Source organism: Xyrauchen texanus, chromosome 45 (genome assembly GCF_025860055.1).
Source record: "Xyrauchen texanus isolate HMW12.3.18 chromosome 45, RBS_HiC_50CHRs, whole genome shotgun sequence".
Classification (NCBI taxonomy): Eukaryota; Metazoa; Chordata; class Actinopteri; order Cypriniformes; family Catostomidae; genus Xyrauchen; species Xyrauchen texanus.
Window position 1 is genome coordinate 14,421,255 of NC_068320.1, and position 144,179 is coordinate 14,565,433.

At 37.9% G+C, this 144,179-nt stretch overlaps 6 protein-coding genes and 1 long non-coding RNA gene across 9 annotated transcripts; 6 read left to right on the forward strand and 1 right to left on the reverse strand.

Annotated features, from left to right (window-relative positions):
• The first annotated feature begins 19,249 nt into the window (after window positions 1-19,249).
• Window positions 19,250-23,189, forward strand: LOC127637557 (asporin). Its single transcript, XM_052118668.1, has 2 exons — window positions 19,250-19,589; window positions 21,218-23,189. The coding sequence occupies exons 1-2, from the start codon at window positions 19,297-19,299 to the stop codon at window positions 22,317-22,319; spliced, it is 1,395 nt and encodes a 464-aa protein (XP_051974628.1). The 5' UTR covers window positions 19,250-19,296; the 3' UTR covers window positions 22,320-23,189.
• An 18,137-nt stretch (window positions 23,190-41,326) lies between these two features.
• Window positions 41,327-62,503, forward strand: LOC127637559 (decorin-like). The gene is made up of 8 exons (XM_052118672.1): window positions 41,327-41,494; window positions 49,901-50,174; window positions 56,000-56,112; window positions 57,550-57,763; window positions 58,992-59,105; window positions 59,237-59,330; window positions 59,894-60,032; window positions 60,893-62,503. The coding sequence occupies exons 2-8, from the start codon at window positions 49,916-49,918 to the stop codon at window positions 61,091-61,093; spliced, it is 1,134 nt and encodes a 377-aa protein (XP_051974632.1). The 5' UTR covers window positions 41,327-41,494; window positions 49,901-49,915; the 3' UTR covers window positions 61,094-62,503.
• A 9,574-nt stretch (window positions 62,504-72,077) lies between these two features.
• LOC127637560 (lumican-like) lies at window positions 72,078-75,988 on the forward strand. The gene is made up of 3 exons (XM_052118673.1): window positions 72,078-72,325; window positions 73,214-74,109; window positions 74,777-75,988. The coding sequence occupies exons 2-3, from the start codon at window positions 73,230-73,232 to the stop codon at window positions 74,929-74,931; spliced, it is 1,035 nt and encodes a 344-aa protein (XP_051974633.1). The 5' UTR covers window positions 72,078-72,325; window positions 73,214-73,229; the 3' UTR covers window positions 74,932-75,988.
• A 3,654-nt stretch (window positions 75,989-79,642) lies between these two features.
• kera (keratocan) lies at window positions 79,643-87,669 on the forward strand. 2 transcript variants are annotated; one of them, XM_052118669.1, is made up of 3 exons: window positions 79,643-79,864; window positions 84,719-85,593; window positions 85,830-87,669. In XM_052118669.1, the coding sequence occupies exons 1-3, from the start codon at window positions 79,704-79,706 to the stop codon at window positions 85,997-85,999; spliced, it is 1,206 nt and encodes a 401-aa protein (XP_051974629.1). In that variant the 5' UTR covers window positions 79,643-79,703; the 3' UTR covers window positions 86,000-87,669. The 2 variants fall into 2 exon arrangements, with proteins under 2 accessions (XP_051974629.1, XP_051974630.1); XM_052118670.1 differs by lacking the exon at window positions 79,643-79,864 and adding an exon at window positions 83,462-83,585.
• A 734-nt stretch (window positions 87,670-88,403) lies between these two features.
• On the forward strand, window positions 88,404-104,428 carry epyc (epiphycan). Its single transcript, XM_052118667.1, has 10 exons — window positions 88,404-88,593; window positions 92,256-92,418; window positions 98,143-98,362; window positions 98,609-98,830; window positions 99,112-99,798; window positions 100,187-100,282; window positions 100,618-100,776; window positions 103,445-103,647; window positions 103,854-103,949; window positions 104,258-104,428. Exons 2-10 carry the CDS (start codon window positions 92,260-92,262, stop codon window positions 104,426-104,428), a joined length of 2,013 nt encoding a protein of 670 aa, XP_051974627.1. The 5' UTR covers window positions 88,404-88,593; window positions 92,256-92,259.
• A 1,244-nt stretch (window positions 104,429-105,672) lies between these two features.
• Window positions 105,673-112,164, reverse strand: si:dkeyp-38g8.5 (uncharacterized protein LOC568385 homolog). 2 transcript variants are annotated; one of them, XM_052118674.1, is made up of 6 exons: window positions 112,059-112,164; window positions 110,922-111,020; window positions 109,569-109,717; window positions 109,321-109,414; window positions 109,055-109,142; window positions 105,673-106,406 (listed from the first exon to the last, which is right to left on the reverse strand). In XM_052118674.1, the coding sequence occupies exons 3-6, from the start codon at window positions 109,690-109,692 to the stop codon at window positions 105,681-105,683; spliced, it is 1,032 nt and encodes a 343-aa protein (XP_051974634.1). In that variant the 5' UTR covers window positions 109,693-109,717; window positions 110,922-111,020; window positions 112,059-112,164; the 3' UTR covers window positions 105,673-105,680. The 2 variants fall into 2 exon arrangements, with proteins under 2 accessions (XP_051974634.1, XP_051974636.1); XM_052118676.1 differs by lacking the exon at window positions 112,059-112,164 and adding an exon at window positions 111,815-111,946.
• Window positions 112,165-112,485: 321 nt separating this feature from the next.
• LOC127637563 (uncharacterized) lies at window positions 112,486-113,738 on the forward strand. The gene is made up of 2 exons (XR_007969757.1): window positions 112,486-113,167; window positions 113,295-113,738. It is a non-coding gene; the product is annotated as an uncharacterized LOC127637563 (long non-coding RNA).
• Window positions 113,739-144,179: the final 30,441 nt, after the last annotated feature.

Below are 144,179 nucleotides of genomic sequence, written 5' to 3' on the forward strand. Positions count from 1 at the left end.
CTCCTTCCAAATAACCAAAGAATTAACAATCTTGCTCATACATAATTGTACAGTTATCTATTATAGCACAATACTAAAAGAAGAGTTTGCCGAACTTATTATATTGAGTTCATGGAACTTATGATCCAACTAGAATTGTTTATATTAGCGGTGGGAAAACAGCTAATACAATGGCACATATACACCATTGTGAACACATGGCATAGTACCAGAAACACAGACACACTCTGTTAGCCATTTAATTATGCTGATTATTATGGTTTTTCAATATAGATCTGTTCATGAGCTTCAAAATTCATATAGAATTCAGAATTTCTGGCAGATCAAACTATAAAATGAACATGCCCTTATCTAGCTTAAAGTCTTCATTTGCCCACAAGAACACTGCTGTGTAATTGTACAATTGTAAAAAAAAATATGCCCTGCAGTGACCCATTGATGCATTAAACATAAATGGCATGGATGGCTGCCGTGGCAACCAGTTCAATACGGTTATGCAAGAGATTGGATGTGGGATGGCAGGGAGCGTGTTGTAAATTTACTGCTGTTTAGAGATTTTCAGACTAATCAAAAGGCTTTTCTCCACCCCTGCTGTGAGTCACTTCACCATTTCTGATGAAAACAACTTAAACTCGAATGAAGTTTAAGAAACGTTAAGTGCTTGCTAATGTAAAAATTCGCTTTGCTATGTGGATGCTAGAGCCTTCTGGGTGGTTGCTAAGGTGTTCTAGGTGGTCAAAAGGTGGTTCTGGTCATTAGAAATGGCTCAGGTCTTTCCTTCAATGCAAGTCTATGGGATTTGTTTTGACTGTTTTAAGTCTGCCGGGTGAAAATCACAAGGTATATTTAATTTAGGTAACGTTCATGCGCAAATATATTGTACAATATTCATGTATAATCTCTAGTAATCTACAATCGAATAATTTACTTTTAGGCCTTTTTTTACTGCGATCATTTTTGCCTGTATACACAGCTGTTTACTAAGAGTGGTTTTCCTGTGGGAAAGTGCTCGCATCAGCAAGGACAGATTTGTGTGTGCTATACCACTGCAGAGTGTTATACCACCTGCTTAAATTGCAGTCTTTACAGCTCGATCCGTTTAAGTGAGCGAGGCATTCTGAGATACAATTTCTCTCTAGTTGTTATTTTAGTTTTTTGCCCAGCCATAATGGCTCAAAGGTCAAATTTATTTGTCTAATGGGGCTGGTGGCATGTGCTCTGTGTATGTCTTACTGAATTAATTTGGCGTCGCTCAAAGTGTGTATGTGTTTGTGGCAGACGCACATAGTGAGTAAATCCCTCGCCCCACACACGTCCTCAGGGTGAGTTGTTTAACATTTCTGGCTCAGGTTACCCTCCACTTATATGAAAGGAAATTGTATGTGCATATGTGGGTGGAGGAGGGGGTGGGGTTAAATGCAGGTTTAAGCATCTTTAAAAAATAAACCTTTCTATACATTATTAAATCAAGTACATACTTGCTGTTTTGGTACACTTTACACAATATGAATAAGTAACAATGCATTCCTCCTGTTTTTTAATTTCAGTCTCCCCCCATTTTGTTCCATAGATCACTGTTATCTGTTGCACAGACACATTTAAATGATGTAACAACATGACACATGCTGACATCAAAAGCAGCTAATGCAGGACCGCATCAATATTCTAGTATGTTGGAAGCGGGCAGATAGAGGACAAACTAGCAGCTGGTTATATCAGTGACAGGGCTGAGTGTGTTTATTTAATACCATGCAGTATGCATGCAAAGGGAAGCAGCAGATTGGAATGAAAGAAAGCCAGAGAGATTGATTGGGAGAGAGAGAGAGAAAGAGAGAGATGTATGTATGTGTGAACCAAAATTTAAATATGAACTTGACTATCCATATCATGCATTTCATTTTATTCCCTCCTAAATCTTTAGTCCCTTAAGGAATATTTCACCCCCCAACCCCTCGTGTTGTTCTGTGGAACACAAAAGTAGACATTTTGAATAGTGTACTGGTTGCCCTCTTTCATGCAATTACAATGTATGAGGAACGAAGCTTTCACGTTACAAAAGGTACTTCAAAATATAGTAAAAGTGGTCTAAATGACTTGTGTGCTATATTCCAAGTCTTATTAAGCCATACGATACCTATGGGTAAGAAAGAAGCTGAAATTGAAGTTGTTAAACAAGAATCGCACTAGCTCTTCTTGCTGTATTCACAAATCAATCAGACTGCTTACATAGCCAAAGTTGCTATGTCGGGCTGTTCAGGATACTCAAGATACTTGTGTGTGTATGTGCATGATACCAGCGATCGTGACAGTATTTAAAATGTCTCCTTTGGTGTTCTGCAGAAGAAAGAAATTCATACGGGATTGGAACCACATGACGTTGAATAAATAATGACATAATTTTCATTCTTAAGTGAACTATTGCTTTAAAGAACAGTTTAAACCTTTCTGCCACAATACGCGATATAGTTTATACACGATATACACAATAATTAGGTTTTTTTCTTTCTTAAACGGAATAATTTAGACAAACACAGGGATAATGTTCTGAGCATGTTAATTCTGCATTAATGAACAGGTCAAAGACACAAACACATACACTGGCACGTATAAGTACACAACCTCAAACTTTAAATGCTAATATTTTTTCTCAAATAGAGGTAGACCATAGCAGAACTACAATACCACTGAACAAAGGCTTATTGTGCATATGTTTGGGTGTGTTTGTGTGGTTGCACCTGCTGTTTCGTGTTCAGTGCCTGTTTCTTCCACAGGGAGTGTTTCAGATGTGTAAAATCAAGTGTGGATCTTTGTTTGTGAGGTTTGCGCAAGAGGTTGGTTAGAGGCAAGAAACACATTCACTTTGGAAGAGCATCCATCAATTTTTTCCACCTGACAAGGAGTTTATTGTGTCTACAAAGCCTTCAGCTCTTCTCTTTTGCTTCTACTTTTTGAGTTTTATCATGTGATTTATAATTCCTGGTGGGAGTAGAGTTGGGTGGCCTTTAAAGATGTGTACATAGGGGTCTCGCAGAACCGTGATCCAGCCTTGATCAAATACATGCAATTTGCTGTCCATATATTTCTAATCTTTATGCCAAGTGTGTTTGTGTGTGTTTAGGTCAGTCGGTAATACACAATCCAGCTGGTGTTGAAATTATGGTTTATAAATTATAAATGTCTTTCTTTAAATACACATACACAGTCACCCAGTAAAACATACTATCTACACATCAAAGCTTCAGAAATCATTCCCCCCTAAAATCCCCTAAAAATGTGTTTTGTGACGCAACAGATTAATGTGATATGATATTTGCTGCTTGTACCATTTGTGTTCTAATTGAATTTGTCTCATTACAGAAATCTGAAGCTGTCCACCACTAAACACGTGCATATGCACGTGTGGTCATCCAATGGTGACACCAGTATCCCCTGACAATTAATCAGCACACTTAAAAGCCTTTAAACAGTACTAATGATTAGCAGATAATTGCTAATGCTAAATAACAAACTATGTTATTTCATAACTCTAATTATATCTTTGTGAAGTTAAAAAATCATGGTCATCTTAGATGTTTATTAGCAGATTTTTGTGTTGTTTTTTTGTCTTGAGATGTATTCTGTTGCACACACAAATGCTATGTTGAGAATAGCATATAACATTAGGAATAGCATAGATACTGTTTATGATCCAACATACCCTACCTCTTCTGCCATACATTCCCTTGCATCTGTATATAACAGGTTTGTACTTACACACACACACATATATATATATATATATATATATATATATATATATATATATATATATACATATATATCAGGGCTGGACTGGTAATCTGGCATACCAGGCATTTTCCCGGTGGGCCGACACACTTTTGGGCCACTCAGGGGTGGACTGGCTATCGTGGGAACAGAGCGGGCCAGTGGGTTGGCTGCGGAACGGGCCGAATGCGCCGCGATAAGCTAAAATGAGCTGCTGCTTTATGCAGAATGGACCACAAAATGGTGCCATATTATGCAGAAAAGGACAGCGAACATCTTTTGGGTTTACTTCAGCAACCCTTGTTGTATCCCATGCTAGTGGTGTGAATCCAAAAATTTGTGCCAAATTTGGAGTGCCGATAACTCAAGTATTAAATGTATATTAATATTGTTTTAGATTGTTGTTCAGAACAAACATCCATTTTTGTATCTTCATTTTAAGAGATATGTGACTCTCAATGTGGCTCCATATAGAAATTATTGAATTCTACCCATTTTCAATTGTCAGAAACCAAATCTGGGTCACATGGTATGAAGCAGTCATTTATACCTTTTGAGTTATAGGCAAACCAGCTTTGGAAAACAAGAAAAAAACTAAAAAGTGTCCCCCCATTTGTCCCACAAAGGGTACTAAAGTCAACTTATTTTAGTAATATACCTACATGTCTCTGGGTAAAACTAAAAGAATGACCCTGCAACCTTTCTATTTTTTTTTTTTATATATTTCTATTATTGTTTGTTTTTTTAGCTGTAGTTTTGCTCCAAATGTTTTTTATTTTAACCCTCCTGTACAAAACATTGGATTACTCAGTGAATATTGATCAATGTATTTAATAATAATTTATGTTTATCTTTCTGCAGAAAAAGTTTAAAAATAAACACACACACACACACACACACACACACACACACACACAAGTTTTTATATCATTGTGGGGACTCTCCATAGACTCCCATGCATTTTATGGATTTTATACAGAGCTAATGATAATTTCTATCCCCTACCACTAAACCTTACCCTCACATAAAACTATTTACATAAAAAAACAAAACATAGTTTTGTATGTTTAATAAGCCATTTCCCTGGTGAGGGCCGCTGACTGGGCCCCACAAGGTAGGTGATCACAGGTTTTACTATCCTTTTGGGGACATTTGGTCCCCACAATGTAGTATAAACATGTACACACACACACACACTCTCTCTTTCTCACTTCTATAGTGATGAACTGTGAAACTTGAGAAACTCCCTCCCCAGCTGCCTGGACCCAATACAATTTGCATATTCATCCAACAGGTCCACAGATGACACCATTAATCACACCCTACACACTGTTCTCTCCCATCTGGACCAGAGGAAAGGGAACTACGTGTGGATGTCGTTTGTTGATTACAGCTCCGACATTAACGCCATCGTCCCCTCACTCCAGAACCTGGGGCTGAACTCCTCTATCTGCCACTGGATCCAGGACTTCCTAACAGGATGTCCCCAGGTTGTCATGATGGAACACTACACCTCCTCCATGCTCACCCTCAGCACTGGAGCTCTCCAGGGCTGTATCCACATCCCCCTGCTTTACTCCCTCTACACCAATGACTGCTCGGCCATATACAGCTCTAACAAATTGGTGGTAGGCCTCATCACTAATGATGATGAGAAGGCCTATTTAGAGGAAGTGGATGTCCTCTCCATATAGTGTCACAATAGCAACCTCTTCCTGAATGTCACCAAGATCAAGGAGATGGTTATTGATTATGGGAGGAGCAGGTGAGGAACTACAGCCCCCTGATGATCAAAGGGGCCACAGTTGAGAGGGTGAGCAGTTTCAATACCTTGTGGTCCACCTAACAGAAGACCTCTCTGTACAACACACACAACAGCTTGGTGACAAGGGTACACCAGCATCTCTACCACCTATAATGCCTGACCAGGTTCAAGGTCTCCCATAGGGTGCTGAGGGCTTTCTTCACTGGAGCTGTAGAGAGTCTTCTCACAGGGAGTATCACCGCTTAGTTTGGAGGCACCATGGCCCAGGATGCTGTCCACGAGCCAACATCTTTGAAAGTTGTGTAATGTGTAGGAGGCATAAGAAAACACATTTAACTACACTACATCACAGGTATGTAATATGTATGTGACAAATAATAAACCTTTGACCTTGAACCTCTCTCTCTCGCTCTCTCTCTCTCGCTCTCTCTCTTTCTTTCTCTGACTAACTAACTTACATAATAAATGCACATTTGCTCATTGAACTAAACAGGTATTTCCTAATTAGAGAGAACTCCATTGGTCTGTAATGAGCTTCTATTTAGTGGCAACAACAATGAGTAATCAGGAAAATAACCACGTCTGATGTCTTCCAGGATGCACAAATCAGTGTGTGGTGCACAGAAGACGAGATATACAGACATAAAAAGCAGCTGAAACTTTCTGGCATGTATTTTATCATGTTTGTGAATGTCCTTTGTTGAATGATTATTAATCTGTGTGTGACCTGCTGTTTCTCTTTGTGTTGCTCATGCTGATTTTTTCCTTATGTCAGAAGTATTTCCCACCACACACATTGTCATTGTGTTGCTGAGGCATTATTTATGTAGTTGGATGAAGAAAAGAGCTAACAAAGGATCTAGGTTGGCCAGAGCCACATGAAGGAAGCAGATTATTTCAAACAGATGCATAAGACACACACACACACAAACACACACTCTCTCTAATTAACTAGTACATTAATTTCACTACACTGTGCAGTAAAGAGAGAGTAAAGAGTTGTTTCTGCTGTTTTATTCTTTGTTTGAGTTCTAAATTGGCTTGAAAATATGTCTTATGGTGTGTTTTGAATAAACCAAACACTTTAAAAGACACCTACTGTACACACTAAAAGTATTGTCACACCCACAGGAAGACGGTGTGTGTGTTTGTGTACATTTTTGGCTATATTCGTGGTTGGCAACATTTTGACAACGTCCTCACTGATATAGTGGAGAAAACCAACTACAGAGGACATTTAAAGTTGCCCTTTCTTGTGAAAAAGGCTTCAAGGTTCAGTATAAGTTGAGCTCAATCAACAGCATTTGTGGCATAATGTTGCTAAAAAAAAAAAAAACAAGCAAAAATCTTTGGTTACAATAAGGCACTCATAATGGATGTAAATGGGGCCAGTTCGTAAACACTCAAATACACATAGTTTCCAAAAGTACAGCCGCAAGACATAAACAGTATACATGTTAACATGATTTTAGTGTGACAAAATCAGGGATTTACCAGCGTTACAGTGTTTCCCAAATTACAGGTTTTACCTGTAACTTTAAACAGATAACGTTACTTAGAAATGATATCACACCAAAGTCATGTTAACATGTATAAAGTTTACGTTTTGTGGCTATAATATTGAAACGGTGTGTATTTTAATGTTTATTGACTGGCCCCATTGACTTATTGTACGTGTTTTACTGTAACAATCTGCGTTTTTGTTTTATCTTTTGATTAATCTGCGTTTTTGTTTTATTGTTTCCATTGATGAAGGATGACTCCAAATAAATGCATGTGGTAATCAATATTAAGCCACAAATGCTGTCAACTGTGCTAACTTTTATTGAAACCATAACATGCCTTTCACAGGTAAGTGTGAGGTTTAGGTTTTGGGGCAGGGTTAAGGTATAGAAAATATCATTACCACCATATAAAAACTATTGCCTTTATGAGATGTCTTCACTAATATACTGTAGTGAAACAAACGTATATGTGTGTGTGTGTGTGTGTCTAAGAACAGTGGGATGAAGGTTCACAGACAATCCAATTTAATCCATTCAAAAGTCTGGATTACTATTGTGTCTGTATATAACATGCACACAAACAGACAGTCCATTATAAAATTACACTGGCTTTGTTTCCACCAAAACTGGCACAGATCACTGGAGATTTGAAGGGACTTGCCTCCACTTTGACTGACTATGATGAGAATGGACAGCCTCTGTTCTCTCTTTAAGTGGATTGTCTGCAGTCTTGTCTGTCATTTTCTCTTTGCACAAGAACGACCAAGCATCATCCTTTAGCATAATAATCTAGCCATATCTTTTTTCAAAGTAGTAAACTTGGCACATTTTCCACTGGTGCAAGCAAACAACCCAAGGCTCTTCAATATTAATCATCAACTTGTTAACCAGAGGTTCGATTTGAGGCAGGTTGACATGGAAACACACCGAACACACACTGAGAGAGACGCTTGTCTAATGTAAACACCTTTCTGGATGGAAAAAAAGCACCAGCCAAGAGACAAACCAATTTGACAATGCTGTTATTGAAATTCCTCCAACATGTCAGATTTGACAGTTGCTGTATTTATAGTTTGTTCCCAGTGTGAAAGACAGTAGGGTTTCTAAGGATAATTTGGCAATCAATAAAGTTTTTAGTTCAGTAGATGTCAGGGGCATAGCAGTCTTTTTATTACAAACGTAGATACGTATCAAGTTCAGAGATCACATGTGCACTTTAACCTACAAAAAGACCTTTGAATTCTCCTTAAATGTTTCAGAAACACATCTTCCTCTTCCAATTCCCCTTCCCGAGGGTTCATTTTAGCAGCTTTCATAGCAAACTTTGAAAACAATAGTCTGGGTATGGCTTAGAGGAGCACATCGTAATTGACAGATGTTCATTTCATAAGCTGCTGTCTCTCTCGTTCTCTCGGATGATGATAAGTCTGCTTTTAGGTCAGGTTGAACAGACACTACACAAACAGGAAATAAAAGCTTTGAGAAACTCAACTCCAGAACTCAAAACAGCCCCGCCCTCTCTCTTTCTCCTTAGTTTAAAAGAGTGCACTTTCACACAATGGTGAGCATCTGTTTTTTTCCCTACTCAAGGGACTTCATGATTGGTTAAAAGAGCCACTATGTGGCCAATGAGAGGTCTGTTGTTATGCAGCCTTGGTTGTTTTTGGCGTCACCTACCAGGCCCCCCAAGCCAACCTTCTGCCCCCCCCCTCCACCCCAAAATACACACAATCACAGCTCCGATGGGAGCTGTCAGAACATAATAGCATGTCTCGCCCGCCCCCCACAATGCACACAAGTTTAAGCCTAGATCTCGCCACAAGACAAATCTGCAGTGTATCTAGAAGCCTGCCACATGTCTTTCCTCTAATGCGCTCATACTTAAATGGGTGGCCCTTTACCCTTGTTCAAAGGAAGAGCACAGTTCAGATTTTGGAGTTAAACAAATTTTGATGATGTTCTTGTTTAGAACAGACAGATAGATAGATAGATAGATAGATAGATAGATAGATAGATAGATAGATAGATAGATAGATAGATAGATAGATAGATAGATAGATAGATAGATAATACCCATTGTTACAGCTAAGTAAACAGGTGTGTGTGCATGTGTTTGATTGATTGGGGGATGCAACATTGATACATGCGTCATGCAGCATATGGTGTGCTGCAATCGAGTGAGCCAAGACAAGGCACTCGCACACACTCATGCAAACACACTCTGCTGCATATGGTCACTTGCATATTCATGCAGTAGCTTACAGCGTAACTTAAAATCACAGTCTAACTTGACAGGCTTTAAAACTGCACTCCCAAAATCTGTCTCCCTCTCTCTGCCTTTCTATTTGTCTCTTCTGTTATAATCAGAAGATGACCAGCTGTGTTTCATTTGCACATCCAGCATATGTGCACAAATCAATACAATGCCTATATGTGTCTGCATGAGTGTGTACTTATAATAATTCTCATAGATGGAGAGCTCCATTATATAGATTGGTGTGTCTGTGTATCAGCCTCATTCTTACATATTAGAGTCAAGTCATGCATGCTTCCTGGACCAACTTCCCTTCACTGACACAAATGTGATTTGATTTGAAGTCATTTAGGCCAGAAACAATTCACAAAGGTAAAGCTGGATCATGTGTTTTTTCTCCACCTCAAAGATTATTCTTGGGCTGCTGTAAGAAAAATACAACTTTTCTCTGAAAACACACACACACACACATGTGTATACTATATATATATATAGTATTTAAATAGAAGTTTATTCATTTTTGAATTTCAAATTTGCAGTTTAAAGGAACTAAAGAAATAGTTCACTCAAAATTATAATTATGTAATCGTTTACACTTTATTTCTTCTGTGGAACACAAAAGGAGACATTTTGAAGGATGTACTGGTTGCTCTGCATTTTTCCGCATTTAAATTGAATGGGGTCTGATGCGTTTAAGCTTTATAAAGGAAACAAAAGCATCATGAAAACCAGTCACCATTTATTGTAATTGCATAAAAAAGAGTGGCCTGTACATTCTTCAAAATGTCTAGTTTTGTGTTCCAGAAATAAAGAAATAAAGTCATGGAAGTTTGAAAGGACATGAGGGAGTAAATTATAACTTTTAAATTATGTTCCAGTTCCAATTATGTTGCATATACCAAAAACATGATGCATGTATCTATTTTTTCCTTTCAACACTTTTCCTACTACTTCTGTTTCTCTCAATGTTTTCCAAAAGTTTTCAGCACCTCTGTACATGTAAACCAAACCACATGTCAAAGCACTAAAAGGCAGTAATGTAGGGATATTCAGGGCAGGGTTAAGATAACAGGGCAGGGGCCTGCTGGAGGCCCCACTTCAGGCTTCATAGATAGAAAAAAAACGAATAAAATAAAACATGTTTTAGGTCCGCCCAAAAGTCTGTGTTTGTGTATGAGTGACTGGCAGTGTGTGGATGTGGATGTGTATGTCTGGCAGTGTGTAGTCAATATCTGGTCATCCAGAAATAATGAAAACTTCAAGCACATGGTTCCTTACTCTTTCAATAACATACCAAGAGCTTTTGGCAATATGCTTAAAAATATTAGTTTTAAAGTCAGTGGCTTCTTAAAACATGATAAAAAAAAAAAAAAAATATATATATATAATCAGTCTCTATGCTCGGGTGTCTGAGGGTTCAACTCCAGCTGCCTTCATGCAAGCTACTAAGTTTGATTTTGTCTGTTGATCAGCTCTGGGCTGCAGAGACTGAGCCAGAATTAGCAGCGAGCTGTGATTAAACATTTACAGAGGCTTTTCTATCAGAGACATGGACAGCAGACAGACTGTCTCACAGTTAGTGGCATCATAGTGACAGGATTGGAGATGGTAATGCGGTTTTATGCGTGTACAGTATAAAGATAAGGCAAGGATAGAGTTCATTCACCCTGTACTGTATCTGGGTAACACACAGACACAAAAGCAGACCTCTGACAGTTCACTAACAAATTGATTGCTGTCTGCAACCTCTGACCTTTCAAACCCCTGACCCCCAACAGACAGAGAAAGGGCAGATGGGTCTTTGGTTGAGGGGAGGGGAAATCCTATTCTCGTTCAATGTCATTGTATTCTCTCTCCCCATCTCTATGCCTCATCCTCCTCTCTTCTTGTTTCTACTGCAGAAACCAATGTCAAATTGACCATGCTATTGAAAATGCTGTGGCAGTCTACATGAATGGTTGTACAGGATAAACCGAACAAATTGCACAAAATGTCTATATATTCTATTATCAGAATTTCTGTCAGTCTGAGCTTAGACAATTTCACAGACATAACTCTGAAAACAAACCCGAATATTCTATTCTGCTCATGGATATCAACATGGTCACATGGGAAATTGACATGTTGCTTCCGAAAGTTCATGTAGATATTCTCTGAAATTAAAGGGATAGTTCTCCCAAAATTTTAAATTCTCTCATCATTTACTAACCCAGATGTGTGACTTTCTTTCTTCTGCTAAACACAAACAAAGATTTTTAGATATTTAAATATTTCAGATCTGTATGTCTATACAATGCAAGTGAATGGTGACCATTCAAGCCCCTAAAAGCATATAAAGGCAGCATAAAAGTAATTTATATGTCTCCAGTGCTTAAGTCAATGTCTTCAGGACCAATATGATAAGTCTGGGTGAGAAACAGATCAATATTTAAGTAATTTTTTTTTACTATAAAACTTTCACATTCTTGCACATATTTAAAGTGAAAGTGGATATTTATAGTAAAAAAAAAGGATTGAAATATTGATCTGTTTCTCACCCAAAGTGATTGCATCCCTTCAGAAGACATATATTTAACCACTGGAGTCGTATGGGCTACTTTTATGCTGCCTTTCTGTGATTTTTTGAACTTCAATGGTCTCGCCACCATTCACTTGCATTGAAAAGACTCAGATAGCTGAAATATTATTGTAAAACATTTTGTGTGTACACACATCTTGGAAGGCATGAGGGTGAGTAAATGAAGTACTATCACTTTAACCCAATTCAGCTGAATTACTGACAAGCGCCATCCCCATCGTACATTTTTGCATCATTTCAGGGGTGAATACATTTCCCTTTACTGCTACTTATAACTTGTTGCATGAGGAACCCCAGAGACATGAGTTCTGGTCCCATAAGAACTAGGAAGTAATCACTTCACATAAACATGTGGTAAGCACGATTCGGAGGTTGCATTACCACTCTAAAATAAACGTTTTACACCAATGATGGTTAGGTTTTGGGTTAGGTAATATTCAATGTATTACACATTTACAAACTTAACGAAAAATACAACTCACTTTTGATGCCACTCTGTGGACATGCCACCCTGAAACTGGCACTCACATATTAGAGGTAGACCAATATATCGGTTTTACAGATAAATCGGTGGCGATAGCTGCATTTTGAAACTATCAGTTATCTGCAAAAATCTATGCCGATAGTTGACGATATATATATATATATATATATATATATATATATATATATATATATATATATATATATATATATATATATTTCTATGTGTTCCTCAAGCTTTCATCATTGGCAATATTCATCCATATTTTTAACCTCACTTCAATGCATTTTTTTTATTTGGATTAGATAATCATCTAAATTGTAGTAAGGACATGAAATGAAAAATGTTAATATATGGAAACATGCCCCGTCAGCAAATGTATCTTGTCTCAAACTTCATATCTTTTTAATAATAATAAACCTTATTCCTCATTAAACCTCATCTGGTAAATTATATATACACAAAATCCTTCATCTGGTGATGAAGCTAATGGCTATAAAAAGCTTAATTTGATTAATACTTAAATATAGAGCATTGTAAGAGAGCGAAGGCTCTGCTTTTTCAAAATAAGAGTCCCCAATGAGTTAAAACTTTTTTTCAGTTTATTATTGAGATTTTGGTTGAACAATAAACTACATCTGGGATTTTATTTATTGTTGACACTTGTAGCCTCTGTGTCTGTGCCTGTCACAGTAAGGAAAGACACATTTATTTGAAAAAATGTTTTATTCTTTAAATTGATATTAAAAAATCTCTGATTAATCAGTTATTGGCTCCTTTCCACCACTTTACTTTTTGGTATTGACAAAATCCACTATTTGTTGACCTTTACTACACATGCCCATACGTTCAACAACATTTCCAGCTTAGGCCACTGAGGGAAATGATTTGAATTTCACAGATTGGATTTTAACAGCAAAACTTTCAACCTAACTTTCACTGAATTCACAGTTAACCTCCTATTAATTGTCTCAAATGAAACTCTGAAAATCTTTCCAAGATTTGATGCCACTATCCAGGCAAATTCAGGCAAATCCACGTTTTATTACAATCTCTAAAGTACTGTTTGCAAACACTGCGTCATTTCCAGGTAGACTGAATGAAAACGTAGAGCGTAGAGTGTACTTTTCAGTTTTATTTGCAACATCAGTAAGACGGTCGGCAGACGGACTGTGGGCGGTCCATCTGAGGCTGACAACGCTATACATGAAACCACAAAGCCCGTCCTTGGTGGTTACATTGCTGCATGAGAGGCCCAGGTGTTCCTCAGCATTAGGTCAATACCACTAAGCTTAGATACACCCAACAAGGCAGACAGGATCTAGAATGGGATTCATGGTGTCTTCATGGGCACTCTGACCTCAAACCTGATCCATCTCTTTATAAACAAGCCCAAAAGTCTAAATGATTGTTTAACCTTCAGTGCCTATGTTAAAAGCAAACTGCAGTGGAAACTTCAAATTGGCTGTTCACTATTGGGTCGATTGATGGATTCATGTTTATGTGGCCTCCACTTATCCACATACACACACACATATATATATACAAACACAGAGCTGCACAAAGTGCAGTCAATTAGTCCCATATTTGTATGATAAACCATTCGTTTTGGTTTTAAGTCTGATCTGATGAATTAGGAAATTAAACAAGAGCTTTTCATTAGCACTTCATGACTGGAAGGTTAAAGTACAGACTGTCCACTTGAATTTGAGAATATTTGCATTCATAGACAACAGACCATGTTGAACTTGCAGTCCTTTGAACAACATAACTGGACAGCTGGCTTCCTCAGCTGTCTCTTGAACAGGTGTGCCTCATGTCAACATTAGTACATGCATAAAAGACAGCAAACAAAAGGTGTTGTGTTGACTCTAGGTGTGTCATTACATTCTGTTATTTGTGACTTTCAACAAATGTGTCAATGCTAGTAAAAAATTAAGAAGTGTATGCCACAAGCAACTTGCTAAATGAGACAGAACAATAAGCTGTAAAACCTGAATATTATGTATTCAGAATGTTTATTCAGACACATTACAGAATGTTCAGCCTAATCGAGGCTCTCCCTGTTGAGAAGACAACCTTAGATTTAGGGTAGTGCTGGGTTAGCTCTAGTTTAAGAGCATAAACCTCTGTTGCCATTTTCCAGACAGCTGATTGTCACTTTTCCCAAACAGGTGGTCTGTCCGGAACAAGCTGCCCCAGTTTCTTCCTCATCCCATTAGAGAGTAACACTAACACTGTCCTTTCCTTTCATGAGTCTGTGTCATTACCTCATTCTGTCCATCTAGCACTCAGAGACCCTGCCTCAGTACTACAGTATTGACACCAAAGATGGAAAATATCTTATAAATGAGCACATGTCCTATTGTTTTCTATTTTTATCTGTGCTGATTTCAGGGGTGCTTTATAAACAGGTGGTTGTTATAAAGTAAGTTTGTTGGAAAACAATCCACTTCTGTATACAGTACATTGCTGACCTGAATGCTTATCTAACACCGCAGAGCAGTCAGTCTTCGTGACCGGTTAAAATGTTAAACAGTCCTGTGCTGTCTCCTGGTGGTTTATTGCGAGAACTTTGTCCATTTTAACAGCACTTAAGAAAGCTTATTGCCAAACACTCAGAAGTGGCAATACTTGATTTATACTTATACACCAAAAAACACCAAAATAGTTATTATACAAAAGCAAACATAAATGTCAATAATCCAAGGTTTTAAAATGTAGTACTATCACAATGCACTGTATAGGCCAACAATATGCCAAAATATTAATGTCAAACAACAAGCAATATAAGAAACATTTATTTAGCTATCATTTGGGGTTCATGAAGTTACTACGGGGGTCTGTGGACTGATATTTAAACATGTCAAAATTAATATATATAAAACATACTATTTGTTGTAAATGTATTTGTATATATGGCCAATATGATGATATATAGCTTTTTTTATTTATGGTTGACCGTTTGATAATGTTAATAAATATATTAATTAAAGGTTATAAAAGCCATTTTTATATTTGTGTGGGTGGGGGTTCCTGGTACAGAAAAGGTTGAAAACCCCCTGATATATAGATTTAGATTCAGAGATGTTACATCATTTTCAGGAGTTGGTTTGGCACAGTTCATGATCGGGCTGACCTAAAATATTCAGTAAATGATCAAATGTGCAGCGTTGTGAAATACAGGAACACCATCCCACACATCTGCTCTGGCTTTAATTTTCAACAAGATTCATTGTTCAGATCTCTGCTCTAACCTGCCAGCGCACGCACTCGTCCCCTGATGCTTAGTGGCGAAAGCGAACATCTTAATTTCTTTATCTTTATTTCCCTCCCACTTCTGGATAAATCTGTGACCCATAAACATACACTGGGGCACACGGTGGACAGAACTAGCTAAAAAATAAAAAGTGAAGACTAATTTTACTACTGCACATCTAAACTGGCCAAATAAATTGTCAAAATAAATTTTCAGGTCACCTAAAATATATTCATTCAGGACCGTTACTGCCATAGACATATTTAACCTTGTGCGACCCCACGTACACACGCGTGGACATTGTATTTTGGCTTTGTTATTCACAATGCATAATTTGAATTAATTTAAACCGACTGATCTCAGTTTAGCAGACTCTGTGCAAAACTTTGTGTGTTAAAAAGTGTTAAACTTTGTCATGTGACAAAACAACATAGTGCCGACCGCAGCAGAGTTTGTCTTTGGGAGAAACGGCAACAAAACTACATCTGCTAAAAAACCTAATTAAGTTTCTACATTGAAACCTGTTTAAATCAAAAGATTAGAGTCTCTAGTTTCATCCAATATGCCATTTTTAAAATTTGAGTGATTTGTAGCGAAACGCCACACTGCTAAACACAATGAACACTAATGTGTACTTCAGCGCATGTTTTTCTTAGAAATCCTACATTTACTGTGCATTATCACATTGAGAATCAATGGGTTCATCCAAAAGTTGGTTTCAGAAGTTTTATATGGAGTTAGGATAAAAATAAGGTGCCATTCAAACTGTTCTGAAACCAGTGCAGTCTTACTAAATAGGGGCAAGGGATAGCTTTCCTATGAAGCCAAGTGCATTCAAACCAAACTTCCAATTTAAAATTCAGTTTAAGGCTGCAGATGATGTTTGGACCACTCATCTTGTTTGGCAGACATGGGACAATGATAATCAGTACATAGATTCACCATTTATAATGTATAATTTTATTTTAACATGGGTGGCACACAGCATTCATGCTCTGGTCTCAGGAGGTTAAAATAGTGGTTGATCTAATGTATATGGTTTTATAAAATGTATCCAATTTCCAATATTTCATTACGTCCTTATTCATTGTTGTTACAACAAATGTTTATCAAGAGATTGAAAGGTGATTTTTATTCAGCCCCAAAGTTTAGCATTATTGTTCCCAAAATTATATGCTTTGGACACACCTCTGTGTGTCTAAATCTGAAGAAAATGTAAGGTCAAAGGTCCCAGACCTTGTATGGAACCACTTGTTGATGTGGCGCCAGTGGAAAGGCACCAGTGTCTGTGAATTCAGAGCAAATAGTGTCAATCCCAAAGTGAATCCTGACCTTTAACCTCTCTGTCCAGTTTGTGTCCATCTCCTTTCTCCATACTTGATATGCTAGATTCTTCTTGAACTAGTGTGTGAGTGGGAAAATTCCCGTAATCATAAGTGTGTTTGAAGAGCTATTACTCAGAAGTGTATAATTTTCTGAGTGTGTGTGTGGAATTTACATTGGACTGAAGGAGAGTCTTTAAATGAGTCCATTAGTCAGTATGTGCATCTATTTGTTTGTGTGTATGTATAATGCTGAACTGCTTTTAAATCTGACTGAACATTCAGACAAAGTGTTGTCAGAGACAGTCTGTGCAACACAGTAGGGCAGCATGTCTTCCATATCTACTGAATACAAGGACTTATACATCTGAAGGACGCCACATACTCATCTTGAACATAGTCCAGGTGAGCTCTGCCTGGCAGGCCAATCTCATTAAAAATCTTCAAGCTCACACGATCAGTTATGGCTTGTAAACCATTCAGTTGCTTCCTGGCATCATTAATTTGGTTGTCAGCCATTTTGAAAATGTTTATTTTTAGCCTCAGAGAGCTTGGTTGATCGCCACAGATTTACTGCAGACAAATACATTGAAACTTGGTAATTCTAATTAGAAAACTCTTTTTTTCCCCCTAATTAGCTATTTTTAATCCTAAAATGAAACCATTCTTTCTGCTGTTTTGGATTTGTGCTGTGCCTGTACACACATATGTGCTTCAGCCAAGTAAGTGTTGTGTGATTTTAACTCTTAATTACTTTTACATAATCTCTTAATTACCATTTTCTGCAATCTCTGTTTGCTTTTGTTCAATACAAGATCAATCGACAGCATTTGTGGCATAATGTTGTTACCACAACTAATTATTTCTACTCGTCCCTCCTTTTCTTTAAAAACAGCAAAAATTGAGGTTACAGTGAAGCACTTACAATAGAAGTGAATGGGGCCAATTTGTGGAGGGTTTAAAGGCAGAAATGTGGAGCTTATAATTTTATTAAAGCATTTACATTAAGGTTTTAGGGTTTGTTGACATTACAATCATGGCAACGAAGGTGTAAAATTGGCTATAACTTTACACAGAATGGTTACTAAGTGATTTTTTCACACTAAAAACATGTTAACGTGCATAATGTTGACACTTTTGGCTATACTTTTGAAACAGTGGGTATTTTAATGTTTACACATTGGCCCCCCATTCACTTCCATTGTAAGTGTCTCACTGTAACCCAGATTTTTTATTTTTTCATGAATAGGAGGGGCAAGTCAAAATAACATTTTGTGGTAATTAACATTATGCTACAAATGCTGCCAATTGAGCTTTACTTACATTGATCCCAGAATATACCCTTAGTTTATTTTATAAAGGTTAAGTACAAAATCTTTGACACATACTCATGTAAATTACATTTAGGTAATATGTAGATGTTTTTAATGCATGAAAGTTGTAACATGACTTGGTGTTTAGTTTTCAATGCTTACTGCCACATATTGTAAATTGTACCTACTGTACATTACCAACAATGTAACATAGATTGTCCAAATGGTCATTATATTTCAAATGTACAACAGTAGGCAAATGTCCTAAATGCAACTGAATTATTATTCATGTGTTGGTGTAATGTGCTCACATAGGTGTGTGTTACCTGTTGTAGGTCTTAATGTGTCCATTCTGCAGAATGTATCTGCAGATGGAGATCTTTGGGACGAGCAGAGACTTGATCGTTTGACAGAGTCTCTCAACACTGATGAAGAGAAGAAAAATGAGGAAGAGATCACAGATCAACTGACTGAAGTAGAAACAGAAACAGTTCACAGTAAGAAAGATAGAGAGGGAGAGGATGGTGTAAAGAAAATAGAAAGAGAGCAAACAGGAAGTGAGGTCAAAACACAGGAAGTAGAAGAAAAAGAGAAGGAGAAAAGACACAATCTAGACGTGTTCCAGGAACAAATCTCAGCTCGACCCTTCCTTTCAGCATGGAATACCACTCATCTACGAGCTGTGGAGGGTGATGAACATCTACCTACAACTACAGAAACTGTCAGTCATTATACCACTTCCCCTACCATGACCAATTCCTCTCAACATGTCTTTGTTAAACAGTCCACTCTACCACCATCATTCCAGTCCACATCACAAAGACATGCCGAATCTTCTGAGATCACATCTATCGTAACCAAAATGTCACTTTCATCTGAAACTTCAACAGTAACCACAAATGTTCATATTGTAAACTCAACTGCTGAGGAAACAGAGGCTAACTTACTTGTAAATGGAAGCAGCACTATTGATGAACTCATAGTGGTGTTTCATGTGATGAACAGCTCTAAAGTCCACCAGCTGGAGGAAGTGAGTGTTGATTCCACAGCGATGGCAGCAAGGGCAGGCACCACTGTTAAGGCCCTGCCGAATACAGTAATAGTCAAACCTAAAAATAAAAAAACTGCTGCCCAACCCAAAGGCAGCTTGACACTGAAAACAAAGAAAAATAAGCTCCCAAAGAAAGACAAAGGAAAGGAGAGAAAGAAAAAAGGACAGTTTTTAAATAAAGGAAAGAAAGTGAAAAAGTTAACACAGGACAAGAAATCAAAGCCAACAACTGCTTCATATTTTCCATATTTTGAAGATCACTACTGTCCATCAAATTGTTCCTGCTATGGGAGGTATGTGTCTACACTGCAAAAAGCTTTGTTTTCCAGTAAAAATATCTAAGCATCCTTAAAGCAAGATACATTTACTTGAAAAGCTAAATTACTTAAGCCATCAATGCCACAAACATACTTTTCGGATTAACATGCCTACTGTGGTGGTAACAAACCTCAGTACTCAAGGGGGCGATTGATAGATTTTTGTGTTATGTCTATAAATATATTGACTATAACTTACTTGCTCAGCAATATTATCTTCAAAGTATAGCTCTTACATGACAGTAATTGGCATGAAAGAGTTTACACTAATGTCTGCTATATGATGAGAATGCAACACCTGCTTGTAGCAGGACTGGTCGTTTTAGGAATGAGGAAGTGGTGTTCAGGTAAAGTCACACTCTTTATTTACGCAAAATAACACTCAATAGCTTGACTGAAACACTGTAACATGTGGTATAGCTGGGTAGCTCTCTCTCCTCCCTGGGCTCTGGCGTGGGCTTCTCTTATTGCTCTTCCTGGATTACTGCCAAAAGAAACAGCTGTTAGCCCTAATTGTCACCCAGGGATGAATCTCTACCACTACCCCACTCCCTGGATGGACACTCAACCATGCCCTCGCCACAGTTATGAATTGTGGTCTGAGACATTTGGGAATGCAACAATGCATGAAATCAAGCTTGTGTAACTTCTGCGTTCACGTACTTGCGTAGAGTATGTTTTGGCCTTAAGTCTTGTTTTCAGAGAAATTAAACAAAATTAAGTAAGGTTTATGATTAAAACAAAAAAAGAAAAACAAATTATCTTGTTTTAAAGGAATAGTTACACAAAAACTCAAATTCACCCTCAAGCCATGACATCCCATGCCCTGTGTTTGACTTCTGCTGAACACAAATGAAGATTTTTTAGAAGAATATTTCAGCTCTGTAGGTCCTCACAATGAAGTGAATGGTGCTCAAAAGTTTGAAGGCCCATAAAGACAGCATAAATGTCACGATTTCCCCCCCAAACCACTGAAGCGTAAACCAAGCCCCGTAGTCATGACTACCGGCAGGCTTATCTTACCGTTGGTTGGCTTCGGATCCATTCACAATCTTTCCTCAGGCTGAACTATTCACAGGTTGCTGCATGACTGAGATGACCAATGAAAATGTTCCTGAGGTTTTAGTCATGACTGCAGGGCGTGGTTTACGCTTAAGTGGTTTGGGGGAACAAATCACACGCATAAAAGCAATCCATAAGACTCCAGTTGTTTAACCCATGTCTTAAAAGTGATATAACAAGTGTGAGTGAGAAACATAAATCTCCACATTCTTCATGCATATGTGCTTTTTGGTGCTTCAAACTTTTGGTACCCATACACTTGCATTGTGAGGACCAACAGATTTCAGATTTCTCTGAAATAAAAATATCATAGGGCATTTTGCTTCTCAAGTAAATGAATCTTGTTTTTAAAGAAGTTAAATTATTAAATTTTACTAGAAAACATTTTTTGTATGTGCAGTGGGCAATTGTATACAGTATACTGATGCTATACTAATTATTTCACTGAAAATATACACACACACACACACACACACACACACACACACACAGATCATAAGCTGTGATTTGACATAATCGATTTTCTTTTTCTTTTGTTACAGGGTGGTGCAATGTTCTGACAAAAACCTGGAAAAAATACCTTATGGAATTCCTTACAACTCTCGTTATATTCTCTTAATGAACAACCACATTGATAGCATTCAGATGAACTTGCTCTCCGAATACACCTCCGTGGAATTCCTGGTGTTAACTAACAACCGTTTATCGGACGGCACCATTGAGGGGGCCTTTGAAGGTATTCCGAACCTCAAGAGGTTGTACATGGAGAAGAACCTTCTCCAGAGCATCCCTACTGACCTGCCTGGCACCCTGGAGGAACTACGGCTGGATGGGAACCAGGTGAGTGTTATGTCTGAAGCAGCTTTGGTCCTTTGCCCCAACCTGCTAATCCTCAGCTTGAGTAACAACAGCCTGGGAAACGAATCATCTACTATCTCTCCAGGAGTCTTTCTCCCACTGGGCAACTTACGCACACTTACGCTTTCCTACAACCTGCTTAGCTCGGTCCCTCTACAACTGCCCCTCAGTCTTCGAGAACTTTATATTCGTGGAAACCGCATCCAACGTCTCCAAGGTGACATATTCTGGGGTAAGGCAGAACTACAAGTTCTGGATCTAAGTGCGAATAGATTGACCGATAAAGGTCTTGGGAAGGCAACACTATTGAATGCTAGTCGTCTAGAGAGTTTAAATCTAGAGGGCAACCTATTGAAACAGGTTCCACGCCACTTGCCCCGCTCCATAAAGATCCTCAACTTAGAGAGCAACTTCATCTCGAGCATTAGCAAGGATGCTTTCATCTCCATGCCCCAATTGGAGCACCTGGGCCTGGCAAGAAATAAGATCACCAAGGTGGCACATGGTGCCTTCAGAGTTCTTCCACTTCTGCATCAGCTAGACATGAGTCACAACAATCTACGGCAGGTACCACGGCAACTTCCTTTGTGGTTGCACTCTGCCACGTTTACACACAATAAGATCCGTATGATTCCACGTGATGCATTCTGCTGGGGTCGAGGCAATGGGTCACCCCTCAGCCGTCTGGTCAGAGTGCAGCTGGAATATAACATGATAGATCTGGGCCACTTGGACACGTTGGCCTTCCGATGCCTCCGAGGTTTCCAGGTGGTACAGTTTTACTGAAGTTGCACAGTCCTGGAGAATGTCAACATATGGGTAGAAGTGGAATTTACAGGTTCCTGCAAAATAGCATGTTGGTTTTCCTTTTTTGTCTTGCCTGAAGTTTCCTTTCACGAAGCCAGCAGCATCTGGTTCAGAGTTAGAGATGTAAAAATGTTTCCTTGTTTTCCAGAATGACAAAGAGCCATGTCACATTGTGCGAAAAGCTGAAAGTGACAATGAAAGACTAATGTTGAGAAATCTACACGTGAGTGCAAACATCTAGTTTTCACACAAGAAAGTCATCACAAGGGCCATATCTCAGTAACGATAAGATTTGAAGACAAAAGTCCAGTTAATCAAATGTGTGTTTTCTCTGTCAGATGTGTTGTATGTTGTTTTCAAACACCTCCTTCGAAACCCTTTTAAATGTGCACTCAGTCATTTTTGGAAGTATGTCAAAGTGGCTTACATTGGCATTGTGCATTATTCAAACACCATAGTTTTCAGTTACCAATACCATTGTAAAATGCACTATGCACAGGAAGCCAGGATTAATTTAATCCATGAATCAAAGTGTCCAATATCATGGCACTTACTTATTAAGTATTCAGCTGGTCATGTGATGCTAATATTGCTGCCCCTGCACCACGTGGAATAAAAGTGCTTTTACAAGGTTACTGATATAACTTTTCACCTCACATAAGTGGTCATGATTTTATACTTTTCAAATATACACTATAGGACACTAAATGTAATTAAACTCTATTTATAGACTATGTGCAAACAGAGTTTTAAAATAAGTCAAATGTGTTGATATTTACACTGTTACTTCTCTGTAATGTGACCAGTTGTTAAATACCAGAGAGGAAAAATCCTCAGGCAGTCCTTTGAGATGTTATCTATTTAATATAATGTTTCATAACTTTATTTCATAATTGAAGTGTATTATGAAAAGAATAAACAGCTTTCTAATTTGGCAGACTACTGTGCACTCTTTCTTATCTCTCTGAGCAAAGTTCTCCATGGCCTTGTGTAACTAACAAAGATATTCTTCATGACAACTAGATAAAATATAGTCAATATGTTTTTCATTATCAATACTGATAATGTTCTTTTCTTGAAAATTGCTTGTTTTATATTTCTTGGTAAGAGCTTGGCAGATTTTGTTGCTTGGCTGAGGTTATTCTCGCCAGATTTAAAGTGAAGAAAAACACATTATTCAGGATTCTGGCAGCGGTGAACTGGGAGTTTGTAAAGCTGTTCTCTTACGTAAGACTGTGCAGTCAGTCCACGCCAACGACACCAGGCCCAAGGTTGTTTTTTGTTTTTTCGTTAAGAAAAAATTACTAGTCAAACAAACAAACATGTTTAGTTTAAGATTTTGATTGTTCCCTTGTACAAAATCATTCAGTCAATTTGAATTATGGAAAAGTGTACTTGGTTTTTGTCTTTCTCCTGAGAGCCACTTGTACTTGATTGTATTGACCAATAGATGGCAGAAGAGTATATATTTTAAAAATGTCTGCCATAGTTTATAACTTTGCATTATATATTTTTTTTCTGATATTTCTCCTGGTAGATTTAAAAAGGTTTGTTTTTATTTTCTATAGTTAAGCTCCAATAATCTGAAAGCAGGGTTGTGATTTAAACATTTGCCCCCAGAAATCACAGATTCTCTGTGACCTGACCCCAGATCATGAGGTAAAGATGTCTGCAAACTGAGATGAAAGCCTGATAATCTCTCTCTCTCTCTCTCTCTCTCTCTCTCTCTCTCTCTCTCTCTCTCTCTCTCTCACACACACACACACACACACACACACACACATGTTGGTGCAGCTATCCTTATGGGGACTCTCCATAGATATAATTATTTTTTATTCTGTACAAACTATAGATTCTATCCCCTAACCCTACCCCTAAACCTAATCCTCACCAAAAACGTTCAGCATTTTTACATTTTCAAAAAAACACAGTTTAGTATGTTTTTTTCAGCGATTTGAATTATGGGAACACTAGAAATGTCCTCTTAAACCACATTTATAGCATAATACCCTTGTAATTACCAGTTTGTAACCTAAAAAATGTCACGCATCAACAGGCACACATTATGTACCCGCTCTAGGAAATAACAAAATTTACAGAGTGCTGCCAAAGTCTTGTGGTCGTCACTTTCAATTAAGTGAGACTACTTAAGCAAACCATACGAATGTGTGTAAGAGGAGATGAGTGAGAGAACACAAAGAAAGAGTGGTAAAGTGGGGAAAGGGGTTGAAAGAGAGTGAGAGAGAAATGAGATGGAAAGAAAGCAAAAAGCAGCTTCATGTGAAGAGTTGGTGAATTCCATCTGTCTTATGATGGAGGAAAGCTACGTGGCACTGGAGACATCTGCAGAGAGAGAGAGAGAGAGTGAGGGGGGGAGAAGTAGACAGAAAAAAAGAAGAATTTTGGGAAGGTGAAGGACTCTTCCAGCACCTCCCCACAGTCCAGCAGGACCCTGACCCCTATATTCTTGCTTTCTGTCTTTTCACTCTTCTTTCTTTTGCTGTTACCAAGCTGTCTCACCAGAACCAATCAATGTGCAATCTTAATGAATCACTCTCTATATAGCTGCACGGTTGTACAAAGACCATGTATAATCACTATCACATACATGTATACCAGTACAATACCTACCTACCTAGATCACCTTCAGATCAATCTTACAGTCCATGATGTAGGTGTGCATGTGCCTTTGCACCAATACTGGCTTCATGAGAGAATTCGTAAAAGGTGGGGCAGGATTAGCTAAAATAGGAGGCATGAGAGAGAGAGAGAGATTATCAGGCTCTCATCTCAGCTTGTAGAAATCTTTTCCTCATGATCTGGGGTCAGGTCGCTGAACAGACGGTACTTTTGCCTGAGGTTTTAGTGTATTACTTGAAATGATCTCACGCTAGCAGATAGTTCAGTAGAGTAAGCCCCAGGTATTTAATGTGATGTATAAAATCAGTAGCAGAAGCATATGCAGAGAAACCTGTCTGTGCTGCTATTGCTAACATCCGTGATTCCTTGAGGATTCAGTCTGGCCTGTGGCTTTTATTGAACAGAGGGCCTGAACTTAGTTACATTAAAGAATGTCTGCAAACAGAAGGGCAGGAAATTAAACCCCACCCTGGAAAAGGGAAATAGAGACAGAGTGTCTGACCAGGTCAATAAACAGATCCAGGCAAGGGTTGGTCTAGAAGATCTGTTGGACATGGGTCATGGGAAGGCATGGCAACATGCATGCATAGACACCTGTTTTCATGAATTTGGATGAAATTATAACATTTACAAGAACTTGTAATCTCTCAGTCACACTCTTTATCCTCACTCTCAGTGAACACTTCTGCACTACTCTGGTTTACCTTTGAAATTGAACATATTGCAATGCATAATCTTGCACCAATTATGCTTAATAAGCTGACTATGTGTAAGGAAATGTAAATTTTTTTAGTTGGGTCATAAACGGCGCAAGCAAAAAATCACCACACATAGATTTTTGCGCATTACCCTAATTTCACATTGTACAGTATGTGAACATCTTTACTGCAGTTCTGATGGCTTATTCAGTGCAGCTTATCTGTTAAACATCTTTACATCAAAATTGAATGGAATCAAAAAGGTTCCATTCATTAACATTAGTTAATGCATTAGGTATCATGAACAAACAATAATTTTTCAACAAACAATTACTGGTTCATAGTGCATTAACTAACAAACACAAATTTTGAAAAATGTATTAATATATATTGAAACCAACATTAAGGAAGATTAGTAAATGCTGTATAAGTAATGTTCACTAGATTTAATTGAGATCATAATGTTTTCAAGATCTGAAAATGAAATTATATGAAGTACGAAACTAAAATAGTGACTATACTTTAACATGTGAAAAGCTACTGGAGTCCGTTTATAGTTAATGCTTGCTGTCATGTCAAGTAACATTTTCTAAAGGAAAACTAAAAAAATGCCATCAGCAACCAAACTTCCTTTGGATAAAACTAGTGTGTAATGTTTATGTCAGTATGTTTGTATAAAATTGATAATTCCGTAAATTCTGATTGGAAGAGCTGTGTTCAAAGTGGTTATAAAATGCTAATAAATCCACACATGTGACCGCCTATTCTATGTATCTATGCATTTTATGTATCTTTGACTACCTCAAAAGCATATAAGTTTCCGCACCCCCAGGTTAGGATATGACTTAGGCTATGAGCCAGGTTATGACTGCTCTGTATTAAAATTCTCTCATCATTTACTCACCCTCATGCCATCCCAGATGTGTATGACTTTCTTTCTTCTGCTGAACACAAACAAAGATTTTTAGAAAAATAGCTCTGCTCTGTAAGTCCTTACATTGCAAGCGGATGGTGACCAGAACTTTCAAGCTCCAAAAATCAGAAAAAAGGCTGCACAAAATAATCCACATGACTTTAATATGTATCTTCAGAAGTGATATAATTGGTGTGAGTGAGAAAAAGATCAATATTTAAGTCCTTTTTTCCCTATAAATCTCCACATTTACATTCACATTCTGAAAGTGAAAGTGATAGTAGAGATTTACAGTAAAAAAGGATTGACATTTTTATCTGTTTCTTGCCAAAAGTGATTGAATTGCCTCAGAAGGCTTATATTAAGTCTTATGGATTGCCTTTGATTTATTTTATAATAGCAATATGCCACACAAAGGCATATGTTACAATGACTTTAACATGACAAAGGGGGAACAGAGGATTAATGCTGCTGTGAGTTAAAACACTAGGAATCAATTTTGAGCAAATGTAAATGAATGAAGTCTCTAAGAGTGAGAAAAAGAGTAGAGGGTCGTATTATAAGACACTGCTATTACTGTAACCGTAGTGAGATGGCGCTTGAGTCAGTGGAGAGGAGAGGGAGAGAGAGAGAAATAGAGAGGAAAGAGGGAGGGCAGGAAAAAAGGAAGGTGGCAACAGAGTGAAAGAGTCAAAGAGTTGAGTACAGGACCATGGGAGCCAGACGGACCTCTATACACACACTCCCTTACTTATAAATAGAAACATTGATATATTTGGATAAACATGTCTGTACTCGTATCCCCTATCTCTTTCCATATTTCTTGCCTTGTCATCTCATTTAACTCTTATTGAGATGGACACTTCTGCAATCATACACACAATGTGTCTGCAGACAAGAATACACATGCACACAGCAAACCAGCTAATGGAAGTCTCTCACCCTTACAGGCTCCACAAGAGGGCCACTCTGTTTACTTTACTTTTCAGGAGTGCAGATCACAATCTTAACACATGCAGCTTTACTCCATTATTGCATACTGTATATACCGATGCATGCAAATCTATACAGATGTATGTAAATGAAGCAAGAAAATCTGTGAAAAACTGAAATGTGACCATCTATAATGCAGTTTTCTCTGTACTGCTATACATGGTCAAGCCACGCCTACAGTCTTGTGTGTGTGTGTGTGTGTGTGGAGTACAAAAAAACACTTTATCTAAACTGTATAATTAAAGATGGCTTTAGTGGATCTTTTGTTTAATAAACAATAGCTTGATATCCACGATTTTCACGTGCAGCAAAATGACTCATTATGCTTAGCTCATACTCCCAATGCGGATGCTCCAAACTTCCTGTTCGCAACTTAGTCACATTACCAAGCAATGATATAATCCCTAACAACAGTCAGAAAAGATGGAACAACTCCCTGTTTACTTCACGTAAATCCCTTTCTCACTATTATCTGTGATTGGACGCTTTCGACGGCAGTCGCTGAATAAATAAGTACACATTCACACACATTTACATGGTTAAGTTACTACACTGGGCTCTCACACTTTCTGCACATGCCCACACATCCTCAAACAGCACATATTCCTGAAGAGCCTCTGATGTTCGGCATCACCAGTAACATTTGTCTAGCTCTAGCATACAATAACAAAAGCCAATCGGAAGTGCGGAGCATCCGAGAGGATGTAGCTCGTCGTAATGGTGCAACCCATGGAGAAGTCAAGAAAAAGGTGGATACCATGATAAGTGCTTGATAATACCATGCTGTGCTCAAAATATATAATTATACACATAATGTTTTATTGTCTATCCTCAGATACAGCTTCGGAAGAGCAGAAGCATATTTTCCAGCCTGAGGAACAGAATCTGAGTAAGGTTAACAAGACTAAGTGTCATAAACAATGCCCTGCCCATTCCTTATAGGGTCAAAGGACAGGATCCACTGTTAAAGCTAAAAGGTCAAAGGTCTGTAATCTGTATTACTCCCAGCCTGGCTGTATCCCTAAATTATATGACTAAACGGCAGGATTATGGATCCCCAGAGCATTCACGTGTCCTCTTTAGAAAAATTTAGTCTTTATAAAAATTCCACATTCCCATTTCCAAAGCTTTATTAGGCAATAAAATAATAATAAACAAATAAAAAAAACTGGGAAAGAAATACTGTTTTTGTCTAGGAACAAAAATATAATTGAGACTTGTTTTTTTGTTGTTTTTCTTTCTTTGGCCACCCTGAACCCCCTAACAACATTCTAGCAACCATCCAGAACACCCTAGCAAACACAAAGCAGCACCCTTGCAACCACCCACAATCTCCTAGAATCATGGCGGCAAGTTTTGCAATGGCAAGCACCACTCTTCACACTTCTTCACAAAATGTACAAATCTAGCTATAAAATAGTCTTGTGCAATTCCATTTTCCCCCCTCACTGTTTTTGTCTTGTTTTTTTGCCTTTCCCAGACTGGACGAAAAATATGGTGTGGAACACAATGTTTCCTCCTAAGCAGACGTCACCTAAGCACACCAAAGTCTGCGCTTGTCCTACCATTTTTTCTGTAATGCTATCTCTTGTGCATGTCAAATGGATTTAGGAGGGTGGTTTCATTGGCTTAGGGGGAAATGCAGGTGTGTGCTTTTGAAAAAAACTGTGCTGGTTTATCATTGCCACTTGCAGGCTGGCTAAACGTTCAGAGCACATCTTATCTAGCCTGGAGATGCTCAGTAATGTAAACTCTCACTGTGGCAGACCAGTTTGAAAACTTTGCTGTGATGTTTGGTTGTGAAGAGGTTTACCACACAGCACATACAGTGATTCATATATCTTCTCACAACTTCCACATCCTACTCAAGATTTCATTCGATAAAGTTCAAAGTCCATGAAATCAGAGACTTTATGAACAAGGACTAATCAGCGGTGATGGGTTTACAGCTCCTTTTAATGGTGCATCTCAAAGTGTAATACCGCCTCTAATGACGTTTTCAGTGGCTTCATGTGTGTCTGTTTGGGCAAGTATGAGTCTCTCAGAAGAAAGCAGGATGTGTTCCAGGAGATAATTATGCTTTTAATGTTTCCTGTCACACTGAGGCAGCCTTGAGGGCTCTTCAATGATTGTGTGTATGTGTGTGGAGTATTCTTATGGGCTTTGATAACCATCTGGCATCTAAAGGTGATTTTGGTAGATTCATGACCTCTGACCTTCCCTATTCAGCCTGACACAGTCACAAATTATCAACCAATGGAATGAGTTTTGGGAGAGACCTTTTGTTTGTTTGACCGATGGAAGATGGCCAAAGTGTTTTAGAAACCTGCTCACCTCATTCCTTCTGACAATTTTTCAATTTTAAAAAAGTACCATAGTACTGTCTTGGTTTTTGGACATAGTACTATGGATATAGCATGTGTTTGCACATGTACCATTGTAGTTCCATGTGAGCTTTGAGCTTGGGTTGAGTCTGCTTGAGCTCGTCCAGTCCATTGTATACAGGAAGCCACATCTGTTTACATTCATCACTCATTAAGATCATATAAACGTGAACTCATGAAGCTGAAGTTGTTTGATTGATGGGTCAGGTGTTTAATGTCTATGTGTTAATTATTAGCTTTTCCTTTGTGCTGCTTTGGACACTCTAACAGATATTTTGACACTGTCAATCTTATTTTGTATTGCAAATTAATCTCTAATTTGGCTGCAAACTGAATCACAAGAACAGCCGCTCATTTCAGATGAAGAACTGAACAGAAGCAGGTGTAATGTGTGTCGATATAAGATCAGCGTCAGCAAACAGAGTCAAGCGGAGATGAAAGTAGAGCCAGGAGTGTGCTTAGGTAAGCAGGCAGACATGCTGCAGGTGTCATAGTGGGTAAGAAGAGCAGAGTTCAAACACGGATCTCTATAGATATTAGTTACACTGCCAGCATGACAATTTAAATGAATTAGTCAGTACACCCAAATACAGAGGCCCATCGTCTTTCACACACATTAACACAGAGATTAAAACTGATAAGTAGACATATGAAACAAAAACGGAAGGTCTATTAAGCTAATCAGTCAACACTTTTGTGTTAGCAGCACAGCCAAAATGTACAGGGTTTCAAAGTTTCCAGAATACATGGACACTAGTAGGTCTGAATGTTGTTGGACAGAGATACTGCTGAGTACTGCAAGTATATTATGCATGACATGTGTGACAGATCCTTTCTGTTTCTGAATGAAATCCAGTGTTACAAACATTACAGTGCATCTGGACAGTATTCACAGCGCTTCACTTTTTCCACATTTTGTTATGTTGCAGCCTTATTCCAAAATTGATTAAATTCAATATTTTCCTCAAAATGCTACAAACAATACCCCATAATGACAATGTGAAAGAAGTTTGTTTGAAATCTTTGCAAATGTATTAAAAATAAAAAAAAATTACGTAAGTATTCACAGCCTTTGCTCAATACTTTGTTGAAGCACCTTTGGCACCAATTACAGCCTCAAGTCTTTTTGAGTTTGATGCTACAAGCTTGGCATGCCTATTTTTGGGCAGTTTCTCCCATTCTTCTTTGCAGGACCTCTCAAGCTCCATCAGGTTGGATGGGGAGTGTCGGTGCACAGCCATTTTCAGATCTCTCCAGAGATGTTCAACTCTGGGCTCTGGCTGGGCCACTCAAGGACATTCACAGAGTTGTCCCGAAACCACTCCTTTGTTATCTTGGCTGTGTGCTTAGGGTCGTTGTCCTGTTGGAAAATGAACCTTCGCCCCAGTCTGAGGTCTAGAGCGCTCTGGAGCAGGTTTTCATCAAGGATGTCTCTGTATATTGCTGCATTCATCTTTACCTCGATCCTGACTAATCTCCCAGTTCCTGCCGCTGAAAACAATCCCCACAGCATGATGCTGCCACCACCATGTTTCACTGTAGGGATGGTATTGGCCAGGTGATGAGCAGTGCCTGGTTTCCTCCAGACATGACGCTTGCCATTCAGGCCAAAGAGTTCAATCTTTGTCTCAATAGACCAGAGAATGTTGACGTCAGTGTTGCAGGTCTGTCGTCTAGCTGGTGGACCAGCATAACCAACAGTTCACCAGCATGGTCTATCTTGTGAACCTGGCTGACCAGGAAAGGTGTGCTGTTATTAATCTGTAGATTTGACCAGGTGACCAGACTTGCGATTTTTACCTCAAGAAAATGGGTGGAAAAAATCCTGTAGACTTACACTGAAGAAGAGACCAATCTAGAGACCAGAAGATTTGAAGACTTTTTGGTGGAAGCAGAGAACAAGCCACAGGCACTTGATCATTTTATGAAAAGTATTCAGTGAGAAATGGAAGCAAACAGTAAAGCAAACACACAAATGTCCAAAACAAACAGGCTGGGCTACCAGACTGCTCTCGTGATTCTCTGGAGGATTATGGGAAATGAGCTCTATTGGGCATGGCAGGAGAGCATCAAGAGAATATTCACCATGACATCAGGAACTCATTCGTTTCAGACAGAATTTCATGCAGCAAAGGCAGATTTATGGGTTACAGTAATGTCAAAGAAGCTACTTTTAGTGTTGAGTCAGTCATATTGTAGACATATTAAAAAGCCTTGTGGTGGCGGCAATGAGATTTTCAGTCAAATTTATTGTTACCGCCATGACAGGCTAAAGACTTAGGCTTAGATGCACGATTCTTGATGACAATCATGAGAAAAGGAAAGAGAGTGGGTAAAACTATTGTGTCACAAAAATCTACAGACGTAATATTCAATCTTGTCTGTTTTATCAGCTGCAGTAAAATGTGAATCTTAAAAAGCAAGTGATTTCTCGGTTAAACCAGATTTGGGACACTGAAAACAATTTCCTTTAAAAGCACATTAGATACTTAGTCTTGTTTTCAGAGAATTAAGTATATTTATTACTCAATTGACAAATTGTTTTAAGATTTGTTTTAAGGATTAAACTAGCTATTTTAGTGAAGTTTTTGCTTAAAACAAGAAAAAAATGCCAATGGGGTAAGAAAAAAACAACGTAATTCAAGCAAAAGTTTTTAAAAAACATATTAAGTTTTAAGAAAATATTGTCTCTGAAATCAATTTTTTGCAATGGACAGAAACTGGCACCCATAATGACACATGTAGAAAAAGGAGGAGACTGTTTTTTTCCCTCTTACTCTCAGACACACACAAAGATGCTAGATAAAAACAGCCACAGTGATGGCCAGGCGCCGAAGTCTGACATATACAAAGGAAGTGTTTCGTCTGGCACTCAGTGTTACCAGGCATTCTGGGCTGCCATCAGTTAGAAAGCCTGAAAGCTCCAAACTGCTCCATTCAGCACAGCGTGGAAGAAAGATGGCTGACCTTCTATTCAGTCAAACTCTCTTACACTCATGCATATGTTTAACACTGTGCTGGATGCACTTAGAAGCATGGGTTAAGAATAACGTTCATTATGTTGTAGGAAATACGTTATTTATTGCCTCTCGTGTTGTCAGACATGCGCTTGGCAAAATTATGATGGTTTAGATTCTCTGAGCTTCAAAGCAGTTTGTTGGGTATGATAAGGCATGCCTTTGAAAAAACTTTGAAGGATAAAACAACAAAAGAATACTAGTTCAAGATGTCTGAGACATTTGACCGTTTACTCAAACCTAAGACAGGAGAGCTGAGCCAAGGCCTCGATAAAATCAACTGTATCGCTGAGCTCTGGGACCAATAAACCGATGGGAATATTCATTCGTGGCAGACGAGAAAGAAAACGAGAATGAAAAAGCAACACGAAAAGCTCATCATCTTTAAAAACACAACAATGGAAGAGTTGCATACAGTAAATATTTGCCTATATGCTTTCCAATAAAATGGTGGACTTTGCCTCAAGTTAGAGTTTTTCACATTATTTATATCAACCTCTCAAACTTAGTTGCTTAGTCATTGTAGTTCAGGCAATCTCTGCTGTTATCAGAGTGTATGCAGGACACCACCACCCTTCTACAGTCTTTTAGTCCCCCTGAACAAAGCAATTAACCCCTACTTGCTTCTCACAGAAGTTTAGATTCAAACTCTCTTTACAGTTCAAAAGAGAACTATTGAGTACTTTATGATGTTTTTCTTTTGTTCCTGTAGCTAAACTGTTAGAGTAAATTAATGTTTAGGTAAAGGGTTTGATTTCCAGGGGACACAATAACTGATGAACCGAATACCTTGAATGCACGGTAAGTCGCTGCGGTTGAAAGTTTCTATCAAATGCAAATGTATTTTCTTGTTGTGTGTCTGAGTGTGGACTATGTGCCCCCCCCCCTCCTCTCCTCTGGCCCTTTCCAGACCAGCCAGATCCTCCCTGCATTCGTACATTCCTCTGGTATTGCCTAATACATTTTATCATCTGGGTGTGTACACTGTATTTTAGACTATAAAGTGGTGTTTGTTTGGGTTGGGGGTGGGGGGTTTATACATTTATTTTATTTGTGTGTGTGTTTGATAGTGTTACTTATTGGGATGAGTGTATGGGATGGAAGCATCTGTTTATACTCTTATATTATATTTCATTACTGTTGTCTCTCTGGGGTTTCTTAAAAACTTCCTTTAACTGCAACAAAGAAAGTTTTCCTGCTTTCAAAAAGCCATGGAATAGCTTAAACAGAAATATAGGGTAGTATTAAACCAAAAATGTGCATGGTAAGTCTCTTTGCATTAAGGTCTTTGTGAAATGCATACATGTAAATGATGGATGGATGGATGAATGGTTGGATAGATGGATGGATGGATGATAAACTGATGGATGATAAATATATAAATCAATGGATGGATGGTAGGATGAATAGATGGATGATAAATGGACAGTAAATAAATGGATGAATGGATGGATGAATAAATGAATTGATGGATGAATGAATCTATGAATGGATGGATAGATGGTTGGAAGGACGGATGATAAATTAATGGATGGATGATAAATTAATGAATGGACAAATGGATGAATCGTTGGATGGATGGATGATTGAATGAATGATTAAATGGATGGCTGATAAATAAATGGATGGATGGATGGATGGATAGACAGACTTGTTTGGATTTGTTTACATTTGCATTGTTTTACAGTTGGAGTTTGAATAGTCTTGGGCTGTTTGAATATTCTGTCAATATAAGTCTATGGGATTTTGGTTGAAATTGAATTGTCCACTATGGGAAAACCGTAAGTCTGATCAATTAGAAAAATCATAGCAACTAGAGTCAGAACAGGTTGAAAAACTATGCCAAGTTTCTTGGATGTAGCTTGATAGCACTGGGACAAGTTTCAGTCACAAAGTTTGGTCTTGGTTCTTTTTTTATATATATATATATATATATATTATTCTTCCCATTCTTATATAATTCTTGGAATGAGGCAGATTACTTTCTACTGCTTGTGAATTTAGTACTAGTCACACACACACAAACACACACACACACACACACACACACACACACACACACACACACACACACACACACACACACACACACACTACTGCAGACATTCCAAACTATACTTGCAAGCCTAGACTGCTAAAGACATCACAGGTTTTACTGTCTTTCAGAATTTTTCCATAGAACCACCTTTTTACTTTCACAAATGCACACTCACACTTATGAGTCGTGTCAGTGACAGAATTGTTCGGCCTGTTAATTTGTGTCATTTATTATTATGCATACAAAACAAATAGCTATGTCTTAAATTATGAACACTTTTAATACTGTATAAATTCACATACTGACTGCAAAATGCATTTAGAAAAATCCCGTCTTGTCCCAGGTTTCAGTGATGTCCATCAGAGAAGCCTTTTGATGGTGTTGACAGACAAAATCATAGCCATCTAAAATAATTAGATCATGTGGAGAGTAGGGCACAAACTGGGCCTCGTGTCTCAATGGGAGTGACCAAGGCAATGGTTTTCAACTCTAAATGCTAATGTCTGTGAACTCCTTATACAAGAAAATAATACACAAGCTGCTCCTTTGCATACAATAAAAAAGCATTGTGATCACTGGCTGTCAAGTTCAGTTGCAATTTTGCTTGATTTAAAAAAAGATTTGTATTTGGTTGAAAATTTAACCCAGGTGCTCTTGCACGCTAAATTAAATATTTACATTTAAGTAAAAAACTACTAAATCTTTTTTTAGTCCGCATGTCTTGACTGATTAAGTGATCAAAAACTGCCACATTTGTCCCCTCAAAAACAAAGTTGCATGATTTTTACAGAGTTCAGACAGGTCTAGTCTAAAGCTGTGTTAAATTAGATCCAACAAAAGACACTATCTGATTTAGTCTTTCATTTTCCCCTTGAAAACCTGCTAAGTCAGGAAAATTACAAATTCTTCTTGTAAATTTCATAGCTGTACCGATGTTCACAAAAACAGCTTGTGTCTGTTGAATTAGCAAAACAGTGATTAGCTCAGTCTTGGAAAAAATAATTCTCAGATAGGTAACACTCCCATTGAAACAGGAACCTTTACAGGATGTTTGTGGTAACTTGTCTTAATATATAATTGCAACAAAAGCAAAGTCTTTGTCACATAATTATTGCTATTATTTTTAAATATGTGATTTTATTAGTTTTGAGGTTTGTGAAACTGTGTCTCCTGTGATTATTGTGTATTCTGTAGCGTCTCATTTAGTATGGTACAGTTTAATTTGGTTTATTTAGTGTCTTTGTTTGCAGTCTCTGGATGTCTGCATTTGGAGACTGTTGGATTTATTAATTCTGCAGGGTTCTTTAGGGGTTTTGGCAGATATAACACAATTTGTATGGCTCTGTTGGGCTTTGGAAGTCTTGCCACTCAGTTACAGCAATACAAGCTGTTTGGTGTCTGATGGAAGCAATAAATCAAATCAAAACCAGAGAAACTGTCTCTATATATCATCAGTCCAAAAGAATAAAAGCAGTCTTCCTTTCTAACTTGACCACCAACATGCTGGATTTGAAGACATTTACAAATGAGATTGTAAGTTTTACATTTAAATTTTTAACTTTTAAAATTTAGTAGTTAGCTGAATTAGTTATTGGTTTAAATATGTTTAAGGTTTATTAAATAAATGCTCTTCAAAATGCCCTTAGATTGTCTTCCTGAAAATCACAAAAACTTTGAGAAGATTACACACATCCTGGAACATACAGTGTACAAACATTTATGCACTGGTTATAAACTTGTTCTGAACTTGGAACTTTAATAAATTAAAAGATTTGAAGGTTAAGCAAAACATTTCTGATATATGGATTGATAATTGAACTGAACTGCCAAAGCAAAAACACCCGTCCCTTCAGTGCTCCTTTGGATGCTCCGCCCTCGATTTATCATAATCTTTCTTTTTTTTAGTTTATATTCATTTGACCTTTTTCCCTTGATCTGTTTCTCAGCCATATGTACTCCTTGGAGTTTAGAAAGTTTGCACAAGCCAGATTTGCCATCTCTCTTCTAATGAATTTCCCTCTCGCTATGCCCCCACCCCCCATCCTGTGCACACACAAGAACCACCCCTGTTACTGATTGGCTAGAGTAGTGTCCGATCCACTTTGTTTTTGTCCTTGATTAGCCTAATACGGGACGGGTGTGTAGGATCACGACCCTGCCCCGCCCTCCGCCCTGCCACAGGCAGATATACACACCTGCCAACACACTGCCACAGCTGTGTTTTCTGTGACTCTGATTTCAGAAATGAGGTTGTGTATACGGTTCTCTTTGATGACTGTAGTTGGTAATGTAGGGATTATATCAGAGTAGCTGTTGGCAGAAGCCTTCAGTCAGCTGACATCAGCTCAACATAAACAGACAATTCAGAAAAGATCTAAAACAATAGACAAAACCATCCCATAAAGTTCCTAATCTGTTTTTTTTTTCAGCCTGGTCTTATGAACAAAATATGACCATGCCAATATTTTTGCAAAATGAAATGATGTGCTTTGTTACACATTTGGCTGCAGTTTCCCAGTGAAGTATCCAGCGGGGGGCCAGAAGTTAGTGAAATTGTGTCGTAATAAATAAAGAAACATTCAGTAGAATTAAAATGCAGTTTCATCTGTAGGGTTTCATGTTTGCACTGGTAAAAAAAAAAACTGACTCATCCCTCTAAACCATCTCTTTCCATTAAGTGCTTTTAGCTTGTCCTCTAATGACATGGTTTAATATTAATGTAAATATTAGTCACTTCTCCTAATTTGTGGTACTTCTGTTTATGTTGGACCCATTTTACTTGTTTAGGTTGGTTCTCTTTTTCTATTACTTTTTCTCAATATCTTTATTTTTTACTTTTTTCTCCTTCTCATCTGCTTGCATTGAGTATCCCAGCTGTTCTGCAGTCACAGAAACAGAAGAGGTTCAAGTTTCACTGTGCTACTTGCAGTGGTTTGGCCAACACTCTGCTCACAGGTTCTAATGATTCTAACAGGCTCTGATCTCCCTTTTCATATATCACGTCTGGAGGCTGTGGTGCAGATTGGCAGCAGCGCCAATCATGAGGCAGACAGCGCTGCTTCAGTTTTGCAACTCTTGACTTGAACCAGTTCTGAGATTTAACCCAGATTGCTTGCAGAAGTTGAGTCATCAATCCAGATTCCACTTTGTGTTGTGTAACTAACCACTAAAATGGCATGGGATTTTCTGTTTACTTTTATGACATTGATTCAAAGTCTTATCAGGTCAGGATGTCTACAGCACATTTTAATATGTGTACATGGTTTGACATGTCCTTTAACAGTTTATATGTTTAAATCTGACACAACGTGTGCTCTTTCTCTTCAGTTTTTATCCCCTGCATAACAACTTCCTTTTGACTTTAAGCATAATAGTTTCCACATTAAGATTTTCAGCTGTGCAGGAAAACACTGCCAAACACAGCTGCTGACAGCAGCAGGGACCTTGTGTCAACTATCCTTTAGGGAGCACAGGTGGTGTCAGAGGTCCTGTTTACACCTGGTATTAAGATCCGACTCAGGTGTTCCAATCACAAGCGGTCAGGCAAGACTGATCATGTTACCAACTGGTAGAAATATGCATCTCAAATGAGTCTCCTGTGACTGTGATTTCGAAAGGAAGGTCTCTAATTGCATCACTGCATACATCACAATTTTCATTTAAGTATTTTAATTAAGTACCTTTGTTAACTGAGCTTTAGATGCATGTGCATACATGAACTGTCACTGCATGTTGATATCTGGCATTCTGAACTAATTCATGTATATGCTTATTTAACTTTTTTGATCGAATTTCATCTTTTTAAAGTTGCACATAACCGGCAGTTACGAGCACCTTTAAGTTTCTTTAAGAATTCTAAAATGCAATGTGGTCACATGTGTTTTCAACCACCTCCGAATCTGGTTTATTTTGCACCGTCCACATTGGATCACCCAAGATTGATCTTTACACTATGTGTTAACAAGGTCAACGATAAACCTAACAGCAAGTGTAACATGCTTTAATCTCATTTGGTCTATCATGAATTTCTGAGCTACAGAGTGGACTGAACAGGAGGAGAGATCAGATTTGAAGTGGGACAAAAAAAATGGCACGAATCCCTATATGGAATAGCAATTCATCATAGTTTCTCAAGCAAAACTTCCCATCAGTGAAAATGTGCATCAATTTCAAGATCACTGTACAAATGTGTTCTGTTTAAGTTTAATAAAATAATTTATTTGATCCACAAGGAAGTGAGTAAGTGAATCAAAGGAATGGAAAAGCGATAGAAGCGACATTATGTTAACTGGGGTTAATAGAAGAGTAGGGGTCATGCAACTGTTTTATGTAGACATTTGGCTTAGGTTTACTGCGAGGTTTACTAAGACATCTGTGCCCAGTTTCAGCCCAGGGCAGCTGGCTGGAGGAAATGATGATTAGGTCATCTGTGTCCTTTACTAATTTAATGCCACTATTCAGTCTAAAACTTTTGAGATGAATGGAAATGATTCGGCACACTGGGGGAAGTGATTGAAATTTGGTAAGCACAGACCAATTTCAGCACTTTCAACCTACTGTTGCCAAATTCATCAGCCAATCAGTGTTGTCATGATGCCATTTTCCTGCACCTCCATAGTGATAATTCACATTGTGTTTACAGCTAAAACATTTACAGTGATTTGCTTAAAAAATTTGCCCATGAGCAAAGATAGCAGCAGATGACATACATATGGGCTGCATGCACCAGCTGAGAAACTGCCATTGAGATGAATGGGAATGCTAACACTTGTCTCTCTCCAGGTTTTATTGAATTGGTACAAATATCCAGAAAGATTCAAACATATAGCTTCTCTTCTCTTTTCTCTTGAACGTGTAAAAACTTCATGATCACATGAGAAATCGACATGTTGCTTCTGAATGTTCATATACCCTGAAATCAACTCCCTTCTGCTGAACTACTGACAAGTGCCATCCCCTTTCAGACATATTTGCATCAATTCAAGAGTTAACACGTTTCCCTCTAGCGCTACTTATTGTGTGTTGTGCAATCAACCTCAGAGATATAGGTTCTGTTTAAAGACTATTTAGCATAGATGGGCCTCTTCTATTAAAATGAATGGGACACTTTGGATCGGACAACAGTCAACACCTCATAGCTAAAAGATCCAATCACCGTTTAGCGAAAGTCATATTGATAAACCGTTTTGGAGATTACTGTCTTGCCCTTTACAAGGAGCTGCACTTTCATGAATAGAAATAGTTTCCTTGGCGCGCCAGTGGATTGACTTGCTAGAAATAATTTGGTTCTAGTCCCGTGGGAACAAGGAAGTCATTAAGTTTGCATAAACAATGGTGAGCCCGATTCGTAGGTTGCCGTTTCGGTATGGGCTTTGGTTTAGGGGAATTAAGTAAATAAAATATGCATTCCTGGTGATTTTATGACATAATTTACAACTAAAAATACCACTCACTTTTGATGCCACTCTGTGGACATCCTGAAAATTGAAGCTCACAAGTGCCCATATGTTCAACAACACTTCCTGCTTCAGCCACTGGGGGCAGTGATTAAAACTTTGGTAAGCTCAGACCGATTTCAGCACTTTTGACCTACTGTTACTAATTCATTAGTGTAATGCCAAAAATACTCTGATTTAGGAGAATCGATACCAATTCAACTCTGTCTCTCAATAAGAACAAACATAAAAAGTCAGACAAACAGAAACAAGGAGAGAGGAAAAGGGAAGAAAAGTAGGTCTTGATTTCAGTAACTTGCTGAACGTGAGCCAGCTCCTCCCTCCTCATTCTGGTTCTCTCCATTTGCACATTCAATGGCTTGCCATTACACGGTACAAATAAACAAGCCTATTACAGATTGGGAAATTGTGTGTATATGTGTGTGTGTGTGGTTGGGGTTATGGGTCACTGAATAAGTTTCTTCTTTCAAAAGCAACCAAGGCATGGTGGGTAGGAAGCAGTTTCCACCATACAAAAAAACCCCAGCATGAATTCATCCAAAAAAGAGCAAAGAAAGAAAATGTATGAGAGAGGGAGGGAGATACTTTTATTGTACACAGGGTTCCCTATCTTTATCAGATGACCCAGAATGGGTCTGCATGTAGTCCCAGCCTTTTGTCTCTCCCTTTAACTTTCTCTCACTATTCTTTTTTCCTCTCCCTTTCTTGTTCCAAACTGCTTTTGGAATACTCCAGACAGGGGGAAGTTCTTCTCCAATTGTCTCATTTGAAATGGATGAAGAAATCAACCCCTCCCTCTTTCTTCTTCCCTCCCTCCCCTTCACTCTCTCTCTCTCTCGCTCCCTCTCAGTCCCCCTCTCCATCCCCTCCCCCCCTGACAGAGCACACCTGCCTGATCTTGGCTGCGGGCGTCCACACTACGATCAGCCCTCGGCCTGCCGCACTGCACATCAGCTCCAATCCCTCTCTGGATTTGTGGGTGTTTCATCTGCAACTCTAAATCCCATTTGTGCAGGTAAGACTAAAATCCTTTTATGTGGGGATTTAGAGAAAAAAGTTATGTGTAGATTGTCTGTCTGAATAAAAGGTTGAAGATCTGTGGATGAATGGATATGTGGTTATCACTCTATAGAAATCTCTGGTTTGGTGGTTTTCTGCAGCATGTTAAAGTTTAATGAAGAAACCAGATCTTTGCATTGTTTTGACTGATTGAAGTGTGCAGTTTTCAGTAAAGATTTCAGTTTATTTTGCTTTGTTTTCAAGCATAGACAAAAGTATAGTTCTAAGCCTATCAAAAGTATCTATATATGCATGTATCTATATGTGTTAACATATAGATACACGCATACATGCATAGGCTTATTTCAAAGCTTCAAAGCTGTCTTGTGGGTGGGCTCGGGTGGTTTGGTTATGTGTGTTAGCATTGATTTCATTATGATGAGAAACCCATAATCTGTCTTTTAAGAAAGAAAGAACAGTGTATCAAAGTGAATGTACATTATATTAATGTGTGTATCACATATACCCTCCTCCCTTTTGTGAATTAATTTGTCATTTTGCTTGAGAGGCAAGGACATTTGGGATTTTCTGTGATTGCCAAATTGTTTCCCTACACAAACTGTGTTGTGTAAAAGCTATTAACTTTGCAAGTGCCCTTATTCTCTCTGCTCTGCTCTTACTTCTATCCCTGTTTTTCTTCCTTTTGTCTACCACTTGCCATAAGGGGAAAAATGTTCATGTAAGGCCTGAAAAGAAGCAGAGAGGATTTCATTACATTGATCTTCTCTGATGAATCTGTCTGAACTACAGCAGTAGAATGGGAGTTTGGTCAGAGGAAAGTTTGTAGGAGAGGTTTTGCATAGACTGTCTGCTTGCCTCCACTCGCTGAATTTACATCCTAAACTCTTTGCCATTGACAGGGAAGCCAAATCGCCTTGAGCCACATCAGCTAAAGGATGAATGTGCACTACTTTGAAGTGGAAAGTGAGAGAGTGAGAGCATGAAATGAGTGTCTTATTAATCCTTTAATGATATAGCTTCCTTCCAGTGACAGGCAAGTCTGACAAGGCACTTCCTGGTAATCCCACCACAAAATTCCCAGCTAACTCAAAACTTTCAGTGGTGGGTGAGAGTAAATGAGGGATATATTTCATGGCAATTTCACTTCCCAAAAGTATGGTGAATTCAGGTAAATTGGGCCACTCTTTGATATTGAAATGACTGTCAAAAAATGACCCAAACTTTTCCCATTTCTAAAGTATCAGTTTTTGTCAGTCTCATATGAAGGAACACAATTACAAAGCAATAGTGACACACTTGCATTTCTCTTTTGTATATGGGCAGTTGATGCACAATGTTTCCATGACTTTTATAAGGGAATTGGCCCTAAAAGTTTTAAAGAAGTCCATGTAGTGTTCCATGTAGGTTCTTAATTAATGTGAGGTCATAAAAAATGAATGCATATAATTATAAAATAATTAATAAATACTTAATAAATTAATAAATACAATTCCAAATAACAGTTTTGTCTGGGCCAGAAAAGAACCGGTAGAGTACAGTATACTTTTGATTATAAACGTTAACAATGCCATATACTGTTTTTCTAATTTAAATTAAGCTTTTAAAAATAGCATTTCATCTAGAAAGAGCGCCACCTATGTATCAGAGGTGGTACAACTATTTTACAGTAGATACACTGTAAATTCTTCATTTTGAGTAAAAAATTATGATAATTAGAATTCTTAAAAACTGTATATGTTTGAAACGTATACAGAATCGTGTTTTTTATTCAAAAAGAATTTCAGAATAGAAACGTCTGCCTGGCTTATGGAATATGGTCGAAAAATCCCATGGACTTCCATTGAACAGGTCTCCACACATATCTAGGGATTATGATGTCATAGAGACTTGAGGATGCTATATTTTGACTCGGGCCAGTAAGCAGCCATCTTGCAACCATTTAGTACTGCACTAGGAACCACTAAGCAACATTGGCAATGCCCTTGAAATCACCCAAAACACCCAGACACAGCATAAAGATAAACAAGTATAACAAATTACTTCTAATTTATAAATTGCTCTGGAGAATTGCATTTTGACCAAATTCAACATTATGATTATATTTTTCATTACTTTTTATTTTTCATGTCCCTGCAATAAGTACTCTTTGAAAGCCACAGGTCTCCATTTGGCCTTTAACTCTGTGATGTTTAAAGAAGAGTCATTAAATGGTAGCCATGCTACTGCTTCCTTTTTCCTATATTTCACCCCTTTAAGAAAAAGAATTGGGATTTTTGGACCAAATGCTTTCTTTTACTTTCTCATTGGCCAAAATAACCCACCAGCCTTCAGCATATAATTGCTTATTCAACATCTGAACAACTTTTTGTGGCTTTTGGGGTAGGTCCTTTGAAGACATCCATTTTGATTGGCTGAACTCTAGTTTTGATCTGTGAGAAAGTCTAATTGTCCTCTGGCTGTTGCTTTGGATATTGTGTAAGTGGCCCCTGGGTGTAGTTTGTTGAGCTCAATATTAAGAACACATTCTTACGTTTTTTATTTTTAAGTTGGTGCCTTATTTGTGTTCCAGTTTTTATACTTAACTCCTTGAAATGTTCAGATAATTATTATTATTCATTTTTTTTTACATTTTCCTCAGTGTATGGTAAATTCTGCAACTTTTAGAGCTTTCACTGGAGAAATGTTTTTATACAAAAGGGAATAAAATTAGGCTGTGTTGTTGGGTGTAATAGTAAGGTTGAACAGGTAAAGCAGTGGTTCTCAACTGGTTTTACTTCAGGACCCAGATTTTACATTGAAAATCAAGTGTCAACCCAACACATTAAATGTGTGTAAGGTGTGAAATGAGGTCTAATATATTCTACCTAATAGATAATTTAATATTAAACTATACCATTTTTGTTAAAATACTGTAGTTACTGGTACTACTATAAAATCGTGATCAATTTTAGTAAGGTGATTTGAAAAAAACTTTATTTGGCTCATGGAACAGCCTTGCCTCTTTTCCTTCTCAAGCCATTTAGCATGTACGAGCAATCTATTGTTTGAGAGGTTTTGACTTTGAGGTTTTGACCTCCATAGCGCTTTAAACTAGCAAATTAGGCTATCACTAGAATCCAAATGGGTCACATCGCTTTTGTGGTCTGCGCAGTGACATCGAGGGAAGCCCGGTGTGTGCGTGCTCCTGACAGTATGTTCGAGCAAAGCAGATCATTTGCGCGAGGGGTTCTGTTGTGGCTTGCGTCACACTTGCACAAAAAAAACCAATCTTTGATTGAGCCGCATAAATGCGTGTGTCAGATGAGAAACATTTTTAGTGTGTATAAAGCAGAAAACCAAGATACATTTTTTTATATTTAAGAAATACTTATGTTAAGTTAAAGTATATATCTGTTTGTTTTAAAATTAACTGTTGATTTCTTTAAATGCAGCACACATGTATCATATGTCCTGTAGCAATTGAATACCTTTCTGTGAGTCATAGTTGAAAGGAGCCATAGGTCAATGAATTTGTGTGTGTGTGTGTGTGTGTGTGTGTGTGTGTGTGTGTGTGTGTGTGTGCGTACATGTTTATACTACATTTTGGGGACCAAAAGTCCCCACAAGGATAGTAAAACCTGAGATCACCTACCTTGTGAGGCCCAGCCAGTGGTCCCCATGAGGGAAATGGCTTGTTAAACATACTAAACAAAGCTTTTTGAAAATGTAAAAATGTAAAAAGTTTTCTGTGAGGGTTAGGTTAAGGGGTAGGATTAGGGGATAGAAATTATCATCAGATCTGTATAAAATCCATAAAATGCTTGGAAGTCTATGGAGAGTCCCCACAATTATATAAAAACAAGTTTAAGTGTGTGTGTGTGTATGTGTGTGTGTATGTGTGTGTGTGTGTGTGTGTGTGTGTGTGTGTGTGTGTGTGTGTGTGTGTGTGTGTGTGTGTGTTTGGGTGTGTGAACAGAGCAAGTACAGAAAAGTAAGCAATATTGTATTATTTTATAACTATTTTAATCAACTTCCATACACAATTAACACTTTATATTATGGTATAAATGTTAAATATATTACATGTTATATGCCAATAAAATGTATTATAGTATCTATAAAAAAATAGGTAAATGTAATAAAATTTATTTGTAATTACATTGTAATTACATTGTAAGTACAATGTATTTATATGGTATACTTTAAATGCTAATTTTTGTGTACTACATTATACTTATTACATATAAATATTAACATAAACTCTTTAATTCAAATATGATTAAAACTCATCTGTCCCATACACGTCCATAAAACAGTTGATCGATAAGTAAATAAGTTTAAGTACAGCTTTACATTAGTCAACTTTTCTAAGAGGTTATGCACTGTTTTAGGGCTAAACACTACAGAACAATTTTTGCGCAAATTAAAGTTACACTATAACATAGGACACCTGCTATGGAGTAGTTTTAGAGTAAACACAAAGATAGTGTATAAGTGTGTATATTTATTGTAACAGTCTACTGGACTGATGCAGCTTGATTTTTGCTTTGTGTCATGCTTTCGAAAAAGAAAGTGTTGGGAGGGAGAGAGGGAGAGAGAGAGAGAGAGAGAGAGAGAGAGAGAGAGAGAGAGAGAGAGAGAGAGAGAGAGAATCAACCTCCTTTTTTTTCCTAAGGAGACAAATCAGACCTGCTGTGACACAACCCATACCTCAATGGCTTAAAAGACCATGGCAAAGGTAGATTGAAAAAGAGGGAAATGATGTGGAAATAGAGACAGAGTATATGAGAGGGAAAGTGGAAATTTATTCATTACTTTTTAAAAATCAACAGTTATAAAACCAGTAAATGTTGCCCGACCCACAGATGGAGAGAAATCAAAGCCATGGGCCAGTAACAGCCTGGCAGAAGTTGAGAGTTAGACCACCGAGCCATGTCTGTTTGTTTGAACTCAGTTCTGCTAATCACTGACACATTGAGCCATCTGACACTGGACAACTGAATCCAGATGAGGGTACACCAACAGAAGCTCTGTTCAACGACTGGTAGTACAACAGGACATTTACAAACATATTTATCAAATGATTTTCTCCAAAGTGAGTGCATTAAAGGTAAATATTTCATCCAGCATGATCTCTTGAAGATTGCAAAATTATACTACATGGTTCCTTACACATATCATGACAGTTCCAAGGTGAAAAGTTGCCTGTGTGGCGCTAAAAGTAAGTGAAATTGTCACTTTTAACAAAAACTTGACAGATTGACCAATCTATCTAGTTTTAAATCTACCAACCTTAAAAAGCAAAGGTGACATGAAAACACAATTTCTGAAGCAACCACATAATTTTGTGGTGCTTTTTTGACACTTTTGGCTCATTTGTTGACTTGCATGCTCCCCAAGACTCAAGCCCTTGTCTTTTGCATCGCAAGTGCAACACTCTTTCAGTTGAGCTAATGTACAGTCTGCTCAAATTCGAATGAGCTTGTAAACTAAGTTGGTTATGTAAGGCAAATGTTAAAGTGGCATGCACTATATTACAAGTGTTTTGATGTCATAAGATAGCATTGTGTGAGGAACAGGGCAAAAAATACAGGTTAATGAACTGATAATCTTTAAGCCTTTTTACTCGTGATTTACAAAAAACTGAATAAAAGTCATTGTTGTTGTGGTGCCTTTAGTGTTCATGTACGTTATGTACAAATTTTGTTTTGCAAAAACCTACAGTATAGTAACGTGATTTTATAAGACTAGGTTGCATTTATCAGATGCATAGTTTGTGTGTTCTCTTGATATCAACCCCATGGCCTGTGCGTTGCTAGCACTATTCTTTAATTTTGTCATGGAAAATGTTGTCACTGAGCATCATCCTTTCCCTTTTAATTTCAAGAAGTTTTCCTTTATTTTTATTTTTTTTAATTCCACAAAGGCATGACACCATCAGTCTTTGCTCTTGTCTGTTTGCTTGGCTCTCGTAGCAGCCTGTGGTTTGTTGACAGGACGCAACTAAAATGCAGCAACAGCTCTTCCCATGATCCTTCCGCAAACAGAATCGGTCATAGTGACAGCCAAAGCAGGAATCTTTGACACTCAAATGGCTTTTTATATTACTGACCAGACCCTGACACTCCAAGCTCCTACTGCTGCTTTATTCCTGCTGGGAATCGATTGAAAAGAAGGGGTTCCATGTAGCTTTGGTAGAGCATGGCTCTAACAACACCAAGGTCATGGGTTCGAGTCCCAGATTCACATGCTGATAAAATGTATACATTGAATGCACTGCAAGTTGGGGATAAGAGCATCTGCCAAATGCATAAATATAAATCTGAGGGCTTCAAGATCAAGACTCACATCTCTTGTGTGGAGGTGCTGATGATAAAAGGTGTCTGAGTGAAGAGATACGCTTTAAGGCCTGTATTCAGGCCTTAAAGCATTCAAATATTTACCAGATCTGTTTGAGGTTAGTAAGCTGTTGTTGTGGAAAATTGTTGAATAAAACCTCAACAGCTTTCCAAAAAACATTATATTGTTAGTTACGAAACATGATTCTGGCTGAGTTGTTGCTGTGCGTTTTGTTTTTTAACATTTTCATTTAATAGTTTGAAACTCTACACTTACCTCACAAAGGCAAAGCATGATAGTTCGTGCATGGCTATAGTTAATAAAGTTGGTCTTTCGAGCCAAATTATATTGGCTCTATACAATCATCTGCATTTTTCCAATAAACGTAACTCTTTCTCAGATATTAACAATTCCTCATTGGCAAATGAGTCCAAATTCATGTTATATAGATCCTTACTAAACGTAAATGCAAAAAGCTGTTGTAACAGTATAAGGATAGGCAAGGAGGAGGTGGGAACTGGCTGAACATTCAACATAAACTTATAATATGATATAAATGAACTTAAGACAACATAAAACATAAGCACACAGAGACACATGCAGCGTGGCCACGTATGTCTCTCTCTTTCTCGAACTGTAGCCTCCGGCTCCCCTTTATCTCGCTCTCCTGCTGATCAGCTGATTCAGCACCGGTCGTGCACATCAAGGCCCGGCCACGCCCTCCTTCTCATCACAGCTGTCTTCTACTGCTTGGGGTTTCAGGAAAAATACAACTCTTTCCAGACAAGGTTTTCGAGGTAAAACTCGAGGCTTTCCAGAGTTCAAGAACATAGACATAGTAGTTATTCACTGTCCCAGTGATGTGGCCATCATTTGAACTACTGTAATTATGCCGTGTGTTGATTACATAGACCTGAGATGACCCTGCAAAGTTGAACCAAACTATAGGAGTTACCATTGCCATTTCCTTGTCATTCAGCTACTTTCAGCTCCTCCCAAGACATATGTTTATGTATGGGCTTATGGACAACTCTGAGCACTCTCTCTGAGAGAGAAGACAGTTTTATTATTCCTGACTAAAGGCATGAATGAGTATAAACAAGTTTAATCCAAATTCAAATAGCAACAGTTCTCACAGATCAAGTCTACAGGGTTTGAACAGTCCACAGCATGTGCTGAAATGTTTTGATGCCCTTTATTTGAAGTCCAGTGTGTGGACATGTATGAGGAGTATGAGCTTTATCTCGAACAGTGTACTTTCAGAGAGAATTTCACCCTTAGTTAAGGTGAACTTTAAACTGTTTATTACAAGCATCTTGAAATAAGTTATTGTTCTTAATTTATATTTTCCTCTTATTTAAAAACATAGTAAAAGTTAAAATTAAGTACATATAGTATACCTTTAGGACATTCATAAGGGTCATAGAACAATAAGGTTGTCCATCCATCCATCCATCGTCAACCGCTTATCCTGTGTACAGGGTCGCGGACAATAAGGTTGTCCCAGATTAAAAATAATAATAATAAAAAAATCTAGTTTAAATCATGTGTCAAGTTTGTAGAAATGCTATCTATGTATCCATGTTTGTTTCATATTTTTTTTTAATAATTTGTAGCATTTTGTTCAAACTTTACTTTTATTTTACTGACTAAAAATGTATTTAAAGTGTATGTATTTTAATTAATGTTAATTTTATTATTTTTTTATTTATTTATTTACATTTTTATGGTTATTCCATTTGACCTGAACAAAATGTGCCATTTCATAAAAATGTCAATTTTTGTGAACTTTATTGACCCCAAAAAATAACACTGAAATTCAGATTTTGTAATGAGAATGTGCACTTTCTCAAAAGTTTAGCCTAGATTAACTAGATTTTTTTTTTTACCTAAGCACACCAGACAAAAGTAGCCATACAGCATAGTTATCGCCTACATTGCTCATTCACATTAATACACCCTACATCTGCCGTTTGACCTTAAACCCTCACCTACACCTCTCCATGCTCCAATACCCGAGACATCCCCCAGTGTATCACCCCTTAATCTTTAACCCACCTGTCTTCTCCTCTTTGTTCTCCAGGCCTTCGTAAGCAACATGAAATCGGCCTGTCTTTCCCTGCTTTTGGTGTCCGTATGCTGGGCTTTGCCCTTCCGTCAGTCTGGCTTCCTAGACTTCATGATGGAGGATGAACCAAACTCAGGAGATGGTCCAGATGTGTCTGTGCATCTTAACCCAATAACTACCAAACGTCCTCAATTACCTGGGCCCACTGTGGGACCAGAGGGACCTGATGGACCTGTCTGCCCATTCCGATGCCAGTGCCATCTGCGAGTGTCTCAGTGCTCTGATTTAGGTAAAGTACACTTGACTGAACGAAAATGCCTCTTGACTTGAATGAAATGTCTCTTGATTTTATATTTGACTAATGCTGTTTGATTCATGCATATTGGCTAAAGTCACCAAATATTTTTTGGAGCCACTGTGAAGTCTTTTTACTTTGCTATAAATGTGGACTTTTCCTACACTTGTTTTCAATATCTTCATGGCAAAAACTGTCATACATTTAAGAGAGTAGAGCAGTGTCCAAGCAGTCATGAACAAACACTCTGTCTGGTTTGACTGCCCTTTGTTGAGTCGTCATTTAACTGCTAAATTCATTGTCTCAAAACCTCTTTAAATGTTTTCATATGCTGTTAACTATGCTCACTTCCATAGACGTCCAGGCGCTAACCTCCAGACGGCTGCCTCATTTTCCTAATTGCATCCCCAGGCGAATATGTGTGTCTGTGTGTGTGTGTATGTTGGTGCTTGGAAAAGTCACAGCCTCTTCCAAAGATGACTGCTTCCCGTAAATCTGCTCCGTCCTCAGGGTCTATGTGACCTTCAGAGAAAAGAGCATCTCTAAAAACATTGTGTTACAAAGATTTACTTTATCCTTTAAAATTGTTCTGAGATTATCTCTGTTTTTGAGTGAGATTTAGTTGCTTAAATCACATGATCTGTTTTTAATTTTCTAACTTTCGTGTTCTGTTTGTGGTCTCAGAGAAACCAAGTCCATTGTAATAGCACAAAAAATACAATTAACCTTTAAATATCAGGTCCACTAAAGGTATAATCTAATCTAATCTAATAATATAATATAATATAATATAATATAATTCCAGATGGCTGGGTTCCAAAAACAAAAGTGTGAATGTAAGTGGACCAAGACTAATTTTGACCTAAACTATAAATATTTTATTATTTGTTTATAGTTAATTATTTTAAATAATATTATTCATGTCATTATACTAATGTGCAATATTTTACATGTTTTTAAAACCATAAAGACTTAGATGGGCAAAATGTTCAAAAATTTCCAACATATTCAAATAATGTAAAGGGAGGATAAATGTGAACTTTTTACCATAACTATTTTACATGTTCAGCATGTGGGTTTCTGTGACCTCCCAAAAAAGATCCTACAGTCAATATAATCAGAACGTGAGGGATTATAAACCAGACACTATTTATCAGCATTACTGAGTTGCTAGCATATTGTCTAAGCATATTCTTTACTAACAAGAAACTATTCAGAGATCTATTTCAGAGACAGAAATTGTGTTTGCAAAGAAAAACAGATGACAAACGAAAACAGCAGTTCCCAGGAAGGGCTCATTCCACTCAACCTCAGGAGATAAGGAGAAAGAGAGGAAGAGTTGAGGGAGTTTTACAGTAGAAGTCAGCAAGAGAGTATACGAGAGAAAGAAAAAGGTGGAGTAAAAGAGACAGAAAAAACGAGAAAGAAAATTGGAATGAGAACAAGGGAAAGAAAAAAGACTGAATAGTTGGTTATTGCTTTCAGACTCCCCGGCCTCCAGCACTCATCTGCTCCACAGGTCTTTTGGCATGAAACAGACCTGGAAAAGAATAGAGAGAGAGAGAGAGAGAGAGAGAGAGAGAGAGAGGGAGAGGAAGGGGGAGATAGGTGCGCCGCCAGGCCTGTTCTCCATCTACGTTCACTTCTCTCCAGTGAAATATGTGACCCATTTATACAGTTCTGCAGCTGCAGGGAGAACTGCCTGGAAATAATGCCAGGAACCCAAAAACAACTAATGGAGAAATTGAATTTGTTTGACGGAAATTTTGATGAAGGGCCTGGTCCTGATTTGCTGTTGCCAACTACGAGTTGTAAATGTGAGATACTCCCCCTTTTTAGGTGCCAGTAGATATCAGTTTTGTATTTCTTACTTGCCATAAGTTGAGTAAGTCTGAATGTTTACTGTATGAATTTTAGGTAATGGACCATGCAGTTAAGAGAAACAAGGAAGCATTAAATATGATCGAGATTAATGGGATAAGTTACCAAAGCATGAAAATCATGTCATCATTTATTCACCCTCATATCATTTCAGACCTATATCTCTTTCTTTTTTCATGGAACACAAAAGCAGATTTTGCTGAATGTTTTGCCCTTTTTTCCATAAAATGAAAGAATATGGTGATGAAGGGCTTTCAAGCTGTAAAATGGATAAAAAGCACCATCAAAATACCATACGAGTAGTCAATATGACTCCTGTGCTATATTTCAGATCTCTTGAAGCAATTTAACAGGATTGTGTGAGGAACAGACCAACATTTTATGACAAAATAATAATAATTCAAATTATTAATTGACAATTTTACCTTTTTCATTGATAATCTCATTTCCATTCATATTTCAAAGTTGTGAACCACTTTTATGGTGCTTAAATGTGTTATTTTGTTGTGTTTTTGCAGACTTACAGCCCCTGGTCACTATATCCTTTAGTTGTATGGGGAAAAAAGAAGTGTAAACTTTCTTCAAAATATTTTTGAACACAGTAAGTCATATGGGTTTGAAACACCATTAGAGTGAGTAAATGATGACAGTATTTTTCAATTTTGGGTGAACTACCCCTTATGTGCAGTGATGCAGCTCAGATTATGATCTGTGAGAAGAGAGAGAGTTGAGAAGAATATGCTTGTGCATGCTTGATAGTCCTGTGTTTTTTCTTAATCTTGGTTTAAATGCTGATTTCAGTAGACAGTTTGTTTTAGAATAGTTTAATAATTGTTCCATACGGATTGCCAATGGGTTTTCCAAATGGGTTTTCAGCACATTCTGTTCTAAATATCTGACGTTTTAAATTATGTTTATTGGTATAAATACAGACCTGTTTACTCAAGTGAGGCTTTGTTCCGAGAACTTTAAGTTTTATTACGTTGTTAGTGCATTTTTCGTATTAACCAGTATTAATATATTGTGTAAATAGAACACGTTGACCTACATTGATTGCTGTGGTTTTGGCAAAGAGACATGAGCTTTGAAAATGAGACTAAACAGAGCTGAACTAAAGGAACATGCATGAGACATTGCTATCCAGTGATAATATGTATGACTGTTCTCTTTGTGTCCTCTTTAATGTGGTTATACAAGTAATATAATTTTCTTTTTACATGGTTTATACTGTAGAGAGAAACAAGAGAAGAAACTCATAACAAAACAAAATGTTTATGTGAGTTTCTTCCTTAGAGCTGAAATGATTAGATGTTTACCCTTTTTTTCTTATGCTTAAAGCTGTGATAAATACACAGCCCAGAAAATGAACACTTTGAGGCTTAACGATCTATGATTTACTTTGCATTATATAACAAAATATCAAATCAAGCATTATTTATATTAAAGACACATAATATAGAAACTTTTCAAGCAAAATTATACAAATAATAAAAAATGTTTGTTTGGGTTTATTATTTATAAAACAATATTGTTTAAAAATTAAGATTTAATTAGAATAATCTCTACTTAATTTTAAGTATGACTTTGTGGAACATATCTGTAGTTAATGGGTTGAATGACACCTGTGGTTACTCTGCAAGGACACCTGTGTGAACTTGAGGGTAACTTCATACATCCACTAAAATGACCTTAATACAATTGGTTAAAAGTCATTGCAAAATATGGCTAGGAAAAACTAAAACAATTAAATCATAATTTCTGTGCATATGTCACTTGGTTTGATATTTTGCAATAACATTCATACATTTTAAAAGAGACTTCACTCAAAAATTAAAATTCGCTCAGATGTGTATGACTTTCTTTCTTCAGCAGAACACAAACGAAGAATATTTCAGCTCTGTTGGTCCATACAATGCAAATGAATGGGTACAAATATCTGGAAGCTCAAAAAGTACATAAAGGCAGCATAAAATTAATCCATATTACTCCAGCAGTTAAATCCATGTCTTTAGAAGCGATGTGTGGGTGAGAAACAGATCTCCATTTTAAACTTTAACTCTTTCCCCGCCAGCGTTTTTAAAAAAAGTTGCCAGCCACCGCCAGGGTTTTTGACGATTTTCGCTAAATTTTAATGGCCCGCAGAATATTTTCTTCCATGAATATATGAAGATGCTATATATCACAATAAAGATCTGAGCCTCTGCTTTTAGGCAAAAAAAAAAAACGATTTTATTTTATCTTCATTTGTTCTTTTTTTATTGCGACTTGAACAGAGGTAGGTTTTGTCAAAAAACAACATTTCAGACAAAAAGCTGATAAAAAGGCATGTTTATGTCTGATATTTTGAGCTTCTCAATACTCCACTTCTTCATGTTTGAGACGATCGCAGTCTGTTTCTTTGATCAAAGAGTTGCGTACTCTTTCAAAACATGCGGAGGGGTCTTCCTTACCGTATAACACCTAAAACACGGAAACCCGGAAAATTCCGTGTTTGGCGGGGAAGCGTTTTTTCATAAAACACGGAAAATTCCGTGTTTGGCGGGGAAAGAGTTAATAATCTTCTTCTTCGTTTTTGGAAATTTGCTTTCTCCAAGCATATCGGCAATTACTGGGCACTGAGGAGAATTTGTAGGAACAAATTACTTAAGTATTGATCTGTTTCTGAACTATCATATCGCTTCAGAAGACGGATTAAACCACTGGAATTTTATGGATTACATTTATGCTGCCTTTATTTACTTTTTGAGCTTCACAATTTTGGTCACCATTCACTTGCATTGTAAGGACCTACAGAGCTGAAATATTCTTCTAAAAATCATTGTTTGTGTTCAGCAGAAGAAAGTGAGTAAATGATGAGAGAATTTTCATTTGTGGGTGAACTATCCCTTTAACTAGACCCCAAACATAATCAAAGGTGCATCCATTCTTTAAGTATCCAAATGCTTTTTGGGACCACTGTATAGACTATTAAACCCACTTTAACATGGTCTGTAGTATATTATATGCAAGATGTGTCATACTGTCATTCAGTGTTCCTCTTGTTTGGAAATCTTATGTCAACTTTTGCAATAGACTGCATAGTCCTGTATAATCCTTCCAAGAAAAACTGTATGATATCTGACCTCAGTATAGGTGATGAACTCCATGAACTTTCAGTAATGTTTTGAAACACTAGAATGTGTGCCATCATAACCCACTGATGCACTGAACTCTGTCTCACTGTGTGAGTTCATTTCTGGCACAGACATATCAGTCAACTGCCCATACATTAAGATCTTTGGTGTAAGGCTTGTGTTACCCTTATGTTCATCCTTATTCTAAAGAGTTGATTCTTTATTTAATTTGATACTATTTTGAATGTTTAAGGGCCAACATTGTCTACAGAATAAAACGATTCTTAAAGTTGTCCTCACTACACTTGAGCAGTGCTAAATTTTGTATTTTATTTATACAGTTTATCAGATGTAGTCTTTTGTTGTGATTTAGAAAATAATGTGCTCTCATAAAGTTCTGAGGTATGATACATGTAATGAGACATTGATTACATTTAAAGCAATGTTTCGTTTCCCTCCTAGCCTCTGTTCAGACTTAACGCTACTATTTTTTACACAGAATGGTAGCTCATAAAAAGCTTTTGCTATACACTATTGTTGGCTAAAGCTTGTTCAAGACCAAACCAGTGATCACATTCTGTCTGACATTTAATCACTCTTTAGCAATGTACTCAGTTTAGAACCAGAACTTACACTCTTGAAAGAAGTTTTGTATGTGTGATTAGATGTTACATGAATTACATACTCCTATTGCTGATTTTTGCTGAATGTTTGTTAGTAGGTTTGCCTTGTCAAACTTTAAAGAAATTAAATGGACACATACTCTATCAGCTCATATCTGGTTTTATCAGTGTAATTTCTTTAATGTGGTTGTGTGTTTCTTAGGTCTGAAGACTGTTCCAGAAAAAATTCCACTTGATAGTATTCTGTTGGACTTGCAGAACAACAAGATCACAGAGATCAAAGAAAATGACTTAAAAGGCCTGAAGAGTCTTCAAGTGAGATATTAAATTACTCTCTCGTTCCTTCTTTCACTTTACTTGACTTTAATTGACTTTAAAAAAAAGTGTAATTCACTTTTATATACAGTGGGGTGCAAAAATATTGTATTATCACCATACTGTAACAATATAAGAAACAAATTGAATTGGAAAATGAATTTCAGAATTTCTCCGTTTTTGGTATGTCCCCCTTTTGTTTTACTGAAAGCATGCACTCAAGCTGGCATGGACTCCAAATGTTTTTGAAAAATCTGATAATCCATGTTATCACAGCATGATATGAGAATGATCCGAAGAGCATTTTGTGTGGAAATCAGTTCACATGGTCAATGTCACAAATTTGATAACTAGAAATATAAGAATATTTCCTATTCATTGTAAATCCTAAAACTTTCTGTTTATTTCCAGGTTTAATATAGACTTCTAAACCCCACAATTCACTACTCGCTTCTTATTAGTGGAAGTGACAGTGTGATGTTTTTGGTATGACCTTGAAACAAGGCATTAGAGAAAATGAAATCTAAATTTCCAATCGAAATCATTTGTGAACCTCCTTTCTCATACAAAGTAATCTACGCTAATTGCAATTTTTTTCCTAAAAAAAGAATTGCTTGATCAGCACTGAAAATCACTTATTTTCCAGAGAAACTAGTCAAATGGGGGTTGTCTGCCAAATGTGAAACTTGGTGCTTAAATTATGCATTTCTTCCACAGTAATTTTAAAATGCAAAGTTCTGCTCCAATTTTTGGAAACCCTGGAGTAATATTCAGTTTACAAAGCAACTCTTCAGGGAAACTCCTCATCCATGCATAATTTCTTAAAGGCATGTGAAATCCTCTGTGTTTGCAATCCATCCTCTCCAGAAAACTTCTCCACCCTGCTGCACGATTCTGAGGAATGTGTCAGTCCCAGGTGCAGAACTGTAATGATAAATATACAGCCTTCTCATTGAGGCCCTTTACTGTTTCTCTGTTTCCAAGCTCAGCATTCACATGAAGCCTGGATCTGTTAGGCTCCAATGAGAAATGAATGCGAACAAAACAGAATGCGAGAAAATGGTGCCAAAAAGCTATGTGAACCGTCCGTATTTAATTATCACAATGAAAATAAATTAAGATTTTTATTTGCTGAAATGTATTAGAGCTACACTACACCTCTAGGCACAGTTGCTAAACAGTACTCGAAGTAGCTGGTGAACTTTTTAAGACTGAATGCCAGAGCTGAACTATGTGTTACAGCGTCAAAACACTAGAGCAGAACCAGTTAAAATTGTCTGTAGTTGAACAATAACATTTAAACAAAGAATTATACAGTAACTATATTCCACTTACAGTTAACCTTGTGCCCTGGAATTGTGAAATGAGACTGTATTCAAATTTCTATTCTAACTCTATGGAAATCCCTAACTAGATTTCTTTTATTTCTCCCTTTAGACACTTATCCTGGTAAATAATAAGATCACCATCATCCATGCCAAGGCCTTTTCTTCTCTCATCAACCTGGAGAGACTCTACCTTTCTAAGAATCTCCTGAAGGAACTTCCTTCCAACATACCAAAAAGCCTTCAGGAGTTACGCATTCACGAGAACCAGATTAACAAGATAAAGAAGTCATCCTTTGCTGGCATGGCCAATGTCATTGTCATGGGTAAGAATATTACACCCTTGCTGACTAGAGGATCGTCTGTTGGCAGGCCTTTGAAAACATTGAGTTATTGACGTTTTTTGGTTAGCATGTTTATCAAGCGTGAGGTGTTTTGTGAAGAGCTTTGTTTTGTTTATCCTATTAAAAATGAAATAACCTATGAAAACTAGATATATTAAATGTGTATATCTGCTTAAAGTTTCTGTACACTAAACAGTACTGTGCAAATCTTAGGCACTTAAGATGTTTCCCCAAAACATTTGTCTTAAGATGGTTATTTACATCTTTAACTTTAGTGTGTCATTAAGATTATACCAATTTTAGACTCCCAAACATTCCTTTTGCAAATAGAATAGAATAGAATAATAGGGAGCCCTGCACTTGATGCCATGGCCCCCACAGAGCCCCACATTGAACATCGAGTCTGGGGTAGAGGTCTTCACGGGTCCAAAAATGTGTGCCCGAACCCGAAGAGACCTGGAAATGTGCTATCCGGAACCGACCCAGACCCGTCTATTATTTGAATGTTTGGACCCGGTTCCGGGTGGGACACACAGACCCGATTGAACCTGATCGGCATCCATGTTGTGTCTTTCTTGCTGATTGAAAGAGAATGTATAATCCACTCAGTATTTCAGCTTCAAAAGTCCACATGCTGTCACGGTGGCAGATGACAAATGCAACTTTGCAGCTTTGCAGTTTTTTTTGTATCTCGCATAATATGATAACTTCCACTGTTTGACCTTAGCATTAATAATTTGCAGTCATCTGTGCTCTCTGAGACGTGTCTGTCCATAGATTTTAGATATACATAGCAAACGAACTCAAACCATAATATCTCAAAAATCGCACCGACGCCAATACGGTCAAACACCGATCTGGCAGAATTAGTCCTGCCTTCGAAATAAAAGAGCCAATCATCAATTGGTAAAGTCATCGCGTCGTACGGGTCCCGGGTCGGGTCCTGGGTCCTCGGGTTTGGGTGGACCCAAACAAGTGTCTAAAACTTATGCACAGTACTCTATATTTGTACTGTAGATGGCTTCAATGCAAATACAGATGTCCTCAAACCTAACAGACATTTAGATTTTAAGCAAAAAAATAGCACCAATTCAACAATGTCAAATTTGGAGGGAAAACACTGCTGATCAACTCTATGTATGGTTATAAACATGTTATAACATATTAATTGCAATGCAACAACACAAATTTGTCTCTTATCTTGTTCCAGAGCTTGGCTCTAACCCTCTGAGCAGCTCTGGGATTGATAACGGAGCTTTCGCAGGTCTGAGCAGGGTTTCTTACATTCGTATCGCCGACACAAATATCACCTCCATTCCTAAAGGTACAGAACCGTATTGTGAATAATGGTGGAGTGAGGAGTTTGAATGTTGCCACTTTTAACTTTAATGTAATGTAATGTAATGTAACAAACACCATTAATTGTATTGTCTGTGTTGTCCCTACAATACCCAGGTCTGCCCAGTTCTCTGTTTGAACTTCACTTGGATGGAAACAAGATCACCAAAGTGAGCGCAGAAAGTCTGAAGGGCCTCAAACATCTGTCCAAGTAAATTAATTTCTCTTCTTAATATATTTGTTGTTTCCTGTACAAACAAGCAATTGGGCAGACTTGAAGATGCAACATTGAGAGAGCTACAGTGTATGGCACATATTTCTCTATATAGCTGAAAACCTTTAGTGCAAACTGACTAGAAGAGAAAGTTTATCCTACAGAGAAAACTATATTTCAGAATACATTCCATTTTTGTTTAAAACATGTTTAGTATTGAGATGACTGGCAAAAGCTCACGCACTCTGTGAGACACAAATCCAGTGACATCATAGCATGGATCAGTTTGCTTTGGATTACAATGAGAAATTAGAACATTCATATTACATGTATTTTCCACTGTTTGTGCCTAGTTCCAGACATTGAATCACAGCCGAACTGTTATAAAAGTCCTCTATTGACTTAAATACAGACCCAATTATGAGAAGACTGAGTGGAAGATTGTTTTGCTATTGGCCTCAAAATCCTAATAATGATTGGCAAGGGACATTATAGAATAGGAAGAGAAAAGTGTTTCTTTAGAATGTTGTTTAGTTATGTACCTGTGTGTATGTTTGTAGGCTGGGTCTAAGCAATAATGAGATCAGTGTGGTGGAGAATGGCTCTCTGGCCAATGTTCCTCACCTGAGGGAACTTCACTTAGAAAATAACGCATTGACTTCTATCCCACCGGGCCTGCCAGACCACAAGTACATTCAGGTGAGTGATCTCACGCAAGCAAACATGCAAAAACAGACAGGTATAGGTGAGAATGGAGCTAGTTGTCACACAAGGAAGACGGAAAGTGGGTCAAGTATATAATAAAGGTAGATTTTAATTGAATAGTTATACCGTGATCTAAGGACAAGGGTATATTTCGTTTTGGTGGTGGGGGCGTGGTTAAGCACCTGTTTGTGAATGGAGAGCGAGATCAGGAAATGAGAATGGTAAGGATCATCATCGGGCAACGATTGTCACTAACATCTGTTTGTCATTGCAATGAGAGTGGAGACGGGCTTTAAGAGCGAGCCAGATGCCAGTCACGGGAGAGAGTTATAAGACACAAGCTGGAGAAAGACTGTGTGAATTAATGTCCACTGAAAAGTGTCACTTCTGAGTGTGATCTCTGAAAAGCGCAAATATTGAGTTTCAAAGAAATGAAACATACCATTAGAGTTGGATTCACCAATTCCCACTTCCTCCTTTTCCCTAACTGTGAACATTGTTACATTCATGAACTTGGGGCAAATAAATTATGAAAATTAATTAATCACAAATCAGATTTCAGATGAACAATAATTTATTTTAAATTGTATTGATATTCTCTATTAAATTTTATTTCATGACAAAGAATCATGCATTCCATAAACAATATGTGTTTAAATTATATAAAAAAATGAAATTAACTGAAACTTTAAGAAATATTCACTGGAGTAAAAAGTGTGACATCTAGCCCCGATCCTCCCTATGTACCCATGCATAAAACTTCTAAATACTCCAGTCGCTAAATGTCTTTGTGTTGCTGGTCACACTCCTTCCTCTCATTTTTCCATTCATTGTATTACTTTCCTCAATTCCAGGTGATCTATCTTCACGCCAACAAGATTGCTGCTGTGGGAACAGAGGACTTCTGCCCTCCTGGCTATAATACAAAGAAGGCCATGTACTCAGGCATTAGTCTGTTCAGTAATCCAGTGCCCTATTGGGAGGTCCAGCCAATCACTTTCCGCTGCGTCTTTGACCGCTCGGCCATACAGCTAGGCAACTACAGGAAGAAATAGATTGTCACATCAGACGGCTCATTCACTGTTTTCATACTGCCCATTCCTGTTTGAAGCACATAACTTAGTCTGAATGTCATATCTTAGTTAACTCAAAATATACAGCAACTCCATTGTCAAGATTTTCCACATTGTACCATTGATACCGATATCACATGATGCAATACTTCAATACATCTAGAAGCGGTAATAGCAAGCAAATAGCCAAATGCATATCAGTATTGCCATAAAATATCTCTCTGCAAATACAGTTTGTGTTTCTATAATTGCAGTTTATGAGAAGTAGCCATGACCACTTAGAATATCCAATAGCACACATTGCCATTGTACCCAACGTACATGTGTGTGATGAAATTATCTTTTTTGTTCTTAAAGGGTTATTTCACCCAAAAATGAAAATTCTGTCAGCAGTTCATTACCCTAATGAGTTATTTGTTCCAAACCCTTATGATGACTTTCTTACTTCCGTGAAACACAAAAGGAAATCTTTGGCAGAATGTGAGTCTCAGTCACCATTCACTTTCTTTGCATCCTGTTTTCATACAACGAAAGTAAATAGTGACTGAGACTCACATTCTGCCAAACATCATCTTCTGTGTTACACGGAAGCAAGAAAGTTAGTTTATGATGGCATAATATTCATTTTCGGGTGAACTAACCGTAAGCTGGCCTGCAGAGCGGGCAGCAAGGGGTTAACACATGTCAACCAGTGCCATTAAAAAGAGCTTGTATACTAGAGTGTACTCAGTTAAAACTTTCTGTATAGTGCTAGTGTTCAGATTGTGCTGTTGAAACGATTGTACACACATTCTTAACATCTTTCTCATGAAGTCTTTTGAAATTGGAGTGAGCAGGAAGTTGATATGTCGAGCTGTTTTCGTGTTTTTCTTCCTCCCAGTGACATTTGTGTTTATTGGTTTCTTGGATCCCGGCTGCAATGTAACAGAGTAGAATGCTCTACCCAGGTGAACATAGGTCTTCAAGATGTAGAATAAACTATGTTGTCATTTTGAATAACCAAAATCTTATATGCATGCTTTTCTATTCAGCTCCTTAATGACTGTGTACTGACTGCTATGTTACATGTGAGTGTGTATGTGTATGTGTGCTTGCGCCTTTCATTTTTGCTTTGTGTCCCCTTGTTTTATGTTTCGGTCTGGAAGGATTGTGGGGAGACGGTGGACATGGACACCTCCTCCGCTTTCATGAGAGTCGTGAATGTCGCTTGTATAGATGCTGTATATAAATGCTGTATAAAAGAAACCTATCAATGCTTTGAAGCACAAGCACTTACAGTAGTTTGGACTTTTAATATATCGGCAATAAAGGTAATCCCTTTCTCTCTTTCTGTCCAATGAGGGTCTGGCACAGATGTCTTCACTCAAATAAACAGTCGAATCTATCATCACACTTTCTGGGAGCTTTCACTGTTCACCCAGCTTCCTCACCGGGCAGTTTCGCAGGTTTAGATGGGTACACACTTGTTTTTAGGGTAGGTGATGTTGAATGATGCCTCATTTAAAAATGCAGGACAGACAAGCTTCCTTGGATGGATCCTGCAGTCACAGAGGAGCTTTGAAGTGCACATTTAAGTGTTAATTCTGGTTTAAATCTGAAACATATCTGGTTAAACTGATGTGTTTTGTGTCATTTACATATGAATTACATTTTTTATTAATCATTTTATCCAAAGCAACTTACAAATGAGGAACATTACAGTTGGCCAAGCGACAGTAATATGGTAAGCACTATCAGACTGCCAAGCTTCAAGGGTAAGCTAATATTACATAAGCTGAGAAATGCTGAAAGAAGAAAAAAGAGAACATTTTATAATTAAAGGGATGTGCCTTTGATCATGTTTGGGATCTAGTTAAAGGGATAGTTCACCCAAAGATGAAAATTCTCTTATCATTTACTCACCCTCATGCCATCCCAGATGTATCTGACTTTCTTTATGCTAAACACAGATATTTAGGAGAATATTTCAGCGAATGGGTATAAAAAAAATGCACATATAGGCAGCATAAAAGACTCCTGTGGTTAAATCTATATCTCCAGAAGTGAAGTGAAAGGTGTTGGTTACAAACAGATCAATATTTAAGTGCTTTTTACCATCAATTCTACTTCCTTCCCAGTAGGTTGCGATATGCATGAAGAAAAAAATAAAATAAGAATGTGAAAGTGAATGGTGAAATTTATTGTAAAAAGGTTTTAAATATTGATTGGTTTCTCACCCAAACATATCATGTCACATGGATATAGATATGGATTCAACTGCTAAAATCTTATGGATTACTTTTATGCTGCACTATTACTTTATGTCCATTTGGCACTTCAAAAATGTGGTACCATTCACTTGCATTGTATGGACCAACAAAGCTGAGATATTCTTTTAAAATCTTCTTTTGTGTTCATCAGAAGAAAAAAGTCATACACATCTGGGGTGGCATGAGGGTGAGTAAATATGAGAGAATTTAAATTTTTGGTTGAACTATTCCTTAAATTGATCATAGAAGTGAATTGTCCTTAACTTAGATGGAACCACTAAGCATTAAATAACATATGCTTGCTATTAGAGATCCACTCCAAAGTCATTTCAAGGAGCAGTCTTTAAAAAAAATTAAGAAGAGACTTTTTCAAAGATTTTTATATGGCAATTTTTTATATTTTTAGCCATAAACTATAAATATATTGTAGCTAAAGCAATAATACATTCTATGCTTTTAATTGTGTGGTTAAACATTTTCCCTCTTTAATTTTTAAATATAACTATTATTTTATGTGGATGTTGTATCTTTGATTTGAGAAGCAGCCACTTTTAAAAATAATACTTTAATACAATAATACAATTGTGTGTCAGCTCGAGGACACCACTTCAGACAAATTGTGGTTTCAGAGTCAACCACAAAAAGACAATAAACAATTATGAGGGCGTTTCTGAAACAGGAATAAACTGTGATGATTTTAGTTAATAATAGCCTTTGTAAGGATGAAAAAATATTATATAATTTCCTGACTGGATAATGACAAAGTCTCTGACAGCCTTAGCCAATAACACTTATGAAATCAGACACTTCAAAACACAGCAGGAAAATGCTGGAAATATCCAAACGAAAAGATTTTATAATAATATTAATAGTAAATACATTTTATGTTACATTCCTTTAATATGGACAGAGTAGAAAGCAATAGAGAGAGAGAGAGTGTTTGTGTATGTGTGTGTGTGTGTGTGTGTGTGTGTGTGTGCTGCGTAATTAATTCATTGTGTCTATTTTCACTCATCTTGTTCAAATTAAAGGTAAATAATCATTTTAGTATAACAATGAAAAGGCTAAGTCATGCATACATTGCAAAGCTCTATAATGTAATCCCTTTTAAACTGTAGATGTGAAGTAAAATGTATTTTTACACATATGTGTCTATTTGTTCATCCGTTTCATTAGATATCTACCAGGTGCCTGGTTTACTCTCTCACACACTCTCTCACACGCATACTCCCTGACCTGCCTTCTTTGCTCTTTCTCTCTAGTGCCCCCTTGTGGAATATTTTTTGTCACCCTGAGGTCAGTTTAGTCCTCTCAGCTCACGCCCATTTTACTGTCATATGAGCTTATAATTTTGCTCTAGGACTCAATGGTAAAGTGCTGTGTGTGTGTGTGTGTGTGTGTATGTTTGTGAGGGGGGGGGGGGTTTGAGATGGAAAGACACAGTATCTGATTGTATATGTGTAAAATTATGTATGTGTATGTACTGTATGTGTGTATGCCAGTGAGTGCAGTGTATGGTATTTGGTATATTTACCAATATATTTAACGTGTGTAACTGTGGCATTATTTGTGGTGGTGGTGGTGTGTGTGTGTGTGTCCTCCACCTTGTAAATTTGACGCCAATGTTCACTCTGGTTTTACTCTGTTTATTTGTCTCTATGTCTTAAATCAAGTCTTCGAATTTTGGCGAAGCTAAATTAATTTTTCTCTGTAACACGTCTACTATGGATGTTCATATTCCCCAGGCAGAACAAGTTGCCACACCCAAAACCCATACTATAGGTTGAGCTAGAAAGTGATGGGTGGAGCTGAGCAGGCCACTCAAAATACATATATAAACATCAATCTTTTAATAGTGCCTGGGAGGCTCAATTTTTATACTTTTTGGGGTGATAAACCAATGAATGGCTTATGGCTCCTACACACTACACAACTTTCAAAGACGTCGGATCGTGGTACCATTCATATTACATTACATATTAAAACTGTTTGTCTTGTCATATAAGTCGTAGCGTTTTCAAATTACACGAGGAATCGGCGACAGGGGTGAACAAACGACAAGACATTTCACTGTTGGCGAATCCCCCGACAGCTCTGCCTGAACTCCAAATTACGTTTCCCAACAGAGTACACATGAGAAGTGATACGAGATACGAAAACAAATGCATGATCACATGTTATATGTTTCAGAATATAATGTGTATGTTTTTAATCATATATTTTATTGGTTACAATATGAAAAAGTACCTCATACTGAAAAATCTGCATATTTGCTGTTCAAGAGAATTGCCAATTTCTCTTCAACTCTTCTCTTTCTCCACCCGGTTGTGGTACAGTTCAGATGAAACATCAAATCTGGTGCTCCTGCCAATGTTCCCAAAAATGTTCTTCCATTTCTTCAGTCCAATGTGACTTTCTCGATACCGCAGCCATGCTAGTTGATGTTCTGTTGCAGGTACATCAGGATTGAAACTTCCCGTGCCAGTTTCTTGCTTTCTCATTGGTTGTAGGTCAACGCGGCAATTGTATTCAGTCAAAATATGTTTCACATTGCACGATTTGGAGTTGCAGACAGGTCCAGATATTTAACATTCTAGGTATCTCGCTGACATCGGCGATGCGTCGGCATGTCTCTCAGATCGCGTCTTTGATAATTCATACATTGCGATCTTCGCTCATGGGAGTGAGCTCTGATTTGCCCACGATTTCGGGCTTTTGTCGGCGATCTCCACAAAACTGTCGGTGAGCGAAAATCGGGCTTAAAATCATGTAGTGTAAACTCGGCATTACTTATAGTTGTCAGTGAACAATAAACTGGTGTAGAAGAAGTATTTTGACAACAAACTTACTTCACCTTTAAAGTGAGTCATTATCAATTGACATTGTATTAAAAAGATGGACCGGAATATTCATTAAAAGTTTTCCTTTTATGTTCCACATAAAAAAGAAAGTCATATGAGTTTGGAACGACATTTGGAATGAGTAAATTATGACATATGTGACATGCTGTTGATTGCTATAGTTGTTGCCCCAAAGATTTCCATGGAAAGTGCATCACTGTCAACACTGTTTGCAAACTGTGGAATCAGTAAACATTATTTTTTTTTGTGGAAATCAACTGCATGTTAGAGCTTGTATTTAACACATTATCAAAATTGCATCACAGCATAGCACAAGTGACATTAATCTCAAAATAATGTGAAAGACATCCCTGCGTACAAGGCCCTGAGTGTGAGCTTTGATGGGCTTTCCATCTTGCATGCCCCGAAAGCATGCTAGTGTGCTCACACTGACATCTTAATTAGCTTGCTGCTATTATATTAAGTGGATATACAAAAGTCTGTAGCCTAGCTAGCTTACCCAACCTCCCTGTGGCACATGTGCTACCGTGTGTGAGTGTGTATGTGCGCAAATAAATGAGTTTGCCGATGTGAAGCTCAGGCGTGAGAATGTTGCACAAGTTAAAGACAGTATCTGTCACATTGTTGAGATGTGTATGTGTTTGTTGTCTTTAGGAAACCCCAACGGTTGACTATAGCGGTCCAAAGTTCATCTGAAAGCTGATTAAGAGGGCAGAGGTGATAGTAGGGATTTTACAGGATTTTAGACCTTTTATGGCTTCTAATTTGCATCCAAAAATTTACTTTGCATTAAGGATGGTATAGCCAAAAGCATGTGGACACCCCCTGCTAATTAACATGTTTGGCTAGACACACTAATTCTAGTAAAGACACAGGTTAATGTTAAAGAAATGTGAAATGTGACATGTGAAACCAAATTGGCTCAACCACATTTTCTTTCTTAAAATAAAATGTTGTATAGAAGGTGAGCTAAAATTATATGCCTTTATTGTAGCGACATTAAATACTTTTTGTTGATTGGTTGGTGTAAAAACTCTTGGTACGAGTCAAGTCGTAGGTTATCTTACTATTTTGCAATCTCTTGTTGTTATCATACTGTGTTGGAACTGTCTTGCTACTTTGTGCTTCACTCTAAACCTGAGACACCCTGAAATATTTAATATGATCCATTTCAAAATGTTTTGGTTTGTTTTCTTTTGTCAGCTCTCTCTCTACATAGAAAAAACCCAAAGTAAGTTTATGTGTGTCTAAATTAGTGAAATGTTGACATAAACATACAGTATGCATTGACAATGTGAACCATATGAGGCACTTCTTAGATTTAATACAATGTCCATACAATGCAAGTGAATGGTGGCCAAAACTTCTTCAAAAATCACTTAAAGGCAGAATAAATGTAATCATATGACTCCAGTGGTTTAATCCATGTCTACAGAAGCAATATGATAGGTGTTGTTGAGAAACAGATCAATATTTAAGTATTTAAGTTAAAATATTTTACTATAAATCTCCACCTTAACACATTCAAAAAGTGGAGATTTATAATAAAAAAGGAGTTAAATATTGATCTGTTTCTCACCCACACATATTATATCAGATTTTTTAAGAAGTTCTGGCACCAATTCACTTTTATGAACTACAGGGTTGAAATATGCTTTAAAAAAATCTTCATTTGTGTTCAGCTGAAGAAAGAAAATCATACACATATAGGATGGCATGAGGGTGAGTAAATTATGGGAGAATTTACATTTTTGGGTGAACTATCCCTTTAAGAATCGCACTGAGCAGTGTTCTGATAACACCACAGAGCCACAGTGTTTACGGTTTACAGGAATATCAACTTAAGAATGGCTTACTTATAGTTAAGCATTGTAATAACATCTCTGTATATTAACCCTTAAATGCATACATTGGGTCTCGGAGATCCAGAACCTCATTCCACCCTCTGTACCTCTTTAGTATTCCTCAAACTCTATTATAAATAGTTTAACAAACCAAACATTTCAATATTGCAACAATTAATTATATATATTTAAACCACACTTTTGGTTTAAGTACCAAAAGTGTATATATATAGGGTCTAAATTAAAAACAAACACAAAAACAATGTTAAGCTTCATTTAATGAACCAAACAACTTTCAACTGTGTTTGATATAATGGCAGTAAATACAGTTGTATCTCATTAAATTTCTGTGTGAAAAAATTTATCCTGTTCATGATTTGTCCTGATTTGTTGCATTTTCTCTTTGATTTATTAAAAATAAAACATCAAAATAAATCTAAATATATTTTATTTTAATATTTTATAATTGTCTTGAAAATATTTGGAAAATTTGACACATCGATTTTTGATTAATATAAGTGATGGGTCTCTGAAGACCAAAATTATAAGAGTGTTTGGGAAAATGACCATGCATGTTAGAGTTAAGCTTCAATACGAGAAAGTATTTTAGGATCGAAACAAAATGCATGCATCATTTTTAATTTACCCAGATAGATTATAATACAAGCTTTGTCTACAATAGCTTTGTCTGTCTTGAAGATGTTCAGGCCAGGAAAAAATGGTTATGGAAATTACGAAACTGACTGGAAATGTCTGGTATCGTCAGAAACACAGACAGTCGTGTTCTGGACTTTCCTGAGTGCCGTTTTGAAAACAGAGGAAATATATGCACTGATGTCACATAACTGCAAATTCATGTAGATGGGATGAAAAGAGGAAACACTCAATAGGTGCTCCAAAGTGGGACGATGCTGGACCTGTTAATGGAACGGGTTTCGAGAATCTTTCCAGTAATCTTCAGGATGATGAGGCATTCATTTTCCACTTTGTGTTCATCAGAAAGAGACATGAGAAAGAGAAAACAACTGGCCTACAAACACTGTTAACATTATTGCTCAGGTCAGGCTGGTAATAATCAGGCTTGGGTAAGAAACAGCAGGCTGATGAATTGGATGCCTATCAGGAGCTTTTCCAAACAAACTCTGTCATCACCAGTTAAAGTGCAAAAATTCAGAAGCTCGTAACTGGTTTTGCTGTATATTCTGCTTAAGAAAGTACACCAAGTGCTGGACATTCTCTCTGGACATGTCTGGGCCAGTCAGACTAAGACAAGAGTGTGATTGCGTATACTTTTCAGTGTGTTTTAAGCATTGGGATCAACATCTAGTACGAGGTTTCGCGTAGACGAGGGGTGTGCTCAGAAACTTGAAGCAATATCATCCTTTGTTTTTAATGATAACTGTGATATTTTTCTTTATTCTTTATTTGATTAGTATTGCTGACATAAATGTAACATTTTTGCACACACATAAAGAAATGCAAGAAATACAAATAAAAGCAGTAACGCTAGAATTCTGTTCCAAATGCAGTTTACAGTATATACTGTACTGCACTGCAACACTAGTATTCTGCAACACTAGTAAAATAGTAACTATTAACATTGCCTATAATAACATAATGTGCATCTGTTTGCAGATGATGTTGTCAATCACCTTGCATGTGTAGCATATTTACAAGGTTTGAGCACAACTGTGAATGTACTCTCATACCTCCATCTAATACAGCTGCATAGGTCTGCCCTGACCTGCCCCTGCAACATAACTTTGTCATACTTGTCCATCACCCACGTGAACCCATTAACATGTGCCTACCCTTAAGACCTGATGAATGACTAGAGAGAGAGAGCTGGAGGGATGACCACCAGGGGATATGAGAGATGAGGAATGAGTGAGAAGATCACAGGAGAGCACTGTTGACAGGTAAGGGCATGGCAGTAGTTAGGTTGATCCAGAGCAAGTCAATATCACCCAAAGGCTTTAGAGTCATGGCCTGGCATTTGGTGCTCCAACACATTGAGCCATGGTGCTCATGCAGGTAATATGAGTTTGACTCTGGCTCATGTCGTTTTCTGATCCTGTTCCCACATTTTCTCCCCATCATTACTGCCATCTCTCCACTATCCTGTCAATAATATTAGTTAAAATGACAAAAATAATATTGAAAAATAAAACAGCTCAACTAAATTAGTAATGGAGGCCCGAGGATATTCTGGGATGTCACTCAAAAAGTCAGTAAAAATGTGCTTATAGGAATCGCTCAATTTTGCTTTGCAATGTTGAGGAGGTAGGTGCATTGTGTCTATGTGATAATACTTTATTCATATTGTTGGTTATCCTGTACCAGTTTTGGTTCTTTATGTCAGCTGTCTTGTAGATCACCATAAATTTCCTTTTTAAAGCAGAAAGCAGATGCAGCACTCTGTATTTGTGCTCTGAGTGTGCTATAATACAGAACTATGCTGAGATAAGGAGTTTGCAGTCATTTATCACATTACGTCATGTCATAAAACGTACATCAATTTTCGAAGTATAATACTTAAGTATTTTTACTTAATTATTTTACAACCCTGCACACGAAATCGAGCTTGCATAGCTAGAAGCGTCAGCGTTAACGTATTAAATGTACTCAGCATGTAAATTGTCCTGTACTGGTTGAGGTACGGACATGAATGATCACTTAAATCATACAACTTGTTAAGGAGATGTCTGATATTACTTGTCTAAGCAATCCGACTTGTGATTTTTGCCTGGTAGGATAAAAAAAGCTTATAGACCTACAACTTGGGGCTAGGCTCATTTATCTTGGGCAAGTAAGTAACCACCTTGCAACCACCAATAAGACCCCAGCATCATGCCACTTTTCTGAATGGTTCTGAGCACAGTGAGTAACAGTTCTCGTAGCATTTCCACTCGAGAACGGTTTGGTATGGTTTGATTACCGTTCCCAGCCTGTATTTCTCAGCAGTGTTAGCTAGCCATACTCAGGACAGAGAATCATGCTGGTGGAATACTAGTAATGATATGGCAACTCATTATTGTTCACTTGCCTAATCATTTCATTCTAATCCTGATTTCGCAGCACCACAGTGGAAAAAGAAACCGTAACCATGCATACAAGCCCAGATTTGTAGGAAATGACATGGTTCAGCAATGAGATGGTTCAGCCAGATGGTGGAAAAGAGGTCCACTCTCAGAACTGACCTCTCATCTGGGTTTCTGTTTACTGCTTTTTTTAAAAGACATCATGGGCTATTTAACATAAACAGATCACCAGCCAGCACCCTCATACCTAGATCTCTCATGAGTTATGGCCCACCATTATGTGTAAGAGCCGCAAGCCCAGCTTAGAGGTCCATGACCACAGCCAGACTGAAGCCGTCTGGCTTTTATTAGGGAAAAGATGAAAACATGGCACACTGTTTGACGATATGCAATCTACCAGCTGTTAAGAATTGGATACACTATACAGACACAGAGAGAACAGAAGCAAAGATAGACAACACATAGTTATGTAAGGCTGGTTTGGCCCACTACAGTCTTATTTGGTCAATTTTTCCAACTCTTTTTTACAGCCAAATGCCCAGTAGTTTAACAGCAGGCAGCTGCCATTGCTAGCAGCCAAGTTTTTTGGAAGTTCTTTTAATTGTTTTATAAACCCTTCTTTCGCTGAGAATATTTATTTTTATGAGAAATGTCTGGTATTGTCCTGGATGGACTGATGGTTTGCAATCTGATTTGTTTGCAAGTTTGTTTGCATGTTACATAATAGATGGCTTGTTTTGTGGCATAGTTTGGAATGGATTGGATGGAAAAGTGTGTGTGTTTGTGTGTGTGTGTGTGTGTGTGTGTGTGTGTGTGTGTGTGTGTGTGTGTGTGTGTGTGTGTGTGTGTGTGTGTGTGGCAACCATACAGGTATATATAGTATATTGCAAACGCTCCCTGATGATTCTTTGATCAATGCTATGTCCTGTGAAGGACTACATGGCCCAAACTGCTTTGCGAAACCTAAACATTTTTATAATCCGTATGTCTTGGTTGTCACAGTGAACTGCTGACATCAACACTCCAGAACCGCCTAAATGCTGTTTTCTATCAATCTGGGGCGACTAAAGTCTGGCTGAGTGTCTGTCTCTCTCTCTCTCTCTCTCTCTCTCTCTCTGCTCTTCCACCTCTCTCTCCCTCCCTTTCTCTTTCTCTCCAGAGTCCTCGGGCCGAACACAAGTCTACCTGAAGTCATATACAGAGAGAGAGAAGCAGGAAGGTAAGGAATATTTAGCATATGCAGTTTTGGGTTTTTGTAATGATTAGTGAAAGATTATGCTTGTTTTTGTTGTGTCTGGATAAGATTATCAGACATCGGGTTTGCACAATTTTGGGAAGGAATGACACAAGAATAGACTTTTTTTATAATTTTGCATATATTCAACTTAGTAGAGTTATACAGTATAACAGTACAATCAAGTATGTTTCACCCATAATAATGAATTTGAGTTGTTATGAATGATTGCATTTGATCATTTAAGAAGTGGCATGGAATTTCGTTGTATGCATTTTGAAGATGTGCATCAATAGATACTTATGTGGTTCTAAGTATATGCAATATTCCTTCCAATAATTATTATGTCACCGTTCTTAATTAAATTATACTGAACTGTTAGTCTGCACATTACACCTGCTCCTTTTTATTCCTCTTGATGAGGTCTTTTAACCTTGATGAAATATAAATTGATCACCCAAAAATACAGTCTTTGTTGATGGCACAGTCTTAAAGAATTCATTTGCAATTGCACACAAAGAGAAAGGAAGGTATGCAGTAAGTTTTGTGTAACTAGAGATGAACTTGGATCTGCACATAAGCAATGTGTGTCTAATTTGCTACGGGAGGAGGGGAGAAAGGACTATTTGCACACATGAGGATGAAGTCATAAATTTCCATTAAAAGAATATATCTAGGTGTTGTTTATGTCTAAGGCCGACTGTACAAAGTTATGTTATTCTTACAATTTTTGTTTTTCATTGAATATAGCCTGCCTCTTAAGTAACCATAGAAACCACTCCCTCTTCTCTTCTCTTCTCTTCTCTTCTCTTCTCTTCTCTTCTCTTCTCTTCTCTTCTCTTCTCTTCTCTTCTCTTCTCTTCTCTTCTCTAGGTTTATTTAGATAACCATGTTTTCCCTGTACTCTTTCCTGTTGGCTGGACTCGTTTGTCATAGTTTGGGACAGTACGATGACTATGATGAATACTACTTCCCCTCCGCACCACAAGGGGCGGTATCATCTCCCACTTGTGCCCAGGACTGTGAATGCCCCAGCAACTTTCCCACTGCTATGTACTGCAATGAGCGCAGCTTGAAATTTGTCCCCATTGTGCCGAGTGGAATCAAATACCTCTACCTACAGAACAACAATATTGAGGAGATCAAGGCTGGTGTGTTTGATAATGCAACCGACCTTCGCTGGCTTGTTCTCGACAACAACAACATCACTAGCGACAAGATCCAGGCAGGTACCATTGATAAACTGAGCAGCTTGGAGAAGCTCCTCTTCAGCAATAACAAGCTGACCAAACCTCCTGGCCCTCTTTCCAAGTCTTTGGATGAGTTGAAGTTGATTGGCAACCAGCTGAGCTCATTTCCTTCCAACACTTTGTCTGGCATGGAAAACCTGACCACCATTCACCTGTCCAAGAACAAACTGACCACTGAGAGCATCACAGGTGCCTTCAAAGGCTTGAAGTCTCTTGTTCTGTTGGATGTGAGTGAGAACAAGCTGAAGAAGCTTCCGGCGGGGGTTCCACCTTCTCTCTTAATGCTCTATGCTGACCATAATGATATTGACAGCATCCCTAATGGCTACCTGGCCAAACTGCCAGCCCTGCAGTATCTACGTGTCTCCCACAATAAGATGGTTGACTCTGGAATCCCTGCTGGTGTGTTTAATGTGTCCTCTCTCCTTGAGCTTGACTTGTCTTTCAACAAGCTGAAGACCATTCCAGAGATCAATGAATCTCTTGAGCACCTGTACCTGCAAGTCAATGATATTAGCAGTAAGTCTCTTACCTTCTTCTGTCAGTCTGCCCTGTTAAAAAGACTTAGACCAGACAAGCATAAGCCTTGATTGGTCTAAGTTGATCTTTTTAGCTTGGTGTTCGAGGGATAGTTCACCCAAAATTTTAATGTCTGTCATCATGTCATTCCAAGCCTGAAGACATTTAGCAGAATGTATAAACTGCTCTGCCCCTAATCACCATTGACTTCCATTGTATATACAAGACCAAGCATGTTTACATGAACAGTCTTACACCTTAAAAAGCCAATAACGTGTAAGGTTATCTGGGTACAGAGTTCTTACTGGTTTATCCTATGTGCGCAAGTGTCGTGTGTATGCCTGTTTATGCAAATGCAGTTTTCTTGGGTTGTCAAATTTTTGGAATACACTGATTTTGGGTAGTTATCGGCATATTGGTGTATATGTAAACACACTCAATGATAATGAAAGTAAATGGTGATTAGGGATAGAGAAGCTTGGACATTCTGTTTCATTTCTCTTTTTGTGTTCCATGCAAGAAAGAAAGTCATATGGGTTTGGAAAGACATAAGGGAGAGTAATGAAGTGAGTAATGAACTATCCCATTCAGAAAACAGATCTACATTGTTTTGAGATGTGATTCTTTGCTAAGTCATTTTGATTGCAACCCTTCTTTCACTCTTCAGAGTTTGACTTGTCAAACATCTGCAAGTTCATCTCCCCTGTCAACTACTCCAGGCTGAGGACTCTGCGCTTGGATGGGAACAACCTTACGCACAGCAGTATGCCAGATGACACGTCCAACTGCCTACGCCAGGCCTCAGAGATCATCTTTGAGTAGACTCACGTCTCTGATGAGTGGCCAGAGTGCTCTTTAGTACATAAAACAAAATAAGGCTATTGCTTTTATTAGACACTATGATTGAAATCTACACATCTTTTATGACCCTTTTTATTTGTAGTTTGATTACAACATTTACTCTCTAAAATGTTGAGTACATTTTTATCAAAAATGGGCAGCAATAGTCTGAAATCTTAAAAATATGGAACATGATATATAATTTTCTTGTATGATACTGTATGAGGAATAGTACTAGAATTAGGAAAGGGACATTTGTATTTCCTACCTGTCCATGAGGCATTTAAGCACACACTTAGATAATTTGATCTAAAGAACAACACTAGTTTGTGCAAAAGATGAATAAAATGTAAAAAATGTGCTTAGTCTACACTCTAGAAGTGGAAGTAGATCATCTGATCTGATTTTGTCCGCATGTTAAAAACCTTAATTGCTCAAAACGTTCTATTATTGTAATCATATTATTGATAAGCCTGCGGGGAAGGAAATGCAATTGTTTAGAGTACTATATAAAATATCTTTGTTCAAACTGTCTGAAAAATAAGAAAATGCTCTTTTGAAGGCTGTCTTGAATTTAAGTTATTTTTCATAGTTTCATTTGAACTTAACGAAAATATGGCTGGACTGAAATAATATGATGATGTTTATCTGAAACTAAATCGAAGAAAATATTTTATTTAACTGTGAGGAATTGCTGTGCAAAATGTTGTATTAACAGCAAACTAGTAGCAGCTTAAATTTCTTAACACTGCCAACATTTATACAATATTCTATCTGCATGCAGTTCATCTTAGTACCTTTTGTAATCGTAAGTGCTTTCAATTTTATGGCAACAGCAATGGAAAAAGTTTTATGTATGCAATATACCATTTCACATCATCAAAATGTCACTCAAATCATTGAAGTCACAGGACAACAGTAACTTTGGTGGACTGTTATGTAAAAGTTGTAAGTTCTCTTAAATGTTTTTTTGCTTTTGTTTAGAAAATGCAACAGCAGTTTGTTCATCTTTAATTGAATAAACCAGATTTCTTACATATGTGAGGGATTCCAGTGGTCCTAAACTACTCTCTGGCTGTCAAAGAATAGTCCAATAAGTAACCAATCCTGATAATAAGATGATAAAGGAACATACATATGACATAAATCTATCTATCCATCCATCCATCATCCATCCGCTTTTATTTAGTTTTGTCTTGGTTGTTGCTCTAGATTGACTGGCTTTCCATTGCTCAGCACTGCTGCCTGTAATAGAAAGTAATTTCTGGTCTGAATCTGTCCTCCTTCCAATTCCTTTCTCCCCTCTGAGCAGGACTCATGGATGGGTGAACATCTGTGAGACTGCACGCTGAGGACAGTTTCTTTCTTTCTGTTAGAAGTGGAGCAACTATTATTCCGATAGCAACCACTTCCTGTAGGAAACATCTTCTTTTGATGTGCCCTGCTGAGGCACAGGCTGTGAATATTAACAAAGTTGCTGTTTGATGAAAAGGCTTTGATGTGGAAGATTTTCCATAGTTGTAACCTTATACCAATTTTGAAGGGAGGGTAAACTCATCAGTGCATCCTGGGGTGCTTTAGTAAGGAATATTAAAGTGTTGGTAAGTCAGAGAGGTGTAAAATGTACCATATTTGATCACAAATCCTAGTGTTTTGGTTAGCCGTAAACATTTACTCTCTACCAGCTCAGAACATACCTTCTGAATCATAAAATAGCGGAAGCATTAGACTTGGTTTTGCAAGTGCTCCATTTGTGTGTCAATCTGTTTCTCCATTCAGATTCCAGACCGCACCATCATGAGGAGTATAACTAAAAATCTGCACAAGTCTGAGCTTGCACCAGAACCACTGTCATGAGTCTATGAGAGTTTTAATTTAAAATAATAGATACATTACAGGCAGATGTCCCAGCATTCCAGAGAAGTGGAGGTTCTGGTGTGACCATCTGACAGCCATACAGAAATGGATGGTGGGAGTTCCTCTATATGTCAGGAACAGATGATAGGTAGTCAAGCAGACTTTGTTTTTCAAATATCTTTTCCACATTGTATCATCCAGAGCATTCAAGTTCACACGTAACTGATTTCACAGGATCATAAAAAAGAAAAAAAAGAAAAAAAGGTATTCAAATGCCTATGTCAAGGACAAAAAACACCATTAAACCACAGTTAAAATACTCACTACACCTCTGTAACAGACTCTGCCTTCCCTACCAAGGAGGAAGCGAGAACCGGAGTGAACGATCAACAGAACTTTAATTTGACATAAAACGCTGAAATGAAGCATAATGACACACACACACACACACACACACACACACACACACACACACACACACACATGCATCTCTTTCTCTCCCTGGGCTCTGGCGTGGGCTCCTCTTATCGCTCTTCCTGAATTACTGCTACAAGAAACAGCTGTTAGACCTAATTATCACCCAAGGATGAATCCTTACCACTTCCCCTCTCCCTGGATGGACACTCAACCACACCCTCGCCACAGACTTATTTACTGTTTTACAAGTCTTCTGATGCATTACAATCAATTTATGTGATAAATAGGTTGAAATTTAAGTTAATATTCACTCTCAAATCAAATCAAATCATTGATCAACTACTATTGAATTTGATCTAAAAAAAAAAATAAGTCGACTACGTCAATAACATAAAATCTTCACTGGTTCTTGTGTCATGGCGCCATGATGTTTGGTCACAAGACGTGCACGTCTCAGTGAGGTTTGATGTTATTCACAGAATATTTGATTTGCCCTCTAAAAATCATTAACAATTTGGTTTAAGTGTAAATAACGACTTACATTTCAGTCTGTTCATCGTGCAAACTGGTTTTAATTCTTCAGAAGGTGCACAAGTTGCTTGGGCTACATTTAAGACACTTTTGGTGCTATTTTATGGAACTTTCTCATTTAGTGTTGAGTTTCGAACAACATGTGGTTGAGTGAATGATGAAATAAATGTTTTTGGTGAACTATCCATTTAACTAGTCATTTAAAATACTGCACAGTACAAGGATACCTTAATGTGGCTATGGCACTCAAAGAGGGTTACACTGGAATGTTGCTCTATCATTTGTTTTGTATGTGTGTGCTTGTCAGCTGTGCAGATGAGGTCTCACTAGAAAACCACAGCCTATTACGCAGCCTATATTTCACACTAGAGATACTTTATGGAGGAACAAGAACACTATGATTTTCCTCCCACAGCTGATCTCTTGAATGAAAATGGTTTCCAGTTTGTTTGGATGATGACTATTGTGCTGACCATTATGTTATCTGAGAAAAGGACTTGTAAAATAGACATAGGGCACCTGAGGGAATGTCACTCACAAATATCTGTTAATTTTGTATGTGTGATATCCGTGTCAGAGAGTTTTAAACTTGTCAGCAGGCCAGAGGAGGGATGCTGTATGTACAGGATTTTAACAGTACATTTAAGTTACATTAGATTAATGATGCTAAACCTTTTCTCAAAACTATCTGCACTTTTCATAGCCATTTTATATTAGTTTTAAACAACTGGTCCCAAGGTCAGTTGTAGTGGATATGTGAGTGTAGATCCCCTCATGTTCACACAGGTGTCCTAGCAATGTTGCCACAGGTGTAGTTCATCACATTAACTATGGACATGTTCCACTAATGTCTGACTACTAGAAAGAGTCCAAACACTTTTTGGGGTCTTTATAAAACTTTATTAGAATGTGGTGAGTGGAAAAGAATTATACAATTAAGGTCCAATCTATCTGAGGACACAGAGACTTAATATAGGTATCTAATATATATATATATATATATATATATATATATATATATATATATATATATATATATATATATATATAATATCTATTGTCTATATGAATATCTCCATTCATTATATTATATCCCCATCAAGGCATTAATCTAATGGCATAAGTATCTGCAGTGCAAGACACTGAGAAGTTGCATACAATTTGTGGACCTTTCGAGGACACCCAAATATCTGGAGATCTCACAAAGTGTGTTCCCCTTTTTCTATGTGCAACAGGACGTTAATCAGTGTCCTTCCCAAATCAAAGAGCTTCTATTTCCCTCTTTCCACTTCTTCATCCTAATGTGTCTAAAACAGAATCCAGATGTTGAAACAGATGTCGCCTGGTAACTATGTAAAGGGTTACTTCCCTTTTATTTATTGAAAAGCTATGCACAGCTCAGGGAGATACAATTAAAGAAAAAGAGAGAGATCCATGGTACTACTGGAAATGTTACAATATTGTGGCTTCCACCAATTTTTGCATTCCATCTTAATCGCACCTTTCATTCCACCTTTCACAGGTCAGGACTAGTCTTCACCAGAGGCTCCACCAGTGCAAAATAACAGTAAGATGATGTGCGTTGCCTCAGGGTGGCTAGGTTTAACAGGGTGTAAAAACATCCCTCAAATCACGAGATAGTGAGGGATGGAGATGAAAAGTCCATTGATCTAGCAGCCCAGAAAGAGTTATATCTCTAAGCCACCTGTAAATATGTTTGGATGGTGTCACATCTGTACCAGGGTCCCCCTCCTCCCCAGGCACCAACTCAAGAAAAAAGTGCTGTGCTTGCAATAAGTCTCCAATGAATGCATGCAAATGGCAACTCCACTCGCATCTTCCAAACATTTGCACGCCCTCCTATTCAACGCGACCAGCTGATGTCAAAGGTTTGGCCTTGGGGAAGTTACTCAACAGACAATAGAAATATACTAAGACTCTGTCTTTTGATGCATGTCCATGCCAGAAAGAAAGTGAGAGAAACTGCAGATTGGACTCAAACTTGCAAGGAGAACGAGAGGACCGAGAGACTGACTACAGCCCGAAAACCAGGCACTGCACCTCCACCTGTGCAAACAGGCAACATCAGCTCTATGACTGTGATACGCAGGTAATGTTTTTTGTACTGCATTCTCACTTTTATGTTTTTGTTAAGTGGCTTTTATACAATAAGAAGTGGGGTGGATGAATGGAGCTCATTGGTTTGCATGGAATTTGTTTAATTTAAAATGTTTTTCTTTATTATTATTATATTGCCTTTTCACTGTCTTCCATTTCTGTCATTCTCTGCAGGTTTTCATGTAAAATAATGGTTAGTAGGACCTTTCAATTGTAATTTCCTGCATGTAAATGATCTAAAACTTGAATCTGGTCTATGTAGTGGTAGCCAGGAATGAGCTAGTTTGAGCTACTTGCAAGAGTTATGATACAGTGTGCACTGAAAAACTGCACATTTAATAAGTTGTTCTCTTAAGTTGTATAAAACAAATCCTTATAAACATAACCGCATAGGGTGAAAGACTGGAATTGTGGACATTTAAGACTGAACTCCACTATTAAACAGACTTAGACCTAAACATTTAGCATAGTACAACCATGTGTAAATAACATAACTGCCTTGAGACTCAAAGCCCCAAATGGGAAATGAATGTTCTTGCGAGCATGTGTTTTCTTTTTGGTGTACCATAGAAGGTCAGGTGCGGTCTCGACCATCTTTTCATTTCTCACTAGTCATCACTTTTATCAAAGAACCTGAGCTATGAAGAGCCTACATTAAATGTACTATAAAGATTTTTTTCGTTATTCCATTTCATTGTGATTAACCTATTATAATTATTTTATGGCCACAATGGATTAGTTATGTTTTTGCAAAACAATCTCAGAGTACAAGTTTTAGTGCTGACTGGGGTGTCATGAACTTGAGTATTTGACAGTTAGCATTATTGCTAAGCAGATTAGCTTAGGGCCACTTGCAGCCTACAGCCGAGCCAGCTGCAAAAAATGTCTCCAACATCTGTCTAATTACCCGTGATTGCAATCTTTGAGCACTAAGTGCATTTAATTCATGAGCTCCCCTTGTGGCATGGTTAAATACTGCTTTGTTTACTTCATCTAACCATCAAAGACACTGAATGCCAATTTTATTAATTTTTTTGTCATTTTGCTTCTTAAGAAAATGTATCTTGTTTGAAGGATGTTTAGATATTTTAACTAGAAAACAAAACAAGAATTTTTTTTTGCAGTGTAGCAAAGTAAGATAACACGCTGTAAAGGAGTTCAATGGGAAGGAGGAGGCGAGAACCGGCTTGGCAATATAAATCATATTTTTAATGATAAACTTAAAAGACAAACACACACATGATGGACATGTCCGTAAACGATCTCTCTCTCGTCGCACCACCATCTGCCATTGGCCTTTATCCCTCTCGGAGGCTTAATTAGCCTGATAAGGGTCCCTCCGCCCTGCCACACACGCTCTATTGTTATATAGGTGTAAACATCCATTGTAAGTACTGCTGCTAGATATTAATTGCTGCCCTGAGAATTACCTCTTGTCATGTACTGTATTTCACAGCCTGACTCTCATAGCCACATTGTGGCGTAGACCTTGAAGCAGACGTCTTCAGTGTTTAGAGCTCCTAAGGCTTCCTCTGAATAATAGGTTTTGAATTCTGTAATTGGATTAGGTTGGTGTTTGTACTTTTTGACCTGCAAGCCAAAGACACTGGTTCTAACATAGAGCTGCACCTTCCTAGACACGAGATGCTGGATAATAGACTGGATTATAGGCGATCATAGATTAGAACTGGAGGAGCCAATTACAGCGGATTACAACGGCACAGTAAGGTGTTGTTTCCGTCAAAAGAATTGAGAACAAGCAATGACAAAAAAAGATCAACCCTTGGCAGACAAACAAGGCACCATATGTGGCTACCTGTGCCAAGTTAATCTTTGCTTATGAATCCAGACTAGTGTCATCCTGGGGACTCAACTTTTTGTTGATGCATTGTGGTGGCATGATCAATGATTGTGTATAGTGGGCCACCGATATATCGCAGAGGCTGATAAATCGGCCGATATTCTGACTTTTTTAATTATCGGCATCAGCTGATAATTTTCCAACTGAGACATTTAAACTGTGGAAGATGCTGCGGGAGAGAGAGATCGTTTACGGGCATGTCCGTCATGTGTGTGTTTTTGTCTTTCCTTTAAGTTTATCATTAAAACTATTATTTATTTTGTCAAAAGACAAAAACACACACATGACGGACATGCCCGTAAATGATCTCTCTCTCCCGCACCATCTTCCACAGTCGGCCCTTATCCCTCTCGGAGGCTTGATTAGCCTAATAAGGGACCGGGTGTGTAGAATCACGACCCGGCCCCGCCCTCCGCCCTGCCACAAAGAGTTTTTTTGTTTTTTCAGCAAATTTTTGTTTGTTAATTACTAAATAAAATTGTGTGATATATCGGCATTGTATCGGACTATTGGCCACCCTGCTCTCTGGATATCAGCATCGGCCATTAAAAAACCCACATCGGTCGACCACTAATTGTGTACATCAAATACCAAACATTTGAAGATATTTTTTATTACTGATTTTGCATCTACTGTAAGCATCTATGCACAAATATATGAGGCCACTTGTCATTTTCAAGTCCTGATTAGAATGACAGAAATTAGTGTAATAAATGAGCAAAGCCAAACTTAGGGGAGCAGGGATGTTTAAATTATATTTTTCTGACACTGAACTCAAAGTACTTTACACTGTGAATAGGGGGGTTCTCCTCAACCAACACCAGTGTGCAGCATCCACCTGGATGATGCAACAGCATAGTCATAGTCCACACACCAGCTATTGGTGGAGAGGAGAGAGTAGAGTCAATTGGGGATTATTAGGAGGCCATGATTGATTGAGATGGCCAATGGGAGAAATTTAGCCAGGACACAAGGGCTACAACCCTACTCTTTATAAGATGTGCTCTAGGATTTTTAATGACCACAGAGAGTCAGGACCTCAGTTTAACATCTCATCTGAAGGACAATGGCTATTTACAGTATAGTGTCCCCATCACTATACTGGGGCATTGGACCCCCACACAGACCACTCTCTAATACCTCTTTCAGCAGCAATCTTATGTTTCCCCCAGAGGTCTCCCATTCAGGTACTGACCAGGCTCAACGCTGCTTAGCTTCAGTGGGCAACCAGTCTTGAGCTACAGGTTGATAAGGCAGCTGACAATGAAGAATAAGTGAGTGGATGGATGGATGGATGGATGGATGGATGGATGGATGGATGGATGGATGGATGGATGGATGGATGGATGGATGGATGGATGGATATGAAAAAAGTCATGCATTTGCTTGATTGAACTTCAAAATGTAAAACATCAAGCTCAAAAGACCAAATTACTTGACATAATTTTCCACAAACTCTGAGAAATCATGCCAAATCTGAGTCCAAGACTGTTTCCTAAAAAGATGCAACAACATACAGGTGTTGGTGTGAGGAAGGATAAGGAAGATGATGAAGGATGCAGCATGGTATATAGGCCTGTATTAACCTGATTATAACTGGGCCATGTCTTATTTTGTCCAAGACACCAGTTTAAGCCTAGTCCATCCCCATGGGATTATGACTCTAAATCTCAGGAGGCTGTGATTGGCAGACATGTGTCTGTCTGTGAAGGGATCATGAAATGCTATTGACACTACAAATAGAGGCTGGAGGGGACAAAGTAGCTCAGAGTCAAGACATCTGAAACCATAGCAAACCATCAAAGAGACACAGTAGTGCACATTTGATTGAGAATCTCTAGGGAAGACAAAGGTAAGTCTCAAACTAGCAGCATTTTTTTTTAATGATTGTGTGCACTTTTGGAAAGGAAACTGTGTGTTTCTTTCACATCAATGGAGGTCCTCTGTACTTTGTATTTAATCTTTTGTAGATTTGAAGGAATTTTGTGATGAATCTATCTTGATTCTAACACAGATGTGCACTCTGCCCTGTTATAAAGTCCAGCATATGCGTTTGGATGCAGTTGTAGTTCTTTGGCTTTGCAAAGGTCAGAGTGTTGATGTGGAGATCATTATTTAAAAGTATATATTACTTTGAGAGATCTCAACAGTTGATGCTGGCTCAACCTGACTTGATCATGAGGTATCCAGGGATTCGTTTTGATCCTCTCTGGTTCAATCCGAGATTGTTGCCTATAAAAAATGACCTATATACAGATACTTGGAGCTCAGGAACAAAAATTTAAACCAGATGAGAGAGAAAGCTAAGCTTTCAAGCCAAGAGAAATATGTGGATGTCAGCAAACAAAATTTAGAGCTATAATAATTGTTAATTGAAGGTATCAAATATCTTTAATAATCCAAGTGTTGGTACAAGCCCTTCCATATTTGGCACACCTGGTTGTATTCAGAAGAAGTCAGACATTGACATCCCTGAATGTTTGTGTGTGTGACAAAGTCCAAGATGTTACTGTCTTCTGAATGGAGTATGAGTAATTTCATGTCAATCTTAAGGCAATTAAAATTGACCTGGCAGTGTATTCTGAGTTTAAGAGGATTACTCCGCAGAAGACCCAGACACAGGGAATGATAGTGTTAGCCAAAGGATGTCCCTGATGTTTTTTTCTCAATTAGTTTATCCACTTAGTGAGAAATGTAAGGTGGATGTGTCACTATTCTAAACATGTCAAAAGATGAAAGACTCATGAGAAGTGTTGTGAATCTTCACACTAGATGACTCTGACGCAGATTAATTATGATTAATCAAATCTAGTCAAATTAAGCTAATTATGTTGACTCAAAAAAGCCAACATATTTTTCTACACTTTAGGCCTATTAGGATTTCCCAGAATCTCTAAACAAAGACCAAAATTATTAAATATAACTCCTCCTAGAGCTTTCTTGACAGCCTATTTTATTATCTTTTCTGTCTCTATTATTTTGTAGGTTGAACCTAACCATGGCATGGCTCATGGTTGCATTTGCGACCCTACTTTTGGCCACTCAAGTTAGTTCTCAGGAAATGCCCTACGAGCATCTGATGTCTCAGCTCCAAGAATGTCCAAAAGAATGCCGTTGCCCTCCTAGCTTCCCTAACGCTGTTTACTGTGACAACAAAGGCCTGAAACGCATACCTGTCCTCCCTCCCTACACTTTCTACCTGTATCTCCAAAATAACCTCATTGATGTCCTCTCGGCTGACGCGCTGCGCAATGCCACACAACTAAGGTGGATCAACCTCAACCGCAACAAAATCACAAGCGAGGGCTTGGAGGTTGATGCTCTTAGGGCCATGACCAACCTTGTACATCTCTACATGGAAGACAACTTGCTGACTTCCATTCCATCTCCTCTGCCTACCAGCCTAGAGCAGCTGCGACTCTCCCGGAACAGAATCTCCAAGATCCCTGCTGGTGTCTTCTCTGGGATGGAGCATCTCACCTTGCTGGATTTACAAAGCAACAAGCTTCAGGATGATGCAGTAACTGAGGTCAGCCTGAAAGGTCTCAGCAACTTGGTCCAAATCAACTTGGCGAAGAATCAGCTAAACAACATGCCCCTCGGCTTACCACCCACAACTTCACAGATCTTCCTGGACAGCAACAACATTGAGAAGATATCTGCTGATTATTTCAAGGGTCTTCCAAAGGTGTTGTCTCTAAGGCTCAATAGGAATAAGCTAGGCAATGGAGGGATCCCAAAAAACGTGTTTAATCTTTCCAGCATCCTGGATCTACAGCTGTCTCACAACCAGCTTACTGAGGTGCCCATCATCTCCACTGGCCTGGAGCACCTACATCTGGATCACAACAAGATCAAGAGTAAGTCCACAACGAAAGTTCTGATCATGCACATGGATAGTTTTATGTAGTTTTCTTTACTGCATTTAATTAATTAATTAATACAAATTTATTTTGGAAAAAATATCAAATGCCTGATATTTTTACATCTAAGTGTTCATACTATTGCCCCATTCAGGATTAAAGTCGAACTAAATTGTTGTGTGTGTCTTTGACTATGATCAGTAAAATGTGTAATTTTTCTGTCATGTCCATAGGTGTGAATGGATCTAACATATGTCCAGCTCCCGCAGGGGGCCTTGATCACTACTTTGATGAGAGGGGTCCTCGTCTCCGCTACCTACGCCTCGATGGTAATGAGATCAAACCACCTATTCCACAAGATCTGATGATGTGTTTCCGTCTCCTCAGGGCTGTTGTCATATAAAGGACTTATACCTGCTGGATACTTCTGTCCATTGCATCAACCAGAACTAAAACACTTGAAAAGGACAATTTGAAAGTCTAAGATTAAATATTGAACTCTATAAGTACCCTGCTCAAAAGACCAGCTTAGACCAGCATGAATTTCCATGAATTATCCTTTGCTGGTCTCTTCAGTGGACCTAAGATGTATGAGACTAGTTCTAATGTGTATTAGATGGTTTCTCAAGTGGCTGTATTTTAAAACCACTGTGCCTTCCTTTAATTTATACATATGGAAAACTAGTAAGCCTACTCTCTGGGAAACATTATCTGTTAAATATTATATATACTAAAGAAATAATTGTCCTGATATCCAAGTTATTTCCTCTGTGTAGAAGTGATTTAATTTAGAATAAATCTGCTTCATCATATGTTATAATACCCCAAAACCAGTTTACCTCTCCACACTATTCTGGGGTGTTTTTGGACAGCAAAGTTGGTGTCTTTTGTCTCAAAATGTAGTCAAAATTGGCTTTGTAGTGAACGTAGTACATAGTGGTGGTGTATTATATTTAATCCATGGTTACTCTCGTCGCAACAGCAGTAACAGAGTTTGAAAATAGATCAACTATATAGATTGTAATTTTTTTCTTGCCTATGTGTCATACATTCACACTTCTTCATTGCAATTTACAACTATTACTTTGTTTCTTTTAAAGCTGTGAGATCATATGCACAGTTAGAGCATTTATTTTCAGAGAAAAACATCTTTGTACGATCAGTATTGTCAAGCTTGTTGCTAAAGTTGTTAATTCCTGATGACTCTGTGGAATGTTGTAACCTATGTGTTCTCCATAGTGGCCAGTAGGGGAGCTAGTTACGTTGACTTTGTAACGTGTAGACAGGCAACGGCGAAGCCTGAAGATGAAGATGATGGTGTGAACCTAATTGCAGCTTTATTTACAGTGAAAACAAAAGCATGGTCTAAACAAAGACTAGACTAGACCTGAACATTACAATAAGGACAATGGCAAACATGAGGGCTGAAATACACAAGGACTATCACGGTTAACAAGACACAGCCGGGGAGCAATCAAGACAGGAATCAGGAATAGTGACAAGCATGAACCAAACACTAACCTTCAAAATCAAAGTCCAACATAACTAGTGCCCCTACTGGCCGCTAGGGAGAACACATACATTACACATGTACTGATAATTTATGTAGTGTTTTATATGATTTCAACTGATCGAGCACAAAAATTTCATATATTGTCATTTATTTTGAGAGAAGCATCCATTTTGGGAAAGCATTGACTGTTTTACTAATTCTTATACTCAGCAGTGACAATCTACCAGTGGACATTCTAGACTAATTTTAAGATTTATTTTTCTCTAAAGTCTCAGATAATGTGAATATTGTTTTTAACACACGACTTTGATCAAATTTTCTTTTTATTTTCTTCATTTAACACTGCAACCATCTTGGTAGAGAACTTTACAAAAAATGTATTTCACTAACTGTGAGAACCATTCAGACGGTGCTTTGTCAGAGGTACAATTCAAGATGTGATACTTTTGTTTGATTTTCTTGATTAAACTGGCTTCAGTGGTCCAGCATTGTCTTGTGAGGTTTCACAATTAATTTCTCAAAATTTCTAAATAACACCAAACAGGGCTTATGGGAGAAACTATGGTAGAGAGACCGCATCAAACTTGGTGAATGAGTCAAGACACATACCTCTGTGTCCGCTGTACCTCTGATTTTCTAGCACCGCAGTTTGTAGCTGTCATTGGCCATAAGAGAGCAACAAGTTGTTCAGTTCGGTTCTGAACACACCAATGAGCCCTAGTCTTAGCCTCTGTCCTTAACCAAGTAAAGATGGATTGATTTCATATGACTCAGCAGAAATATGAGTACTGAGAGACAGAGCAAAATAGTTTGAGGCCTGTAAAAGCATCCCAACGAACATGAAGAAGGCACTTGTATGGCACTTCCTGGAAGTGAGCAGGTTCCTTCTGCAGTGCAGAGGGAGCGTATGTCTGAGTTTCAGTGTTCAGTGCTGAGTTCTGGAACAGAATAGAGGCCTTTTCTCCCTCTCAGTCCTACGCTAACAGAGGAGTCTCACAGAAGGCCCATTGTGTGCCAGGGCCCTGGAATATCCCTACATGAAAGCAGAGTACACCTCATGCTCACCTCAGGAAAAGGAAGACAAATATCTCAAATTTAGGATTAAATAACTTATGTGTCTCTACGGGGGGAAAAAAAAGTTGGTTGTTATGGATTAAAGGATTTTCGCTGTTGGGGGCCAGTCAGTGTGCAAATTGTGTGTCAATAGCAGGTTCTCCTTCAGTGTGTGAGTGTGTGTATGGGGTGGGTACTTCTGTAGAAGTGACCAAAAGCCAATTTCTCACTTTTCTCAGTCTCACTTCTTACATGCACACACACGGGCAGGTAGTGCACACGGGTCCTGGAGTGCGTGCACACATACACACACAGTTATACACTCACTTCTCAAAGCCACAGTGAGTGACCCCTTGCATTTGGCCAGGCCCACCAGCCCTCTGTCTGTCCGACCTGAAGAACCAGACCAGTTGGGAAAGGAGTAGAAAGAGGTAAGGGTTTTATGCGCTTCTAAATGCTAGTGCTATGCAATGACTAGACCGAAGGGCTTTCCCTTCTGCTTTTAGGTTCAGCTACTTTGGTACTTGGCCACTGGGGCTAAAGTTCACTTGTTAGTCTAAAATGCACTTTAATGACAGTACTGAGGCTTTAACTGATATTTTTTTGGTCTTGTGGATTGCTGGCTCAATGATAAAATACATATTTGGTTCCTGCACTAATACTTGATGATCCTCATGTAATATTATTTGAAATATTGATTAAGCCATATTATCTGACCTGTTTGGTAATGATGTAATTTCATGTGCATTCTGTAATTTGGTGCATTTTTCCATTGCATGGTTTTCTAGGGTTTGTGATTTGGGTTCAGTCTTTGGATGTGAGGATGTTGCCTTTTGATATAATTCTTATTTTGCTATCTGATTATAAATGTTGGTCTTTTAGCTCTGCCAATAAAGATAAAAGTGATTGAATGTGCAGGTAATGGAATAGACGCTTGATTTCTGATACACTGAATCAACATGTTCAGGAATAGAATTGTATTTTACATTATGTTTCAACTGAAGCATCTTTCATCTGTAATAAATTATGATATTATATATTTTTGCATTTTGAAACTGGTATATGTGTAAGACCTAAAACGTATTGAAAGTGACATTGAATCCAGAAGGACTTTTGGCAAAATTGGAATCACCACCAGAGAAGAAGACATTTTAAAATCAATAAGCATGTGGAATGCTGGTGGATTGAGCCAAAAACAACATTAGGACTGCTACTTCACACACACACACACACACACACACACACACACACTCACACGGGGTCTGCACACTGCAAACACTGCCGGGAGTATGTAAAAGCAGAGCTCTGTTTGCAGTATAGTCCCTCTTTCACTTTTTCCCTCCTGAGTTTGAAGCTGTCAGGCACTGGTACACTGAAGCTTTACTGAGGGCCGATTTTCATTCATAGATAGAGACTGAACTAGTTTTTCGACTCTCAAGTGAAATGGCAGTGCAAGATTCTAATTGATATCATGCCTATAGAATTTGTATTCATGGTGTAATGTGATAGCATGAGATGATTGGCTGTCAGAAACCCACAGGGAAAGGATTTATGCCAAAAAATGCAGTGGTTTCTAGAGAGCAACTATGCCCAAAATATCCCTTCACTGAGAGTTGAACGTGAATATGTGTGTGTGTGTGTGTGTGAGAGAGAGAGAGAGAGAGAGAGAGAGAGAGAGAGAGAGAGAGAGAGAGAGAGCATAGCTCACAGCCATACTGTCCACAAACCTCGGAGGAATTTCGAGCTTCAGTGCGGAGCGACACTCATAAAGGAGCTCTGTCAGAGTTTTCTCGCGCTCTTTCTTGCCTGGTTCACTCCGTCTTGCCCTGAGGACCAGAACCTCATCTGCAATCTCTGCCCAAGAAGCTTCCTTGCTCCACTCGGTCATCGCTTTCCTCTTAGCCCCTTTTATCCATCAAAAGCCTTTTTATAGCCCCCTATCCTGTTCCCTGCTTAGTTCAAATCCCCATGATAATAATACACACTGTTCGGAAAACTGTTTGATATGTTAAGGGTGAGATCAAAAAGATGAGGAAGAGTGGGAGAATTCATAATACGCTTTCGTAACATTTTACTTATTTATTGTAGACACCAATAGAGATAGTCATGTTGGTTATTGATCCTGTTAGGGGCCATTCACCCTGAAACTTGCATTCAAAAAGCAAGATGTAACACTATGAATGGAGCCGAATGCAGGTGTCTCGAAACACGCTTTTAACAGTTAAGGTTCTTTTTAATTTGACACGGCATATACAAAACACAGAAAACCTGCATGAAATGCAGAAAAACAACGAGACTTGGCTCAGTGGTCAAAGTCCATCTGTGCATGTTTACATTGGAGTACAACTGAAAATAGTGCTGATGGTACTTATGATACTGAACTGTGTGAAAAAACCACACCATGGTGAATGTTAATTTCCTTTACAATAGAAGTCTAACTTGATGAGCATGGATATATGGTAGATAATCTATCTATGTTAAAGCAAGAATGACACAGTTCCTGTAAGTGTTATGGAAATTTTCCCACAATGTGTGCTATTTACAAAATTGTTAAAATCTTTTAGCAATTTAAAAGAAACTCTTTTGTGACATCAGCCATATCACCTCTGACCTTCCAACTTTAACACACAAAGCAGTCATTGAGTGCATTCAAGATGGCTGCTGAGTTAGGTGGTTACTTCTTGCGGAGACTAATTAGCCCAAGACAGAGCACTTGTAGTAAAATTAATAGGGAAAATTGGAAGGCCTAATATATCAAGGCTATCACACCTTACAGTTAAAAGAGCCAATCTCCTTTTAGATACAGACATCATCTGTCAGTCAACTTGAGAATGTGCATGCGCATTAGCCGGGCAAGCCTGAAAAATAGCACTTTTTAGCTTGATATGAGCTATAGAAGTACTATTTATGATACCATTGTTGTCAGATTTAACTGCTGATTTGAAATATGTAATTTGTTGTAAACTTGACCAAGATTTCGTTCCTTCTTCATTGAAGCAGACTGGAGCTGTACTTTTATGCCACGTGTATAGATAGATAATAGTTGCCTATAAGTGTTCCCAAGATGGCCGCCGAGTGACTTGCCTTGAAAGGGACTTTGCTTCTTGGCTCTTGCAAGTGAGCTAAAGACTTCAGAGGCCAAGCTGGCCTCAAGTTTCAGTGCTTTTGGCTGTCTGCACCTTGTTAATGAATACTGAATTCTCCAACCTCAGAAATGTGTGCCCTACAGAGCAAAAGTCAGTATACCATAGAGAACTATGCAGCGACCCAGGTAACAATTGACTATTGGTTGGGGAAAAAAATTTATTTTGTTCAATCTTGTCATCTTTCATGTGATATATGAACCTCAAAAATGAATTTAGATGTTCATACCAAAATAAAAGGAGCAACTTTGACATGGTTGTGCAGAAGTGGCCATGATTTCAGAGAAGCATATTTGAGATGGGTTCCACCGCAGCCAATCAAAGCAAGACTACTCTATATGGCTGTGGCGTTCTTGCCATTAGCTTCTTTCTGGAGAGACTCGGGTCACCGATTTCTGTGATAGTACGATACATATTCCATTGATGAAAACCCCCTCAGAAAAAGGACTGACCATAGTAAGCCTCTAATTACAGCATATAAAAAAACTGTCCAATGATTGATTTATTCTTAAATTATCAAAATAAAAGAAAATCTGGATTGATTTATTTGACATATGCTTTGCTAAATGGGTAACTGACATACGTAAAATAATTTTGGTGTGACATGCTATACTCCACCTAAAACCATTTTAAACAGCATCTTGCTATTTATTTTATTATACTTATTGTACATGCAGCTTTTATTACTTTTATTGAATTGTGAGGCTATATAGAGAGTTGTCACACCGGAGGCCCATTTAAAATTAACAAGTGAATGTAAAAGGTGATTAAATGTGTTGAAAATGTCAATGGACACGTTATGCTACCCATTTTGTAGACTAATTAGATTGCTAGTATCTATCCAGCTATCTCTTCACATGAATCATTCCATTCTTTGTCCCTCTTTTATCTGTCCTACATGAACATCATAAGTTCCCATTAGACATTATGTGGTCTGATTCTGTGTCTAGTAGGATGATGGCAATGCAGAAGTTGGTGTGGGGACTTCTGGTCCTGTATGTGGCAGCTGCCCCTCCCCCCAAATACGCCCGGCAAGCTGAACAAGACAACTATGATGTGGATTTGGACAACCAGGATGTCTTCGACTATTTCAATGGAGTTGATGAACCACAGGTGAGTCAGTCTGAATGAAATGAGCCATATCTACAATTTTGTGGCATTTTATTTTCCTCTCAGTTTCAGTTCTAGTATAAGTCTTAGTGGTCATTCCCACAGAACGTGTTTTTGCTTCTTTTTGCGCTGTTTAAAAAAAAAAAAAAAAAAAAAAATTAGATATATATATATATATATATATATTACAGCCGTGCCGATGTAGGGCCATACAGCACGATTGCGAGTGTGATATTGCTTATATACAACAGTTCAATGAACAAGTACATTAAAAAAAAAAATAGGAAAAACTGAGTAGGGTCATAAAAACGCATTTGTGCATGGAACTATTTTCTTACGCAATGAATCAGAATCTGCCGTTGCTGGTTCAAAACAAATTCAAAAAGTTCACTTCAGAATTGTATCATGGCTTGTGCTGTTTCTAACAAGTTATTGGATAAACAAGGATAGACGGCTGGATATGTGTGTGTGTGTGTGTGTGTGTGTGTGTGTGTGTATGTGTGAGCGTGTATTTATCACTTTGTGGGGACCAAATGTCCCCATAAGGATAGTAAAACCCGAAATTTTTGACCTTGTGGGGACATTTTGTCGGTCCCCATGAGGAAAACAACTTATAAATCATACTAAATTATGTTTTTGAAAATGTAAAAATGCAGAAAGTTTTCTGTGAGGGTTAGGTTTAGGGGTAGGGTTAGGTTTAGGGGATAGAATATAAAGTTTGTACAGTATAAAAACCATTATGTCTATGGAAAGTCCCCATAAAACATGGAAACACAACATGTGTGTGTGTGTGTGTGTGTGTGTGTGTGTGTGTGTGTGTGTGTGTGTGTGAGAGAGAGAGAGAGAGAGAGAGAGAGAGAGAGAGAGAGAGAGAGAGAGAGAGAGAGAGCGTGTGCAATCACCTGTTATCACACCCAAGCAGAGATGCTCTCAGATTTCTCAGTGGAAAATAGATGTCCAATCGGGGGTATTCCTCTCTATTTCGTGGTAGAAATCTTGTGGTCCACAAGAGTCATTCACTATAGAAACAGCGATTTCCTCCGCCATTTTAAACAGTATCCAATGTGGAAATTCCGATAAAAGGTAAGCACTTGAGATCTGTAATCATTCAGTCTGTTGTGTCTCTCAGCATGAGCCTTAATCCTGAAGTTGTCCATTTAAAGCTGTATAAAGCTATTTCCTAGCTTTGGTAAGGTATTAGTAATACGAGCGATTACAGAGCGCAGTTCTATGTAAACAATGACTAATGGATTAATTTACGTCACCAACTGTCTCATATTACACACAAAAATTATCTTTTGCCACCACCTGCTGGCTAACATATGTAATTTCAAAAATAAAGCCAGTAACTCCTAACAGATACAGTTTAGTTTAGAACAGCATGGACACAAGCGGAGTGATACACACACAGTGAAGTGTCCGAGTGCTGATGGTGTCACACCATCAGTGCTCATGGAACGTCTCTCGTCCAATCAGATTCGAAGACCGGAACTAACTGTGGTATGTATATATATATATATATTTAATTAAACGTGCTAGATTATTGATTATCCTCTTTATAAAAACATCAGTTTCTTCCAGCCGGTTGAGACTGCTAATGCTCAAGCCTTGAGCTCAGTTCTAATTGTCATGCAGGAACATATTCCAGCAGTTCTACTTTGGGGTGTTTGACAGCTTTTCATCTGCTCTGCTGATCCAAACGTTCCTGTGGATAATTGTATCCAATTATGTCAGTCTTAGTTTTATGATTTTAATTTAGAATGTTTGCAACCCAGCTGCTGTGCTTCAGGGTCGGTCACTGAGGGCATGTGGGCCTGTATTTACTCAGCCTTTCTCTAAGTTCTCATTTGTGCTCTGCATACTGTCATAAAAATCATCAGCATAGCTTCTCTCTGAGATGGAGAATGATAGTGCTTGAGACCCTTTCCTGCATGTTCACAGAATCATTCATCTTGGCACACCACTTTGATGAGAAAAGAATGTGCTAAAAATGTACTGATGCAGAAGCACATGTACATTATTCAGTCTTAGCTATGTTTAAAATAAGTTTCACAAAGTCTGGAATCATTTCATTTATGATGCCTTTTGTGTGTAGATCACTAATACCATAGCGTAATACATACAGAAGCTTCATACAGATATTTAGGGTAAAGATTCATTAAAGGTATAAAATGCATGTGTTCTGATTAAACACACTGAAATTAATAGTTAACTGCCTGAGCCCTCAATATTCAATGTTTACCCCACCAGCACAAGCACCATTATTTGCAGCAAATTAAATTTTTATGAATAAATTGTGTAAGTTAGTTCATGGCATGACTCATCTTCTGGGTTTAAAATGTTGCTATTTTATGGAAATGTAGGATATTTTGTTTAAAGAAGCTTCTCATGTGCAGAGTCTAATTCATTATCACAGATTTATTTATCTCTCTTTTTTAATATAACAAATAACTATTTTAGACATGTCACCAATATGCTGATAATGATAAAATGGAATTGTATTGAAACTGTATTGGCCAACTGAATATTCCACTGGCACATCCGTATGGAAAGAGAGAGGTAGACATTGGGATTTTAACTGTATTCAAGTTTACTCATAAGCAAGAGTTGTACAACACTAGTCATACTTGTACATCTGCCTGTCCATTCATCCATCAAGTCTTATATCTTTCCTTCCATCCATTCATCCATCCATGTTTACTGACTGATTCAGCATCCACCCAGCAAATCTTTTTTGTTATAAGGACACATATTTGTGCGTGCCTGATATTATAATACATTTTGCCCATCTTTACATGCTGAACTGAGTAAAAATGTTGTTGCTATACACACTGGCAAATGCATTGAGGTTGTATGACCAGAAGTTAAGCTGCAGTATGAAGGAATTTATTCCACAACAAATATGATAAAAGTACAAGACAGTGTACAGTTCATCATATTCAGCATGGAAAAAGATGGACTAAAATTATGTTTGATTGACACAAGCCAAGATGGGATTTTAGCAGAATCTTATTGATGCCAAAGAGACTTAACTTGATCCTGATGTGAATGTTATGTATCTAAACCCAGAATTGAAAGCACACTTGTGTGTTACAACACATCTTCCTTGTTTAAGATCCTTTATTTCAGCTCTTTAAGATGTTATAAATGTTTCATATATTGGGAAAATGTTTGTTGTTCCTCTCCCTGTGGTCATTTTTTTTTTACTAAGGAATGCTGTTTCAGAAATAGCCTTAACTTCAATTGATGGTGCAAGTTATTTTAAATGTAAATCATTTTATATAATTTTGTTTGCATTTTAGAGTGCATCTGAGACTCTGAAGATCTGCTCCAGTCTGTTTATAGAGTTGCTCTTTGGGGAAAACTAAACATTTTGATAATGGTAACTTTGGGATTGCAATGATTTTTTTAAATTCCTTGTGTGCGAGTTCTGTTATATGTCCATACACAGTAAGCTTGTGCCTGCACACGTAAGAGTGCTTGTGCATGCATGTTGTGCTTGCCGATCTGTGTTTGTATGTGTAAATGCATGTGTGAGGGTATGATTTGAAGTACTTACTTCAGGGTGTTTGAATGTGGGTCTTCACAGAAATTTTGCTAATGTGACTTGATCTTTTTGGAATGTTTCTGGATGTGTGAATCTTAACCTTGGGAAACATTCTCTAAAGGTTAAATCCCATCAATAAACACATCTGGCCATTTTACAGTTATTTGTTTATTTACTTATTGTTGTTATTATTATTTTTACAAAAAGCATAAGGCTATGTAAAAATGCTGAATGGATGTGAGGCTGAATGCACAAAGCTGTAACTGACTCCGAAACACATTTTTTTCTTCTTCATGTTTCTGGTTAATTTTATGCAATATTCAAGAGCCAATGATCCCAGTCGTTTCTTTAAGCTTTTTGAAAACTTTTCTCTATGTTTCACCATAATTTCCAGAACAAGCTTTTGTGTAATTCTTGATCAACTGTTTCCAAGCTGGTACATTCACAACCTAATGATAAACAATAAATCCAACAACACTTATAATAGTCTGCATTTCCTCCAGATAGTCTACCCTGACATTCTGAGGGTTCTCCCATGACAAATGTGGGTACATTTAAATATTCCCGATAAACAAAACAAAAAGGACTGATTTGTGAGTTGCAGGCCGTAGAATACTTAGGTAAGGACTCCCAAACACTCCTCATTATCTGAAATGTGTCCCCCTGAGGTTTGATGCATGAATAGAAGTATATTATAAGCAAGCCTGTCAAATACTTTTTTCACCAACTCTCACCATCAGTAAATTTAGGCCATATGATTTCACCCCTGATTCTTGACAGAATTTATAGTTTGTCACTTTCAATAATGCACAAGGAACCATTTCACGTCTCAGTAATACTTTTTCTTCTATCCAAAGAGTTTACATTTACCTCACTGTGAGACAAATAATACGGTTGCTCTGAAGTTAATACAGCACTCTTGAAAGAGCTTTGCAAAAATATGGATTTTTCTGCTACCATGTATGTCTTGGTTCCATAGGGACCATTCGGTAGAAGAGCTGCCGCTCACAGATATGAGATGGTGAATGGGTTCACAGCACCCCACCCTGGATTGTAATGGAATTGAGGACAGAAATGTAGATGGAAATCTGTCATGCACATTCCAACAACATTCTCAGTTTTTACTCACAAAATATATGTGGTGTACTTTTGTGCCTTCCAACTTTGGTATTGAATATTCAGTATTATAAAAATCATGCCTTTGAACAATTGGCACGTGTGAGGAAGAGAGTGACTTTTAAAGCTTTGAGTGAATAGGCCTGATACCTGTTAAAGCACCCAATAGCGGAGAACATGCAGGGGTGAATAGGTGAGAATCCCCTATCATATTACCCTCTGAAAGGGAATTGACCTTCTGTTGATTCACACTGCTTCCCAAACCTAAGAAATGCAATTTAAAATGTTAATGTGTCTTCAAGTTTTGTTTTGTTGTTTTTTTACAAACAGCCTTGATAAGGCATAGATTTAAAGGTGCACACAGAGCTAATTTCTTTTAAACAAAGAAATGAATAGTATTTCAAATATGATGTACACTCGCAGATGATGAAGACTTTAGTATATCAGTCTTGGAGAAAAGCTGATTTATTCTAAATATGGTGCTGGATGCACATTCATGAGCATTGTCATGTTAAGATATCAGCAGTCAGATATTACTTCATCTCGAAAGTTCTCTATAATTTGGTGCCTTCACTCATAATAAATGAATCATGGCTGACTACGATTACATTTACATTTATGCATTTGGCAGACGCTTTTATCCAAAGTGACTTAGTGCAATTATTACAGGGACAATCCCCCTGGAGCAACCTGGAGTTAAGTGCCTTGCTCAAGGGCACAGTGGTGGTGGCCGTGGGGTTCAAACCAGCAACCTTCTAATTAACAGCCCTGTGCTTTAGCCACTACGCCACACCACTCCGATTAGCACATAACTAAGATTTTTTGCTCTAAACGTAATGCTGCATCCACACCGCTAGGTATCAGCGCAACATTAACAAAATTATTACAAAGTGTGCCTTTGAATTTTTTTGAAGCATGCTATGCAGATTCTAATCATCAGATCCTCCATGTTTGATTACTCGACCAGTATATTTGGTCACTTCTCAACACCATTTAAACTCTGTTGTGATCTTACAAAACCATATGGGCAGAGTACACTACACTTACCTAAACTCTCCCTGCAGATTGAGGTTGGCACCTTGGGCCCTGATGAGGACATTGACCCTTCGTACGATGCCTCTCTGGAGGAGGAAGAACAGCAGGTGGAGGTGATATATAAAGAAGGACGGGAGGAACGGAGAACAGCTGAAGGGAGAAAGGACAAGGAATTGCCAATAACACCTCAGCTTTTTCCATCAGGCTCTGGGGAGTCAGGGACCCTAATGGGCCCTAATGCCCAGGGAGGTCTGTACCATGCGAACATACACACAAAGACACACTGCTAAACATTATTACCAGCCTGTCAACCATTTCATTGTGCTGCCATTCCATTTAACTGGCAGTCTGATTGGTTAAATGAGTTTTAATCATCCTTTAACCACTTATCATGCATCATCAGTCATCACTCACAGTTTTCACTGAACCAGTCTATATATTTCTAAGTGTCTAATTCTAATAACTGTTCTAACACCTAATCTTGTCTTGAACAAGAGGAGGAGCTTCGTCTGACGCCCATTGACACCCTTCAGATTTCTGGGGACATGTTGAGTTCTGGTGACATGTGTTCTGGAGTTTCTGGGGCTTCTGGAGACTTGCTCAGTGCTTCTGGTTCCATAGGTTCTGGGGCCTCTGGTGACATTTCAGGCTCTGATGACCATGGTTCTGAAGTCTCTGGGCATTCTGGTTTAGAATTAACATTGTTTTCAGGTGGAGGTCAGTACTCTGGACCTGGCATTCTTTATTTATGCTGTATAGATTTTATCTGGGCGCAATTTGTGAAAATGTATGGTCTATACCTGTTACCTTAGTGGGGAGAAGTTTCCTGAGGGGTTTTATTCAAGTAATAATTATCTATATTTTACAACCATTTAACTAGTCTGTATTTTAACATTATCTCATCATCACTGTTAGCATTACTGGCATGCAATCAACTTTCACCTGTTGCTGAGGGGGCACTAATTTCTTTCTTGCCACTTCAACTTGTCTCTCACAAGAGGAGCTCCACCTGACGCCTGAAACCATTCCACAAATGGCCAGACAAGGGGTTCGGGGGATTTTTTATGGGCCTGATCTAGAGACCTTTGGGGTGCCTGATATCTCTGGGGAGTCTGGGGCCTCCGGGATACCTGAGATGTCTGGAGTGTCTGGGGCCTCCGGGATACCTGAGGTGTCTGGAGTGTCTGGGGCCTCCGGGATACCTGAGATGTCTGGAGTGTCTGGGGCCTCCGGGATACCTGAGATGTCTGGAGTGTCTGGGGCCTCCGGGATACCTGAGATGTCTGGAGAGTCTGGGGCCTCTGGGGTACCTGGGGTGTCTGGGGTATCTGGAGAGTCTGGGGCATCTGGGTTACCTGAGGCGTCTGGAGATTCTGGGGTACCTAAGGTGTCTGGGGCCTCTGGGCTGCCTGATGTCTCTGGGGCCTCTGGGCTGCCTGATGTCTCTGGAGAGTCTGGGGCTTCTGGGGTTTCTGGAGAGCCTGGGACCACTGGGGTACCTGAGATCTCCGGAGAGCATATACCCTTTGAGTTTTCTGGAGACAATGAGACCCATGAGGAATCCAGAGAGTTTGTGGACCCAGAGGTTTCTTTGGAGTCTGGAGAGTCTGGGAGCTTAGAGCAGTTTCCGGTGATCGAGGTCCCAGAGGTCACCACTGAAATATTAATTCCTGACCTAGAGGAAGGTCAGTATCATAATTGATACCATAAACCTCCATGATTCTCAGAGCTAGTTTGAGATTTATGACAGAATCTAGCAGTTTATGTAAACCATTACTGGGGTGATTTTTAAGATCAAGATTTAAAACCAACCCAATTTTGTTTCATCCATCAATGCTAGGCTTTATGCATTTACATCAACTGCTATTATTCCTTCTCTGAAACCCATATCCTTCATTTAACAGTATGACATTGGTTAAATGTGTGTTCATTTGCCTTTGTGTGCATTATAACAATAACAATGCATTATAACATCTCAATGTCAATGTAACTCACTGTCTGTCCTGTTCCATTGTTTGCCCGGTATCCATATGCTAATCTGTCCCCTAACACCTTAATGTTGTGTCTAACAAGAGGAGGAGATACTCATAACTACCCTGGCCACTCCCCAGGAGGGGACTGGGGGTGAAATTGGGTCAGGGGTACCTGATATTGACACATATACACCAGGTAAGTATTTCTCCATTCCCAGGATCATTTGAAATTATTGCAGAAGATTTATCCTTAATAGGCTTCTCAAACATAGACTTGTTAAATGCATTACTGGAGATACCTACATATCAATATTTATGAATTACTGTGTATTACTGTATAAGGCATATACTCATTTATGTGATGTTGTCAGACATTGCGGTCCTTTAGTCTTATATTAACTGCTACAAAAGAGCAAAATCTATTTGCCTCTGGTCTCTAAACAGGAAATTGTTGGTGTATATGCTGGTATGGTTTTGTGTTTAATATGTTGTGTTTGTCTTCTGCACGTCACCTGCTGGTTTGGTTGTAAGGTATGGCTACATGTGTGCTGTGTACCTGTCTGGTGGGATCTGTATACTGTGATAACCTGATGTTGGACCGTGTTCCTCCTCTCCCCAAAGAAACCACTCATTTCTATGCCCGCTTCAATAAAATCTCCAGGATTAGCAAGTCTGACTTTGCCAACCTAAGTAAGTGTTCCATTAGAGACAATCAAATTTTAATAATGTTGCAATTCAACACTGAAAATATAATGTGCTAGATATGCTTAAAACTATAGTGCATCATTTTTGCATCCCTCTTTTTAAGAAAATTCCACTCAAAACGTTACATAAAAACCGTAGCTGGCTATGGCCAAATTAATGAGCTTCCATTCAAAAATGTTTACTTAAAATACTGTGCCACGCCAGCTACTACATTTAAGGTTTTTTTAACACGAAGAGTTTCTGTTCACCCAACTATGCATTTTAAGCTCATTTAGCTCAATTGTAAGTGCTATTAGCAGCTTCAAATTCTAGGATCTGTTCATTTACTTTCACTTAACTTTAAAATAAAATGTCCTGAAGAAATATCAGACAAATGGTGAATGTCAAAGGTTTTTATTGTTGTTTACAAATTTACAATCTAACATAGATATTCATGCTCTCCAAGAACCAAAAAACATTCTCAAATACAAAAATAGTAACAAAACATGACGATAAACAAAAAACATAAAATCAAGTGGGCTATGCAGTGACTTCTAAATAAACACAAAGAAATATATGCATGTAGGAGAAAACTCTGATCTAATACTGAAACAAAAATACCAGTAACTGTTTGTATTTATCAATGAAACTATTCATTCAAAAGATCTTTTCAAATTGGCCAGACATTGCCATCATCAAGATCCAACAGCATTTACTGTATGACCTCAAAAAAAGAAAGAAAAAGTGTCAGCTTCTTCGGGTAGCTAATGTGAAAGGCATAACGAAGCCAAAAAGTCAGTGCACTGACCTAAGTTTTGACAAATGTCCCCAGCACATTTTCAAGGACAATCAATGCATCCAGTGGGAAAGGCAACTTTTGCTCTTCCTGCTGCAAAGCATTGATGGTATCTGCTCCTTTCTGTGCTTGGTCAAGCTCCTCTTCCTAAAAGCATAGAAATAATCTTTGTCAAAATGTATATTAACAGTTTCCATTGTATTTATTTGCACAATTAAATATGCTCAAATCAATAATTACAGAGTAAAAAGAAAATAGCAAAATAGCAATTCTCTCATTTACTCACCACTCATGCCATCCCAGATGACTTTCTTCTGTCAAACACAAACAAAGATTTTTAGAAGAATATCTCAGCTCTGTTGGTACATTCAATGCAAGTGAATGGTGGTCAAAAAACACATTAAGGTGGCATAAAAGTAATCCATATGACTCCAGTGGTTAAATCCATGTCTTCAGAAGGGATGTGATAATTGTGGTTGAGAAACAGATCAATATTTAAGTACTTTTTTTACTATCAATCTCCACTTTCACTCTCACATTTGCCTTCTCTTGTTTTGGGGGTCACATTCTTTGTGCATTTCACCACCTTCTGGGCAGGGAGGAAATGTAATATTAAAAATGACTTACATATTGATCTGTTTCTCACCCACACCTATAATTTATCTTCTGAAGACATGGATTAAACCACTGGAGTCATATTCATATCTTTAATGCTGCCTTTATGTGCTTTTTGTACTTTCAAAGTTCTGGTCACCATTCACTTGCATTGTAAGGACCTACAGAGCTGAAATATTCTTCTAAAAATCTTTGTTTGTGTTCAGCAGAAGAAAGTAAGTCATACACATCTGGGATGGTAAACAAGTAAACAATGAGAGAATTTTCATTTGAAGCACACAGCTATTCAACCACTGTACCTAATGCATACATTTATATAGCGGATATGTTAAAATGGTGCTATACAAATATGATTAATGTCATCCAAATTCTTCTTTCTTCAGGGGAACACAAGCAAAGATTTTTGATGGATATATGATGTTTTTGTCCATATAATGCAAGTTAGTGAGGTTAAAAACTTTCAAGATCCATAAAGGCAGAATCAACGTAATCCAGAAGACTTCAGCTAATGTAAACTGTTTTCAATATGTACAATTTCAAGTTTACATTCAACAGTTTAAATTGGTGTAGATATCCGATTAATTTATTGGAACTGCCTATTGTTTGCTGAGTTTGAGGAGGTGTAAGTGAAGGCCCTGAGCAGCAGTTGAAGTGTATTTGCCTGGTGAAAAAATGAGCGGGCTCCTTTATGTTTGTTCCGAATGTAAACATTTACACATCTAATTATCCTCATGTAGACAACCGTTTAATATACTGTAGATATGAAAACAAAACTTGAATATATAGAAAGTTTCACACTATATTTAAAGTCATTTACCCTTGAACTTTTTGGCAAAAGCATTGTTGTCTACAAGCTCTCTTCATCCAAAATGGCAAATAGGCTTAAATTTCAATCACATTCTGCATCCTGTGGTTTCCCATGCACTTCAGATTATTGTCACTTCACTCAAAATAATTAGTTTCTTTATTATTATGAGCACATCATAATCTCAATATAATAAATTAAAGTTGACAGAATTACGTTTTCAGTAAAATCTGTTTATTTTAATGAGCAGTAATTGATGAAGCAAGGAATACATTGTTCAGTGAAGTTAACACTAGTTGATATAGACAAGTTTGCCTTAAGATTTAAAATAATCCGTTTTATTTGATAGCTTGATTTGATCACTTTTGCAACACTTGATAGCTTTAACTTGATGCTAAAGACTTCATGTGATGTTTTGATGGATTTTCCTGAACTTTTGATGTCTTTTGATGTTGAAGATAAACTAAAGAGAATCGATCTGACTAGCAATGGCATATCCCGGATTGATGACGATGCTTTCTTTGGCCTTCCCGCTTTGGAGGACTTGATACTACGGGAGAACAGTATCAGACAATTGCCCGCTCTGCCACCCCAAATGACCCTTATTGATACCTCTCACAACCAGCTGGGCAGCACTGGCATCCAGAGAGAGGCTTTCAAGGTGAATTAAACAATGAGTCAAAATGGAGTTTAATTGCGAAACTAGTCTTTTGCCCATTGTTTGCTAAGTTTTCTGTGCAAAGATATGTAAGGAAAAAGCTGTAAAGTAATATAATGTGTAAAGTACCCTAACCAATTTTGCTTCACCAAATACGCAGGTAAGGATAGTCACAATTTATATTCACAAGGACACGTTTCTGTTTTTAGGATATGCCCGGGCTACTTTACCTCTACTTGACGGACAACTACATAGACCATGTCCCTGTTCCTTTGCCTGACAGTCTGCGCTCCCTGCACCTACAGGTACCTGTACTCCCACCTCACTCGTGCCACCTTGTGGACATCTACAGCATTGCCATCTATGAATAGTTTTTAAGGAGCCAGTTTATATTTAAAAATATATATATTTGGGAACAGCAGGAAAGCTGAACATTTAAAGCTGATTTTAGTGTATGATAAATAATGTGATAACTATATGATTAAAAATTATATTATAAATTATTGATCAATGATAGTGAATATAATAACCCAACAACGGTGTAAGAGTGTGTAACAATGTATATGTTTATCTGCATGCTCCATTTTAAATCATTCTCTGTTTTATCACTCAGAATAACAATGTCCAGATGATACACGAAGACACTTTCTGCAATCCGCATGATTTAAATTACATCCGCAGTGCTCTGGAGGATATTCGCCTGGACGGTAATCCCATCAACCTCAGCAGAACCCCACAAGCCTACATATGTTTGCCACGTATCCCCATTGGTGCTCTTATTTAAGCCGAAAAACACACACACAAATGCACACGCATCAAAACTCTCCTGTGCGTACCTGTTTCTTTTTTTTACACTTTGGGCTCAAGCAAATACTTGAGAATGGCTGTCTTTTAAAATGAATGAATGGCTGTCTTTTAAAACAGGTTTGCATAAATACACAAACACAGATTCGTACTCTCACAGGAGTACTGGTGGACCCTTCTTACTCTACACTGCTTGTATTTCTACCTTTAAGCACAGTACATACAAACGGTTTCAAAGTGTCTCAGCATGTACAGTAGTATGTTAATAATCATATCTGGATTTATGATGTACCAAACACTCATATATACTCACTCATACTGGTCTAGTCAAAAAAAAAAAAAGAGAGAGCTTTCATAAACAATCTCTCCTAAAACACAGAGAACTATGCATCACTCTGGAACAGTAATTTTATTTATCAAATACTAAAGAACCTATCGGGAAAGCAGGATGTCATTAATGTACAAAAGCAAAACTTTCGGTTTTATTGAAAAAGACAAAAAACATATTTTTGTGTGCCGTACTGGTTGCCTGTTTGGGGCTTGTTTAAATATGTTTGTTTTGTAAAAATAATGAAATAATGTTAATATTCAGATAGAATTTAACTAATGTTTATCCAATCAGCATAAACTAATTGAAGCTGGTGCTCAATGACGTTCTTGAAAGGTAAATTTGACTAATGCAATAAAGGAAGCATTCTAACAATTAATTTGTTGTAAAGTCTGTACTGTAATATAAAATATATAAGTTGATGTTTTTCTTTTTTTCTTCACAAGAACTGCAATATGTTGGTATATAACATTTCAAGCTGTTGTTAAGAACATGCTCAATGGCCTTCAAATGCACACTTCAAAACTGTTGAGACAGTTTGAGAATTATTGGGGGGACGGGGGGTAAATATTAGCTCAGCATTGTGTGTTTTGTATGGAAATATCACACTTGAATAAAGTTTTCTGATGACCTCTCCGAAACAGAGGCTTAACGTTTTCATTGCTAGTAAACATTCAAAGGCATGAAACCAACTCTGACAGCTTTCAAACTGTTTGTCTTTAACATCTTGTGTCTCTTAAACAAACATCGATACTTACATACAGTAACTAAATCAAGAGTCAATCACTGTAGAACAGCACAATCCACTTCTGGCAACAGAAACATTTTTACCTCAAACAAAAAGTGTACAAAAATAATTACGTATAATACATAACAGGTCCTGCTCAAAAGAGCAGTTTCTGTTTTAGAAGTTCTCAATGAGCTTTTCAAACAGGTTGAGGAATTTCTGCCTCCTCTCTAGGTTAGCTGGTTCCATTACAAAGGGAATAGAGTTGTCAGTTCCCTCCACACTGTCAATCAAAATAGCCGTCGGCTCCCCTTTCTCTGTCCCACGCTGATGCTCAAGGATGGCACGCTCTCTCTCAAGCTTTGCCCTTTCTCTATCTAGAGTCGCTCTTTCCTTTTCCAGCTGAGCTCGGATGTACTCCACAGAAGCCCTGTCTCTCTCCACAGCAGCCTTCTCTCTCTCCAAAGAGGCCCTGTCTCGGTCCAAAGCTGCGAGTTCTCTCTCCACTCCTGCTCTCTCTCTATCCAGAACCATCTTCTCTCTCTCCAGGACCATCCTTTCGTATTCAATAGCGGCTTTGTCGCTCTCCAGGATGGCCCTCTCGTGCTCCATCTCGTCCCTGTCTCTGTCCAGCTCTGTCTTGTCTCGCCCCATCTCTTCTGACATCATGTCGTCCTCTTCCACGAACAGCTCAATCTCGTTTCTGTCTGGCTCACGTGCTCTCTTGCTCCTTCGGCTGCGGTTGCTGTTGTTCGGGCGATACTCGCTGTCATCGCCCACAGAGGACGTATCCACAGTGATATCACTTCCTACTAGTCTACCCTCCATGGCGTCATCCATGAGGGAGAACCATGGCCAGTTAGTGGGGTTCACTGAGATGCCAGGTGGGGGATTCTTAAGATCCTATGGTATGGATACAAAAATGTTTAGCACATGGTAACATTGCTCACACTTTTAGATATATATCTTTTTTTAAGAAATATATTTAGTAATATTTATTATATTAATGCACTTTAAACATTCATATCCACTCAGATGTCAACTAAAGAGTGAATTTTCATTGAGTGAAATTTCATTGTACAGGTTATAATGACAATAAATATATTCAAATTCATTTTACTCTTAAATGTGTACCCCAGGGGGAAATATTGGAAAGATTTGGATTTTGTTGAATCTATAAAACAGAAAAATTAATAACCATAATTTTTGACTAATCATGATTAATCACAATTTTCTGTTATGTGTGTAAAATAATGTGTGAAATGTGCAAAATTTGAGTAAATTCGAGTATATTTGTCTTATTTTTCTAAATATCCTTAAAACAAGAATATACATTTTATACATTTTATATATATATATATATATATATATATATATATATATATATTAACATAATACATTAAATAAATATTACGGGTTCAATACATATTAAGTTCAATCGACAGCATTTGTGGCATAATGTTGATTATCACAAAACTTTATTTAGACTCTTCCCTCCTTTTCTTTAAAAAAAGCCAAAATCTGTGTTCCAGTGAGGCACTTACAATGATAGTGAATGGTGCCAGTCTGTAAATGTAAAATACTCACTGTTTCAATATAGCCACAAGAAATAAACAATATGTGTTAACATGATTTTAGAGTGATCAAATCACTTAACTTTTCTGTGTAAAGTTATAGGCAATTTTACCACTTAATTTCCATGACAACATAATGCCGTAAACCTTAAAACAATCGTAAAAACATTGATTTAAACAACTTTACAGCTGAAATAATACACAAGTTGGAACCAAATAATGAATACAATGTCTCATTATAACTTCGATATTTAAAAAAAAAAAATTTTAAGAAAAGGAGGGACGAGTCAAAATTTGTTTTTGTGGTATTCAACATTATGCTACAAATGTCGTTGATTGAGCTTAACTTGTATTGAACCCGTAATATTCCTTTAAGTCTTGTGGTTTATGGTTAAAACAAACAAAATGAGGTAAGAAAAATATACTTGTTTAAACCACATTTATGGTTTTGGTGCTTATATAATATAATATTTATACACACAATGGTGGCCAAAAGTTAGGAATTGTGTACACAGTTTGCTGTTTTGGAAGGAAATTGATACTTTAACTCACCAATGTGGTATTCAACTGATCACAAAGTACAGTCAGGGCATTACTGATGTAAAAAACAGCACCATCACTATTTGAAAAAAATATTTTTTTATCAAATCTAGACAGAACCCATTTCCAGCATCCATCACTCCAACACCTTATCCTTGAGTAATCATGATAAATTGCTCATTTGGTACTATAACTTGCCATTATATCAAACAGTTGAAAGCTATTTGGTTTCATTAAATTAAGCTTAACATTGTCTTTGTGTTTGATTTGCCACAGCATGCAATAGACTGGCATGTCTTAAGGTTAATGTTAGTTAAAAATAGAAAAAGAAACAGCTTTCTCTAGAAACTCATCAGTCAATCATTGTTGAAGATTTCATACAAAATGTGTACACTACAGTCTTCAAAGACAAAGGACAACTGGCTCTAACAAGAACAGAAAGAGATGTGGAAGGTCCAGATGTACAACTAAACAAGAGGATAAGTACATCAGAGTCTCTAATTTGAGAAATAGATGCCTCACATGTCCTCAGCTGACAGCTTCATTGAATTATACCCGCTCAACACCAGTTTCATGTACAACAGTAAAGAGAAGACTCAGGGGTGCAGGTCTTATGGGAAGAATTGCAAAGAAAAAGCCACTTTTGAAACAGAAAAACTAAAACAAAATTTTGTGATCAGTTGAATGCCACTTTGGTGAATAAAAGTAACAATTTAATTCCATAAAAGTTAAATCTGTACATTCCAAACTTTTGGCTGCCTGTGTGTGCACACACTACCGGTCAAAGGTTTTGAAACCATTTTTATTATAATTTTTTTTTCACATTTTACAATAATAGTAATCAAAACTATGGAATAATAGAAATGGAAATATGGGAATTTTGTTGTGAAAAAACAAAATCCAAAATAAATCAAAACTATTTTATATTTATATTATCTTCAATATAGTCACCCTTTGCCTAGAATTTGCAGCCATGTACTCTTGACATTTTCTCAACCAGCTTCTTGAGGTTTCACACTGGGATGATTTTTAAACAGTATCAAAAGAGTTCCCATCTATGTTGGGCACATATTGGGTACTTTTCTTTATTATTTGGTCCAAGGCATCAATTTCAAAAACTTTTTTTTATTATTACATTTTAGTTTTATAATTAAATAAATTAATATGGTGGCACAATTATATTTTTGTCCACAAAATTAATTTCAAACATTTAAGCATACGCCTTCAGATCAAAAGATTTTTAAGATCATGAGAAACAAGAATTTCAAAACATTTGACCGGTAGTGTATATATATATATATATATATATATATATATATGGCTCATCAGTGTATGTATGTATATGTATATATGTATATATATATATATATATATATATATATATATATATATATATATATATATATATATATATATATATAAACACTTAAAGCATACCTTGTATTTCATCTTAAGGTTTTCCCATTTCCTTCTTGCCTGACTGGCAGAAATCTCTCTCTGTAGACCCAACTCTTTCAAGATGGCCCTATGGCAGAGAACAGGGGTGTATGCTTAAACTCTTTTACGACATTAGACACAATCACTGGAGCTTGGTGGCATAAACATCTACTGTATAATTTTGTGCTGGTGTGCAGACTTGTTAATAAATGAATGGGTGAGTATGCACTTGTGTGTATTGGATGTGAATGTTTATTACTTATTACCTATAAGCCAGAGTTGAAGAATTTCTCTTTCCAGTGAAAAGTGCGTCGTTGGTCACACGCAACTTCACGAACCGAACAAATTCTTCATTTGACACTTGAAACACACACACATAAACAAAAACAAAAGCACATTTTAATAATGGTTGGACATGTGATTTGAATAATACACCTTCAATTTGCGCGCTCAACTCGGGACAGTAAATGGACCTTTAACTGTCTGTCGATCTCATTAAATTAATTCTACTCACTTTTATAAATGAATTCTGAATGATCTAGGCCATCCTTCGTGTCCCCAGAGGGACTCTGTACAGTGTAGAGTTCGTGGTCCATACTTGCTTCAGATGTCTTCGAATCATCAAGTGCGCTACTCATGGCGCTAGTGCACGAGCAAAGGGCACTAGAAGAGAAAATGGAGGGTTACGTGCATCTTCTTCTGCGGCAGATTCATTTGGCGGTCTGAGTGTACATACCGCCATCTACTGGCCTGCTGTGGTATCACCGAAGAAGACAATTCGCCATGGGTTCCCTCAGGATTTTCCTATGGTTTTATATTTACTTAAGTGTAAAATAAACAGTGTTGGGTGTAATGCATTACTAATTAATTAATTACTGTAAATATATATATATATATATATATATATATATATATATATATATATATATATATATATATATATTTTTTTAAGTAAAGTGAGGTATTACTCTTCATTTTCAGTAATTTACTGGAAAACAGATAATTGGAACTGTGTTAAATACTGTAGAGACTATAGAGCAATTCTATATAAAACAATAGTGAATTTAAAATATAAATTTTACATCTAATTTTAAAATATATTTTTTCTAATTTAATGCAGCCCCCTTATATTATTTGGCCAGTTCATTAATAATTTATTCGCTTTTAAATGAATTATTTGAAAGAATTAAAAGAACAGTTTCATGTCTATCCTTGTATTTTTCATCTGGTCATTTCTAAAAGGGTTTTAGAAAGTAATTAGTAATAAGTAATGCAATTTCTTTTCAGACAGAGTAATTAGTACAGCAATCTACACTGTAGAAGATGTAACTAGTAATTAGTAAATAAATCCTTTTTTAGAGTAACTGAAAATAAGGTCTGCAGTAAACATTACTTGACAATACGTGGACGTGTTGTTCTACAACATAAATTATACGCTTTCACAACTCAACCATGAATTTTGAAGCCACATTGAATTACATAATTTTTAAAAAAAGACAAACGGCGGCTTTAAAACTGACATTTGAGGTATGAAAGTGTTTAATTTATCATCAAGTAATGTTTACCACAAACCTTATTTTACTCATAAAAAAAAAATCCAGAGGGAATCCATGGCGAATAAGACTTCCAGGTTCACATCACGGCTGAACAGCTCTATAAACCTGTAATAATTAGACATTGTAATAAAAATTAAAATAAAATATTTTCTACAATAAAATACATACAACAAGAATGCCCCCAAAACTATTATTTTGTTGTATCACTTCCAATAATAGAAATATCCCATCTCTATTATTTACAAAGTAGTACTTAATTTTAAGATACGTAACAATGAACATTAAAATGTGTTGTGTATTGTCATATCTACCTTCAGGGTGTGCTTCTTTACAAACAATTAAATGACTCTCAACACCTTTCTTCGTAAAACTGGGCTAACCATCTAAACCACATCTGTGAATGGAGAAACCTAAAACAAAGAAATTGTTATTTTGTAGAAAATATAATTTAACGAGTCAATACATATAATATATTAAATAACAACACACTGTAGGTGTAGGCACCCCAATGAAAAACTGCCCTGTTAAAATGTCTTATCATATGTAGTTTTAATTGTTAATTTCTGGTACATTTAAATACATGTTCAGTGCAAAACTGGCGATTGAAACCACTGTCGTGCATTAATGCAAGGGGTCAGTAAATGACTTCTGAATCGTTCTATGTGTCTAAAAGAAAAAATAAGCCTACAAATTAATCAGGACCTCAAGGAAGTTATACTCAGCATGCAAATATTTAGAAAGATAGAATACGGGGTCGTTCAGACCGAACGCGTTATAGCGCCAGACAATTTATCGCAATGCTTTTGTATCGAGATGCGTCTCTAAAAAATGTAACGTTCTTTTTTTTTAATAATTGACAGCGTCTAAAAAACAAGAAAAAGAAACGATCCGCAGTGTATGTTTGTTTACAAAGAAAACAACCGGGGGAACGCGCGGACGGACACGTTCGGCGTGAACGGCCCATGCTAGAGAGAAAAAGTTGTTTAGTTGTTTCAAAACTCGACCTGAAAATTTAGTAAATTGTTAACATCTAGCTGATTCATATACTGACAACATTTTCCATGCTCATATGTCAGATAAACATGCACTTTTTCAGAAGAGAACATATGTAGGTTGAGCTCTATTATATTCTAATATACGGCTCTGCTCCATATATCCGTGTGCGATCACTGATTGGATCATAGTAAAACCACCCCTTTGTTACCTTAAGCCCTGCAAATATCTTTATCCTTTAATTAATTAATAAACGCATCCATTCCATCAACGTGAACCTCGAAAAGCATCCCATTTTGTGTCCTCTGTCGTGGTCTCAAACCGTCCTATGTCTACTCGATGAGCAGCTTCGTGTCGAATCACATTCGCGAAGTAATGTTGCACATTTCCTATTATTGTCTCTTATAATGTAACATTACAGTCGACGACAGAAACGTAGTTCGAACGATACTCACTAGGACAGGGCTCTCATTCATTTTTACGTCGTCACTTGTCATATTTACAAAATCACGTCCTGAAAGTGTTAGCCTAATACGGTTGGACAAAACTGCTTGCGGCGCTGTATTGTAAATGGCGGTGTAGTAATGCAAATACGCCCTATGGACACTTGACACAAGCCACATTGCTCAAAAGACTGTTATTTCGTATATAATAAACCACAGGTATTTTACCCCTTGTATAAAGGTTTCTGGAGAAAAGATTAACGCAGATACAGTTTTATTTCACAAAATATCTATTTCTTGTTAGCACGTTCTGAACAACGGTGGCAGCAGAGAGCGTGAGGAGCAGCGGTGAGCAGTCTCAAACATAGAAGAATAGATGAACGCTGATTGGCTGAAAACAAAAAACGTCACTTCCGCAGCTCTTTAAGTACGTGCGACAGACGTTATTTGGCCACGTTTCGAATCGTCCGTTGGCGAGGTGGCTGCATAAATATCCGCTCCTTGAACGTCATCTTTGTTTTGTATTATTTCCTTAAGCGTTTAAATTACTTTTGGATAACCAAATACCCTTTCTGCCTTTGGTAATGTGTCTTGAAATCATGAAAGGAAATTATCAGAAGGACATTGAGACCACGCCTGAAAATAAGAAGAAATGTTCCAAATCCAAGAGGAGACCATATCTGCGTGCAAATATGGGAAATGCCAGACTCCGAACACACAGTCGCGAGAAAAGACAAATCCGCGCCTGGTCAGCCAGGAGATCTCGGCTGAGTCCGGACCGTGTTGATGTTTGGAAGGATCACAATCGTTCTGTACCGTCTGGTGCCATGGCACCAAGAAACACAACACAATATTTAATGGACTTGGTGTACACCGAGCGCTTAGATGTTTCAACGGATACTTCCGATATTAGCCCTGAGTTTTCAAAGCATATTCATGTGTCATTTGATGAGAGCATTTTCTCATTGCCAGACTCCGATTACGACAGATCTTTGAACTTTCAGCAGAGAGACTTCGAGAGTGTGCTCTTCATGAATGAAATCTGACGTGCTCACCGAAACATGACATGATTTCGTGGCAGCGAGACGACCGGGAAGCTGTGAAACCATAGGCCGTAATATGTGCGTGTAAAATGCCAGTGCTTAGACTTTTATTGTTATTGTATACGTTAAGGCATTCAGCACAGTCTTTGAGATGTATGTTACGAATTGAATATGGTTTCATTTATCAGCTCTCCTTGTCTCACAGCATTGCGCAGACTCCAACTCGGGGAGGCAGGACGCTCTTCGTCACCGCTGTGCGATGACGTACCTCTGCCACGCCCCAAGCACTCGCACCACAACCACGTGGTCTGCAGGTAAATCCACTCCACCCTTTCAGGTGTACGTGGTGTAAGTGCAAAGTAATTTCTAAAAATGCATGCACTATTCTGCCATCGGATGCATTTGTGTGTTTGAGAGACTTTTACAGGTTGCTGTTCCTCCTCGTTGGCTCTCTATCAACACTCGGATTCTTGGGACAAAGCACATTGCTTCCTGAACGTCGCAATGTTGGGTAATTTTGCATACTGTTGTAAATGTTACTTAACACCATCAAGAGAACTTCATGACCTTCTGTATTAGAAAATATTTTGTAAGAAAATGTCATGATGAATATTGATTGTATTAACTATTAAAACTTGTTTTTAACTGACGTCCATTAACCGTTTGTGGTATGCTTTTTTGGGGGGTAGGGTAAATTATATTTATTTATTTTTTGGTACTAATCAATACATTTCTAAAATAATGCAATTCATTCAAAGCAGTTTCTTCAATACACCTATGATAAAACATGTTTCCCTTACAGAGTTTTGTCTTTTTTTTTTTTTTTATTTAATTTTTCACATTATACATACATTTCTGCATATACATGGTGAAATTATTTATTTTTCACATATCCCAGCTAAGCTGGGGTCAGAGTGCAGGGTCAGCCATGATACAGCGCCCCTGGAGCAGATAGGTTCAAGGGCCTTGCTCAAGGGCCCAACAGTGGTGTCTTGGTGGTGTTGGGGCTTGAACCCACGACCTTCTGATCAGTAACCCAGAGCCTTAACCGCTGAGCCACCACTGCCCCACCAAACAGCTACCACTGTTTGCACATGTATTCATGTTTATTTATAATTGTATGTTCCTTGGTTACACCACATGACTCAAAGGTAAAATCTTTATGACCTTAACTCATGTTAAATGTCTAGTTATCACATTTGGACTGTGTTATTTGTCTTCAATTATCAAGTATGAAAGAAAAATGGAACGCGGCTGTACAGATGTTGCAAATAGACATTCATCAGCGACTGTAACAACTGACAACCACACACACATTTTCAGAAGTTTATTTTTATAATTGACTAGTATAACGGAAAATATGTACACAATACTTATAGTAGGGAAGTACATGTAAAAAAAAGTGTCTATGTTTTGACACAAAAATTATGTTAATGCACAGGTTTACAGTCTTATGTTGGTGTTTTGAAGATACAATGATTAATGTAGCAATGGTTGGGATTAAAACAGCAGCTACTGTAAGATGTTTTAATAACATCCAAGAGATTGTCATGCTGTTCAATATGAAATCTTCAATACGTGAAGATTTTTTGAGATGAATGGCTGCAACAACTATTCAGGTGAGAAATGTGTGGCTGGAAAAAATGCTCTAAATTTGAATAAATGAAGTCTTGTCAGATTTTCCATGAAATGAAACCTGTTTTCCTGGTTTAAAATCATAATCTTGCTTTGTGGATTTATAAACCGTGCATTGTCTATAGACTGGAGTTGGATGCATTCGTTTATGTGTGTGTGTGTGTGTATATATATATACACACACACACACACATTCGTCATTTAAAGACAAAGTGTTGGCATTACACCATTCTGTACTGCATTATTGCTGACCTGTTTTTCATGGGCTACTTGCAGTTGCCATGAACATGTCAATGGCCACATAGTCCTAAATCCAAATTGCACCTTTGGGGATACATTGGAAGAACGGATGGTTTAAATGTGTGGTGGCAAATCAGTGTGAAATGCATTGTTGTAAAGTCAGCATGGATTAAAGTCTCCCAGCAACGTTTAAACCACCTTGTTGAATCCATGCTGGCAAGAATTCAGAGTGTGCTGGTTTTAAAAGGCCTTAATGTTTTACTTCCAGACTGGATAAATGATAAATACATGTAATTTTAAGCAGGACCAGGGAGTATGTAGATTCTAAATAGGTCCACAAAGCACTTCAGCATATGAAATGTAAACATAAACTGTGGTTTAGCAGTTCTGCTAATTGTCTCTCTTGGTATATGATTGTTTTGAGCGCAGGACACTGATCCCTTCCTCAACTACAGCTCTGTTTGGCACGGTGCGTTTTCAAAAACCCATGTGGCCAACAGGTGCAGGTTCCTGACTGGCTTTCACCTCCAGGTGGCTCTACATAACCACAGTTAGCAGGCAGCATTGAATGCTAGGTGTTGATTATCCTAGTGCCACATTTAGATTGCGGTGTGTGGCATGTGTTTGTGAGGGACAAGAAGCAATGGGGGAATGCTGGGCAGAACAAACGTCTCCAATTACACAGACAACTAGGGCACACACAATTCATTGTCCATGGAAGAAATTAGAAGATAGGAGGCAAGGCATGTTTCTTTATTCCCCTCTCTTTGTTTTTGTCCCTCTTTTTATTTTCATTCTCATGATTTGCTTTCACAGTGATCCAATTGGACATCATAAACTCAGAATTAATTACTTTCAGATTTAAAGGTGAAATAATTTTAGTGGCAACCATCGGAATTGCAACTATCCACAATATTCCTGATTTCAATGATGCTTTGCGGGCAATGTGGGAGGAACTTCCGGTTAAGAGTAAACAATTGTTGTGTTATGTACTAATGCAGCATTAAAAATTACAGAAACTTGAGAACAACTGATCACAGAATTATAGCGAGTAAGTTATGGGTTTGAGGATGATGGCCATCTGAAATCGAAGCATTTTAGTAATTTTATTTAGTCTTTATCCATCATTGGAAGAACCTGAGGGGACTAACTTGAAAAGCTATGTAGCCTATTACCACATTCACAGCTGTGAAGTTGGACAAGTTTTGAGAACAGTAGATTATTAAGTTTATATTAAAGGATATACTGAGTCTTACTGCAGATAAAGGGGAGGTCCAGACAGCAGGATGCTTGTGTATTGCAGGACTCTGGTGATAATACTGATGCTGTTTTCTGATAAAATGCAATTATTTTGTGGGAGATGACTGTAGTAAGCTCAAACTAACTTTTGAATTGTTCACTTACATAATATCCATATCGAAATGCTATTACCAACATGAAAGGTTTTAGTGTTGACTGAACAGCTGATGCTCTTGATAGATTGAATTTATTGTTCTTAAGTAGGAAATAACGATGTATTAGCAGCCACACAATACACTGTACCATACAAAAATAACTATATGCAATACAAATAAACATTTATTTGTACATACATTATAAACATTATATACCGAAGTTCAATGTTCTCTGTAAAGCAACTATAAATCGCTATGTATTATTAAAAGCACTAGCAGTACAAATAAATGTAATTGATACTGAATTAATGCCCACACTGTTTTCCAAATCACCATTTTCCCTTAAGGGAAGACAAGTACATTCTGCAAAGACACTCAAAAGAAAGTAAATTGCAGACAGGAAAAATGCAGGGAAGAGGAAATCATAATACAATTCATTTAAAATGCGATAAAACGTCTCATTAATGTACATGTCTCATCTAATAATTATGGTCTTCCATGGTAGAATTTATCGATTTAGCATCACATCATGAAAACATTTGAAAACATAATTAATACTCACAGACAGTTCAGGAAAAACAAAATTTTTTATACTCCGTAATAATGTTATTTCAAAATGTGAAGCATTCACAAAAATGATGCTAAATAGAAATGAACAAACTCAAAATTTCTAATGAACTTTCAGCATGTACACACACACACACCTGTTAGCACAATAATGCTATAGTTTATGTATCTAATTGTGCTCATTTTTTGGACGTCTGTTGTAGCCGGACCATAACAGTGGATAATATAAATAATCCCCACTGTTGGCTTCTTGCCAATGAAGTGAAAAGAGCACACAGTCAAATTATTCCAAAGCTTTTTCAAACATATATTCCTAAATCAATCCTTCTGTAGGCAGCTGATGGAAGAAGCAGCATCTGGGACAGGAGCACTATGCTTTGCAAGTGGTTTCTGATCATAAAAGTGCTGTTTTAGATAAAACTTTAGTTTTTCTTGATTATTAGGATAAGCATTAACTGCACACGTTGTCTGGGAATTATTTAAGACATTTTACTACATTTTAAAAGCAAGAATCTAACCGCATGACATGCAAGCAAGCAGTGACTGGCTACAATCAAAGCGCCAACCAATGGCACTTCTGCTAGCCAACCAGAAATTCCGTCCACCTTGCGAAATACAGCGGACTTGCTGAGAATATTGTGGATAATGACATGTTTTCCGATCATTTCCCTATCTACCAATGGTCTAAAAAAAATCATATAGTCCCGCCCCAAAACTCACACCATTGGTTGAGCCAACGTTGCTTTATCAGGAAGCTCAAACAAACATAGTAATAGCACCAGATAGTTTGCATTTTTCATGGGAATCAAACAATGAATGGCTAACTTAAAGTTGTATATGCATTTTAATGTTCACCCAAAATTAAAATGAAATAGTTCATGCCCCTTTTTTAAGTAATGAAATGTGACTGAGACTAACATTCTGCCTAACATCTCCTTCAGTATTCCATGGAAGAAAGTAATATGGGCCTGGAACAACATAAGGGTGAGTAGCCTAAATGTTGATAGAATTTTAGTTTTTGAGTGAACTCACCCTTTAACAGCCACTGTTATGACTGGCTGACATCGTGCTGCCCCTTAAATACAGCCATATTTGAAACTCTGTCAGAAAATAATAAACAAGCAACACAATGTTATCAAACTACATTTCAGAGTTTACACATAATGCACATCCAACACATTGCATCCGAATATAATAAACTGTTCACTTGCTGTAAGACCAACAGCACTATAAACGGTCAAACATTCATGATATATGAAATACATATGAATGAAATGGTTTACTCATGGTTTTGCGATCGGGTCCAAAAGGGTTTTTAACTGCCCCATCTTTAGATAACGGTTCCTTTGCGACTGGTTCACAAGCAATTCACACTGATATGAGCTGAAAAAATATACAATCCATGCTGATATGAGGCACAAAATCACACATACATAATCCAAAGTACCCACATACATTATCATCGTGCATTGAAGGTGGGAACACATAAAAATGGTCAAAGACGTCCATCTAGTGCATATTTACATACAGCAACAATGCACAGATGGGCAAAGGAACAGTTTGAGTAGTTTCTGCTCAAAACAGCAAGATGTTGCAGCTGAATGACAGAAAGTGGAATATCCTCTTCAGAGTAGCAGCTTGGTTACAATAAATGCTTTTATTGCATTAGAGATTAAGTTTTGAGTTATGAACTTTACAGTATGTTTTTCTATTAGAATGACCTTTCAATTTGATTGCTCATGACATATTTAAGCTTGGATAGGAGAAAAACATTTATCAAAATGAGTAAAAAATTACACACATTCAGCCTTAAGTTTCAATATTTCCTCAATATAATGGGTGCTTATTTTATCCTTCAAATCCTAAGCATCAGCACAGTTGCCCTGCGATCCGTCTGCCAAGAGTAGTAGATGAGGCGAGATATCTCCGGCCCTGTCAATAAGATGAGGGCAGAATGCAAGGCCTATACATTACCAGTCTTTTGATTGGTCACCAGCATGTCCTCGAATGAGGGCCTGTCTCCCTCGGTCATCCATCATGCCGATTTTCTCCCACTAGACAGACAAACAAAGTTACAAGCATAAGCTCTGATTTAAAGGGCTCGTTTATCCATTTAGAAAACCTTTATTATCTGACTTTATCATGAGATTTGAGTGAATGATATACTTAATGTTGGTGTAAAAAGGTTGTAGGTGATGCATGCTGAACTTCATGAGGTTTTTAGGCTAAAACGAAAATGTTGTAATTTACTCACCCTTATGTTGATTTACCCTCATGATTTTCTTTCTTCCATGGAACACAAAAGGAGATGTTATTAGGCAAAATGTTAGCCTCAGTCATCATTCACTAACATTGCATCTTTTCGATGCAATGAAAGTTAATAGGGACTAAGGCTTTTAAATGTTACGATTCCATATTGGGAACCCCTAAAAGGTTCTATATAGAACCTTTTCACTTGGCTCAAATAACACTTTAGAGTTCTTTTGATGGAACCCTTCTATTTAGAAACTTTTAGGGGTTCCAAATATGAAGCAAGTGATAGAACCCTTTTGGGTTCTATATGGAACCTTTTTCATAAGAGTGTAATCTTCTATAATTGTTTTGGAACTTAATAACTCCAATACCTTTCCTCATAAAACTACGAAGTTTGAAATTGGCTTCAAGATTGATTCCAGAAAGATCTCCATTAAACCCATAAAATAAATTGATTGTGGATGTCCTTTTTCCAAATATAATTCTCATATTGGGCCTTATTTAGGAAATGCATTAAACTGAATGCAACAGTTTACATAATAATTGTTTTACAAAGGATTAACACTGAAATGAGTGTTTCCTGAATAAGCCTATTGCATCAGAAGTACATAGTCACACAGGTTTGTTGTCTGTTTTCAGATTACACACCATCTATATTAATTTTCCACTGATTTCAATGTGACCTTGTATTGTTTGCCCTCGGTTAACTGTTTGTCTTGCTGTTTAGCAGATGTTTGGGTGAGTGCATCGAAAAGCTTATGTGAGTCAGCAGTCAAAGGCTGGACAACCTGACTCAGCCCTCCACACTGAGGCCAAACATCAGTCTAGTAAAATAAGATATTGGTAAGTTCCTCAAAAGCAATGCTGCCTTTTTCCTTTCTTTTTATCTTCTTCTTTAAAACAAGCCCCCTAAATGCAGTTTGCAAAACCTGTACAGGAGCTTTTGCTAAATAATCCCTGATATGCACAAAAATATGAATGTAAGAGAAAAATGGAACTTGCTTTGACCTTCACAGAGATGGGAAGAGACAGGTGCCTGTGGTGTTGTGGTTAGACACACCCATGGACTGGACTTTGTTCTGCTAAAAGAAAAGGTCACAGAAATGTCATGCAGTCATGTTCTAATAAGTTTGATAAAAGCAAACCTGCTGTTAAGTTTCTTCCTGCTGTAATTTTAGACATCCATGTCCAGTCAGAGTTTAACTAATCCAGTGTTGGTGTTAAAGTCAACATAAAGCAGTTCGCAACCCATTTTACTGTAATGTGACATATTTCCTAGTGAAAGAGGGTGTTCAACCAGAATAAAATGTAGTGCAGGACTTCATTTTACCAATCGGGAATTGATTGAAAAGTTGTCAGGTGGTTGGAAGGGAAGGACTGAAAAATAAAATAAGTTTGGGGATGTTGTTTCAGAGGCAAATTATGAAGATTTTTATTTTCTCCTTTGGAATAATAAACAATGATGAACCTTGCACAATAAGACCAGGTACATGTATTAAAAAAGTGTCACTTTAAATGTTAGTGATAATGACTTTGTTAAAGGAAAAGTTCACTCTACTGTAGGTCACACTGATGATGTTTCAAACCCATAATGACTTCCTTTCTATTGTGAAACACAAAAGGAGGAATATTAAAGGAATATTCTGGGTTCAGTACAAGTTAAGCTCAATCAACAGCATTTGTGGCATAATGTTGATTACCTCAAAATTAATTTCCAATTGTCCTTAAAAAAAAGCCAAAATCTGGGTTACAGTGAGGCACTTACAATAGAAGTGAATGGAGCCAATTTTTGGAGGGTTTAAAGACAGAAATGTGAAGCTTATAATTTTATAAAAGCACTTACATTAATTCTTCTGTTTAAACTTGTGTAATATTTGAGCTGTAAAGTTATTTAAATCATAGTTTGTATGGATGTTTTAGGGTTTAAGGTTTTCAATATAATGTCATCATGGCAACGAAGTTGTAAAATTAGCCATAACTTTACACAGAAATGTTTAGTGAATGATTTTGTAACAGTAAATTATGTTAACACGCATATTGTTTATACCTTCTGGCTGTACTGTTGAAAGGAGTGGGCATGTAAACGTTTACGGATTGCCCCCATTCACTTCCATTCTAAGTCCCTCACTGTAACCCAGATTTTTGCTATTTTAGTTTAAGAAAAGTTAGTTTTTGTGGTAATCAATATTACGCCACAAAAGCTGTTGATTGAGCTTAACTTGTATTGAACTCTGAATATTCCTTTAAAGGTTGTCTCGTTCATTGAATTCAATAAAATGGCAGTTGATTGTGACTTATGTTAAGGCTTAAAAAGACCCAAAAGTTTCATGAAAGTAATCCATGCAACCTGTGCGTAATATTTCAATTGGTTTTGGTGAGAAACAACCTGTAATTTAAGTTATTTTACAGTGAAAATCTTGACTTCTGCAATATCTCTGCTTTTTTGAACGGATAAGAAAAGTTTATTCATGTGCTCATGTGCTTTTGTGAGGTTTAAGCGTCAGTCATTTATTAAATCTGAATAAAAATATGAATCTGCATTAAACATTGATTAGACATACAGATGCAGTTGTCTTAGAAATCAAGCTTTTTATCCTTAAGTAAGCTTACAGATGGCAAACCATAATCAGGTATGTAAAGAGAGGGTCTTTATTCTGTATTCAGGGTCTGTGGTGCACAGGATCCCTTATAAAACACAGTTGTGACAAATGACAAATCTGAGACTTGGGTCATCTGACAAATTGATAGTTGGCTGAATGCTGTGAGCTCAGTATTTTGCCTTGACCCATTTGAGGCCCTAAATCTTGCTCACCATGGCCATTTTAATGAATTTCTGCACCGGAAATAGACCACGGGTGAGGAGAGCAGGGGCTTTGACGTGAGCGCGTGTACCTCCGGGAGCATCCCTCTTCTTCAACCTTGCCTCATTAGCTGTGCAGTTGCAGAACTGTTGTGTTTGTCACATCTATTTTAGTCCCCTTAAAGTCAAAAGTGCCCGCTTTATCTCCTCTTCCTGTATTTTCCACCCAAAAGATGAGATGGAAAGGGTGTGATTGGCCCCTGCCCTGTCATTGTCAAGGAGACAAGTTGGCAATGAGTAATCAGACAATGATGCGTCTGGCTAACTATGTCAAGGATGCTAGAAACCAACCTGGTTGAGATCACTTGTGAAAGACCTGAGAGCACAACATGGAGAGGAACTGACCTACTAAACACCTACTTGCATATACGGTCCTGCTCTCCACTCTTCTAACTCCCTTCGAATAAATGCATTTATACAGTAGGTTTCAAAATTCTGGGTTCACATTAAAAATCTAGGATTCAAACCTGGAAATAAGGTTTTTGGACAAATAAATATTATGATGTAAAATGTCTCTAATCAAATACACGAATTTGTAAGATTGACCATTGTGACAAGTCTCAAGCTTTCTTCTTAAGGAGGAAGTGGGATCCGGTTAAACAATCCAAGTAAGCTTTTTTTTTACACACACTTTTGCTGTAACACACACTAATGCCTTTTCAGCACAATCACACACAGTCCGCTTCATGTGCCGTTCTCTCTCCCTCTTGCGGTTTGGACTGCCCCTTTTATCCCTCTCCGCTCTCACTGCAAAACACAAACAGCTGTTATAGATAACACCCACAGGTGGGACTCCTTACCACTCTCATCTTCCGATATTTCTCTCCATTCACAAATCTGCACTCGACCACGCCCCCATCACCACAACCATGTTAAACTCTGTTTACTCTTAAGGTCAGATTTCCTTGCTTCCATTAAAGCACACCAGATGCTCTTTGTAACATTCTCAAATCATGCTGGATAACATGGATCATCAGATTATGCACAAACTTGTAAAGTTCATGCCAACTCAAGTGCAGTCATTTCACCCTGCAGCTCTTGTCTGGTTGCCCCCTATAGCAGGGATGAGCCTGGCCAGTACCTGGATGGCAGACCTCTTGGGGAAAATTAAGGTTGCTGCTGGAAGAGGTATTAGGGAGGCCAGCAGGGGTTCTCTCCCTGTGGTCTGTCTGGGTCCTAATGTGTAGGGAAGGGAACACTATACTGTAAAGGCACCATTTCTTTGGATGAGATGTTAAACCAAGGTCCTGACTCTCTGTGGTCATTAAAATCCCAGGACACTTCTTGTAAAGAGTAGGGGTGCAATCCCAGTGTCCTGGCCAAATTTCCCCCATTGGCTCAATCATGGCCTCCTAATAATCCCCATCCATTAATTGGCTGTATCAATCTACTCTCTTCTCTCCACCAATAACTGGTGTGTGGTGAGTATATTGGCACACTATGGTTGCCGTTGCATCATCCAGGTGGATGCTGCACACTGGTGGTGGTTGAGGAGTTTCCCCCCATACTATGTAAAGTGCTTTGAGTACCTAGAAAAGCACTATATAAATGTAAGGAGTTATTTTTATTATCATTATTATACTGTCACAGATTTGCATTGTTTTTTAAGCCAGCATGATCAGACGGGAAGTTGGCAGATTACTTCTAAATGTTTCAGTACCCTGACATTGGCCCCATTATACAATTTTAAAATGAAATTTTTACTCGCTGATGGTTAGAGTTAATAAAATATGCATTACTCTTTACTGTATTACATAATTTACAGCTAAACACAATTTGCTTTTGGCACCCCTCTGTGGGCAATTCACCCGCAAACTGGAGCTCACACATGCCCTTATGTTCAAAAATGCTTCCCACTTTGGCCACTGGTGGCAGTGGTTTCAATTTATGTAAGCACAGACCAAGTTTAGATCAAGAAAAGTAAATCTACTGTTTTGAAATTCTCTGTGAGATCAGTCTGTTTAAGCAATTAGATACAGCAATATCTAATATTAATTAAATATAGGTTAAAAACTTCACATAAAATTAGCTGACACTCTGAGCTGTATCGCAATAACAGTTTAGGTTGGAATTTTTTGAGTATATGTGAGTATAAAGGTATATGTAATTTACACCCAGTGAAAGTAGTAGCAAATTACTTGCACCCCAATCCTAGTAATTGTAGGTGCTAGACTCAGAATGACTGTCTTGCCCTGAATAGCCAAAATCACACCTTCTGCGACAAAATTATATCTTTATTTCAATCGGGTTAATTCTCTGAGGCCATCAGACGACATTCTGCGCTTCAGCTCTGCCTCAGCACTTTTAACATTCCCTCCAACTCCATGAGTTCTCGTGCTTTGGAATTTTGGTTAATGAGGCATACTGTATGATCAGACCCCTAAGAACAGCCTTAAGTGCCTCCTAAGCTCGCCCACAGAGGATACTGAAGACCAGTTGATCTCCATATAAACATTTATTTCAGCCTTTAACGTTTGCTTGACTTCAGGATTTTGCAAATGGGATACATTAAAGTGCCAAATATATGATTTCTTTTTCTCTGCATGTGGCAACATCTCTAAACTCACCAGAGTATGATCTGAGACTAGGATGTTTCCAATTGAGCAATCAACAACAGATGAAATGAAGGACTTTGATAAATAAAAAAAAATCTGTTGTAGAATATATCTTATGGACTGATGAAAAGAATGTATATTCCCAACGAGATGGGTTAAAAAATATCTGTAAGACCAAGAATTTTACACATCCTGTGAAGCATCAATGTTGCTCTAGGTGACTTACACACTTTTGCCTCACTATGATCAAGGATCGAGTCCATCAATATATTTAATTCTCCTCCCAATATTATATCATGAGGGGTGCCAGTGGCTTTCAACATCCCTACAAGATATATCATCAGTGTTAGGATCGTAAATATTAGCCACATTTAAGAAAATAAATAACCTTGTTTCTTTTTATGGGGTACCCCATCCCATTCACATTCCACGTGGATAGAGACAATCCACTCGTATTAACATTTTACATTTTGACATATTAGAAAAAAAAATATTGTGTGCCAAAAATTAAATTATAAAGACCACATTCCAACATTAGTACAACAAAACCCAAACTTTCCCCCCGAACCAAACAAACAGGAAAAGAAAAATGTGCGTTAACCCTGCGCATGACATTGTCAAACGACGTCCATCCCTCTAAACTAAAACAGTCCATGTACGCCTACGAGAACCCCCGCGACAACTTTGCCGTCGGATTGCTCAATTCCAGTGTTTCTATAAACATTTTGTGAGACAGAATTACATAATAGAAGATAATCTATAAAACAAACTCCAGCCAATAGGTGGAATAAACACACAGAACATGTAGATTCATCCACAAAACAAGCTCCAGTCGCTAGGCACAAAAATAGCTCAAAATCAAAATCATACAATGCACTCTGAAGATATAAGGAACATCCTTTTTCACATTTTCACCATAAATGTATTGCTTTGCCATGATGTCTCCATTCAGAATATAAAAAATCAGTTTGCAATTTACTATCTACTATGTCTTGGCATGATGTTGCACAAATTTGCTGTCAGTCACATGAATCCTCTAGGAAGTGTATTAAAAGTTTGCCTTTGATTTTTAGAAAATCAAAAATTATGACTTCCTGTTGGGCAGAGCTAATGACTATAACATGAAAGTTGTCTGGCTTGATGAGAACTTTGTATGTACCAATTGTGGTGACTAGGTGAAAATGGGGGTGCTACAGAACCCCCTTACCTGCCCATTTAGAATAGGCATGTACACTTTCAGTGCTTGGGCCCTAATAATAATATTAATAATAATCCTTAGAAGAACAATAGGGCCTCTTCTTTTTCAGTGCTTGGGGCCTAATAATCCTTTGAAGAACAGTAGGGCCTCCACAATTTCTGTGCTTGGGCCCTAATGAGAGAACCCTCCATCATATCTTTCAATGCAAAGATCCAACACAGAATGATTTGTGCAAAGAGTAAATCAGACAGAGATGTGTAAAGACATTTCCATTTGCTTTAGAACACATGCTGGTGCGTTTGCAAATGTGTTAGTATGTGTTTGAAGAGATCCCCGTGTGTGTGGGTACCTCGGTCTCAGGGGAGAGAGGAGAAGATCTGACAGCCCAGTGGAGCATTGAATATTCAGCTCAAACAGAAATAGATGTGAATGTCAGCTCCCTATAGAGAACATTTACAGCTACCAGAGTTTGCTGTCAAAGTGAGTTTCTGAGGGCTATGCATGGATGCAAATCTTTGGGCGTTTTCACACCTATTTTTTTTTTTGTATGAACGTGGTCTGAGTACGGTTCGTTTGTGGGTCCTTTTGTGGTTCCATTGATTGTTGCTATGTGAAGGCGAAGAGCTACCTGTCTGTTTAGTTTTTTGTTATGACATAAGTACCTCAAAGCTTGCCATTCAGCTGCATTATTTAATCGCCTTATCGAGATAATTTTATCTAACTACGATTATTGTGAAATATAAATTGCACTCACATTTTACTGTCCAATTAAGAGAATTTAAAATTAATATAGAAATACCAAGATTACCTTGACCATTTCGTTATCTGATTCTGAGCACTACAAATGAAACTGGCCACAGTGAGAGCATTCTGAAGAGCGCGTGAAGAAGAACTTCTTTGAAGTGCTGTGATGCATGTGCCGTTTGCTGAGGTTCACGTCAAACTCCCACGAACATACAGTTGAAGTCAGAAGTTTACATACACTTAAGCCAAATATTGTTAAACTCACAATTGTTTTTCACAATTCCTGACAACATTCTCTGTCTTCGGTCAGTTAGGATAATTATTTTAAGAATGTGAAATGTCGGAATAATAGTAGAGAGAATAGTTTATTTATGCTTTTATTTCTTTCATCACATTCCCAGTGGGTCAGAAGTTTACATACACTTTGTTAGTATTTGGTATCATTGCCTTTAAATGTTTTAACTTGGGTCAAACGTTTTGGGTAGCCTTCCACAAGCTTCTCACAATAAGTTGCTGAAATTTTGGCCCATTCCTCCAGACAGATCTGGCGAACCGAATCAAGTTTGTAGGATTCCTTGCTCGCACAAATTTTTCAGTTCTGCCCACAAATGTTTGAGGACAAGGCTTGGTGATGGCCACTCCAATACATTGACTTTGTTGTCTTTAAGTTTGGAGGTATGCCTGGGGTCATTGTCCATTTGGAAGACCCATTTGCGACCAAGCTTTAACTTCCTGGCTGATGTTTTGAGATGTTGCTTCAATATATCCACCAAAATTTTCCTTCCTCATGATGCCATCTATTTTGTGAAGTCCCTCCTGCAGCAAAGCCCCCCACAACATGATGCTGCCACCCCCATACTTCACCGTTGGGATGGTGTTCTTTGGCTTGCAAGCCTCACCCTTTTTCCTCCAAACATAACGGTGGTCATTATGGCCAAACAGTTACATTTTTATTTCATCAGACCAGAGGACATTTCTCCAAACAGTAAAATATTTTTCCCCACATGCACTTGCAAACTGTAGTATGGCTTTTTTTTATGGTGATTTTGGAGCAGTGGCTTCTTCCTTGCTGAGCAGCCTTTCAAGTTATGTCGATATAGGACTCGTTTTGCTGTGGATATAGATACTTGTCTACCCATTTCCTCCAGCATCTTCACAAGATCCTTTAATGTTCTGGGATTGATTTGCACTTTTTGCACCAATCTACGTTCATCTCTAGAAGACAGAATGCATCTCCTTCCTGAGTGGTATGTTGGCCGCGTGGCCCCGTGGTGTTTGGTCAGGTGTTTGTAATTTACTCCTAAGGATGAACCAAACTTGTGGAGGTCCACAATTTTTTTTCTGAGATTTTGGATGATTTATTTAGATTTTCCCATGATTTCCTAATTTTACTCCAATTAGCCATCCAATCAGAAGCTTATTGGCTAATTGCCTAAAGGCTTTACATAATTTTCAGGAATTTTTCAAGCTTCTTAAAGGCACAGTTAACTTGGTGTATGTAAACTTCTGACCCATTGGAATTGTGATATAGTCAATGAAAAGTGAAAAAGTCTGTAAAAATTATTTGAAAAGAACTACTCATGTCGTGCACAGTAGATGTCCTAAACGACTTGCCAAAACTATAGTTTGCTAACATGAAATCTGTGGAGCGGTTAAAATGAGTTTTATTGACTTCAACCTATGTTTATGAAAACTTCTGAATTCAAGCTATTTTGATAGTGAAAGCAAAGCCCACCGTTTAACTTGAATTTAATGTTTGCATAATGGGTTTGCATTAATGTTTCCAATTATTTGGGTTCATGAATATATGCAGTGTTAATAACACGCAGAAGGATATGCCGAAGGAGTATTGCTGAAGCATTAGGTCCCAGTGTGCAAACAATTGATCCCGTGAGTGAGCTAGAATCAGCCAGTCGTCAAGTCCCATAGCAGGGCCAGGGAAGCCTCTGCAAACTTGGTAATGATGCGAGGGGACAGGGACAGTCTGAAGGGGAGGGCCTTGTACTGGTATGCTCGCCTCTGGAAGGAAAACCGAAGAAATGGTCTGTGTTGAGGGAGGATCAATTCATGGAAGTACGCTTCCTTCAGGTCGATGGCCGCAAACCAATCCCAATGTTGCACTAACACCAGGATGCGCTTCTGTGTCAGCATCTTGAATGGAAGCCTGTGTAAGGCTCTGTTCAAGGTACGCAGATCCAGAATTGGGTGCAACACACTCTTGGGCACGATAAAATAAGGGCTACAGAAGCCCTTGTGTGCCTCGGCTAGAGGGACACTCTCAGGATTTATTTGATGGCCTCCGTCTGCTTCTTCACTGTCGAGAACTGATGGGCGTCCTGATAAGCCATCGTGACGGGCTGGAAAGCACTACCCAGACTCCCAGCGCTAATGGCACCAGAGGGACGACTAGTTTTATAATGTTAAGGGTGGGTGGTTCGTGGTGTGGTAGAGCCAATTCCCCACCGGGAAGATTGTCCGGGGGTGCCGTGCTGCTCTGCAAGCCCAAAAAGCCCGCCTTGTAAGATGGATGCATCGAGAAAGTGTACCTTCATGTCACGCATCTCTGCAAGTTTGAGCCACAGGTGTCACTCTTGGACCACCAAGGTGCTCTACCTGGGGAAGCTCGACATATCCCTTGGCCACCCCGCTGTCGAGGGTAGTCATGATGGACAAGCCCTTGAAGCGTGCACGGCTGGAGAAAGGCGCCTTCCACGAGACAGATTTCATGGCCGTGCGATGGGGAGAGATAACGGCCACACCCAGTAGCACAAAGGCAAAAGGACATATTTAAAAAGACAGCAATCGTTTGTCTGAGCTCTTTTAGAGGAAATTACTCTTAAGAATTTGCTCTTTTACACCTGTGAACTCAGCAGCCAAAGAGCCCAGGGAAAGCACTACACTCGACTGTGCAAGAGTGACTGCTGATGTGTGCCATCAGCATCAATGAATTAGTTTTCTTGGTGATGGGACGAACACATATGTGCACTCGGCTCTGAAGAACAAGTCTGAATGAGTGGTGCACACCATCTACTTTTATACCTCCCCTGGGTGGAGAGTGGCATGGAAATTCCACTCACCAATTCTCAATGATATTTTCTGAATAAATAAAACCATGCACACACTTCACCCTCACCCTTTTGGTTGTACCCAAAGCCTCGTGTTGAACCAATTTGATTACAACCCATGTCCACCAAGGCTTGGTGAGTACCCCCCTTGACTCTGTACACTCTGGCTCAATCGGGGGCAGCCTGTGGAGCATCGTGGATCCGGACCACCATACCCAGCTCCATCACATGGCATTGATCCCGTAAAGTGTCCAGGATCCTCGCAACTTTACGCCCGTACCTGCGGCGGCGGTCACTTCCACCTGAGGGGGAGAGCAGCAGGGCACTGTAGATGCTGCGGGGGGTGCAAACACCTGCACACAGGGACTGGTTTCTGTGGCACCTCCATGGGGGCAGAAATGTGCGAGAGTGAGAGAGAAGAGGGGAGGAGGAAGAGAATGGACCGCCTCCTCCAACGACGCCGAACGGTGGCACTGGACCCATTCCACCATTCCTTGTGGTAGTCAATTGACGAGCTGCTCTAGTACCACCTGGTTGATCACTCCCTCAATGTCACGATCCCCTGCCAGCAGCCAGCAGGTGTCTCGGAGCCATTGGGTGAACAACTTCATGGAATGGAAGATCTGGTGATGTTGCTCTGGACTGTGGCCAACCTGCTGCAGGATGGTCTTCAGATCTTTGTAGGCCAGGAGGTTAGCCACCGGCAGTTTTTGCGCTGCGAGCTGGATTTCCCCAGACAACAACGGAAGGAGCCTGGCCACCCATTGGTCATGCGGCCAGCCCCAGATCTCATCGTTCCTTTCTAAGAGCATGAGGAAAGCTTCTGGGAGATCCCATTTTTTTGTTTTGGTCCTGCCACGATCCAATCAAATTGGAGACACTCTTCTTTGCCTTGACAGTTAGAGAGGAGCTCTGCCATAAATTGGCTCATAGGATGTCATCTGGTCCGATAGTTCACCACAACAATGTGTATTCTGGCTTCATTATACGCAACACATAATTTAAATTAATTTAAACTGACTGATCTTAGTTCAGGAGACTTTGGAAAGTTTAAAGGGTTTTCGTTACAGAGACATGAGCAGAGTTTGTATTTAGGAGAAACGTAAACAAAACTACATCTTGTAAGAAGCCCAATTAAGTTTTTACATTGAAACCTGAGTCAAAAGATTAGAGTCTGTTGTTTCATCTGATATGCCATTTTTTTTAATTTGTGCGAATTATCACGTAAGGCCACGCTGCTAAACAATGTACACTAATGTGTACAATAGCACATTTATTTCTGATAAATCCTATATTTACTGTGCATTTTCACATTGAGAATCAATGGGTTCATCCAAAAGCTGAAAAAAATATTGCTTTCAGTGGCTTTATGTGGAGTAAATGGAGTGAAAATAAGGTGAGATTTAAACTGTTCTGAGACCAGTTCAGACAGACAACACACTGGAGGTTAAGTCATTCACTAAATAGTAGTGTTGGTTTTGAGTCCACCTCAGTCCATAACAGGCCGAGTCCGAGTCTGAATGAAACAGTTTATGAATCTGAATTAAAACTGTAACCGTAAACTCAACATCAATATTTTAAGCTTATTTCAAACTTCACAACGAAGAAAAACTGTTTGTCAATATAAATGTAACAAAAACACATCTGTTGCCTTTCATAAATATATATTTTATGATTAGTGTCCTGCTGAATAATCTTCAAAGTGGTTTCAGAATGAAAGCATATGCTTTAGGTGTATGAAGACAAAACTGTCCTTCAATACAGTTCTTATTGCGTTCTGTTGACATTTCAATTACTTGTTTCTTTTCCCCCTCCACTCAAACATAGACAAAATTATGTGAAAACTGCATTAGTCATTAAAACCAGGTTTATTATTATTTAAATTTTTTATTTCTACTTCATTTTCTGTTTGTCAATTTAATTTCATTTTGTTTAAAATGATCAATTTCTAAAGAAATAATAGTCTTTACTGAGATTTCTTTATTAATCTTTTTTCTCTATCTGCCGACTGATTTGGCCAACACCGTAGTAATTAGCGCTCGCTGAGACGTTATGTCTCATTTGACTGCAAATGCTACATCCAAAAACATACCAACCAAAGAAAATTTCCCTGAGCTATTCTTTAACCGCAAAAAAAATAGAGAATAATAATTTGAGTCATAAATTTAACAGAATTGTCCTTAAAAATGGTCAGAGACATAGGATAAAAAAAAAAGATGTGCATAAGTTTCTCGGTGGTTTACAATAAAATTTTAAAATAAAGTGTTTAAGTAAAAACGTCATATCATTCATCATCAAAGTATAGCTTCATACACAAACTCTCATCGAACAATACATTTATTTTAGTCTATAATAAAATTCAAAAACAAAACATTTTACTGCCCAAAATATCCCAATATTTTATTGTGCAAGATTGAATGTGGACAAATGCTGTAAAATAATGCATTTTGAGCTGCTCGTCAGTGCTTTAAACAAATTAATCAGCACCTATTTATTATTGACTGACTATTTTCAGAGTTGCTCTCTGCTTTAGCAATAACACTTTTTTTCCCCGGACTATTTAAAAAGTTACACAGTTAATTCATCAAGCTATTATGGATCAGTTTAAGCTGACAACACTGCATAGACCACAAGAGACTACAGAAGCCTACATGTTTAAATAAATTATGCCTAAAAAGACTTAAAATCCAATACTAATACTATTTGTATTTTTTTTTATTTTTTTTTTATTTTGATATGCTGTTTTTAGTAAACTTCCTTTTTTTTTTTTGTAAACTGTGAGAGATATGATCTGGGTGACTTTACCAAATGAAGTTCTTGATTTTAAGTTTTTAACCACGATGAAACTGTAATGCGAGCACCGTCTTGGCAGTACAAACACAACATGCAATTTTACCAGCTGTCAGGTGCCGTGTCATGTGAAACTGCCTTGTTTAGTTTCTATTAAATTGGTCGTTGTTATACAGTAGTCTCTGTAGTAACATTCAAGCATATTAGTTGACTGTTGACGTGTGCACCTGTGAACGTGTGTATGTGTGTGTGCTCGAGTCCGAGTCCAAACTCAACTGTCCCAACTCTACTAAATAGGGAGCAAGGGAGCATTCTGTATCTCTCTAAGCAGCTAAGTGCATTCAATGCAAACTTCCTATTTAAAGTTCAGTTTCAGGCTGCAGGTGGTGTTTGGACCACTCAACATATTTAACAGACGTGGGACAATGGTAATCAGTACATGGATTCACAATTTATCATGTATCATTTTATTTTAACATGGTTGGAAGTAATTGGATGATGCTGGCCATTACTTTGAATCAGAATTAATTATGTATTTTCTGTTATTCACTGTAAATCTTGCTTGACAGCTGTGGTCACCAATCACTTTTATTGTATGTAAAAGAGCACCTTGGAAATGCTAAAAATAATTATTGTGTTGCACGTTTTAAAAGATATGAGGGAGAGTAAATTAAAACAGATTTTTCATTTTGGGGTTAACTTAACACTTTAACAGAGCCATTACCACTCGTTATGGTGGATGATAATGTTTTAGGAAAGGCAAGACCGTGTTATATACATATTTGTGATTGTGAATTCGGTTTGAACTTTGTAGGGCTGACATTGAAATCATGTTAGTCTGTGTAGCGTGATTTCTAATGGCATATACAGTGGCCCCAAATATTATTTGGGCTCTTTTTAGTTGTCAAACATTTGTGGAACATGTTCACATTTCAAATGATGAACTACACCTGTGATTACTCTGTTAAGACACCTGTGTGAAATTGAGGTAACTGAATTCATATATCCATTAAATTTACCTAGAGACCAGTAGGTTAAAAGTAATAGAACAAATGGTTCATGTAACACAGTTAAAGGATGGGCAAGGAGGAGGCGAGAACCGGCTTGTCAATATAAATAATATTTAATTAAACTCAAAACCAAAACACACGAACATAAACACACACATGACGGACATGCCCGTAATTCTCTCTCGAACCATCGTCACCGGCCGCCTTTATCCCTTGCGCGCCCCATCAGGCTGATTGGGGACCGGGCATGCGACATTCTAGCGCGGCCCCGCCCCCTCCGCTCCACACTCCTCCCGGCGTTACCTCAGGCCGGGGTGCCACCGGCATGACCTACATCCCCTTCCCTGGGGAGGGTCGTGCTCAGGCTGATTGGGGACCGGGCATGCAACATTCTAGCCCGGACCCGCCACCCTCCGCTCCACAGTTCATAAAAGTGTTGTTTGTTTAAAATGGTAAAAGAGAACATTTGTTTGCAGATGCCACTCTGTTTAACGCAGGGACATTCATACATTTTTATGGGTGAATTAATTGTCCTGTTAGTACATAGGTGCCTAAATTTATGTTTGCTTATGTGATGCTCCTTAGGCTTCATTTCACTCTGTCATTTTGACACAGAAGCGGAATAGACAATTGAGAGACAAATGTGTACATAATTCTCTAATTACCTAAAAACATTAAGGGGGTGTGAAGGTGTGTATTACCTCAATGCCAAAGCTGCGATGCTCTCCCGCCTTGGCTTGGTGGTCAGACACTAATATAAGCCCATGGCTTCATATAACCTCTCTCAGTGGAACTGCTATTATGTAATACTCCAAGACATTCTTGTCATACAAACATTCATCGTCAAGAAGTCGCACTTTCCACTAACACCTTATAAACATTTGATCTAAACACTGCAAGATTTGTCTCACTCTCTTCTCTGCAGCAGTACTCTCCAGTCTCACACACACACACACACACACACACACACACACACACACACACACACACACACACACACACACACACACACACACACACACACACACACTTAGATGCACACTGCCTGTTTCCTTAGTAGAAGCAAATAAACAATGCCACTCTTCCCAGAATTGTCCCATCACACTCTCATAGGAATTTCCATCAGACAGAATGAGAGCGAGATGCTGGCTTGGAAGATCTAAAAACAGCACGTTTGTTTAGAGACAGACAGTAGCTGAGAGTTGTTCAAGTCAACCCAGGTCACTCTCAGTAATATGCGTTCATGACTTGGCTCATTGGTTTCTTAGTAATTTTGAACATGCAAGAGTCATGAAATTAATTCAGAGCAGTTTCTAGATTGGATTTACTTTTTAGTGTTTGTTGCTGTGTGATGAAGGGAGTTACCAAGTGTGTGTAGGTTGAAGTGTCCATCAATGTTGACCTTTGGGGAACTTTTTGGTGCATTAAAGGAATAATTCACCCTCATGCCATCCCTGATGTGCATGACTTTTTTCTGCTGAACACAAATGAAGATTGTAGAAAAATACAGCTCTGTAGGACTTCCATTTGGGGCAGTAAGTAACCACCTAGCAACTGCACAGCAACACCCTAGCAACTGCACAGCAACACCCTGGCAACCACCTAGAACAATCTTGCATCTAGGTGGCGGGTTTTACACAGATAACCACCATTTGTATTTTCTTGATGATTTCCACATCCTCCTCTCCTTGGCTAATTAGCCCAATTGGGGGCCGGGCATGCATATATTTTATATATATATATATATATATATATATATATATATATATATATATATATACAATTTTGCCACCACTAATGGAAAATTCTAAAAACAAAACAGAAGGTTATTTTTCCAATTCACAGTATTGTACAATATTGTATTTTACAATATTATTCAGAACAAAACACAAAATTGAGGTAGTATCATAGCACTTCTTTTGCTACTCTTTCTCTCTAAGATGTGTCATTTGTGTTGTAGCCATCCTGATTTGTAGATTGTTTTGTATAAAGTCGTCTGCTAAATAAATAAATATATATATATATATATATATATATATATATATATATATGTCAAAAATAAACGGGCACTTTAATTGTGCTCAGAGATCATTACCTTAGAATAGACAAACTGGCAGCATTCATCTGATGTTTAAGAGAAAATAGCAGACCGGCCTAACACAGACAGACCCTTGAGTCTCTGTATTCAGTGTGATTCATATCTCATTAGAGAAGTTAGCCTCATTAACCTCCACGTAATTACCTAGTGCCACAGCTCAGGCTCCACAGCACATGACGCGTTCAGACCGAAGCCAGGGTGCCTCAGTCATATGGAACCAATTGGTTCTTAGTGAAAATAAAGGTTCTGATCTCTCATTTTTGAGCTCCTACTATTATTTAGATTTAGATTCATTCATTTGGCAGACACTTTTATCCAAAGCGACTTACAAAAGAGGAAAACGTAAGCGAATCATCTTAAGGAGACATTTGTATGAAAAGTGCCATACTACAAAGTTTCACTAGCATCAGAATAGTATTCAAAACAGATCAACAAGAAAAAAAGTGCTCATAGAAAAGATGTGTTTTAAGTCGTTTTTTGAAGACTTAAGACTACTATTATTAATTCTAGAACTTCCAAAGATCCAAAAATGAAAACTGTGTCATAATTTACTCACCTTCACGTGTTCCAATCTCCTATGACTTTTTGTGTTCTGTGGAACAGAAAAGGAGATGTAAGACAGTATGCAAGTCTCAGTCACAATTCAATTTCAATGCATTTTCAAGAGAAGAAAGTCAAACAGGTTTTGATCAAGATAAGGTGAGTAAATGATAACAGAATTAACATTTTTGGGTGAACTATCCCTTTTTACTGATGTATAAAACTCTGATATAATCAGTACAGTGCCCTGGTTAACATGGGTAGCATACAGTATAGCAACAGTCATTCGTCAGATAATGAAATAAAAATGTATGTGTTTTCATGACCTTCTGCCTCATTTTCTCTGGTGAAGTGCAGAAGACTGTTTTTTTTTTTTTTTTTTTTGTCCTACCCTACTGTTCTCTTTCCATTTGGGGACATTGCAGAGCCTTGGGAATGGTTTCCATAGCGACTGTAACTGCAGACAAAGAGAGTGTGCTGAGACAGGGATGTGAACGTACTGGCACTCTCATCTCATGTGGATTGCTGGCCTGCCTTCTTCCTCCCCTCTTATTTGTAAAATGAGTTTTTTTTTCTGTCTTAGCTCATGGAAAACTAGTTTTGATCAGTACGATGCTGGTTGCAAAATGAATCAAATAATACAACTATAAAAAAGACATCTGTTTTTAACCATTTTTGTTGCCTTTAAAATGTCTAATGTAGCATAGATTTTGCCCATATTAAAGGAATAGTTCACCTAAAAATTACAATTCTGTCATCCTTGACCCTCATGAAGTTCAAACCCATATGATTGTATTTCATGTTGTTTCACACCGAAACCTATCATATGTCTTGGAATTAGGCATGTGATGTTATAAAATTGTCACATCACGATAATTGCTGAAGCTTTAATCATGGTATACAGTATTATCACAGTATTGAATTACATTACAAAAACAGGATGGAAGATAAACAAACTTCATTGTTTTTCTCTTCAGAAAAAGTTGAATTACTTTTTTCAATACCAAACTGGCCTTTTAAATTAACAGATAACAAAGAACTGGTAAAAGAACCCTGAACATTTAAAAAAATTATAATTACACACACACACAAATATATATATATATATATATATATATATATATATATATATATATATATATATATGTATATACACTGGCAGCCAAATGTTTTGAATAATGTACAGATTTTGCTCTTATGGAAATGTATTCTTACTTTTATTCACCAAAGTGGCATTCAACTGATCACAATGTATATTCAGGACATTAATAACGTAAAACAATTACTATTACAATTTGAAAAACACTTTCAGAACATCTTAAACTACTTCAGAGTTCTCAGCAAAAAATTCTCCATGTGCAGCAATGACAGCTTTACAGATCCTTGTTATTCTAGCTGTCAGTTTTTCCAGATACTCAGGTGACATTTCACCCCACACTTCCTGTAGCACTTGCCATAGATGTGTCTGTCTTGTCGGGCACTTCTCACGCACCTTACAGTCTAGCTGATCCCACAAAATCTCAATGGGTTAAGATCCATAACACTCTTTTCCAATTATCTGTCGTCCAATGTCTGTTTATTTGCCCACTCGAACCTTTTCTTTTTGATTTCTGTTTCAAAAGTGTCTTTTTCTTTGCAATTATTCTCATAAGGCCTGCACCCCTGAGTCTTCTCTTTACTGTTGTACATGAAACTGGTGTTGAGCGGGTAGAATTCAATGAAGCTGTCAGCTGAGGACATGTGAGGTGACTATTTCTCAAACTAGAGACTCCAATGTACTTATTCTCTTGTTTAGTTGTACATCTGGCATTCCACATCTCTTTCTGTCCTTGTTAGAGCCAGTTATCCTTTGTCTTTGTATCTACAAATAACTGTTGATGATTATGATTCATTTTCCTACTTTACCTGTACTTTACAGTAGTGTAAGTGTAGGTCGACACCATAGATACATAGCCAATTATAACATGAAGTAGATGTCTTAATATTTAAATGGTCATTATGCCACTGGGCCACTGATCATTACAGATCAGGACAGACCTACAACTTGTCTTGTTGAGGCAAATATGAAAGTAAGGCTAGAGTAACTTTATCGAGCCAGCTACTAGGCTACAAAAATAGTAGGCTATGCATGTTTTTTCTGGATTGCAAGCCAATTCCTAATGTATAGCTTGGCACTAGCCACAAATTTAATAACGGCAAGTTCACTCACTCTGAACTTAATTATCATTGTGCCACATTGCAATTATTTATAACAGGACTTAGTATTAGCTGATTACATCTGCATTTGAGTTGTTATTAGAAGATGAACATATTACTTTGTTGCAGAGTTTTAGCAAACTACTCTTCAGCCACTTGAAAGCAAAATACACATTATCTACAAATTGCAACAACAGTATGACATGTTGGAGTTTTTCCATGTTTTGCTGCCACTCATGCCACATGCTGTACACAAAGGAGACCATATTTGACCAACAATCCCTCAGCATTTTTATGGAACGCAAAATACATCCACACTTCCAATTTAACCCTTTTAGAAGGTGGATAAAAGGTCAGCTGTATTCCTCCCAAGGTTCTAATAGTTTTTAATTGAGTTTTTATTTGTATTTCATTTTAAATTTTTCACTCCAATTTAGTTTAGTTTTCATTTTGTTTTTTAGATATTTGTTAGTTTTAGTTTTTCTTTTAGTTTTAGTATTTATATTAAGGGATACTGAAGAATGGGGAAAACAGTCATTTGTGTAATTTAGGTCGTATTGCTGGACTCCCCAATGTCCAATTTGTAAATAAGTAGGATTTCACGTAGGAGCCCCATATGCTTAGAAACGGACCTGCTGAAAGTACAATTATGCTTGATTCTCTTGTGACAGAAATGTAAACTGCTCTGAGTAGGGGAGGAGGCTTTTGTCATATGGTAGTTATATTATGTTACGTACGTTAGTCAAAGAAAGAAAAGCCTGTATTTCCATGTATTTCATTCCATTATCCACAGCAGGAGTGCTCAAACTTCTATGGAATGAGATCTACTTTTTCATGTTGTTGCAGCAAGATCTACCATAAATAATATACACAATCAGCCACAACACCTGCCTAATATTGTGTAGGTCCCCCTCGTGCTACCAAAACAGCGCCAACCCACATCTCAGAATAGCATTCTTAGATGATATTCTTCTCACCACAATTGTACAGAGCGGTTATCTGAGTTACGGTAGACTTTGTCAGTTTGAACCAGTCTGGCCATTCTCTGTTGACCTCTCTCATTAACAAGGCATTACCATCCACAGAACTACCGCTCACTGGATGTTTTTTGTTTTTGGCACCATTCTTGAGTAAATTCTAGAGACTGTTGTGTGTGAAAATTCCAGGAGATCAACAGTTACAGAAATACTCAAACCAGCCTGTCTGGCACCAACAATCATCCATGCAATTATCTTATCAGCCAATCGTGTGGTAGCAGTGCATAAAATCATGCAGATACAGGTCAGGAGCTTTATTTAATGTTCACAACAACCATCAGAATGGGAAAAAATTTGATCTCTTCACAATGGTAGTGATTCCCACTCTGTTGCTGATGCTATGAGGTATTAGGCCATCTATAATCACCATCACCAACTTCATGTTACGGTAATGGCGGGTTTAGAAGTTTAAAAACATACTGCATCAAAAATTAAAACCAAGTCTTATTCGAGATTATTTTTATTGTATTTCAGTTAGTTTCAGAGCCATGAATTTTTATTTTAGTTCAGTACTGTACAGAATGTGATACTATTGGCCAAAAGGTTATCTAGAATTATTTATGCTATTTAGATGTGCCCACGATAACAATATTGTGCATGTTATTAACCTTGATATACCATATTACGAATACCATCAAATTCCTACTTGGAATATTATTTTAGACTTTGCTTGGACTACAACAGTATATGACACTTTTGGGTGCTTTAAGCATTAGAGTCAGTCACTAAAATTCTTTATAATACCTAATATTGTGTTTCACAGAAGTAAGTCATATGGTTTGGAATGGCATGAGGGTGAGAAAATATTGACAGCATTTAAATTTTTGGGTTAACTATGCCTTTTAAATTAAAAGAAAATAATCTAACCAGCATTTGATTAATTCTTAACCATTTTTTTATAAAATTAATTAATATTAGGTATAAGTGAATGCAGTTCCCTATCTGTCACTCACTTGATGTTGTAAATGGTCTGCACTTATATAGCGCTTTTTTATTAACCTTAGAGGTTACCATAGCGCTGTACACTGTGTCCCAATCACCCATCCACACTCACATTCACACACCAATGGTAGCAGAGCTGCCACGCAAGGCGCTAGCCTGCCATTGGGAGCAACTCGGGGTTCAGTGTCTTGCCCAAGGACACTTCGGCATGTGGAGCCGTGTAGGCCAGGATTCGAACCACCAACCCTACGATTGGTAGCCGACCCGCTCTACCATCTGAGCCACAGCCGTTGTGTCGATGTAGTGACACTAGCGGTCACTCTTGGGAGCCCGAGACGCCTCTGATCTTTGATAAAAGGCCAATGGGAATTGGCAAGTGGTATTTACATGCAACTCCCCCGAACATACGGGTATAAAGGAGCTGGTGTGCGAACCGTTCATTCAGATTTTCTCTTCGAAGCCCCGCTGCTTTCACCCCTACTGGATCTGATGGCATATTTCAGCGCCTTTTTACAAATTTTTTGGAGCTTGACAATCCCTGGTCTCCATCTGTTTTTATTGTATGGAAAAGTGCAGCTTTGACATTCTGCTAAATATCTCTTTTTGGGTTCCACTGAAGAAAGTCATATTGGTTTAGAACAATATATGGGTGAGGAAATGATGACATCAATTTTATATTTGCGTAAACTATACCTTCAAGATGGCCTATGAAGGACTCTCAGAGGAGATAACATATTTTTAAAAGGTTAATGTAGGTCTAGGCATGATTTGTATCTAAGGAAATGCATCAGTGCTCTTTAGAAATATGAAAAATATCTGTATAGTTATGAATTTATTGCTAATAATAGGAAAGCACACCTACCCACCCACACACATTCCTTGCTTGATATTAATTGGTTTGTGCCTTTTCAGTCTATCTGACAATCAGCAACCTTTTGTGGGTCGTGACATTGCAAGGGTTCATAACTCTGAGCTATTCCAAATGCTCGGTGAGTCTTAATAGTAAATCAATTTGTTTTCATGTGGAGCAGAAGAAAAAAGTGGAGACGTCTTTGTGAAGCCAGATGCTGCACACAACCACTGCCTATTTTATCCTGTTTGAAGCAGGTGAAGTGAGTAGTAATTGGCTTATGTCAATACTGGCTTTTGAGTTTTAGTAGCAGATAAACAAGATGGAAAAGAGGTCGATGCAGGAAGAGAGATAGAAAAAGAGACAAGGACAGAACGACTCATTCCACCCACTGGTACACAGGGCTCAAAGCTGCCATTTCTCACTCTCCCAACACACAGTAAACTGCATCCTTTCACACTCTTCTGTCTTACCACAGAGTCTCATATGAAGTTTATTTCGCATGTAAACGTGCATCCACACATACAATCTGAGGACAAAGCATCTCTACAGTCATCTACAGGAGATGACCTTAATTTTTGGACCTCAATGTCAATGGGAAGGAAAGTGTTTTTAGGACAGCAAGAAAATAGTATAAATGTATCAGCGTCCCTTACTTCATTTTTTTTTTTTTTTTCAACTTATGACTACATTTTTAAGTAACTAAATATTTGTTTGGTCTATAGCTCACTTAAGTTAGTTTTAGATCATTAGACATGACTTTATGACCACTTGGAATCTGTCTGAAATCATTGTCCTTACAAGGTGCTTTTATTCAAATCGCTGCCTATAAAGTGTTTGCCTGACTGGACAGTGAGCAGCAGCCTTTGTTATGAACATCTCTCATGATAATTTAAATTGGATTTATGTGAATGGTACAGCAGGTGTATTCAGACACATTCACTCAATTAACTGTCACGGTGGCATTGTCGTCCCATTTTTGTCATGTGTTTCATTGTCTGTCTTTGTGTGAGTATGTGGTTTCGGTCTTGTTTCATGCCGGAAGCATGGTGTATGGATTCTGACTTCCTGTCTGCTTCTGTTTCGGTCTGTCGGGATCCGGACACTCATGCTCCACTTTTTGTCATAGTTTGTCTGGCTCTCATGAATGCAGGCGAACCTCACGTCAAGCTCGCATTGCGTTGCGTGCCTGGGTCGCGAGCTGTCTTCGTGTTGTGCTTGAATACGTGGCATCGCTTTGTTTGCCGTTGCTACCCATTCTCTCGTCGTGTTTGTCGGTTGGCATGGGCGTGTGTTGCCTTATTGTCTTGGCAATGTGCGCTCATGCCATTCGGGTGTTTTGTTGTCTTGTGAGGGCACGTGGCTTTGTTTTGATTCTATATCACCGCGTGTCTCTCCGTCTTGCATCATACCACGCCTCCTTGTTTGGTTATTATTGGTTAATTTGCCTCACCTGTCCCCTGTTAGCCTGTTTAATTTCTCTCCTTATTTTAGTCTCCTCATGTTTGCTGTCCAGGGCCAGTTCATCTTGTTTCCAGTCTTGTGTGCTTGTGTATCCAGTCAGTCTTTAATGCTCCAGTTGGACTGTTGGTCCTGTTTTTATTCCCATCCCTACCTCGGTCTGGTCGGTCTTGTTTCCTGTTTCCCCTGTTCCAGTCTGGATTATATTGCATTTTTTTATTTAATTTGTATGAATAAATTCCATTTATTTTCAACTTTGCGTTTGGGTAATGAGCCTCATTATTCTCTGTGATTCCTGACAATGAACTACTGACCGAGGAGGAATACATTTTATTGAGTTCCATGACTCTTGGTTTTTCATTCCTTTCTTCATTTGTAAAGGTCAGACCTTGGAAAATTATCTAACTAGACTGGCAATGTTAAATTGTGTTTCAGCTTTCTTTTTTTAGTTTGTCAGAAAAAGTAAAATCTTAAAGGAGTACACACTGGCCCAACAAACTCCAAAAAAGTATGATTTACATTATCACACCGGTCCAACAAGTGCCAACAGGGTAAACTCACTGACCCAACAAATGTGTTTGTTAAAGTTTTTTGGGGCAATGCAAACTGGACTTTAGTTGTGTTCATTTTGAAATTTAAGCATGCAATTTTCATGACATTTTAATAAATCTCTCTCTCACACACACACACATATATTATTATTATTAAATGAGAGATTACATATATATTTTTCACATAGGACCCTTTAAAATGAATTCAACAAGGCAAGAAGTTAATACAAATTTTGAAAAACTTGTAAGAAATGATGACAGCATCTACAATTCATATTTTTTTCCATCATATAAATATTAATCTAACACCTCGATGTTGAAAGACATTTATAGTCCATAGACATGTTATGCGTTAACTGCCAACATTCATAGAAAATGTATCTATTTTCATTTAAGGTCTGGATGCTTTGTGTTTTTGTCTTCTGCTGGTGTAGTTTGAGATCCTTGTATCTCATTCACAGAAATCAGTCCACCAGACTGACCAGACGTGAGCTTCAGTTGAATATTCTGATATCATTTTGACTTTAGTTTTTGTGCCAAACATCTCAGTATCTTTAATGAAAGTGATTGATATGTTTCTTACACAAACAGTTTCAATTCATACCTTGAGGGAGGTGTTATTTTTGCACTTTTGAGTCTCTGTCCCAAAGCCACCTCTCTCTGATGACAGAGCAATGTGTCTCTGTGGACATTTATGCATTCTCATGATTAATGTGCCAACTAGCCTGGCTTTTGAGCTGCATCAAGGACACTCAGAGCACTGAATAACTTTGAAACAGGTCTCTCTCGCTTTTTCTCTCCTCTCTCTTAAGAGAGTTTTCCTTTCATCGCGCTCTTGCCTCCAGGGGGAATCTTTTGCCCTTAATGTCCTCATCTAACAGGTGTCCCATCTGCCCTAAAAATACTGTTGCGTGCAGGAAAATCTTAGACTACAGCCACTGGGGTCTCACATTTCCACCCCAGTGCTTTCCATTGCACTAGCGCATTGTGAATCCGTGTTGCACAGTGGACAATGAGAGAGAATTTTTTTTAACTCGATATCAGGTGGTTGGCCACCTTTTTCAACTCAGGGACCCTCTTATATACAAATGCTAGATTGTATTG

What these genes read in the sequence shown, in the direction of transcription:
- kera (XM_052118669.1), top strand. Translation starts at nt 79,704, where the DNA reads ATGCATGTCCATGCCAGAAAGAAAGTGAGAGAAACTGCAGATTGGACT. An exon ending in TCTATGACTGTGATACGCAG is followed by an intron (nt 79,865 to 84,718) that starts GTAATGTTTTTT and finishes ATTATTTTGTAG; the next exon opens with GTTGAACCTAACCATGGCAT. An exon ending in GGATCACAACAAGATCAAGA is followed by an intron (nt 85,594 to 85,829) that starts GTAAGTCCACAA and finishes TCATGTCCATAG; the next exon opens with GTGTGAATGGATCTAACATA.
- LOC127637559 (XM_052118672.1), top strand. Translation starts at nt 49,916, where the DNA reads ATGAAATCGGCCTGTCTTTCCCTGCTTTTGGTGTCCGTATGCTGGGCT. An exon ending in GTCTCAGTGCTCTGATTTAG is followed by an intron (nt 50,175 to 55,999) that starts GTAAAGTACACT and finishes TGTGTTTCTTAG; the next exon opens with GTCTGAAGACTGTTCCAGAA. An exon ending in GGCCAATGTCATTGTCATGG is followed by an intron (nt 57,764 to 58,991) that starts GTAAGAATATTA and finishes ATCTTGTTCCAG; the next exon opens with AGCTTGGCTCTAACCCTCTG.
- LOC127637560 (XM_052118673.1), top strand. Translation starts at nt 73,230, where the DNA reads ATGTTTTCCCTGTACTCTTTCCTGTTGGCTGGACTCGTTTGTCATAGT. An exon ending in GCAAGTCAATGATATTAGCA is followed by an intron (nt 74,110 to 74,776) that starts GTAAGTCTCTTA and finishes TTCACTCTTCAG; the next exon opens with AGTTTGACTTGTCAAACATC.
- epyc (XM_052118667.1), top strand. Translation starts at nt 92,260, where the DNA reads ATGATGGCAATGCAGAAGTTGGTGTGGGGACTTCTGGTCCTGTATGTG. An exon ending in ATGGAGTTGATGAACCACAG is followed by an intron (nt 92,419 to 98,142) that starts GTGAGTCAGTCT and finishes CTCTCCCTGCAG; the next exon opens with ATTGAGGTTGGCACCTTGGG. An exon ending in TATTGACACATATACACCAG is followed by an intron (nt 100,283 to 100,617) that starts GTAAGTATTTCT and finishes TTTGGTTGTAAG; the next exon opens with GTATGGCTACATGTGTGCTG.
- LOC127637557 (XM_052118668.1), top strand. Translation starts at nt 19,297, where the DNA reads ATGGCAGCAAGGGCAGGCACCACTGTTAAGGCCCTGCCGAATACAGTA. An exon ending in AATTGTTCCTGCTATGGGAG is followed by an intron (nt 19,590 to 21,217) that starts GTATGTGTCTAC and finishes CTTTTGTTACAG; the next exon opens with GGTGGTGCAATGTTCTGACA.
- si:dkeyp-38g8.5 (XM_052118674.1), bottom strand. Translation starts at nt 109,692, where the DNA reads ATGAGTAGCGCACTTGATGATTCGAAGACATCTGAAGCAAGTATGGAC. An exon ending in TTCAGAATTCATTTATAAAA is followed by an intron (nt 109,415 to 109,568) that starts GTGAGTAGAATT and finishes GTGTGTTTCAAG; the next exon opens with TGTCAAATGAAGAATTTGTT. An exon ending in ACCTTAAGATGAAATACAAG is followed by an intron (nt 106,407 to 109,054) that starts GTATGCTTTAAG and finishes TCCATACCATAG; the next exon opens with GATCTTAAGAATCCCCCACC.